General features: G+C 40.7%; 11 protein-coding genes and 3 pseudogenes across 16 annotated transcripts in view; 10 read left to right on the top strand and 4 right to left on the bottom strand.

The window, feature by feature from the left end:
* Positions 1-5,557: 5,557 nt before the first annotated feature.
* Positions 5,558-8,364, bottom strand: LOC139468857 (uncharacterized). Its single transcript, XM_071250991.1, has one exon. The coding sequence runs from the start codon at positions 8,208-8,210 to the stop codon at positions 6,135-6,137; it is 2,076 nt and encodes a 691-aa protein (XP_071107092.1). The 5' UTR covers positions 8,211-8,364; the 3' UTR covers positions 5,558-6,134.
* Positions 8,365-9,139: 775 nt separating this feature from the next.
* LOC139469823 (D-beta-hydroxybutyrate dehydrogenase, mitochondrial-like) lies at positions 9,140-34,792 on the bottom strand. 2 transcript variants are annotated; one of them, XM_071252125.1, is made up of 8 exons: positions 34,708-34,725; positions 29,975-30,038; positions 29,194-29,355; positions 19,753-19,953; positions 15,194-15,346; positions 14,603-14,790; positions 11,405-11,641; positions 9,140-10,809 (listed from the first exon to the last, which is right to left on the bottom strand). In XM_071252125.1, exons 3-8 carry the CDS (start codon positions 29,312-29,314, stop codon positions 10,741-10,743), a joined length of 969 nt encoding a protein of 322 aa, XP_071108226.1. In that variant the 5' UTR covers positions 29,315-29,355; positions 29,975-30,038; positions 34,708-34,725; the 3' UTR covers positions 9,140-10,740. The 2 variants fall into 2 exon arrangements, with proteins under 2 accessions (XP_071108226.1, XP_071108225.1); XM_071252124.1 differs by lacking the exon at positions 29,975-30,038 and having other exon boundaries at positions 34,708-34,792.
* LOC139469820 (thyrotropin-releasing hormone receptor-like) lies at positions 22,984-27,137 on the top strand. Its single transcript, XM_071252119.1, has 2 exons — positions 22,984-23,045; positions 25,202-27,137. The coding sequence occupies exon 2, from the start codon at positions 25,204-25,206 to the stop codon at positions 26,458-26,460; it is 1,257 nt and encodes a 418-aa protein (XP_071108220.1). The 5' UTR covers positions 22,984-23,045; positions 25,202-25,203; the 3' UTR covers positions 26,461-27,137.
* Positions 33,082-43,270, top strand: LOC139469825 (uncharacterized). Its single transcript, XM_071252128.1, has 4 exons — positions 33,082-33,199; positions 37,358-37,430; positions 41,948-42,085; positions 43,043-43,270. Exons 1-4 carry the CDS (start codon positions 33,185-33,187, stop codon positions 43,228-43,230), a joined length of 414 nt encoding a protein of 137 aa, XP_071108229.1. The 5' UTR covers positions 33,082-33,184; the 3' UTR covers positions 43,231-43,270.
* An 11,391-nt stretch (positions 43,271-54,661) lies between these two features.
* LOC139469824 (UPAR/Ly6 domain-containing protein bou-like) lies at positions 54,662-68,601 on the top strand. Of its 2 annotated transcripts, XM_071252126.1 has the most exons (4): positions 54,662-54,899; positions 67,055-67,192; positions 68,139-68,340; positions 68,411-68,601. In XM_071252126.1, the coding sequence occupies exons 1-4, from the start codon at positions 54,839-54,841 to the stop codon at positions 68,421-68,423; spliced, it is 414 nt and encodes a 137-aa protein (XP_071108227.1). In that variant the 5' UTR covers positions 54,662-54,838; the 3' UTR covers positions 68,424-68,601. The 2 variants fall into 2 exon arrangements, with proteins under 2 accessions (XP_071108227.1, XP_071108228.1); XM_071252127.1 differs by having other exon boundaries at positions 68,139-68,601.
* A 9,173-nt stretch (positions 68,602-77,774) lies between these two features.
* Positions 77,775-99,156, top strand: LOC139469821 (retinol dehydrogenase 16-like). 2 transcript variants are annotated; one of them, XM_071252120.1, is made up of 7 exons: positions 77,775-77,849; positions 95,996-96,215; positions 96,505-96,705; positions 97,534-97,686; positions 98,086-98,279; positions 98,573-98,803; positions 99,034-99,156. In XM_071252120.1, exons 2-7 carry the CDS (start codon positions 95,996-95,998, stop codon positions 99,154-99,156), a joined length of 1,122 nt encoding a protein of 373 aa, XP_071108221.1. In that variant the 5' UTR covers positions 77,775-77,849. The 2 variants fall into 2 exon arrangements, with proteins under 2 accessions (XP_071108221.1, XP_071108222.1); XM_071252121.1 differs by lacking the exon at positions 77,775-77,849 and adding an exon at positions 93,768-93,796.
* On the top strand, positions 79,009-80,140 carry LOC139467462 (uncharacterized; annotated as a pseudogene).
* Positions 86,354-88,368, top strand: LOC139467461 (uncharacterized; annotated as a pseudogene).
* A 1,468-nt stretch (positions 99,157-100,624) lies between the features above and the next one.
* On the top strand, positions 100,625-102,694 carry LOC139467460 (integrase/recombinase xerD homolog; annotated as a pseudogene).
* A 1,042-nt stretch (positions 102,695-103,736) lies between these two features.
* LOC139467459 (retinol dehydrogenase 16-like) lies at positions 103,737-110,543 on the top strand. Its single transcript, XM_071249008.1, has 6 exons — positions 103,737-103,944; positions 104,318-104,518; positions 106,343-106,495; positions 106,926-107,119; positions 109,678-109,914; positions 110,445-110,543. Exons 1-6 carry the CDS (start codon positions 103,737-103,739, stop codon positions 110,541-110,543), a joined length of 1,092 nt encoding a protein of 363 aa, XP_071105109.1.
* Positions 110,544-111,342: 799 nt separating this feature from the next.
* LOC139467458 (retinol dehydrogenase 16-like) lies at positions 111,343-118,323 on the top strand. Its single transcript, XM_071249007.1, has 6 exons — positions 111,343-111,559; positions 112,450-112,650; positions 113,640-113,792; positions 114,149-114,342; positions 117,396-117,632; positions 118,219-118,323. The coding sequence occupies exons 1-6, from the start codon at positions 111,343-111,345 to the stop codon at positions 118,321-118,323; spliced, it is 1,107 nt and encodes a 368-aa protein (XP_071105108.1).
* A 498-nt stretch (positions 118,324-118,821) lies between these two features.
* On the bottom strand, positions 118,822-127,081 carry LOC139469822 (D-beta-hydroxybutyrate dehydrogenase, mitochondrial-like). Its single transcript, XM_071252123.1, has 7 exons — positions 127,002-127,081; positions 124,620-124,834; positions 123,310-123,510; positions 122,207-122,359; positions 120,971-121,164; positions 120,218-120,454; positions 118,822-119,423 (listed from the first exon to the last, which is right to left on the bottom strand). The coding sequence occupies exons 2-7, from the start codon at positions 124,831-124,833 to the stop codon at positions 119,319-119,321; spliced, it is 1,104 nt and encodes a 367-aa protein (XP_071108224.1). The 5' UTR covers position 124,834; positions 127,002-127,081; the 3' UTR covers positions 118,822-119,318.
* A 222-nt stretch (positions 127,082-127,303) lies between these two features.
* Positions 127,304-136,518, top strand: LOC139468715 (D-beta-hydroxybutyrate dehydrogenase, mitochondrial-like). Its single transcript, XM_071250838.1, has 7 exons — positions 127,304-127,383; positions 129,969-130,182; positions 130,821-131,021; positions 132,859-133,011; positions 134,629-134,822; positions 135,064-135,300; positions 136,366-136,518. Exons 2-7 carry the CDS (start codon positions 129,969-129,971, stop codon positions 136,471-136,473), a joined length of 1,107 nt encoding a protein of 368 aa, XP_071106939.1. The 5' UTR covers positions 127,304-127,383; the 3' UTR covers positions 136,474-136,518.
* A 6,331-nt stretch (positions 136,519-142,849) lies between these two features.
* The window catches only part of LOC139469818 (arrestin domain-containing protein 3-like), an 8,981-nt gene continuing 7,651 nt past the window's right edge, over positions 142,850-144,179 (bottom strand). For all 3 annotated transcript variants that reach the window (XM_071252118.1, XM_071252117.1, XM_071252116.1), the window contains one exon: positions 142,850-144,179. This exon is cut by the window's right edge and continues 1,070 nt beyond it. The gene's annotated coding sequence lies outside the window, so the exon portion shown is untranslated.

The following is a 144,179-nucleotide window of genomic DNA, read 5'->3' as shown; positions in this document are numbered from 1 at the left end:
TGAATCGAAGAAGTTCTAAAGGCTCAAAGACAGAGCCTCAGTCCCTGACAGTAAATAGAATCAAGTTTTTTAAACTGCTTCCACAAGCTCCACCATAGACGATGAAGCCATAGTCCACTTAAGAGCTGATGGGCGCTCTGTATAGTTGGAGGAGTCTTTTCTGATCCCCTCCCAACATTGAATTTGAAACGACCTTCAATAGATCAAGTGCCTTCAGACATTTTTTAGTAATTCATGTGTGGTAAAAGGTCAATTGATGGTCAGAATAACACCAAGAACCTGGCTTCTTCTTGATAAAACTGAATCGGGGTCCTAATGAGGCTTATATTTCCTACAAAAACGAATATAGTTTGTTTTAGATTAGAAAGCTTAAATTCATTTCAAGCGACCATCTATGAAATTTATTTAAACATAATTGGAGTTTCCTTTCAAACATTTTTAACACGACAGGAGATATTAAAAGTGATCCATCAATTGAATCATTTAAAACTTTTGATAAAGTATTTATCTTCATGTTGAATAACGAGACAGAATAATTACTGCCTTGTGGGACATACTGATCCCGATTTAAATGATCAGACAGAGCAGAACCCACACGGATTTGAAAGTGTCTATCTGTTAAAAACTTGGATATTAACTGAAGCAACTGACTTCGCAATCCAAAGTTATGTAAATCTTTAAAAATACCGTGTTTCCATGTAGTGTCATATGCTGTTTCGAGTTCTAAAAAGATTGACACTTAAAGTTGTTTGTTTACTATGGCATTTTTCACCAATGATTCTAAACGTACTAAATGATCGATATTACTTCTGTTTTTACGAAAAAAGACATTGTATATTTGAAATGGGATTATTGGTCCCAAACAAGGCGATTATTTATCATGCGTTCCATACTTTTGCAAGCCCAGCTTGTTAATGAAAATGGTCGATAATTTATTGGATCGGTATGATCACGTCCAGGTTTAGGCATTAGAACAACAACGGCATCAGGCCAAGAAGGTGGGAACCTTCCTGACGTCCAAACTTCATTAAAATATTTGATTCATGATTCTGATAAGAGCATCAGGAGTTAATAATACATTTTATCAGCTCCTGTAGCAGTATCGTGATCTTGTTCAAGGGCAGGATGTTGTTCATGAGAGGTAACTATTTCATTGTAATCTTCCTCATTATCTGAATATAAAATAATAGCTTTCTTTTCCTGCTGTTTTGGTATTTTGGGGTATTGTAGTACATAGTTGGATGAGGAAGAATGTTTAGCAAATGTTTCACCCAGGTTATTAGCAATATCAAATTATCAATTGAAAATTCATTTCCATTTTTAAGATGGTGGATACCAGATTTCGACCCCTTTCCTTTGATTTTTTACACATGTTCCATACCTGGGGAATGGGCGTACATGAAACGTAAGCTTGCCATGTGTGCCGTGCCTTAGCATTTACAATTTTGAATTTATTTAAATTATGTTCCATAGGAAATAATGTTCCGCTTTCTTCCGTGCCTGCCTAGCTTGTTTGAAAGTATAATTAAACTATGGTTTACGGAATTAGGAACATCAACAAAACGATCAGGATTTAATTTGCTTGTATAGAGTAACTCGAACACCGGCTATTAAGCTTCGGTAAATTATTATCTCAGTTCTTGACGATGGAGAAACATCAGTTGGAGTTGTTTGAAGAATAGTCGGAAAATATTCACTTCTACAGAGGTCGTCGTGGACTGACCATTCGAATTCATTCAGCAAATCTGCGCTTGTAATAGATAAATCAAGAGAATAATATGTGCCTGTAGCAGGAAGTAAATATGTTTTAGAGTTATCATTAAAAATGAATAGATCGCTGTAAGAAATGACATGTTCTAATATCTCCCCTTTGCGGTTTGAATCAGCACTACCACTAAGTGGATTATGCCCTTTTAAATCGCCGATATTGATACAGGGCTTGGGGAGCTGATCAGAGAGCGTCTGAAGATCAGTTATGTATAACACCCCACTGCCTCACAAATACTCAAGATCCCCCAGTGGTTCTAGGTCCTGAAGGAGAGAGTTAGTTCTGTGAATCATATTGCCTTATCTGGATTTGCTCAGTATCTTTGAAATAGGTTTCCTGTAAACAAGAATCTTGTATCAATAACTAAAAATCATTAAAATTATTCTTTGTTCCACTGAATAATGTTGATGGAGCCTTTCATGGTGGCTCAACTGGAGATCGTGTACGAGAGGAAGGCCCCGCCCATTCCCATGGACTGGGATTGAGGGACCGACATCCATCTCCAAAGGGTCAAAAAGGTTAAGAACCTCTACTGGGGTATTTGTAAGAGAAGGCACCTCCAAATGTTGAAGTGCCCCAGCCCTTCTCATTTGCTTCTGTTTTTTTACAGAAAGGGCTTCACCCTGAACTTTTTTAATTTTATTTGTCATGTCTGGTTCTGTTGGTTTAGAAGGTGTTGTAGATTGGGTCAGATTCTCTGTTTGGGAAGCAGGTGTCATTAACAACGGGTCACCAAAGTGTATCTGGTCAGCATTCACCCAAGAAATGTCAGTTTGAGTTGCGACTGTTGACATTTTTTGAAACTGGATTTGTTGAAGACACTGCACCTAAATAGAGTTTGTTAGAAGGAGATAAGGATGGATGGAAAAAGTAACGTTTGGCTTATGTGTTAGAAATGCTGTTTGCAAATTTAAGGTTTAATATTTTAGTTTCAGGATTTGGATGAGGACAAGTGCTGTCCGTCGCAATTGGCACATTTGATCTCATTTGTGTACTCTGAAATGAGTTCCACTGCAACGGAAGCAACTTGTCTTGGCAGTGCACAATTTAGCCTCGGGACAGAATTTCTGACAACACTTGTAACACGGGAGTGGATTTGGAACATAACCCCCCACCACGATGTTAAAGTAAGCAGCTTTGACTGGTTTGGAGAAACGTTTAACTGTAGTGACATCTTGGTTTTTCAATTCAATTACGATGTCTTCCTCTGTCATGTCACAGAGAAAGGGAGCACGATCTCTCACAAAATCTTTGCTGGAATTCAGTGATTTGTGTTGAGAAACAACAACCTTTGTGACAGCAAACTGCTCGAGACTAATTAACAGAATGCCGCTTCCGATCACAAGGATTTCTACAAGGATTGTCGGGTGACGTTCTTAACTTCCTCACAAATACTTTGTATTCCCTTAGAGATTGCAAAAGAGTTCAGCTTTAGAGGATTGCCATCATCGGATGAGATGACCATGAACCTTGGCTTTAAATCAGTGACTTGTGAAGGGACATCTTCATCTGATGAAAAGGAATCTTTTGTCTGCGTTTGATTGCTTTGATGTAACCTAAATGTAGATTCAAAGACACCCCTGATTCCCAAATGCCATCGAATGTCAACAAGTACGGTGTCACATTGGAAGCCAGGTTGCAACACCAGGGCTACAGGGGTGTTATACACCAGAAATAAAGACATGAAAAGCTGTTGTTAATAAAAGAAAAAATGTCAGGCTGGTTCGGCCTATGGCATTTTCGTATATGAACACAGAATTCAGGGGTCCGTATCACCAGACTGGCCCATGAGCCAACACCTTTTGGTATAGGACTTAAGGCAAAATATAAATTTGCACCAATAACGTTATCATATTTCATGATAAACATCAATGCAAGTTTTCCATACACAGCGCATGGCGTGACGAGCCGATTGATAGAATCGGGCCCATTCTTCCGACCGTCTAGGTGAAGTGAGGGTCGCAGTGGTGTGTTGGGCAAAAGAAACACCTGTTCCTGACAAACCTAGAAACATAATCGGGGCGAACCGGGATTTGAACCCACAATTATAGGTATCTGGCGAGCCCAAGGGACGCAACTGTGCACAGCGAATCGTGGTGCTTAGACGACTGGGCCACCCGTGGCCCCGAATGGTTTCGAGCGAATGCTCCCATGAGTTCGCGATTCAGCAGAATCGTGGGGACGAGGTCGTAATTAGTATGAAACAATAAAACGTGAGTGAGGGAGTGACTTGGGATTAACGCCGCTTCTAACAGTATTCCACTTACATCACGGTGTGTCAGCTTAATGTAGGAGGAAGGTCAGAAGTAATCCAGGTCTCACTTTGGTGAAGCCTACGAGCACGGGAATGGTGCTGACAAACCTAGAAACATAATCGGGGCGAACTGGGATTCGAACCCCCAATCATAGGTTTCTGGCATCCCATTGGACGCAACTCTGCACAGCGAATTGTTGCGCATAAGATGACTGGTCGACCCGTGCCCCCACATTTGGATGACCTAACTTAGTCATTTCCCACTCGAAACAGTCAATGTGCGATTTTGCATCAAAATGTAAACATGAAATATAGATTATGCACAGTTTAATGAGACTGTCCAACACGGGTGGCCCAGTCGTCTAAGGCGCCGCGATTCGCTATGCAGGGCACGCAAGAAACCTATGAGTGTGGGTTCGAATCCCGGTTCGCCCCGATTATGTTTCTAGGTTTGTCAGCATCATAGTTTGTCTCTAATCTGCATCCCTAAGTACGTACAGGCCTGACCTTCCACGAGATGGTCAATAACTCCTTACTCAAGTAAACTGACCGATCCCCTTGCCACGTGAAGATTGTTGCATTTGTCGAGCCCAAAGGACATCCCAATATCATTAGAAAAGGGCTCGGAAAAGGAGAATCTGTTTTTTCAGTGTGGGCTCTCTACTGGCCATACGTTCAAGGTCATCCTGTATAGGAGGTAAGTAAGAGGTGTTGGGGATTTGTGCTGAGAGGGACGATAACCTTCTTCTTTGCTGAGCAAAAAGCTTCAAGGATTTAGTGTTAAACAGTATTTCAGTTATATCTCTTTGCAATTTGTCATCTTGATGTGGGCGGAAATCACGAAGTGATGCATGTCGTAGACGTGTACTGCTTTGGTGAAACACACACGCACAGGTATGGTGTTGACAGACCCATAAACAATTTAATATGAGATAACAAGGATTCAAACGCATTATTATAAGGTTAAAAGGGTCTTTTCGAGTGTGAGAACAAAAGATGAATGATTTATTAAAATGTATATCAACGTTGTGTTTGGGAAATACCTTGTTCATCACAACTTGAGGCGAGTTATAGTTGCTCAGTCGTGGCTAAGTCTTAGTTCGAACAAAGCTACTTGCAGTAAACTGTGTATTTGTCACCTTTATATTTCATCTTTTAAGGACAGAAAGGTAAATCATGTTGTAAGCATGAAATGAAGATTCTTTTCCAGACCTGGTGTATGTCTATAAGTATTCTTTACGAATATATATTCAGTGTCAGTGCCGTTAAACTTAACCGTTTCTGTGTTCTCGTATTTTGCACCTGAACGATTGACATGCCTTTGCATGTGTTTGTGCCACGTGCCACCGGTGGGGCGGACATTCTCACCTTTTCGATAAACACATGCTCGTGATATGGTCAGAATCGTACAGTGGATTCTTATGAATGTGGAAAAGGTTTTGTCGCTTTTATTTACATCATTAAATACAAAGAATGTCTATATTTTTCAGATTTATTTGCAGTACGAACATATATATATATATCCTTCGTAATTCTTTTAGTTCCATGTAATACCCTCCTTTATACTTCCCCTCTAAACAGCCGCAAATATCCCGTGACTTTCCGGGTAATAATTGGTCTTTAGAAACCCATTTCGCCGAAAGAGGTGACCGACAGGGTGTGGGTGGTCAGGCTCGATGACTTGATCGATGCTTGTTATCGTTTCCCAATCGCGTAGGTCGATGCTCGTGGTGACAGTCACTGGGTTGGCTGCTCCAGACTCGATTGTCTACAAACCGCCGTCATATAGCTGGAGTATTTCTGAGTGCGGCATAACAAACAGAGTCAGGGGTGTTTGAATATGTACACAGGTACCGACATCACTCTGTACATGACAAAAAGCAAACATGGCAAGATATATTAAAAAACCCATTGTACTTCACCCAGTTCGAAAAATGCCTAATGTTACATGCATTGCATGAATACTATAACACTTTGGTCTTCTGTGCTGTGTGTAGTTGTAAGGTTGTTTTGAATATTCAAGAATCATACAGGTGCATTAAGCAACGAATTTTCATATTTGAAATTCCACACCTCCACGAATGCAGGACATGTTATAGGTCAACAGTCTATCTACATATGGGTGCTGGGATACGGAAAAGGCTTATTTGTGTATCCCGGAATACAAGGTCGGTTTAGGGCGAACGCCTGACGAAGTAGGAGGCGAACATTTCTGGTACAGATGAAGGAGACCCCAATGAAGACCCCCTGTAGGGTGTTGGTGACGATGTAGAGGTACGTGGTAACTGGATGAGGGACAAAGGCTGATAGGAACCCTAGACTCCACGTTATCCCCATCGCAAGGAACAGCTTGACGTAGACAAGAAACTCGCTTCTTTGTTCAGATCCAAGGATCCGAGCAGATGACTTCTTCAATGAACAAATAATGGTTGATGTACAGATGAAGAAGATGGTATTCAGGACAACAATCATGCCAAGCGGTGCAGCAAAGAAGATCAAGAGTGACAACTTGCTTGTAATCCAACAAATTCCTTTTCCATATCCAGGAGAATACACAGAGGAGGAATCCACTAGGTCCAGTGTCAAGGCTGAGATGACTGGAACAAGAGGGGACATCCATGCATACATGCTGTACGTCAGAAATCGTTTCCATTTCTTTCCTGGTTCCCTGGCTCTCACGAGACATCTTGAAAATGTAAACCAGACATCGACAGCAATGATGTTCATCCAGAGAAATGCTGCCAGGAAAAAGTAGTGCATACCAATGGCGAACGCTTTGCAAACTATTGGTTGTGTTTCTGTGTACGGGGCTAACGTCATCAATACTTCTGCGGTAAACAGAGCAATTGACAGTGACAAAATGCAGAGTCCGGGGCGGTTCTGTAACTTTTTGAAAGTCAGATAAATCACAATAGTAATAAACAGTGAAACAGCTGATAGTATTGTACCTACACGACTGACGATTTCTTCAATGTGTGAAGTGTTTTGATACAAGATCTTACGTTTTGTTGGAGGGATGCACCTGTCGTCACGAGAAGTGATGCTCTCCGACAATTCTGTTTGCGAGTCACCTTTTCTTGAAGCAACTGAAATAATTGAACAATTGGTGATGGTGTCGTTAGGGGAAGTTTCGAAAATACCAACTGCCTGCTTCAGTTGAGATCCACATGTGAACGTTGCATTATTGGAATCACAGAGGACTAAACGGCACACGTTTGAAAACGGATCCCAATATTCTCCAAACGAACATTTATTGTGGCGTATGAAGCTGGTGGTTGTTGTTTCGAAAAAGGATCGTTTTTCCATCGTCCCGCTATTTATATTTATATCAAGCAAAATGGAAAATGAGTATGTTCCAAAGTCATGAAACGAGGGCACACATGAAGATGGCACATAGTGCATATCACATTTTGCAGACATTTTACTATTACATGCAGCACAATGTTTATTGAGGTATATTTTGCTTTGAACAAACACCAGCTCCCGGTTAGATGCGTTCGTACACCTGTCTCTTAATGACTGACTTCCCGACAGACACGAGGTAATGATATTTGTGTAACATGGTCGGAAGCTGCTTGTATTACTTGGCTGATGAAACTGTAGTTTACACTTTCTATTCGCTAGAACGTCATTGAATGGGGTCGTTTCATTAAAGTTCAGTGATGACCGGCTCAAACAATTGACCCGAGGCTTCCAAAACTCGGCATCTTCCGAATGACACTGGGCGCAGAAAATATTCTTGTACACAAGACCTGTCTTCTTGCCTGTTAACGGCGTTTGAAGAAAGAGATCGTTTGTGTGATCTTTCCTGCATTGCTCAGCTACAGCTGTGTTCTTGCCATCGGGGCACTCATGGACAACGTAGAGTGATACGCCTCCATCAATGTAACAATTGTCAACACACTTGATATTGTCCTGCAGTCTGGCATTTACTGGCTTTTGTATTGTGAGATCAGCGTCGCCACAACAATCATCAAAAACTGTGCACATGTCATCACAAAAACAACCCGGGGAGCTGTTGTACTGACCTGGCTGAACTTCCTGTTTTGGTCGATTCTTGCATGTCCACTGTTGTTCGCAGGTTATATTAATCTCATGAGAAGTGGTGATTATACCATTTACTAGCACCTGGCATGAAATACTAGTAATCACCATTAACAACAGGGTAGTCAGCAGACTTGCACTCATCGTTCTCAGCTTATACAAGAAGCGTTGTTGTGCAAGACTGTCCTTAAGGGAGAATTTGTAGCTTGGTGTTCTACTGAATGTCTTACATGTAATCTGGCGAATCCGGGTCCACAATGCTGGCTCCGCCTATCACAGTCACTTACGCAGCACTACCTTACACGCAGGCTCCCGATCGAGCCTTTCTGTGATTGTCATTCGTTCGCATTTGTAGCTATAAAATATTTGTGTTTGATCGCTAAAAATTACTTTTTCATCATTCTAATAAATTATCATACATCATTTACATGACACATGTCCAACCTTCCCCATATGTCGAGCAATTTCCAAGCAGTGCCAGCCTTTGGTGACTACATATCACAAAAATTGATCAGAAGATTTCAAAGTACGTTATACGACTCGTTCTTAAAAGTTGTTTGATCAGGGTTTACAGCATTCAACGTCTTACTAAATAAAGCTTTCAAAGGGTTTTATGGCAGACACATGGAGGACATTTCCACATTTGATGCAAGCGTGTCACCGGTGGGGCGTGATACGTGCAACTTTTAGAGAAAACCGGTATCATCACTATTTGATAGCGATTTGTAAACTCCTGCTTGAATACAGTGGGAATCGTACTATGGACTTAGATATCTTATGATTGTGGAAAGTGATTTGTCTCGTTTGTATGGCTTTGTATTACACGTGATTGCTTTCTCATGTTTGCTATGTAATTCATTTTGTTCCATACCACATTATCTACAGTCAGATTACTGATTATAAGAACGTATATGTAATTATAGTTTTATGCACAGCTGATTACTTTTTTGTGATACATGCAATGTGTAAGGAAGAGAATTTATGGATGTCAACTTCATCATTATTTATTTGTTATCTTATTACTTATCCCTACATATATATGCTCTCTGCCTCATAGCATTCATTCACCTGATGAAGAAGTAAACACATATACCGAAAATTTTTTTAACGTTGTGTTCCTCATAATAAAGAAGTTGACATCCATATATTCTCTTCCTCATGTGTATCACTTCTAAATGTCTTTCAAGGACCTGAAACATAACTTTAGTTACGAAAATAAAGTTTGTGTTTAAAGTTAACTTAAAATTTCTTTTAAAGATCCCTCGAGTATTAATTTCCGGAAAAAGGGATGACAACAGCTGCCAGAGCTGAGAAGATGGTGAGAATGGAATCGTGATGATTTGGAGAGGATCAGCCGGTTGTGATGGAAAGTACTATAGGCCGGCGACCTGTGTTGCTTTGAGGAGTGATATGACGAAAACAAGAACACAAGTAACAGATGCAATGTGTACACTACTAATCAAACCTAACGTTTCCTCGATCGTTGCGGTCTTGACCCGAACATAAACATCCTAATAAGAGCAGCGAATACAGATTTATGTTCATGTTAAATTATACCTAATGGTAGCTCTCCTAGAAATATCATCCTGTGCATAGGCTCCAGCACTATATGTGGTCAGGGCCTGTGACGAGGCTGGTGACATGCGATCGTGATGAATCTGTTGACCGTGTCAGTTTGTCTGTCACATCCATCATGCGAACGGAATAACATCTAAACATTATGTGATTCCGTTTTTTACCATTTCTTCTTCTCACTTAGGGGTATAAATGCACTCGCTGGACATCTGTGGACGACGCCGAAGACGGGGGCATAATGGTGGACACCATCGGCTTCATTTGATTGTAAATATGTTCACCATCACCACCACACGATAGATCGCTCAATATCCAGACCTGGAACTTATCTTCATTTTACTGTTACTTTACTTTAAGTTTGTGAGAACTGTATCACACTCAAATTATTAATGAACACGGATAAACGAAGTTAGCAGTCTCATTGATACTACATGGCGCCTTAGAAACCGAACTACGATCACTGATCTTAAACACAGAACCTACTCGTGTTCACAGTTCATTTGGGGGCATGGGTGGCCAAGTCGTCTAAGGCGTCGCGATTCGCTGTGCACAGTTGCGTCCCTTGGGCACGCCAGAAACTTATTGTGGGTTCTAATCCCGGTTCGCCCCGAATATGTTTCTAGGTTTGTCAGCACCATACCCGTTACCGTTACCCGAGACCTGCATCACTTATGGCTTTCCTCCCATATTAAGCTGACATGTCGTGATATAACTGGAAAACTGTTAAAAGCGGCATTAAACCCCACTGATATTTCATTATCACAGACAATCCTGACAGCATCTTCGAAGTAGCGGGATGTGGGCTGCTTCCTTCATAGTCCGACTCTTGGATCAATTTGATGTTGTAGAACGATTCTTCTGCAGGATCACTTTTGTTTTGACAGTTGTGTATGCCTATCTTTTAAAACCTCGTCCATTTCAGCCTTGAACAGTAACATGGAATCCACTAACTGATACCCAATTTCATTAGTATACACATAGTTACAATTGGAGTTTCATTGCCCGCTTTCTCGTTGGTGTTATGATTATCTTCATTTCTCAATGAAAACGTCAATGCCAAATAATTTTTTTTTTAAGTGTCTACTCTCCATCTACTCGTCTACAGATACTCCCGTACTAGGTAGTCGTGCACCGGGGTGGGAATAAACGCCTTAAGACGAGCAAGAACCTGAAAATAAATAGGAACAATGAAATAATTCAGTTGTGAGATATCGGCCTAAGGTTTTGGTGGATGTGGGACCGGGAGGTTGAAGTGAGGTGAGGTGAAATTGGGTTTAACGTCGCTCAACGTAAAGATTATTGCACTTATATAGCGACGTGCATGTACGTGTGTGTGTTTGTGTGGCTGCTTGTACTAGTCCGGACTGATGCCGATTTATAGTGCTAGCTCAATGAGATACCATGCCGCAGTTTAACATGAATACCCCACTCAGACACAGTATACTGACTCCGGGCGGACGCTCCACCACTAGAGCACGGAGGCGGTCCCGGGAGGTTGAAGGGTGGGATGGGTTGGGATGGACAGTACAAAATACAATGATCGCACTTGATGGCTACACTGTAATCTTTTTCAAACACATTAATACAAAAGTCATTTTGGTAAGCATATTTTTATTAAGTAAGAAAAGATAACCACAACAGAACAGATAACTCAGTAATATTATTCAGATGACTCATATGAATAAACTACTAATGATGGCTACAAGAAATCAGATTATCGACGTTATGACGTTCACAAACAACATTATCAAAACCAAACTCACGCAGTAGATATCACATGTCCTGTTTCCTCCGTGTATCAGATATCGATAACAAGGTGTTGCCGCTAGCACCGCATCCTCCATGCAATTAATGACTGGGGTCAGGTCTTTTCGTCCGATTTTGGCTGCAGAAACCAGTTTTGAATAGCAGTCCTGCAGGTATTGCCTGCCGTACACTTGTCTGACGTCATCACTTGCCTCAAGCCACATCCTGTCGTAGTTCTTTCGATGTATTTCCATCTGTTAAAGCATACAGTGGCTCTTTATCATAACCCGTTAAATGTGGGAAGGGGCGGGTTATGACTACTCAACTTTCGATAGAGATAGGAGTATTTATTTCTCAGAAAAACCACTCTCGGTGGTACATGATATATAATTATATACAATTTTCAATATGTACAAAATGGCAGGATTTAACAAGAGTAATGAAAATAGGATTCGTAGATACGAATACATTTTATCAATTGTATTATACACTTGATTAAGAAATTTTTGGAGGCCTTTTAGATCTCTAACATTGTTAGTGGTCATAAGTTTCCTAAGCTGGAAACCGCCTCCGTGGTCTGGTGGTAGAGCGTCCGCCCGGAGAGCGGGTTCGATACCCTGCCGCGTCATACCAAAAGACGTTAAAAGATGGTACTTGCTGTTACGCAGCATTAAGGGGCTTAAACAAGGACTGGTCGGCTCGGAGTATGTATACTGTGTCTGAGTGGGGTATTCATGTTAAACTGCGGAATGCACGTGCATGCACGTCGCTATATAAGTGCAATAATCTTGGACGTGACGTTCAACCCGATTTCACCTCACCTTAAAAGCGAACAGGTTCTAAAACTTATTCATTTAAGAGTTCATATTGTTGTAGGAGAAAAGCTTCACGTGACAATAAATAATGAAACTCATCTCCCACAGCGATTGAACCATACAGTGGACACTGGAATGTTCAGCCATCAACCATTTTCAACGATTAATCTATGATTAGTAGTCCTGAATATTAATACATAACAAGGAGAAATATTGATTTTGAGAGTAAAAGATATTTTTCAAATGAAGGTTGGTTCTTTGGGTACTTCTAATACGGCCCTCTAGAGCTTGATGCAACAGTGGATTTCAAGTTCGGAAGGAATTGAGATCTAAATAATTTCAACCTTTAAGGCCAGCCATGGCGTGGAAAATACCGATGGGTTTTCAAATACATACGGTAGGCCGCAGTTATCGAATACATTCTTATTAAATTCTAACCATGGGATATTTTCAACTTCTTTATGGAAAGGATACATGTATTTGTAAAGTGTTCGGGACGGTTTATAATACACTTCTGTAGAAGCAAGCGTATGCCAAAAGGAAAAGACCGCCTATGTGGTCTAGCGGAGAGAGGAAGGTCCGCACGCACGCACGCACGCACGCACACACACACACACACACACACACACGCACACACACACACACACCGGTCTGTATGTCGCTATGTCAGTGCAATAATCTTGGTCACGAAGATAACCCTATTTCACCTCACCTCACCCAAAAGGAAATACCAGTAACATGTTTCTATACGTTAACACGTAGTGGTTTCCGGCCCAATTCGCCATACAACATAGCATTTAGGGTTGTCTTTTGTTATCCAGGTGGCTCTAAATGCGACTGTTTGCCCGGATATGTTGTCATACGAATAGCATTCGCCATGCCATGCCGTAAGTTGTCACAGTAGCAAACATTTCAGTATCCTTATCGAGGGGAGGGGAGGTGCGTGTGTGTGTCGGGAGGGGGGGGGGGGGGGGGTGGAGGGGGGGTGGGGGGGGGGGGGGATGATTTTGTATCGAGCAGATATATTTCTTCAGCTACAGCTATAAAACCTGATTTCTAATTTAAGAAAAACACCTCGAAACAAATGTAATTTTTGTGGTAGGCAATTTCTTTTTTTTCAACAGTCTGTCGTTTATTTATTTTTTTTCATGTATTTTCGGGGTCAATTTATTTTTTTCATACAACTCCAGGCTCCCGTTAATTCGATTCCAGGATTCGCCGTGATCGTACTTCTTGGTTTCCAAGCTTAGTACAGACCCATGGGTTTTAGTTTAATTATAAGACGTGCATCACTTTTTGTGAAATCGAGATTAGACTCATACGAACGTAGTGATTTACTAATTATCCACACTGTAGTGAAGGAGAGGTATTTCTGTATTGAACATCGCGTCGGGAAAATACAGTCATATGAAGTCAACAATTATATGCTATGATGTAATCTAATGTACTGCCATTACACATCTCTGTGGCACTGAAGCCTGCACAATATATATGTAAACTTGTAATAAGCACATCAACTAAAAAATTAAACACGGTTAGCCATAGACTGTAAATGCATACAGGTAAAGAGATGTATGTTCACGTAGCATTCACATTAACAAAACATGAAACCCTGGTTAGCCATACACTGTAAATGTACATGTAAAGAGATGCAATATTTGTGTAACATTCATGTTAACTACACATGATGTTAGCCATACACTGTCAATGTCCATGTAAAGAGATGCAATATTCGTGTAACATTCATGTTAACTGCACATGAAATCCGATGGGCCATACACTGTCAATGTCCATGTAAAGAGATGCAATATTCGTGTAACATTCATGTTAACTGCACATGAAATCGGATTGGCCATACACTGTCAATGTCCATGTAAAGAGATGTAATATTTGTGTTACATTCACGTTAACTACACATGAAATCCCGGTTAGTCATACACTGTAAATGTACATGTAAAGAGATGCAATATTCGTGTAACATTCATGTTAACTACACATGATGTTAGCCATACACTGTAAATGTACATGTAAAGAGATGCAATATTTGTGTAACATTCATGTTAACTGCACATGAATCACTTGCTTGATAACGGTGTTAGAACCTACACCGAAATGTCGCTCTGAATTGTAATAAAGAAGTTGTTCATCCATAAATTCTTATCCTTACTTAGTACTCCAACTTCTAAATGCCTATCAAAGAAGTCAAAAGTACAGATGTTGATAGTGTCAAATTGTGTACTAAATTCAGACATATACTCTGTGATTCGCTCGTCACGCCGAAAGCCTTGGTTCGATTTTCCACATTGTGTGAAGCGCATTTCACATGTCCCGCCGTGATATTTCTGGAAGATTGCTAAAAGCGGCGTAAAACCTACTCACTCACACTATCGAACAGCTCACATTTCCCAACATCCCCGTTCCTCCACCATAGTCTCCAGGTTCTATTATGGACACTTTGATTCCGAAACGTGCCATTTCCAATCGGAGTGAATCTGAGAATGCCTCCCCTGCGAATTTAGTCATGTGATAGGCAGCACTGTGGGTGGTGCAGATTAAGCCCTTGACGCTTGTCACGTTAACAATTCGACCTGAAACGAACAAGCTCTCATTTATGCATATTTTCAATTGGAAATATGATGAAAAAAGATAACCCCATCTTTGATTTGGCAAAACCGCTCGAGTTCGAGAGTAGAGTTATCCCCCTTGCCATGTGTAAAACGCAAGCTCCTTCCCAGTGCGTGTCTCCTTTGTTACCTTCACGGTACCATCGCTGCTACAAGTGGGGAAACCCTCATTACCCTCATATTTGATGACATGACTTGACATGTTATGACGTTACGTGACGTGACGTGACGTGACGTGACGTGACGTGACTAATATAATAAATAAAATATAATAGTTACAGACGATAACAATACATTGGGATAAGATAATTATTGCAAAATATATCTATTCTTTTTATTATTCTCCTATTTCAGCAGCTGTATATACCTTGGCATTTTCTGATGAGAGGCAAAAAGAATTTCGTCACGCGCACCATGCCAAACATATTGACTTCCGCTGTCTGTTTGAAATCGTCCATAGTGTAGAACTCTACGTCGCCAAGCGGCATGATTCCTGCATTGTTGACAACAGCCCAAAGGCCTAGAAAAAGAAAGGTATATTCATGGATACATCGATGTCCGCACATTTACATAATGAATTTACGCAATGTTTCGTTGTTATGTTGCTAAACTAAAACGTCATGAACAAACATTAATAAACGCTTGCAATTTATGTATACTTGTATATGAGTCATTTTCAAAAGATGTCACTATTTGAGTTTCCAAAATTACAAAATCCAATGGTTGATATAATATCTTTTTTTGGTTTAAATGGAGTAACAAATATCTGAAGCTGTCAGTAACATCAAATGGAAGTCTTAATGATGCTTTTTTGAAAGAAGAATAACCAGTTACCATGGCAACTGAAACTTGGCTTGTCTTTCCCATAACAATGTTTGTGTGAATTATTTTGGTTTAAAATTCATGAAAATGCAAAAAGCACATACGAAACATATTTATTTCTTCATATTTTTGTATATTAAACTTGAAGTGAGGATGGAGGGCATTTATTTAGTCTCTTAATGACCAATATGTACTCAGTGTCAATTCTATGAAATACTGTTACCCCTTCAACATAAATATTATGATTTCTAAATTTTCAAGATTTCTTGGAGGTTTTTTATTTGATAAACAAAGATAAACTGTGATCAACTTATGTCTCATTGCGGAAACTAAAGACATATTAAGATATATATTTTTTTTAAATGAGTGCGTTATAGGAAAGACATGCATGTTACAGGATTGACTATATTTGTTACAGAAAAGACATTGCAAATTCATATCATCAATATGAAAAGAGTGGTAAAGATTATCTTAAATGTTTCTCATGTACATAATAATGCTTGCAAAAGTAATACCAGTCATTATCTTTTTCAGTTATATTGATAAATTTATTCCAACTTTTTAAAGGATAAATTCTAAAATATGTTACAGTAAGGACAAAGGTTTGTTACATGACAGAACAAATTACCATACAATGACATTTTAGATCACCAAGCAGTTTCCGCATTTTTACTGTAATAGCAAATGTGTTACTTTGAATAGCAATGCACATGTTTGTTATATTTATATTTTTAAATGATTAATATGAAGAATGTTACCTATGACCTACATTATAACTGTTACAGGAAAGACCTAAGACGTTACAGTACTGACAATGTGAAACAAAGTTTTGGTCAGCCTAGTTAGTTCACTATCATAAGTAAACAAAGGTTTACCAAACAGGGGTGCCACTAGATATAGTTATTGTTATATTTCCATCTCATTGTGAAATCTCCAGACTGATGTGATAGAAGACAGTTATGGTGAAGACAACATTTTGTTACATGAAAGACATTTAGAGAATAGTTTTCATGTCTTTTTATGGTTTCTATGATCAACAATCAAATCCAAAGTTTTTGAGGTTGAGTATTAATTTTACTAATATTGTGAAACACTGAAAGTATTTGGTAAAAGAATTGTGGTATACTTGAGACAATAAAGACTTGGTCAACTTGTAGAATGAACAATTCAGAAAATGTCAGAAAACACATGGCCTACAATTAGAACACAACTTTCAACTGCAAGTAAGAATCTAAACTACAACCTGGAATGCAACACTTGAAACATCAAGCCATCTAAGAAGAAAGTTGAAAGATTATAGCTGTCTTCCCAAGACATTATACCCCTTCAAGGTGGCTTTTAACTGTAGACCAAATGTTATTGTCAACCTCACAATGAGATGATTCTGGAGTCTTCTGTAACTTTGGGATGATTGTCTCCATCACTAGCCTCCTCATCTTCAGCCTTCACCTTCTCTCCATCACTAGCCCCCTCATCTTCAGCCTTCACCTTCTCTCCATCACTAGCCTCTCATCTTCAGCCTTCACCTTCTTTCGATCTCTAGCCTCCTCATCTCCAGCCTTCACCTTCTCTCTATCACTAGCCTCATCTTCAACCTACACTTTCTCTCCATCACTAGCCTCCTCATCTTCGGCCTTCACCTTCTTTCCATCTCTAGCCTCCTCATCTTCAGCCTTCACCTTCTCTCCATCACTAGCCTCATATTCAACCTACACTTTTTCTCCATCACTAGCCTCCTCATCTTCGGCCTTCACCTTCTTTCCATCTCTAGCCTCCTCATCTTCAGCCTTCACCCTTTCACTAGCCTCCTCATCTTCAGCCTTCACCTTCTTTCCATCACTATAGTTTCTTCATCTTCAGCCTTCGATCACCTTCTCTCCATCACTAGCCTCATCTTCAGCCTTCACCTTTTCTCCATCACGAGCCTCTTCATCTTCACTTTCTCTCTATCTCTAACAACATCTTCAGCCTTCACCTTCTCTCCTTCACTAACCACGTTTGGGGTAGATTGTGTGTAGTGGTCTGTTCAAAACATTGGCTAAAGTGTGAATTTGCCAGATTCCCATAAAAGACTTGTCCCTCTTCACTTTGAGGGTTTTGAGTCGAAATATGCTTTGGACTATGATGTCTGTGAGACAAGTTCCTAGAACATATATGTCAGAATACTGAGCATAATGACGTGGCAAGTTATGTCCCTTTACACTGACATCCTTCCTTTATGCCTTGAGACTGGAAATTTCCATCAAGATCTTTGGCTTCATTGGCAACAAGTTCAGAGACTATTTTCACTGTCATTTCTGCTGCTCTGTCAATTGTCCCAAAAGCAAGTACACTGCCACATGATGGTGAGCAGTTACCATTTGATAACATAGTACAAGTATACAGCTCGCCATTTGTCATTGCCATGGTTAATTTAGTTGTACAGTTCCACTTTCGAGTTGCTTTGTATTCCAGTCAAGCAAACATTGCTATTCAGTAAACCTTCATGAAATCAGCATTAGTGAATTTCAAATTATTTTGATGATGTAATGAAATCTATACATTGTCATACTTGAGTGTTTGTCTTTGCCAACAAAGACCTTTTCAGAAAATAAAGAAGCGTGGAGAGTTGAATTTTAGTGCAGTGAAGAAATGTTTTTCTCCAAAACTCGTATTCTAAAACATGTTTGACCTTTTAAAATAGAAAATACCCATAAGCTATTAGGTACTTCATGATCACTGCCATGATTCAATATTAAATGTAAAGTTTGTCTTTTCTATAACCATGGTACCATATTAACTCCGAAATCATAAACACTTATTTTAGCAAGCTTAGGAACAAGTAACTAAAATCTCATTGATCCCTTTAGTACAATATATCATCAAACATAACAGAGAGTAGTTACTTTGATTCTGATTGTCTTATGGAAATGTAGAATGTCATTACTGAAGCAAAACTGTCTTTGCCGTAACACATTTCTTATAACCATTAGGTGTTTCAATAATTTTGCATAAAATGATGAAGTGCAAGTTTATCCTACAAACTGCTTGATTGAAATAATTAATTAGAATATTGAAAAAGAACAGAGTAATTTACTTTGCTTCTTTATAACATTTCAATTGCAAAATGTCATTACAATAACAAAATATGTCTTTACTGTAACACAATTCTTATAAAAACCATATGTTCTGACAATGTTGCTCAAAATGATAAAATACAGCTTTGTCTTTCAAACTGCTGAATAAAAATATTCAGCTGGAATGTTGTAAAAGAACAGAAAGTAATAGTTTTCTTACTTTATAGCTTATTAAGTGGAGAAAGTCATTACCATAACAAAATCTGTCTTAGCTGTAACAGAATTTAGTGTTACAGGAAAGACTGTTACAGGAAAGACAAATCATTAGATAAAAAATTATATTGACTAATTAATGGTCCCTTCATGAAGCTGAATGTTCACACAATTTTCTGTTCATGAATCGGCACATAAACTTGGATCTTGAAATAACTATTTCGCATCTGTTCCATTGAATTATAGCGTTATGGGAAAGACATGAAATGAAAATACTCATCATTTCCTTACCTTTTTGGTTAACTTTCAGTGCTTATTTGTCTCCTGGTGCACATGGCACATCACACTCCTATTGTATAGGAAATGGTACTAGGCATGACAGAAAGTACTGATATCCTTGCATTGGGGATCATTGATTATTCCAAAGTTTTATTAAGTGTTACAGGAAAGACACAAAATCTAAGGACGGTGTTATATATGATTATTATTCAGGAATTATATCAGTTAGATTGAAATCATACACTGAAATTCCTAAATGAATCTCGTTTTTATAAGATAACCACAGTAATATTATATATATGCCAATATTTATAAAATGACAGTTTCTCAAATTTGAAGCTAAATGCACTGGGACAGCCAAAAATGCACTTTTTACCCATTTAAAACGCATCAAAAACACATAATATGACACAATGATTGAAAATAACCATTTTACTAGATGCATTACTTTGCAGGTGATAATCTATACAAATTGCAATGTCAATATATTTTTTTTAAATTTTGTAATGGGTTCGGACAGAAATAGTGACATCTTTTGAAAATGACTCATACACACCTGCTTCGCCAACAACTCCTCGCACATGCTCCACACATTGTCTGACGCTGTTATCGGAAGTGACGTCAAGGGCCAGCACGTGCATGCGTTCAGAAGAGACTCGTTTTAGTTCAGAAGCTCCGTCCCCTCGTTTTAGCAGACATGTCGCTATTACATTACAACCTCGTTCATCCAGACGTTGTGCCAACTGATGACCAAAACCTTAAGAACATAATTATAGAAAATGACCTAAAGTGATATGTCTAAAGAAAACCCAAACATGCATCGTATCATTATCCGGTTAAATTATAAACATATACTCTTCAGAAACACAATACGCATATTTTTGGCCATAAAAGCAAAACAAGCGGACCAAGAGGTGCAAAATAAAGAGGTTTAATGTGTTTTAGTGTCAGTGACAAACTTCCCGGATCAAAATGATCACAACAAGGACATGCAAACCATTAGTCGGGAAACACGTACGATTCGGGAAAACGCATCCAGTGCATTAACAAAAAGGCCATGGAGATCCACGTAATACACGTGCAGCAGCACTTTGAACGGCCGAATGCTGTTCAGCTGTAGCCAGGGTTTTCAATGTAGCGACCAGCACCACAACAAGGCTGTGGGATCGGTTTCAACTGCATGGGTCAACACGTGATCGGCCAGGGTCGGGAGGACCAAGAGTAACCACCCCCGCCAAGATCGCTAAATCCGGCTGCGCCACCTACGTGAAAGGACGACCACCACCACCTCAACCGCATCCAAAATGCCCGGACTGCGCCAGAATCTCCTACTAGACCGTACAAAACCGTTTAAGAGCAGCAGGTCTACGAGCAAGACGTCCTGTTCGACGCGTCATATTGAGTAGACAACATCGTCAACAACGACTAGATTGGTGTCGTCAACACAGGGTATGGCCTCAACTGCGATGGAGGGATGTCTGGTTCAGCGACGAATCAAGATTTCTCCTCCGTCGAGGGGATGGAAGAGCTTGGGTCTACAGACGTCGGGGAGAACGTTACGCCGGAAGTTACGTACAGGAAGTGGACAGATTTGGTGGTGGTAGCGTTATGATGTGGGCGGATATCTCTCATCATGGCAGGATAGGTTTGGTCCTTATCCAGGGCAATCTTACGGCTCAACGATACATCAACGATATTCTCCTACCACACGTCCTCCCATCGGCAACGGTGTATTCCAGCAGGACAACGCTCAGCCGCATACATAACGGATCACAAGAGTCTGTCTACACAACAACAACGTTGATGCTCTTCCCTGGCCCTCCAGATCCCCGCATTTGAACCCGATAGAGCATCTGTGGGATAAATTGAATAGACGGCTAAGCCGTAGTCAACCACAACCCTAAACTTTGCAGCAGTTGGTTTTTGCGTTGCAGGCCGGATGGGCTACCATTCACCAGGATGTGATTTGCATACTCCTCTCTTCTATTGGAAGGAGATGTCAGGCCGCTATCGATTCCAACTGGGGGCACACGCGTTATAAATGGTAGCTGACCTTCAACTTGGACTTTTCCTATTTACCGATAACTGAGATGACTACAATCACCAAGTGTTCTCTCCACAACACTTTGGCTTAATACCTTGTACGGATCCTCGTGTCAATGTATTTTCCTGCCTCACACAAATCTGGCTCTGCGTTTCTTTTTTTGGAGAGTATATAATACGGTATATACAGCTAAATGAAATCATGTTCGCAAACATAACAATATTATGTGCAATTCATATTCCAATGACTTCCTTGGTGCTTTTATATCATATGTATATCGTGGAAAATGAAAATACCACTTTGCGAACTTGTTGACAGAATTGTATTTCAGTCCTTTTGATAAGTTTTCCGCGTTTGATGTTGGCCTGGCATCTGAAACAATGTACGAGTGGTTATCTGTGTCGATGTAAACCCTCCTTAACGTCGACGGAAGTTTTAGCCATATGGGCTTAGATTCGGAAGGATCTCATTTAAATATCCAGATGGGGCTCTGTACACTTGCCCTATTAACGGAAAGGATCCATTGTTCTGTTCCTGGTGCACACAAACTACCGCATTCGTGACCGTGCGTTTCATTCCGGAACAAGCGAATGTCGACTCCATTCGTGACCAACTCGTGTTATTCCGGAACAAGCCGAATAGCGACTCGTGCCTCTCTCGTGGCCATTTTTGCGACTGGGTTCCGTCTAAGCGCAAACGGACATCGCTAAAAGAATTGTCAACTCGTTGCGTAATGATTCACGTACATTTCACTCATATATCATATATATTCTTGATGCTACTGAAAACACATTGGGACTTACATTATTATACTGTACAGTTGATCACATTTAAATGTATTTTTAAATGCAAGACATATGTAAAATCAAAACTTATTCCTTAGAGATTCTTTGGCCGAAGTAATTGAAGTCATACGCGCATTCTGTTTGGTTTGACGTATTTTCGCACATAGCTTTCGTCGATAGAGGGACTAGTCTTCTTGTAGGTTTCGGAAAGGGGCGAATGTGTTGACTCGTGTCTCTCGCGTGGCCAGTTTACTGACTGGGTTCCATCTCAGCGCAGTCTTCTTATATGTTACGGAAAGGGGAGAAGTGCTGATCTGGAAAGCCTACATATCAGTCCTACATATCGGTCCGACTCGAAGCACTTTCGACAAAAATACAGAAAATTAGAAAATATACTTATTTGATTTTATGTTAATATTTGTCAGGAAGCATCATCATCATGTTTATGTTCGACTGACCCAATACTTGCTATACAGTAAAATACAAATATCGAGAAAAAACAAGCACCATCATTCTCAAATTTCTTCGCTTAAAACAAATAGGGGGCAGCAAATTCGCTGAGCAGAGTTGCGTCCCTTCGGCACGCCATAAACCTATAATTGTGGACTCGAAACACGTTTCGCACCATACCCATGCTCGTGGGTTTCACCAAAGTGGTAAACGTAGACCTACATCACTTCGGACTTTCCTTCCACATCAAGCTGACCCTCCGTGATATAACTGGAATATTGTTCAAGGCGGCGTTAAACCAACGCACTCATTCAAATAGAAACATTGTCGTCCTTTAGGACAGGATTCCTCCAATTTCTGTGGGACGTTGAGCAGTATTTCAGTTAGATAACGACGTATGTAAATGGAGTGTCTATAGCACACGTGTTCTGATATAATACATTTGCCCCTTACATGACCCACTCATTCCCATCCTCATCAATGCACATCCCTCTGTAACATACATGACCATACTGTCACGTAGACAGACCGTCAACAGCAACATCGTCACTGTCTTCACTGTGTTGTCGGGTAAATATGCTCCCGTTTGTATTCTATGTTTTACATACCATTGAAGTGGTAATATTACTTCAAGTTATAATAAATCAAGCTTTTTCAAAGAACATTGTTCTTACACGATGTTTGTATTTGTTTGGTGATGGCATACACAATACGTTTTCGTTCATGCATAGACAATATTAGCGTACGGCTGTCTTCAGTGTAACGTGGACTTACAATGGACGAAATACTCCTTGAGATGTATTTGTCCATAGAATGCCATCAATCCCAAACCCGAAGCTGGACTTACGAAGGGCGAAACTGCTTTATGGTATTTTGTATAGAACATACAGTCTCACTTTGAATCTATACCATATAGGATAACATTTATTTAACAGTTTCTAAGTTTCACGTAATCCTAGATTGAACTGTCAGAATAGGAATAAGAACCTTGGTGATGTGCATCTTTTGTCATCTACAATTGCTAAACGAGTAGAAGGAATTATCGAAACGGGATGCATCTCATTTTAAATTATTTTATAGACTACGATTTGCTTCACATGGATTTGGTTGGGGATTGATTTTGTGCTATTTCATGTAGAAATATGTTTACTCAAACATGTGTTACTTTAGCTAAACAGGCAAACAAGGCTCTAGTACCTATTAAAAGAATGATGGTCAAATATCCAGACGTAAACGTTGATACATACTTCAAAACTTTGATTGTGAAATGTTACTCATTTTGCTATATGGTGCGGAAATATGGTGTACAGAAGTAAGAAAAAGCATTGCAATTATACATAATAACTTTTGTAAATATATTTTGAGAATAGGATACAAATCTTCAAATGCTACTGTATAAGGTGAACGTGGAAGAACGATAATGTATGGATATGGTATTGGATTAAGCTTTTAAGAATGCCTCTGTGTAAATATCCAAAGCATTGCTATTTCATGCTATGTAAATATGATGAATTAGGTTATAAAAATTGGGTTTCATTTGTAAGATATACATTGTTTAGTTATTGTTTGGTAATGTGTGGTTGATGCAAGATGTCGGAGACTGTGATGTTTTTATTCATACATTTAAGGAAAGAACAAGAGATTTGTTTATGCAAGAATAGTCAGATGTTATATCTTATTCACCAAGGCTAGATTTATATTGCACTTACACATCCTTACTAAAACCAGAAAAATATCTATCATCTATTAAGACTGTAAATTTAAGAAGATCTTTAACACAATTAAGATGTTGTTCAAATGATTTTTAAATAAATAAATATAGAATGTCTAGTGTCCATGACTTTGCTGTCAGTCTATGCAATTTCGGTAAAGAAGACTTAGATGATGAATACCATGCACTATTTATATGTCTAGCTTATACTAACTTATGTCTAACTTATACTAAGGTAAAGGTATTTGTCCTCGTATTATTATCAATATCCTACTATGCACAAGTTTGTAGTGTTACTCACAACAAATGACGACAGCATTTTATTTCAGCTAGCTGTTTATATTGAAAAAATGTTTAAACGTAGAAAATCAAAAGCTAATGTAAACTGAAGCGCTCAATATGTCAAATATTATCCAATCATCTGTACTATTGGACTCATGGCCAGATTATACGAAATAAATTCTGATTATGTGCAACATTGAGAAAAAATGCTTTCTTTTGGGACGAACGAATAAATATGTCCATGGTCAATAATTCAGTTTAGACAAGGAGGTAAATCGCAAGAAAAATACATACCGTTATGCAGAATGAAGATTGCAGTGGTTCGGCGATAGTTTTCAGGACAGACCGTTTTGATAAAAAAAAAAACAATGTTTCGTCAAATCCGATTTTCATGTGTATAGTTCTATTACCCGACAGTTTATAAAATCCCGCTTTAGAAAAATACTACTTCGTGCCATTGGTTTTCTTCATACTTAAACCATCTGCCCTTTCCCTTTTTAGAGCTCTCAACACCATTCTAGCGAAGAATAACGATTCGGAATCGATTTCTATATATATCTTTAACAACAACAACTAACTCATCAGTTGTACTTAACCGATAAAAAAGGCAGATATTTGTTGCTGTCTTCCGCACGCACCTTCTCTAAGAAGCCGAGTAGACGGACAATAACAAAATATTATTGAATTCCCCACAGAGAATATACATTTTACCAATGTCATATGTACGTTTCAGATATGTTTTATCCAATGGACAACAATTCGTCGTTTTTTAATATGACAACAGCCACCGAGTCATCATCTAAAATTAACGAAGCATCGCCAAGCAACGACCTTGATGCAACCAAATACATACTGGATTTGGAAGCAGAAAAGAGGGCCATATTGCAACCTGCGATCTTCTTTACTGGACTCGTCGGTCCGATTTCTTTCTTCGGCAACATTACGATTCTCATAGTGTATTCCAGACAGTTTAAGGAAAGTGCCACAAGAAGCTTCATTCTAACCGTAGCTCTGTTCGATTTGCTGAGCACATCAATAGCTCTACCCGCTGAGATCTTTTCCCTGTTGAACAATGCGTCTTTTCCAAGCCCTATCTTGTGTAAATGTTATGTGTTTGTGGAACAATTCTGCGCCACTGCATCGTCCGGAGCACTGGTTGTGTTCGCTGGCCATCGATTCAGAAAGATTTGTACTCCTTTAAAGAATCAGATGACTGTTACAACAGCTCGCAGTTTTAGACTCTGTGTGTGTACGCTTGCTCTTGGGTTAACTTGGCCTGCCTTTGTTTTATACGGGGATCAAACAACAACGACACCGTTCGATGATGTTCTTGTCCGTACTTGTGGTGTACAGGATTATTTCAAAGATAGCGTCTTCACAGTCATATACAGGTGTGTTTTCATGGCTATGTTCACGCTTGGAGCAGTTCCCATAGCTGTGTTATACATTCTTATTGCTCGAAAGTTGCTTTTGCTGCGCCGGTGTCAATGCAAAGCTGCACTTCCATATCAAAAGGTCATGCGTGAAATGATAGCGACTGTCAAGCTGCGTTCGATATCAGAATCCAGCAATACTTCTTGGAGAAGAGCCAAGATCTCAGCAAGCACTTTGAGATATTCGACAAAACAATCAAATATGTTTACTGTACCTAAACGCACAACACTCATGATTGCAACAACAACAGTCGTCATCTATTTGAGCTTTCTACCCAACTTAATCCTACGTCTCCTTGAACACTTCAACACTGATTTTTTGGTCAACCAAAGCTTCCCCGCGCTAAGTGTTTACCATTTATTTTTGAGATTTTATTATCTTCACTGTGCAGCGAATCCTATTATATACAGCACATTTAGCGTCAAATTTAGACAAGAATTCCAGAATTGTATGTGTGGAATCACACAGAGATGCACGGGAACCGGAAGTCCTACCAGAAGGCCTTCTAAAGGAAGGTTTGACGACCAGGAAATGCATAGACTTTCTGTTTTTCAGTGATTGTGCATGACTTCTTTTCTTTAGATAGGCCTCAGTAGAATGTGTTTGGTTTTGATAACGTACTTTCAATTTGTAAAACATTCAATTTCGATCATAGCGAACTCACGAACAGCCTGTTGTAACAAACCCGATTTTTATTTCCAAAGTCCCGTCTGCACAAACCGAATGTTATGCTACGAGTATCGTAACTCCCAGACATTGATAAATACTTACAAAAGCCCAGCGCCACCATGGCTTTGACAAAGAGGATTCAGGGGTAGTAACTATTCATACGAATAACCAAACTTAGGTGATTACGGGGTTTCCTTGGAGTGATTGAATGGATGCTGTTTAACGCCGCAGTTAGCAATATTTAAGCCTGGTCGCAGCGATATGCAAGTGATCGTGTCTGGGCCAGACAAACCGGTGATATGAGCAACATCTCACGCCATCAAGCAAGTCACCAAGCCTAACCACCTACTTGGGGAATCAAACCCAGGCCTTCAGACTGACAAGCGAACACTTCAACCACAAGGCTACCCCACTACCCGAATGACAGTCAGAGCTTATAATTATAATGCGAACTGTGAAAATCATGAGAAGGTGATTTTGTCGGATGGAGTTTTTACGTTCTTAATAATCAAATCTTTATTAATGTATGTAACACTTTGTCGCTTTAATGTATTTGTTTTTATTCTGTCCATGATTATACTAAAATGGTGTATATTTTATATCTGCTATAAAAATCATTATTCATCGTTGTTTGGTTTTGATGACACCAACTTTCATACTTCCATATGAAACACTGGAAGGGATTACAGTTAGAAATTTACAGTTACTGTTAACTCTGGTAGCATTAAAGTGTACTCTCTCTCTCTCTCTCTCTCTCTCCCTCTCTCTCCCCCCCCCCCTCTCTCTCTCTCTCTCTCTCTCTCTCTCTCTCTATGATAAAATCATTGCGTCACAACCAATCTTTACAACTTGTTATAAGCACTTCTAATATCACTCATGTGCTAAACACCCCGTAATGTACAGCTTACTGAATGCTACGTTTCCAAACGTATGAAAGCTTGTGGAGTTCAGTAAACCCAATAAACAGTTGTAACCGTTTCACGTGTTTTTTTACCGTGTCACGCAGCAACAACCATGTGAAACACGTTTTAAATTATACTCGTAACATTATGTCAAATACAAAACAAAGTATGTTGTATATGGTATTATCTGACACAATAAGTAAATGAGTAAGAGAGTGAGTTAGCTTGGTTTACATTACATTAAGGTTGTTCATTATTTATTTATTCTACTGCATGTTAGCTTAACGTTGGAGGAAAGTCAAAAGTGATGCATGTGTTAGGTGTTTTAAATACCACTTTGGTGAAATTCAAGACCACAGGTTTGGTGCTGAAAAAACAGAGAAATAGACCTGAAGGAAAAAAAACTCTGTCACAATTAAATCTACGCACACAATATTTTGCTACAACAAAAATAACTACCTATTCAAGCACATAATTCTTCTTGCAAAAAAATACATTCACCAGTCAAGCATTAAGAAAACTCCATTATGCTTTCCTTTTTTCATAACAATATTGTAAGATGTATGTAAAAGAGAAAAAAATCATCGCAATGAAAAATAGTAGAATCGACTAGAGATTCGACAGAAAATGGAAGGAATTATCAGCCTACTTATTATAATTTCTCAGTCAATCAATATATGTACTTACCCATATCGGATCATGTTTTTATGATTCTATGAATTGATACATGTATATACCTCATGTACCAATGTTGCATATATGTCTTCTGAATTGAAATAAAAAAAATTTTTTTTTAAATCTACGCAAACAACCTGATTAAATATTTGCATGAATACATCCCACTATCCCTTTGAGGCATCAAGTTGAACAGCGATGTTCAAGTGCAGGATGTATATATGTCCAGTGTGGAATCGGTAACTTGTGTTGAAACTAGTGTGAGTAAGTGGGTGACTGAGGGGGTAGGTAGTTGAGTGGATGGGTGGGTGGATGTATGAGTAAGCCAATGCTAATGTTATTACAAGATATCACTGGTTTGACGAAAACGTCAATAGGAAACTTTAAAATCAGATTAAAAGGGATTTGACAATTTGAAATTTCATTCAAAATTTAATAACTACATGGCCATTTCTTTTATGAACGTTTTTTCTCTGAATTTGACGTTTTAGGTGACGTTTTATCATTGCACATGTTTGGAATTCAGAATCGCATAAAATACTCGCTTCCGCATCGTGTGCTGGAGATGTAACTATCCGGGTTAGAATAGGTTTTCAGCAACTCATTCTTGCCGTAAAAGGCCACTATGTTTGTCGTAAGATGAGACTAACGGGATCGGGTGGTCACGTTCTCTGACTTTGTTGATGCATGTCGTTTCCAATTTGCGTGAATCGATGCTCATGATGTCAATCACAAGATTGTCTGGTCCAGACTCGATTATGTACAGATCGCCATCATATAGCTTGAAAACTGCGTCGTTAAACAACAAACAAAACAGGAGATGTCTTTTCGAAACAACGTAAGACAATTACTGAGTTCGTCTTGTCATTTTGACATATTTCCGTCGTCGACGGCGTCTCCCTATGTCTTTATTTTCTGAAAGGTGATCGCGCAGATCCAAATAGATGATGTAAATGAACGCGTTGTTCGAATAAGAACAATAACAATAAATGCCACTTAATTTTCACTCGGACTGTACGCATGAACAAGAAATCTAAGCCCTTACCCGTGTCACATCCTGTTATCAGAACATACTTCCCAAGTGGAGACACTTGCTGTGCCAGTTTTTTTCGTCTCATGGTGTAAAGGAGGAACACGGCGATCACAATACAAGCCACGCAGAACATGTCACGTGCCGACCTCACTCCCGGTCTCACTGCAGCTGAAACTGAGACAGCATCGGATAAAGTTCTCGTACAATGTAGATAGCGGCAAGGAACAATACACGACTAATAATGAATTATATTGTTTACCGTTAGGTCTCGTACTCTCGTCCATTAGAGCGCAAACCATGTAACATCTACCACCCCCCACCCCCCAACCCCATCACCCACCCCCCGACCCCACCCCCCTACCCACCAAGCCCCTCCGATCGTTTTGAATGTTGACATTGGGAGTTGAGTTGTCGCTATTTCGGATTAGGTTATACCACGCCCCATTCGCTATTCGGCTTGTCCCGAAATAACACGAGCTGCTCACGAATGACCACACCCAACACTCTTCATCCCCAGTTCCTTATTGCTAAGTGTAGGCGGTATATCTGTGTTCAATATCGTTGTTGTTGTATGGTACTTGTTGTTGTTGCCGCACTTATTCCAGCGATATGACGGCGGTCTGTAAATAATCGAGTCTGGACCAGACAATCCAGTGATTTACATCATGAGCATCGATCCAGGAAATTGGGATACGATGACATGCATCAACCAAGTCAGCGAGCGTGACCACTCGATCCCGTTAGTCGCCTCTTACGACAAGCATAGTCGCCTTTTACGGCAAACATATCCTACCTCGGATCTTCACGTGTCCTCTTAATATTCCTGCTATATGACAACGGCCTGTATATAATTGAACCTGAAACAGACAAACCAGTGATTGTTATTATGAGCAACGCCCAACGCTGTCAGGGTGCGATGACACGCAATCGACCAAGTCACCGAACCTTACCATCCGAATCATTTAGTCGCCTCGCACGACAATCAGATCAAATCACATATTTGACTCCGATGAAATACCCCCGAAGATCCGAGCATACATTCATAAAATGTCGCACCAGGACGACCATCTGATCAGCCAATCAGCGTCGAGGTTACTAATTTCTCAGCACTTGTAAGCCAAGCATTAAGACAAGGGTATCCGAATGCAAATTATTAATGCCGAGATATTACACTGTTGCGGCTATTTTATACGTCCTGTCGTCTCTAAGCGTCACGGATTCCACATCTAAAAGGGTGTTCTATCAAGATAATATATTTTGGAATGTGTGGATTTTCGTTAAGTTCGAAATGCCTAAATGAGGCGGTAACGAAAGGAAGGCGAAACCTGACATATCACAGGCTCAAGAACCCACCCATTCACCATATATTTTTAAGGCCAAAGAGGCAGAGGAGTGAGTGACTATGAATTTACGCCGCTTCAGCAAAATTCCTGTAATATCACGGCTGGGAACACCAGACATGGGCTTTACACATTGTTACCATATTGGGAATCGAACCGGGTCTTTGGCGTAAATGGCGAAAGCCTTAACCACTAGAGACGGTAGAGAGGTATCGAAGTAAAAGATCTGACTTTTATTATATTACGTTGTTTTGTACAGATTCCACGGGGGCACGGGTGGCGGAGTTGCGTCCCTTGGGCACGCCAGAAACCTATGATTGTGGGTTCGAATCCCGGTTCGCCCCGATTATGTTTCTAGGTTTGTCAGCACCATACCCGTGCTCGTAGGTTTCACCGAAGTGGTAAACGTTTGAGACCTGCATCACTTCGGGCTTTCCTCCTACATTAAGCTGACACGCCACGATATGACTGGAATACTGTTAAAAGCGGAGTTAAACCCAACTCACTCACTCACTCACACTCACACGGATTCAAACCCAGTACACCCACAGGGTCTGACTCATCGTCCTTAACACAAAACACATAAACATAACTGCAACATCCATTGTGGATGGATATAAGTAGCGATGATTACAAGGTACACATACACTGCAACCCTGTTAATCCGGACACCTCTACTTCCATCCCAGGTCGCGTCCTACCGACAGGCGTTAAGGGACTAAAACAAGGACTGAAGTCAGTATACTGTGTCTGAGTAGGGTTTGTTTAACTGCGGCATGATATCTCGGTGGGCTATCACTATAAAATCGGCATTAGTCCGGGCTTTTACAAGCAGCCACACACGTGGTATGTACACGTTCCTGTCTTGGACACGAAGTTAAACCTTATTTCACCTTTCACCTCACCCAAAAGGAAATACCAGTAACACGTCGCTATGTAAGTGCAATAATCTTGAACGTGACTTTAAACCCTATTACACCTCACCTATTTATAATTAAGAGTACGCTATTTTTCAGGGCATCGTCATTTGCAGAAGCTCGAGGTCTGTATTGTGAGTGAGTTGGGTTTAACGCCGCTTTTAACAGTATTCCAGTTATATCACAGCGTGTCAGCTTAATGTGGGAGGAAAGCCCGAAGTGATGCAGGTCTCAAACGTTTACCACTTCGGTGAAACCCACGAGCACGGGTTTAGTGCTGACAAACCTAGAAACATAATCGGGGCGAACCGGGATTCGAACCCACAATCATAGGTTTCTGGCGTGCCCAAGGGACGCAACTCTGCACAGCGAATTGCGGCGCCTTAGACGACTGGGCCACCAGTGCCCCCTCGAGTTCTATTAACGAAGGAGAGCACTTGAACAGTCCGGTGGCTTCTGCAAATGAAAATGCCCTGTAAAATAGTGTTACCGTTGTTGTAGGTAAAAAGAAGTTGAATGTGTCTTTAGCGAGATAATCTACCTAACATAACCCAACAAACTATGTCATCATCGTATGGTAAGCAGTTATTCATATGAATAACACAACAGAGGTCAGTGTGACACGGGTCAAGCAACATGTCATCAACAGTGGATTACATCACTATACGCGTCACGTTAACCTCTGTTCTTCGTGTGAGTAGCACCTACGTACAATGCATAATCGGGGCGAACCGGGATTCGAACCCACAATCATAGGTTTCTGGCGTGTCCAAGGGACGCAACTCTGCACAGCGAATCGCGGCGCCTTAGACGACGGGGCTACACGTGCCCCCTCACACATTGTACCCAGATGGGTGTTTGGCGTGACGAGCGAACGCTTTAACCACGAGGCTACCCCACCGCGCCACGAATTAATAATAACTAAAAAGTCAAATGACAAACACTGATTAAGTTATCAACCCACTTTTCATCATATATTTATTTGTATTGTCTATTTTCATGGAATGATGTGAAAGATGTGGCTAACGTCTAACGGTTTTACGCCGCTTTTAGCAATATTGCAATTATATCACGGCGGGGGACACTAGAAAAGGGCTTCACACGTTGTACCCATGTCGGGAATCGAACCCGGGTCCTCAGCGTGACGATCTAATGCTTTAACCACTAGGCCACCACTAAGTTCAATAAACATCAAACAATTAACAGGCCTTGCTGTGTATTATGCAGCCTGTTCTTGTGGGAATGATGTTTGTTGTTGTCGGAGTGAGTGAGTGAGTGAGTGAGGTGGTTTTACCGCCGCTTAGATCAGTATTTCAGCTATAGTGCAGCAGGTCAGCTTGATGTGGGAGGAAAGCTCAAAGTGGCCGCTTTGGTGTATCCAACGAGAAAAGCTATGGACTACCAAACGCAGAAACGAATTTGGGATTCGAAACCATGACTATAAGTTCCTGGCACGCCTAAGGGACGCAACTCTGCATAGATGTTTATTGTTGGAATAGACACGTGTTGTTGTAACATGAACACATACACATAGAAGGGGTCTAGAAGAGAGTGTTGCCGAGACGATTGGTCGTAAAACCGCTGATGCTGCAATTGCAAAATTAACTCCCCCACTCACCATGTAACAGAGGGAGGATCTCATCGCATCACGATGTGAGCGCAAACAAGGAATATTGACAAGAAGATTGCAATCTGCAGAGCAGAACTTTAATTCATTATCGCCATGTGGTACACAGCATTCAGCAAATGACGCCAGAAACAGTAAGATTGTATCAAATGAACAGCAATCAGCGTCAAACAGCTACTGTCGTCACATCCTCTCCTCCATCATGTCATTTCAAATCCGTAACAATTGTTTTATTTCACATTCTACATTTTGCTTTGGAACTAGCTGCAAGTCGGGCATGTAAGTACATGCATTTTAATTGTAGTTTTCAACATTTTATTTTATCTCAACAACATATTTGTTATCAGTTTTTGACCAATTGTATTTTGGTAAGTTTATGCAGTGACCTACAGTAGGTGTTGGAACATATACTCGTGTAAAAAACGTAGCCATGAATTTTCATTATTTTTCAAACTTCATATGAAACGATAGTTTACAAATTGTTTGGGTTAAGGGTGTACTTATATTTTATATGTCTCGGGAACTCGAAACACAGTCGGTTACTACTGAGCACTCAGTTGATAGAGTCTTTATTCTATTTCTGCACAACATATGTCAGCTGTCAGTCCCGTGCTTGTCGTAAGAGGCGACTAACGGGATCGGGTGGTCAGGCCCGCTGACTTGTTTGATGCATGTCATCGTATCCCCGTTGCGCAGATAAATGCTCATTATGTCAATTGCAATCACTGGATTGTCTGATCCAGATTCGATTATTTACAGACCGCCGTGCGACGTTAAACAACAAACAAACTAACAAATCATGTCTAGGATGTCTTGAGGCGCGTTGTGAATATGAATGGACCTTCCATGCATATTTACAAGGCGTCAACTAGTCTTAGTGCACCTACATATATAAGTCATGGTGCCATTTTGTCTGGGACAGTTCCTTGGCTGATCGCGCGGTCAACTGACAAACACTGATTAAGTTGTCAACCCACTTTTCATCATATATTTATTTTCATTGGCCCGACGTGGGTACAATGTGTGAAGCCCATATCTGGTGTCCCCCGCCGTGATATTGCTGGAATATTGCTAAAAGCGGCGTAAAACCGTTAGACGTTTCGTGCATATTCACATTAAAAATTCTATAAATATTTTTTACAGAGCCTTTAAGGAAATATGCATGACAGCTGACCTTAACTATTGACTTTTTGACCAGTGATTATTTTGTCTCCTTTTTGTTTAAAACAAATGTATGTTCTTATAAGATCTGGTAAAATTAAAACTTGACAGAAAAGCAGGCAATGTTACTGTAGAGCAATTTTAGTAAACGCTAATGTCGTCTCTCGTTGGGAGGAACTCTTTTTGTCCGCGGTACAGCTGGTTCAGAGTGTCTGGCAGTGTAAACACGAAATCCACAAACACACTATCGTATAGACCCTTTGAGGAAGGAAACAGGGATATAAGACTATGTAAGAATTGAGTTTCACTTTGTGTATGTTCATTGGAATTTGAACCTTTATACAGTGTGTGCCAAACATTACATGGACGTCGCTGCAAGCTACGACGTTTAAATTTATACCCTTTGCTCATAATTCGTTGAAGGTTGATACTTCAATGAACTCACACAAAGTGAATGTGAAATAAAAACACAGTGCATTACCTTAGAACGTGGCCTCCCAAGTTCGGTCAAGTGACGTGAAATGTATAATATTATCTATGGTACCAGGAGATGACTTGGGTAACAGCAAGCCTTTAGTGTCATGTGTCCAGAACATGTTTTATCAATACCAGCTTCATATCTGACAGGCAGAGTCAAGTTTCTTGGTTATAATGAATACCAAATACGCAGTGTGTTTGACAGAGTGGGACTCAACCCAACCCAACTGGGACTCACAAAAGTCTTTTTGATAAGAATCTGTACTCTACTAAAAACTTTTATCCAAAATATAACATTTGTTACATTTGACCACTTTCGAGTACGAAAACTACGTACACCTCAAGTTGGTGGAGAACATCTTCCCGAGGCAAGGGCGTTAACAGACAATAAAAGTCTAGTTTCCACCCTTGCCTGTTTCCACAGTTTCATTTTAGCTGGACTAACGAGTCCATGCATAGTCAAATCAAAATCGTGTGACGAACAAGACACCCGGTTCGCAAACAACATGGATTTCCAAGTTCAGATTTCGGTCGACTGCAGGATTTGCGAAGCATTTGTACCGCCGAATGGGTGTCGACAGATATTTTGCTAATTTTTTCATCTTTTAAATTAAGGTGCTCAAGTGATTTAATAGTAAGACCCGTGTTATTATGATATAGATCTTGATTATCGATCCCGTTAGTCGACAAGCATAAACGCCTCTTAAGACAAGCATGGGTTTGCTGAAAACCTATTCTAACCCGGATTTTCACGTGTCTTATCCGTTACTAATCTTTTTTGGAATTAGACGAAATCTTCAAGTAGCTCTAAATTTTATCTGGCAATGTCAGTTCTTTTAAGTTCCTTAAGAACAGAATTTATAAACGTAGGCACCCAACGAGAAGATATCTTATAATATTCATCTGTAAATGTTCATGAATAATACTTTCAATGGATCCCTGTTTTAGACCAGTGTCTTCCTCAGGTTCAACAATGTTATACGTCTACCTGACATTAGAAGTTTTTTTCTGTCTCCTTGATTGAATCTTCATTGATGTAAGTTGAGGGACGTCCAGACCGAGGATCATCATCAAAGCTTGTTCTCCCAGCCTTAAACATAGCTGCCCAAGGTTTAACAGTGTTTATAGTTTACACACACACACACACACACACACACACACACACACACACACACACACACACACACACACACACACACACACACACACACACACACACACACACCTCAAATAGTTGGCCATTACAAGGCAAGTGAAGTTGGAATATCCACTTGGCAGATTGAGATAATGCAATGAATACTGAATACATATACGAATAGCATTCTTGTTAAGCATACCTTGGCCGGGGCCCATTATAAGACCCAGAATTACGTAATACCGTTGTCAATCGTTTTATTTATTACTTGCCCGTGAAGAGATCACCCGTTTAATAAACATACAGCTGTATTACACATTGTGTAATACCAAAACGCGTGCTTATGTACTCTCGGAACACGTTTCACGCACAAATATTGAAAGCTCTCAACATCCTTTGGCTTATTCATCGACATTGCGTGTGGAGATGATAGATCACTGAGTGGAGCTTATGCACACACGATGACCCCAGCAACCTTGTTGCGAGGTTGACGTCACATGGCATTGTTTCGCCGTAGGATTTTGCAACAAAATTCCACAAATTACGTCATCGGGTATTGTGACGTGATTGTAAACTTTGAAGTGCAATGCCCCGTTCCACAAGGCGATCCTACGGTAGCGCAACGACAGTCGTTGGTCTAAAGTAAAGTATGTAAGTTGCGATAACCTTAACGCTACGATAATTTTGTGGAACGGACGCCTGAATTCTAAAGGTGGACCGTTGGATGGTATTAAATTCATACGTTTCAACTTTTGACGTATTTGAAGTATTACTGTGTTAACTCAGTTGGATTATGCCGTGGATCGTGTAGGTGTCAGCCTATTCACACTCAGTATAATTCTAAGAACGTTATAAATGGCCAGTAATAAATAAAATACTAAACTCGCTCCCGAGTAAAACCAATTTTATGAAACTCGCTTTCGCTCGTCAGATACCAGAACTATTCACTCGTTTTATAAAATTGGTATTACACGGGAGCTCGTTTAGTATTCTATATTTATTACTTTGTTCAAGGTCAAAGAAAATATGTTACTAAGAACACATAAATGTGTGCGGCATATAAAAGGAGTTTAGGAATATAAGATGAGCATAATTGTTATCGTGTCTTCCGTTTTATTCACATGCTCCCAGACAAGCAGCGCATGACAAAATGAATATATATTCAGTTTTACATTTTTACATTGAAAGTCGTGGCGTCATTATCAACATGTCCCAAGCGCGTTCCAAAAGACGCCCGGGCGATCTGAGAAAGCATTCAGCGACAAACAAATTTTGGGATATTCCAAATAAAAAACGTATTTTTTATCCCCAGACTGTACCTAACAGAGATTCTGTCTTATCGGGGATTTCATTTAAGCTAAAACATCCTGTAATTTTGTGTTTATTCATACAGGATGTGTCAATTAAGTTGGGACTATAAATTCGCGAGGGTAACTTGTAGCGACATTTGAAGTCAGGCTGCCCAACATATGCAAACCCACAACATATCCGGCTCTTCTCTGAAGTTTTTCTGTTGCAGTTTGATATTATTGCGACGATGGGACCTAGCTATATTTTTCTGGTTGTTCTGACGGTGGGATGTCTCGCTAAAGGTACGTCCTTATACATCGTCAAGAATGTATTGTTAATTTCGAATTTTCTTTTTTCGCCACGTGACTAACTCGTTCCAGTCTATTTCCAGTCTGAACCTAGACCTTGGATAAAAGTTAAGCTCCGCATACTTTTTCAATAAAATAACATTTTCTTACAAAGTGCATCCTGTATTAATTCTCTGACTAAATACATTGGTTCAAGTTTACAAACTTACATACTCACATTAAAGTACTGAAAACGAAATCGATTATCTAATGGCAGACCGCCTCCGTGGTCTTGTAGAACGTTCGCCCCGAGAGCGGAAGGTCCGGGTTTGATCCCCGGCCGCGTCATACCAAATGACGTTCAAAGATGGCACTTGTTGTTACCCTGTCTGGCGCTCGGCATTAAGGGGTTAAAGCAAGGACTGGTCGGCTCGGAGTCAGTATACTGTGTCTGAGTGGGATATTCATGTTAAACTGCGGCATGATATCTCAGTGGGCTAGCACTATAAATCGGCATCAGTCCGGTCTAGTACAAGCAGCCACACACACACGTGCATGCACGTCGCATGTGCAATAATCTTGGACACGACGTTAAAACCAATTTCACCTCACCTCACCTCTAACGGCAATGTCCTGATCCTCTGTCTAAGAAGATTTCAAAGAGCGCTGTATGACTCTGGCTCCAAATTTGTTTGATCAGGGTTAGAATATTCAAGGAATTTCAGCCATCAAAAAGTGTTTTACGGCTGAACAATTAACTTGCCCCTGTAGGTGTTTGTGACCTGTGCCACCGGTCGGCCAGTACACCTGGTATTATCACTATATGACAGTGATTGATAAAAACATGCTAATGATATAGTTGGAATGGTACAACGGACTCTGCCTGTAGCAGATATTTCATTATGGGAATGTTTATTTCGCTTTTATTTAAATGGTAGCTACCGTGGTATTTTAGAACATTGAAGCGGCACCGTTGAATGGCTCTAGCTGTACATGTATGCACGACTGGACAGTATGACGCTTGGTTAAAACGTACGCACTTATATCCATAGCAATCTTGCTGTTTGCAAAAAATCGGGGACAGCTGACGACAAGCATAGTCGCCTTTAAAGGCAAGAATGGGTTGCTATTCTAGACCTATTCTACCCCATCAGTCTACAGGTGAAGACAATCATTCGATTATCTATGTGTAACTTCTTTCTGTTCTGTTTAACGTCACAGTCAGTACTGCTCCAACTATATGACGGCGGCCTGTAACTGTTCCAGTGGGGGCCAGACAAACCAGTGATTAACATAATGAGCAACAACCAACGCCGGTGTACGATTGCCCCGCCCATGTACAGTCCGTTTGACTCCAATTGAGAACGATGAATTGCAAAATAGCTCGAAATCCAGAAAAGTGTATGAAACATCAATACGGTACTTGACCATGAATACCCTGTACCCAACCAAATCTGAATTTTGTTTATTTTAAGACCCATGACGGATGAAGTTCTTTAAGAAACTATCATGTAATTTTGTATAGAAATGTGTACATGACACGTAGGGGGGACAAACCGTGGAAGGCACAGCGCAAGCACGCATGCACTGCACGTTCTGTGGTAGGGGAAATGACAGAGCGTTAGACGGGCCGTCTCATGATCATTTCAGTCGCAATCTGACTCGCTGATTCCATAGATCTCGTCGTAGGAACTGCTGGTGCCAGAACCGACTGCCACTATTATAGGTTGGACTGTTGCTGGCCGTAGTCCATCTCGTGACCAATAACGTGGCTCTATCTCGTCAACGACTGTGGCCACACAACGCCTCCATGTTTCTACTGTTACCCGACCAAGGGATTCTTTTACGAGTTGTTCAACGATTCGTAATTTGAACGTTGTGTTCGATCGTCCAACGTCACCCTTGACGATGCCCCATACCAACTCGATTGGATTCAGGTCGCAGTGATAAGGCGGCAGTCGTAAGACAGCGTGACCCTGACCCTTGATGTAACTGTCAACTTTATACACGGGGTCAGGTTTCATAGTTTTGATATTTCATAGAGCTGTGGTTTCGTCGCTCGAGAAGGAAAGGTAATGTTCCTCCGTTGCAGCAAAGTAACCATGTCTCCTTTAGGGTTTTTAGAGGTTGGAGTGTTGCTTTCTGGATCCTGCACACTATGATACGGTGCATTGTCCATGACAATGAGAGACTTGGTAGGCAAAGCAGAGACTAATTTATCTTTCACCCACTCCGGAAATACATTGACGTTCATTTCTGTGTGGTAGTCCCTGTTGTCTTTTGCCTTGGCTCTAAAGACGAGATCACAGTCTGGGAGAAAACCCTGACTAGCAGAACCAGCATGGAGAACTATGAGTCTTTCACCCTTTCCCATTGGTAACTTTCTACCAGACTCCTTACAGTCACCACTGGGTACCCACTGACTGCTGGCTGTGTGTGACGCATTTTCCCATGCCTCATCTAAGAAGACGGGCTCATATCCTTCTTCACGTTTCTGCTTGATGGTACGAAGGTAATGATTTCGGAGACGAACAATGTCAGACCGTTCACACAACACAGCCCTATTTTTCTCCAGTTATCTTTTTGTATTTGTAACCAAATGTATGCAACAGCTGCCATAGTTTGTACTTTGTAACACGTAAGGTGTTTCTTCAAAATTCTTAGGGACAGGTACTTATTTTCTGAGTGCAGTTTAACAATTGCACGTCTGACTTGATCCCTCTGAAAACTGTCTAATTTATCAACCTTGCGTGGTTTTGACATGTTTCCTACCTCTTTGGCCTGACTATTTGTATCTCGTCGACTAACAACATTTTTAAGTTTCTGAGGGGACATACCGAGAGCTTTTGAAGCTCGTTTCAAGAATTTATTAATTGCATAAAAAGGCTTTGCTCTTTCTGCTTCACTTCTAAAGAAATCATACACATTCAACATCAACTGTTTAACATCTGCTGAGTAGCGCGTCTTGTCATTGAATGAACACGGTCACTGTGTAGCACGTGCAGACCGTGCTTGCGCTGTTCCTTCCACGGTTTGTCCCCCTGCGTGTCATGTACACATTTCTATACAGAATTACATGATAGTTTCTTAAAGAACTTCATCCGTCATGAGTCTTAAAATAAACAAAATTCTGATTTCGTTGGGTACAGGGTATTCATGGTCAAGTACCGTATTGATGTTTCATACACTTTTCTGGATTTCGAGCTATTTTGCAATTCATCGCTCTCATTTGGAGTCAAACGGACTGTAGTCGTCTCTTACGAAAAGGATATTATGTTTCTCGGGACAATTTCTACCCCTGAGCCCCCACGATGTTAACCAAAATGGACCAATATGCCATTGGACAGTGTCTGAACTAAATGACGCTTCGATCGATTTCTATTTTTCATTAACTTAATAGAAACCACTAGACCCGTGGAGATGCGGGGTAGAATAGGTCTTCAGCAACCCATGCTTGCCGTAAAAGGCGACAATGCTTGTCGTAAAAGGCGACTAACGGGATCGGGTGGTCTTCCCAATTGCATGGATCGATGCTCATGATCCCAATCACTAGTTTGTCTGGTCCAGACTCGATTATTTGCAGACCGCCGTCATATAGCTGGAATATTGCCGAGTACGGCGTAAAACACAAACCAACCAACCAACTATGCCAACACACTGTTTAGACCATATGATGAATTCTTTTATGTAAATTGACGATCATAAGAAAGTATTCTTTTGGGAAATAGATATAGTTTATACATAGATAGATTATAGTATAATTGGTGAGGTCAAGTGAAAAGGGGTTTAAGATAATTGCACTTATAGTGCGTGTGTGGCTGCTTGTACTAGTCCGGACTGATGCCGATTTATAGTGCTAGCTCACTGAGATACCATGCCGTAATGTAACATGAATACTCCACTCAGACACAGTATACTGACTCCGAGCCGACCAGTCCTTGTTTTAGCCCTTTAATACTGTACTGTCTCATACTTACTCATGTTATCCCACTCACGTATGCGCCCCGTGAAGATCCGGGGTAGAATAGGTCTTCAGGAACCCATGATTGCCGTAAAAGGTGACTATGCTTGTCGTAAAAGGCGACTAACGGGATCGGGTGGTCAGGCTCGCTGACTTGGTTGATGCATGTCATCGATCCCAATAGCGTGGATCGATGATCATGATATTCATCACTGGATTGTCTGGTCCAGACTCGATTATTTACAGACCGCCGTCATGTAGCTGGAATGTTGCTGAGTGCGGCGTAAAACAACATACCAAACCAAACCAAAACCAATCACGTATGCAATTGTTGTTACTGTTAATCCTCTACTGTTAATCCTTCACCTTCTATATATATTCTGTACAATGTTCCTCATTCAGTCTTGCTAGCTTGCGTGAGTGAGTGAGTGAGTGAGTTGGGTTTAACGCCGCTTTTAACAGTATTCCAGTCTTGCTTGCCACGGTATAGGGATCTATACCGAAACGTCGCCTTTACAGTATTAAACAGGTTGTGTCTTTATGAAACATATTCACGATCTTTTCTCGACAGTCGATGGCATAAGGTGTTTTCGGTGTGTATCTCTGACTAAACCCAACTGCACTGCTGGGACAGGCCTGTCCTTGTATAAGTGTGCGGCTCACATTGAACACTGCTCTGTCTACGTGTCTATCGCTGGCGACAACACAGGTAAGGTCATACTCATTCTATTTTCAGTTTGTTAGTCTCATTGATGATCAGTATCGGACACAAATAAATGTCTGTAGAAACCTAGCTTTGTTTGTTTGTTGTTGAACGCCGCACTCAGCAACATTCCAGCTATGTGACGGCGGTCTTTAAATAATCGAGTCTGGACCAGACAATCCGGTGATTGACATCATGAGCATCGATCTACGCAGTTGGGATACGATGACATGCATTTTTGTTTTAAGGTTAACGGAGCTTATCACCACAATCAGAAAGCGAAAGAAAATAGCTGAATTTTGTTTTACTTGCCCGGCCGCTCAATTGTCTTGAGGATTAGAAAACTAAGAAGAGCGCGCCTTCAAAAAATCATAAAATGAAGTCACTAAACTCTTTTACTTTAGAAATAGCATTTAATGAAATATTCTGTATGAATGGCCACTCCAGGGCTCTTATAAGAACAAAACGTTATCAGAAGTAAATACGTTTACATGTTACATTAAAGTAATTAATTGCAGTTTGTGAAGAATTAGCAGTTATTTCTTTCTCTCTAAACCAAAGGGCCCAACTATTTGAACGTTATCATATTTCTATTTCGAAGGACCAAAACTAATTGGTCAGTAAACTCTTACGTCATGAAATATAAAACGTGTGGCCTACTTCAAGGTGGCATGCTTAAATCAAAACAAACACTGTCATCAGCTTAATGTTACGTACCACTTTTTTCTCCCTACCAAACACAATATTCATGTTGAGGAAACTCATTTAACTGACACTATCGTTCGGATAATAATGATTAATGTTAAATTCTCCCGAACAAGCTTCGATTTTTACGTCGATACATAAAACGCATTGTTTGTATTTAATTGTTTCAAAATAACGTCCATGTCCATATCGATTCCTTGTTGTCTGTATTTGACAAATGCGAACAAATATTCCTTGTAAATGTAAATCTACTTTCAGATAATCTGGTAGTCCGTGACTGTGGAATAGCTGAGATAAGCAGGTGCATCACGAAGGTCGTGGATAATCGTGACACCATCACATGCTTCCGGTCATGTGATCAAGATGGTTGCAATGGTTACCCGATACAGGAGATGCAATCTTACAATCGGCCAAAATTCGGAAACCGGAGTTTAGACCTGTCATAATTACATTTGACATTACCAAAGCCAGGACACGCCATATATAGTAAACGCGCAAATAAATCCGTTGCATAAATCTTTGTGTCGTGATTCGTAATAATAATTTTAATGCTTAGTCCTACATTGGTTTGTTAGTCATACCTTATTAGGCACATCAGGTAATATCTTATTAGGCACATTACGTAATACCTTATTAGGCACATGACGTAAAACCGTGTTAGACACATCACGTCGAACCTTATTAGGCACATGACGTCATACCTTATTATGTACATCACGTCATACCTTTTTAGGCACTTCACGTCATACCTTCTTAGGTACACCATCTTATTCCTTATTTGGCACATCATGTCATACCTTATTAGGTACATTACGTTATTCCTTACTTGGCACATCACGTCATACCATACTAGTATTTGGGACCTCATGTCATTCCTTTTTGTATGCATGACGTCATACCTTATAAGGCAGATCACGCCAAACCTTATTAGGTACATCATGTTATTCCTTATTTGGCACATCACGTCATACCTTATTAGGTACATTATGTTATTCCTTATTTGGCACATCACGTCATACCTTATTAGGCAGATCACACCAAACCTTATTTGTTTTGTTTGTTTGTTTGTTGTTTAGAACATAACGACATTCCTTATTAGGCACATCGAGTCATACCTTATTAGGTACATCACGCCATACCGTATTAGGCACATCACGCCATACCTTATTAGGCACATCACGTCATTCTTTTTTAGGCATATCACGTTATAAGGCAAAAATAAATTGTCCCCGAAAATTGTTGAAATTAAAATTTATGCTTCAGTCTGTTGGAACAAAAGTAATTGCCTGCCACAAAATGTCATCGTTGCAAATTGTTTTTCTTTTAAAAAATCAGGCTTATAATATTTAATAAAACAAAATATATCTGGTTTTGGAGCTGTAGCTGAAAAAAATGTCCATTTATTGGGCGCCATACTCCTCGTCTACAATATGTTTATGGCGCATACAATGTCAGTTAAAAGACAAATTAAAAAGATAAGTCGTAAGTTGTGCTTTGAAAGAAGATTGAGGTTGGCACTGTCCTAAGATAGTCTAGTAGATTGTTCCACTCGTGGCAGTGCCATGCTGAAAGATCGAAGGCCTCCATCTGGGGACTTGGAGAAGATGCTTCTGCCTAGAACGCAAGACCCTGTTGGTTCAGCGTACAGTGAGCAGGTTAGATCATGGGGAGTATATCCTTGCCCACACTGATACGCCACGGACATAATCTGTATCCCCTCTGCTCTCTCACGGGTAACCAGGGAAACGACAGTGCTGGTGTGATACTGTCATACTTGATGGTCTTTGTAACACTACGAGCTGCAGTGGAGTCGAAAGATGGGGTCATGAGAGATATTGATAGCAAACTGTTGCAATAGTCAATGCAAGACAATATCAGATATCTGGCAAAGGCTTCTGTTGTCTCCAACGCAAGGAGGTGTCGAATAGAGCCAATATTGCGAAGATGTAAGTGTACTGGTTGTTTAACGCCGCATTCGAGTATATAATCGAGTCTGGAGCAGGCAAACCACTTGGGCAACTACGTATCCACGCCATCGGGATACGATGACACAATATCAGCCAAATCGTTTACTTTTTGTTGTTTAGCGCCGCACTCAGCAATGCTCCAGCTATGTAACGGCGGTCTGTTAATAATGGAGTTAGGACTAGACAATCAATGACATCTTGAGCATGTTGATAATGGAGTTAGGACTAGACAATCCATGACATCATGAGCATGTTGATAATGGAGTTAGGACAAGACAATTCATGACATCATGAGCATGTTGATAATGGAGTTAGGACTAGACAATCCATGACATCATGAGCATGTTGATAATGGAGTTAGGACTAGACAATTCATGACATCATGAGCATGTTGATAATGGAGTTAGGACTAGACAATCCATGACATCATGAGCATGTTGATAAGGGAGTTAGGACTAGACAATCCATGACATCATGAGCATGTTGATAATGGAGTTAGGACTAGACAATCCATGACATCATGAGCATGTTGATAATGGAGTTAGGACTAGACAATCCATGACATCATGAGCATGTTGATAAGGGAGTTAGGACTAGACAATCCATGACATCATGAGCATGTTGATAATGGAGTTAGGACTAGACAATCCATGACATCTTGAGCATGTTGATAATGGAGTTAGGACTAGACAATCCATGACATCAGGAGCATCGGTCCAATTTGGATGCGATGACATGCATCAGCCAAGTCAGTGAGTCTGACAAGCCGATCCCGTTAGCTGCCTGTATCGACGGGTTGGGTTGCTGAAGACCAATTCTGTGGAAGAAGCAGGGTTGCATATTTCTCCGACTTATTTCTCAATTGCATAAGCTGGATAGAAAATGGATCAACTGAGTTGCCAATTGATACGGAGTCACATTCGATAAACTTGACACAGGACCAACGATCATGGCTTCGGTTTCAGTCCTGAAATTGTCTTCCAACAGATATGAAAAGGTAGTATTAACATTACTGGATGTATTTATATGAGTCTATGTCAGATGCTAGTACCATTGTTTTAAGCATACAAGGAAAAATGTTGCTATTCTTGAAGAAGTCCCCAGTACTTCGTGCTTGCAGGAACTGGTTGTTATCTTACGTCATAAGGTTGCGCGTGGGTCACCGTGCCCCGAAGACACAGATCGATAGGCATGCAGCACTCAGCAATATTCCAGTTATATGACGGCGGTCTGAAAATAATCGAGTCTGGAGCAGACAATTCAGTGATTGACTTCATGAGCATCGATCCACGCAATTGGGATGCGATGACATGCATCAACCAAGTCAGCGAGCCTGGCCACCTGATCGCGTAACTCGCCTCTTACGACAAGCATAGTCGTCTTTTAAGGCAAGCAAGGCTTGATGACGACTAATTCTAACCTGGATGTTCACAGGTCTGACTTTTAATAGGCCTTGATGTTGCTGTAGGTTTTGATACAGCAGTAATATCGCTGAACCGGCGCAAACTAACATAATAATCATCGCCACAGACTCTAGTACAATGCAGGATATCGTGACTACAACGGGAAGAGAGAATATTCGCTAGTTCTAATAACACACACGATGTGGGTCGAGCTCATTTACATAAGAACGATCGATGCGTTACATGTGCAGATAAAACTTTTCTTAAAGGGGGTGTCTTCTTAACATTCAGCAGTGAACACATATGTATGCTTTTAAAAGGGTGTTGGTGGGATGGGGTGCGCACTCCTGCTACCCATCTCTGAATCTGATAGTGATACAATATTGCACGAAGTGATATAAAATCCCACTCCTTCATTCACATAGTAATTCGTTGTGTAATTGCAGACAAGCAGTATAGGGCCCGTAAGTCTCGCGAAGCGCTACTTCCGGTACTAGCATTTCCGGTGACATGCCAATATTCATGAACTAGTTCTGCTTTCGAAATGCGCGACCGCCAAAGCTAACTCTGTAGACGGGACCAAGTATACTACCATGCATGGTTGTCACCGCTGTTGACAGTCGTAAAAGTTTACTTATTTCGGTATAATATGATCGGTTATTTGTCATTCCTGCAAGGTTTATTGGTTCATGATTGACAACTGACAACCATAGGACCGTTCGTAAAGGTATGTGTTCTTTTCTTTACCTTTAAAATAATTTTAACAACCAGTGCGGTACTATCGTTCAGACGCGTATTTATAGTCTCAGTGGACAGTGTTTTATGATTACGAGGATGTGTTACATGTTTCTCTGATGTTAGATTATTTATGAAGATGTAACTACTAATAGGTAGGCCACATTACCCAACTTACCATTGTATTCTGGTATCTGACAGCATGAGCAGTGTCAAGGAAGCTGTGCCTTTGACAGTTTGAATAGGTATTAAATTATTAGGCAAGATTTGGGGGATGAAATTTGGAAAATTTATGGCATGAACATATTTTTAAACGTGAAATATATTTTAGGATATTCTATTAATTTATTTTTTTAGTATTTATAGTATTTAATAAACCAGTCATATGTTTGAAACTTAAATTTAAAAATGCATTATATTTGGTCATATATATATATTTGCTCTGTCACTCACCTTTAATAAAGTAAATAATTTTCCATTATGGCATTTTTTAGCTTTGATGAGAAACTTATTTTCAAAATATGTTTTTATGAAGGAGGGTTTATGCAATGTATAAAGCATATGCATAAATTGTTGTGTAATTATCAAAATTAGTTTGTATATTTAATGTGAATAGTTATAATAACATGCCGAGTTTGCACTTTGGTAGGCTTGGACTAAAGTTTTACTCTCATCTAAATGTGAAGGATGACAAAAATTAAGGAAGACACACACACACACACACTCAAAAATGGTTTATTGAAATAATTAAAAGTTTAATTACCTATTTTGGATGAATGAGTCACATTAATGCAGGCCAAAAAGATTTTCATAGCCCTGCCAATATATATATTAATCCCAAAAATAATTACGCTAATTAAATAAATGTCCTCTCAACATGCACCAAAAAAAGAATATATGTGAAACTTCTATTATAAACATAAACAAAATTATAGTGTCACAAATCACTCAATAGTTAATCAAATAACCATGAAACCAAATCAATACATTATATCGATGACTATAATTTAGTATTTGAAATAAATATATCAAACCCTAACCTGTAAAACACACATATCCCTTGATTTCGAATTCCATTTATATATACAATATTATGGGCATAATGAAATTGTGTCAGTCAAAATTATTTTTTTTATTTTACTTGCGAAATTCAGTTGAAGACCTCTTAGTCTTAGGTGGTTTCAGGTTTGTGCAACAAGTAACTGCTGTTAGTATTCCATATGAATATTCACAGTGATATACCTATTTTTCAAATTGTGTAAACATTATTTGTTAAGTCCGGTGATGAATAGAACTGGTGTTGGACAATGGTAATTTTACACTGTGTATGTACTTGATGTCTAGCTCTATGTTGTTGCAGAACATGAATGTTTTTTTTCTTGGTTATGCAGGAGTGAATTTCTGCTGTACAGCAACCAAAAGTCGAAGCAGCATCCAGCACACAGTAACTTCAAGTCAGAAGTGGCCAAAATGCAAGACAAATACACTGAATTGTGTAGGCGATCACCAATGACAATTCCTACATTAAGAAAGATTCTTACTATTATATGAAGTGTAATGTTATTCTGAGGGAAGAAATAAAAGTGTTACACCTTGTCAGCAATATAATTGTTATGACACTGCAGACTGTGATTGATAGCAGGATTAATTGTGATGAACGGTAGGGTTTTTTAAATTAATATTTCTGGTTGTGAGGCTCAATTGAACCAAGTAAAGAAAATTGCCACAAGTCCAAAACATTAATACATTCATCTTATCACTAAATCAACACTGATGAACACAAATTTAGTGCAACCATATTGACTTGATGCAGAGATAGAAACAATTGCACCTATTTTTCATATATTTGTGTATTTCAAATATTCTGCTCAAAATCCAAGTCAAACAAATGAGGTAACTGACATTTCACATTTTTCGCTATCCATTTGGACCAATCTGTTTTAAGATCTGGTCAAGAAATGTCAATGTTTATTGGCTATTGTTCTATGAATCAGTGTAATTTGCATGCTGGACCCTAAAACAGCGATGCAAAAACAAGACATGTTGATATTTCAACAAAGAATTCATTTCACAAAGCAACAATTGCCATGCCATTGGTTAAGTTAAATTTTCATTGGTAAGCATCTGTTGTATTTTTTTGGAAACTCTTGACCCATAAACATTCCATGTGCATTGTTATGATATTATATTCAATATCAATTCAGTATCATGGCTGATACCAGAAATATTAAAAAAAACTTTTTTTGTATGGCATTATCCCAGACAAAAAACAATAAATAAGCTTCAGATCTATTCAGTAATTTTATTCCAAGGTCACAAGTATTTAACATTCATGGCAAATATTCCCAAATGCCAAACCTGAACCTGGAGAGTCCCAAGATGTTCTGCAACACCATGTTGATGACAAGTAGGTCCTGTTCCAGCAAGTGTCCAGTGTATATGGTGTATTCTGATGGTCACAGACATCATTTACAGAACCAGTACTTCAGATAGAACTTTAATATGTTTACACATGTATACACAACAAGAGTTGTTCTTTCATAGGCAATGCAATGCTTGACCACAAAATATTCCAAAAAATATGTTATAGTCCGAGATGCTCTTGAGGTGCAGTTATGTTTGGCATCAAGGTAATTCTGGTGATCCATATGCATCTACTCGTGGGTCAGATGAGGAAATCTTTCTCCCCTCAAACATGGAAATATGGCCCAACTGCAAAAGATAAATAACACTAATGAGATCATATAATATATACTTCTAAAATACCAGTCATTTCTTACAATGCCCACATCAAGATATACTTAATAAATTAAGCATGTGCATTGTACCTTCAACTGAATATGATAAACAAATGCTAAATGGGGTTGTATGATCAAGTCTATTCACATCATACAGAATACATTTAAGTGAGGTTACTTTTCAGAGATCTTAAAAACAAACACTGCAAGGATTTAATCATCATTATTTACAAATTAGATTAATATTTTTTTTGTGTGAATAAAACCTGATTTTTCAGTGCACATAACACTATCATCGTGATATTGGCACATATCCTTATTTATTTACACAGGCACCCCCATAAGTCTCCTTGCACAACATTAAGTATTGACAAAATTTGCATTGCCAACATGCACATGATAGGCCTTCTTTAAATATGACTATAGTTTGTGTCATCTCCCCTGGACCTACAAATATAATTCTGTGACGTTCCTTATCAGAGCTGAACATTTATTATTGGAAAAGGTTAAGGATAGATGTAATGTAAATTTGCCATAACATTGTATGGTGCATAAACCGAGAGCATATTGAAATACCTTCAGAACGAATGTTTATGCTTATTTTACAACGCCATCACCATTGTACGTGTGATGATGAACCATGAACCGACAAGTATTGCCTTAACAACACTGACAAGTATACCAACTTATCAGAAGTGTGCAAAAAACTTACCTCAATATTTATGAATGGGTAGCGGCCAGTTTCACATCGACCATAGGACGTCTTGACAACACTGCAACTGCTTTGACAAGCCAACACTTGCTATTCATGTTCCCCATCTCGAGTGTTTTAATGCCTGTGACAGTGTCATGTTTTTCTAAGTTACACCTGCGTGTTCCAAATATGATTCGCCGGGCCCTGTCCGACGTGACACTGCTGTCGCCATTGCCGCGAGACGTTGTTTGTCACCGGAAGTACTAAATAACGCTATGTCTCGCGTAGTCCCGTGACCTACTTACACCCCCTATTGATTCAGAACATGGCTGGACTCACATATAGGTGTATCAGCAGTAATGACAGCAGCCTAACATGAAAAACAAAATCGGCGGACGGTCTGCGCGAGTGTAGTAACACATAGTTTGCCAACAGTTACCTCCCTTTCAATGTTTCAGCGGCAAGCTCCTACTCAGGGCGTGACACCTTTGCACACTCTCGATAACATCGTTGCCGCCGGTATGGAAGCGCCATTACTAGAATCTTAAAATTTACCCTCTAACCCCAAATGCAGTAAGTTTATACTTTTGTTTATGTCTTTGGGAATGTCATCTTTGTGAATTTTGAAAAGTTTTACGACTGACCAAGTTTCCCAGATGAATTTACTTTTTTGTTTGTTTGATGAGATGGATGAGATTCCAGACGAAACGAAATTCACCCAACTTCCCCCTCACATTTTTACTAAACCAATTACATGATAGAAGAAATTCAAATTGACGCATAAAGAAAATAATGAACCTGGGGTAAGCGTGTTCAGCATCACGACGGTCACTTGTTTGTAAACATAACGGTCAGTCAGTCGGCTGCGAGTTCAACTCTTAGCATGGTTGTTACTATCACAGTGGGGAGCTTTGACTGGTGTAAGCTATAGTATAGAGAACTCCGTGAACGGGCTGTCGCTGTAAGGAGCGTGGTTACAGAGGTAAACGTCACACGGGCAATCTCATAAAAATCAGATCTTAGTTCTCGCTGTCGCTAAACAAAGATCTGAAGACATCCCATTACGGGTCACGTCAGAACGACCTTACATCCGACCAATCAAAGTGACAGTCGAAATGTGTTTTCTAATCATGCAAACTCGAAAAACGTTAACACGGTGTACGGTCAAAATGACCGTCTATATCTCACTCCCGTGGGATAAACATTTGAACGGAGGAGGCGTTGCACGGTACGTGGGAAGCACTGCCACACAATCGCAACCATGTATTAGACATTCCGGAATGTTCGTTTGTTCAGTTTTCAAAATTGTAATCGAGAACTGTGTCAACATATTTTTCAAGCGTAGTCTGAAATGGAAGTCGCCAGGTTGAAACGAGTGCCGTAAAGCTCGAGAAAGCTGCTTTCTAATTGGCTGATGTCGACTTGTTGTTAGTCATTTCAGTGGTCAGTCAAAGTTCGCGAAAGGTCGTTGTGACGTGACCCGTAATGGGAAGTCCTGGGTGTAATGGGTGACAATCACAAGTACATTAAATGCCCTTAGCCTGGTTTATATATACTTAAGCGCTGGAGTGCGACATATTGCAGGTTTTATCCTTCGCACAATTCCTTCGTACAATGTATTCAGCACTCTGACATCACAGACTTTGAGGCAATACTATTTATCACAATGCATATTTCATTCATTATCCCAATTGCGTAGATCGATGTTCAAGATGTCAATCACTGGATTGTCTGGTCCAGATTCGATTATTTGAGCCGCTGTCATATAGCTGGAATATGGCTGATTGTGGCGTTAAAGAACAAAGGAAGAACGTCACTTACGACCAGCATAGTTTGCCGGACATCTACTCCAAAACAGAACGGTGGTCCACAAGTACATAATGGCCATTCCATATCTTTACCATAACCTCAATGATCAGCGTATCTTGAAGACAAAACCACGATGTGGATTCTATTGTGGAGACACTAAAGTCTTTCAACCGGGTCTCAGGCCGGGGTGATTAGGCAAACGAACAGACAAATATACATATGGTCGTACTCTGTAATACAACACATATGAATCATGCATCAACCAAGTCAGCGAGCCTGACCACCCGATCCCGTTAGTCGCCTTTTACGACAAGCATAGTCACCTTTTACGGCAAGCATGGGTTGCTGAAGACCTATTCTTCCCCGGAATCTTCACGGGTCCATATTATTTTTAAATAAAAAACACCATATGTTTAAAACAAGAGTCATCAGGAGATGATATATCCCCCCGGTCTGGTCGGGTCGGCAATGGAGTTTGGCGATTTATACCCCACTTTAGGTTCATTGTCATTGGATACCTTCCGTTCAGTGAAGAAAATGATAATGCTGTTGAGTATTTTGCAATATCCAAAATCATCAAAAGGCACCAGTTCATCACTAGACTGATCTGTATAGCAAGTTTCATCCAGAAATATTCAATGGTTTTGGAGACCCGTGAAGATCCGGGGTAGAATAGTTTTTCAGCAACCTATGTTTGTCGTAAGAGGCGACTATCGGGTGGTCAGGCTCGCTGACTTGGTTGATGCATGTCATCGTATCCCAATTGCGTGGATCGATTCTTAAGATGTCAATCACTGGATTGTCTGGTCCGATTATTTACAGACCGCCATCAAACAGCTAGGATATTGCTGAGTGCAGCGTTAAACAACAAATCAACAACAATAACAATGGTTTTGAAGTTCTGCACCAAGTCTTGAAATCATAATTATATATATTAATAAAAAAGAGTTAAAAGTCTCAAAAATGGTTGAACAAATATTTTGGTATCAGGTATAGACATGCCGGACGCGTTGTGGTTTCAACTGCACATTTAAAATATAACAGGGCAGATATAATTAAGCTAATTATACGTCATGTCTCAGTGGCGGAGGTACGCCTACGCAAAAGCCTACCCCAAAACACAAAATATCACAAGCACGATATGTAAACCGTTATTACCTCTACTTTCACAACCGGATCAATATGTTATCATGGAAGGATTTGTTTTTATGGGAAAAGGGGTCGGTCTTGGGGTGCCCCTTGACACACACACACACACACACCTCTGGATCCGTCACTGCTGTTTCCAGTTTAGAGTATTTAAGAGGAGTAGCAAACATAAAGCACACTTAGTCGGACCTCTACCACAGGACCGTTAGACCATCAGCAAGTTAGGAAGAATTAACTCCCCTGTTAAACCTATCTCGGCCGACTGAAAGCTTCCTCGTTATGTGGTTTGAATAATTTGGACAAATTGGTTACTTCCCTTTTGATAACCTTTCAGACTGAGGTAGTGTAGTGACGACGAGGGACTTTATTAAAGGCACACATCCTCCCAATATCTGCAGCATACATTATATTATAGCAAGAACTATTAACTATGCAGCCTCTTCTACCACAGCCAATTTGGGATATCACGAAATGGATGTTAACACGAAGAGGAACATGATAGTCAGGCAACTATTTGCAGGAATTTACACTGAACAACAACCTTGCTTCATTTGCTGTTTGGCTAGGTCATTGTGTTCATTGTTTGCGAACTGTTTAATGTGATGTCCTTACAAAAAATCAATATAGATTGACTGAGCCAAAGACACCCTCCCAGATTAAGCTGACACGCCGTGATATAACTGGAATAGTGTTAAAAGCGGCGTTAAACCCAACTCACTCACTCACTCACAAGAAACCCTATAGAATGACCGGCTTGTAACTCGGAATTGCGGGTTACTTATTTCTAATGATACATGCTATCTTAGTAAGAAACACACACAAACACACACAAACACACACACACACACACACACACACTGAAAAAGAAAACGTTCATGAAAATTTTGGGACAGTGTTAGGGTACTGTGTACTGAGTCGTCACTAAACAATCATGTACCCAAAAATATTCACGATTTTTTTTTAGTTCAGTATATGATTGTGTGTGTTTAAGTTTCAAACATTGATTAAATGCATCACGAGGAATAGGTAGTATGTAAACCCGATTTACAAGTAGGTAATGTATATATATATATATATATATATATATATATATATATGGCATCAGTGGGCGTGGCTAAAGTAGATCACGTGGTATATAAGACGGACGAACCTCACGTTTATATATTTAGATTTGTAATCTTAACCAAGTGATGAAAAAATAACAAAGCAACCTTGCAATGAAAGTCACGATACGGAAGTATATTGTTTCAGTTGGCCTTTTTCGATCACGTACTTTAGGAACTACATTATCATTGTGGGAAATACACCTTTAATTGACTTGCCGTTTTCACCGTCCCAATTCCACAACAGCGTGCATGCAACAGTCGCCCGACTTTCACGCTTCTCTCGGGACAGCAACCCGTCCGACCAGTCAACCTACCGCGCACTGGTAACTGGCATGTTGTCTGATCTCACACTTCAAAGCAGTGTTTACAGTTACGCACGTGCAACTGACATCGCGTGCTGATGCACGTGCTGCGGCGAGATCACGGGATCCACAGCCCTGACTTCAAGGCGTCATGTCTGCTCTACCACGTGTTGCAGTATTGATCTTAACTGTCTGTGTTCGCATCGCATCAGGTAAGTAGGCAAACATATTATCGCCTCGCTTAGAATGTAGTGAATTTGACAACATGCCAATTCTGTAATATGTAACGTCTCTCACCGAAGAACTGTTTGACATTCTTTCGTGTGCGTTATAAAGACTTAGTGTTTATCTTCTATGTATGCAACCAATTGCCGATATGAAACCATTGTGTCACATTCGTGAAAATGCATGTATTGTATCGGCATGTTGGAGCTTTCCGAATAGTGTAAGCCCAATGACGAGTGGTCTGATCGATTAAGAAACGATCGGACGTTAGTTGATTATTATTCTATGACACTTTTCACATACTTCTATAGCGATAGAGTTCACTTGAGTTCTTCACAGTATCTCCACATTATCTCTACACCAAGTGAGGTGAAACTTGATACAGACAGCGTTAGACAAGACATTGATTAACAGTAACAGATATTTACGCACAGCATTTTAAGAACCCGTCATATAGAGTACAACAGAAAACTGCACAAATCATAGTATATATTTGGCGCACAAGCTAAAACAATTAAAGGTAATTATTTTGCTAAAAAACTAATATCATGTCTGTGTTGCATTAAATCGTTTTAAAATTGTTTCTCATAATGAATTATGTAATTAAGCCACCTAATTATTATGGAATGATAGTACATTATCATCAATACATTAGGACAATCTCATCTACAATTTGCTTGCTTGACATCATACGGCATCCAACGCTGACATTCAATGTTAGAAAAATCGGGACTGTATCAATATTATCGCTATGGACCCAGTAAATGTTCAGTCGAGAGGCCAGAGCCTGTTATTGTGGGAAGTGTTTTTCTTTGGCCGTGGGTGATTTCCTGTAATTATAACTCGGCGCTCCAAATAGTGGAGTGACGTCACAGAGTGCATGACCTGGTGACAGACGATGTATGGGAAAATAAACATGAAATGTATGTGTATGATATGTGCGGACATTTCCAATAAACAGTGCAGCTTGCATGCATATTGGCACGTGATACATGTTTATGTAAAGGCGTCTGTCTAATGCAGTGATGTTGAAATTGTCGTCATGCAGCGCGACCTCTTAGAATTTAACTGTTTCCGGGTTTAAAATACGACATTGATTTGTGTTTTAAAGTTTTGAGATTTTACAGCATAAACCACGGAATTACAACACACACTAATCGTATCTATCATCATGACATATCATCCCGGCATTGCGCATGCTCCGTCATCCGCGACACACTCTATCAGCGTATTCAAGTCCACAAACCACATGTTGCAGGACCACAAATGGTTTTTTATCGATTCCTCTAGTGAGTATAACATTATCCGTAAACCTAATAGCTGAGATACATATTTGTCATCGATCTATCCATGTATTATTCCCAATGAAAATATCTTTCCAAGGAAGGTGAATGTGTTCCTGCGTTGATGGTTATTGTTTCTCTGTTTGGCCAATTAAAAAGTATTTTTGTTTCTCGTGACTTTTCTTCCAAACTTGGGGACGGTCGGGTAGCCTAGTGGTTAAAGCGACACGGGTACAATGTGTGAAGCCCATTTCTGGCGTCCACCGCCATGATATTGCTGGAATATTGCTAAAAGCTGCGTAAAACCATACTCACTCTTCCAAAGTTGACTTACTAGGGAGGAGGAATTACTCGAGGTGCAAAAGTCGAAATCCGGTGCAAAACGATTGTGGGGTGCGCAATTTATTGGAATTATTTTATACTCTTTGTTTTGACATCATTTCGGGATTTGTCATTAAACCGTAGGATGAACAATTAATATGCATACTAGTAGGGTTGAATTATGGGATAAGTCGATGAGTGAAACAGTAGCCGTTCCCAAACGACCATAATATTAGACGCTCCATAAAATAATTTTATACAGTCCTCAAACTCAACGTTTATTTCTCATGTTCTTAGGGAGAATGGTAGCGCGACCCTGAGTTACGCCCCTTGGCTGTGCCAGGAACCACCGTTCCCAAATTCGCTTAGTTCACGATCCTTGGTCTGTCAGCGCTAGAGCAATCGTGTTTACGTCTATTCTCCTGCCCATTATCAAGAAATCACTTTCTTCTCAAGCTAGACTGCTAGCAATGGCTTAACTTAAAAACCCGTTCGAAATGCGTCACTTCTCTCGCCTCGTCCTCGAGAATAAATAAAAAAATATATCCAATATATATAACTCGAGTCCAGAATGCTTTGGCAAGTCTAGATAGCCTCAGCTCTATGTTCTTTCATGTCTGTTTTTTTTTTGCTAGATTATATATATTTCTAAATAAGATAACTTAATTTTGGGACTAAATGTCAGTCTACCCGACCACCACACACTTCCATTTGTACACCGCTGCTCGGTAATGAGATGTGACCTACAAGTGCACGGTGTACTGCAGGCCGCGCCAGTCCATGAGTCACCCAGGCAGGACTGCCCCGTCTCGATCAGCGCTGTTATCACAGGTCCGACCTGTCCCTGTCATATCCATTTCCAAAATGAAATGACTAACTGACGTTCTCGACCTGAACGAGTTGACGCATAGGGGACCCGTTTTATATTCGTGAGGGCACCCGTGGTTCCTGCATGAAAGCTTGCAGTTACGAAACTAGTGTAATCGGTAATGGCAAAATATAGGACAATTATGAAAATTAATGTATTATTTTACTTTATGTTAATGAACACGTTCATCAGCCATCATCACTACGTAGCTCGTCATCTTGCGGTACGAACATCTTGCTTAAAGAGTTCTGTCGATGGTATCATTCGGGTCCACTCGGCCCATTCCGTTGCCGCCAATAACAGCAAGTTCTGGTCTCTCAATCAAACGTGGAAACACGTTATGTCAGCGCCCTCTGTTTGCAGTCGGAGGACCCCGGGCAGCACTGGACGAGTAATATTTAATTAATTAAATGTAAACCGAATACCGACTGAACCCCCCGCATGTAGTTTGTTGTTTGTTTGTTTGTTCGTTGTAGCCAATAATCATATTGCTGGCGAAGCATTAGGTTGGTTGGTTTGTTGTTTAACGCCGCATTCCGCAATATTCCAGCTATATGACGCCGGTCTGTAAATAAACGCGTCTGGACCAGACCATCCAGTGATTGGCATCATGAGCATGGACCCACGCAATATTTCACTTAAACCACGGCGTGTCAGCTTGATGAGAAAGAACGTGATGCAGGTCGTTTGTTTGTTTGCTTTGTAACGCCGAAGTCAGCAATATTCAAACTATATCACGGCGGTCTGTAAATAATCAAATCTGGACCAGATAATCCATGGATTGACATCATGAGCAGTGATCCACGCAATTTGGATCGATGACATGCATCAACCAAGTCAGTGAGCCTGACCACCCGATCCCGTTAGTCAGGCTCGCTGACTTGTTTGAAGCATGTCATCGACCCAAATTGCGTGGATCGATGCTTATGATGTCAGAACTAGTGAAACTAGCATTTCAGTTGCAATTTGGATTCCTCCCAATGCCGGCCGTGATCAGTTGGTTTTGATCGGTTTGGAGCCTGTGGTCGTTAAAGTCGCACTTCTAGTTGCTCAAAGAAGCGGCCCAAAAATACGTCGTGGGGCACCACTATTACACAATTAGATTTTCCCAAACGAGAGTGACACAAGCTAACGTTCTGACTGTGTGTAGGTATGTGCTGTGACACAAGCTAACGTTCTGACTGTGTAGGTATGTGCTGTGACACAAGCTAACGTTCTGACTGTGTAGGTATGTGCTGTGATACAAGCTAACGTTCTGACTGTGTGTAGGTATGTGCTGTGACACAAGCTAACGTTCTGACTCTTGTGTAAGTATGTGCTGTGATACAAGCTAACGTTCTGACTGTGTGTAGGTATGTGCTGTGATACAAGCTAACGTTCTGACTGTGTGTAGGTATGTGCTGGGACACAAGCTAACGTTCTGACTCTTGTGTAAGTATATGCTGTGATACAAGCTAACGTTCTGACTGTGTAGCTATGTGCTGTGACACAAGTTAACGTTCTGACTGTAGGTATGTGCTGTGACACAAGCTAACGTTCTGACTGTGTAGGTATGTGCTGTGACACAAGCTAACGTTCTGACTGTGTGTAGGTATGTGCTGTGATACAAGCTAACGTTCTGACTCTGTAGGTATGTGCTGTGACACAAGCTAACGTTCTGACTGTGTAGGTATGTGCTGTGACACAAGCTAACGTTCTGACTGTGTGTAGGTATGTGCTGTGATACAAGCTAACGTTCTGACTGTGTAGGTATGTGCTGTGACACAAGCTAACGTTCTGACTGTGTGTAAGTATGTGCTGTGACACAAGCTAACGTTCTGACTGTAGGTATGTGCTGTGACACAAGCTAAAGTTCTGGCTGTGTGTAGGTATGTGCTGTGATACAAGTTAACGTTCTGACTCTGTGTAGGTATGTGCTGTGACACAAGCTAACGTTCTGACTCTGTGTAGGTATGTGCAGTGACACAAGCTAACGTTCTGACTCTGTGTAGGTATGTGCTGTGACACAAGCTAACGTTCTGACTGTAGGTATGTGCTGTGACACAAGCTAACGTTCTGACTGTGTGTAGGTATGTGCTGTGATACAAGCTAACGTCCTGACTCTGTGTAGGTATGTGCTGTAACACAAGCTAACGTTCTGACTGTGTAGGTATGTGCTGTGATACAAGCTAACGTTCTGACTGTGTGTAGGTATGTGCTGTGATACAAGCTGACGTTCTGACTGTGTGTAGGTATGTGCTGTGACACAAGCTAACGTTCTGACTGTGACACAAGCTAACGTTCTTACTGTGTGTAGGAATGTGCTGTGACACAAGCTAACCTTTTAACTGTGTAGGTATGTGCTGTGATACAAGTTAACGTTCTGACTGTGTGTAGGTATGTGCTGTGACACAAGCTCACTTTCTGACTGTGTAGGTGTGTGCTGTGACACAAGCTAACGTTCTGACTGTGTAGGTATGTGCTGTGACACAAGCTAACCTTCTAACTGTGTAGGTATGTGCTGTGATACAAGTTAACGTTCTGACTGTGTGTAGGTATGTGACACAAGCTAAAGTTCTGGCTGTGTGTAGGTATGTGATGTGATACAAGTTAACGTTCTGACTCTGTGTAGGTATGTGCTGTGACACAAGCTAACGTTCTGACTGTAGGTATGTGCTGTGACCAAAGCTAACGTTCTGACTCTGTGTAGGTATGTGCTGTGACACAAGCTAACGTTCTGACTGTAGGTATGTGCTGTGACACAAGCTAACGTTCTGACTCTGTGTAGGTATGTGCTGTGACACAAGCTAACGTTCTGACTGTAGGTATGTGCTGTGACACATGCTAACGTTCTGACTGTGTGTAGATATGTGCTGTGATACAAGCTAACGTTCTGACTCTGTGTAGGTATGTGCTGTGACACAAGCTAACGTTCTGACTCTGTAGGTATGTGCTGGGACACAAGCTAACGTTCTGACTCTGTGTAGGTATGTGCTGTGACACAAGCTAACGTTCTGACTGTGTGTAGGTATGTGCTGTGATACAAGCTAACGTTCTGACTGTGTGTAGGTATGTGCTGTGACACAAGCTAACGTTCTGACTGTGTGTAGGTATGTGACACAAGCTAAAGTTCTGGCTGTGTGTAGGTATGTGATGTGATACAAGTTAACGTTCTGACTCTGTGTAGGTATGTGCTGTGACACAAGCTAACGTTCTGACTGTAGGTATGTGCTGTGACCAAAGCTAACGTTCTGACTCTGTGTAGGTATGTGCTGTGACACAAGCTAACGTTCTGACTGTAGGTATGTGCTGTGACACAAGCTAACGTTCTGACTCTGTGTAGGTATGTGCTGTGACACAAGCTAACGTTCTGACTGTAGGTATGTGCTGTGACACATGCTAACGTTCTGACTGTGTGTAGATATGTGCTGTGATACAAGCTAACGTTCTGACTCTGTGTAGGTATGTGCTGTGACACAAGCTAACGTTCTGACTCTGTAGGTATGTGCTGTGACACAAGCTAACGTTCTGACTCTGTGTAGGTATGTGCTGTGACACAAGCTAACGTTCTGACTGTGTGTAGGTATGTGCTGTGATACAAGCTAACGTTCTGACTGTGTGTAGGTATGTGCTGTGACACAAGCTAACGTTCTGACTCTGTGTAGGTATGTGCTACGACACAAGCTAACGTTCTAACTGTAGGTATGTGCTGTGACACAAGCTAACGTTCTGACTGTGTGTAGGTATGTGCTGTGATACAAGCTAACGTTCTGACTGTAGGTATGTGCTGTGACACAAGCTAACGTTCTGACTGTGTGTAGGTATGTGCTGTGACACAAGCTAACGTTCTGACTCTGTGTAGGTACGTGCTGTGACACAAGCTAACGTTCTGACTGTGTGTAGGTATGTGCTGTGACACAAGCTAACGTTCTGACTGTAGGTATGTGCTGTGACACAAGCTAACGTTCTGACTGTGTGTAGGTATGTGCTGTGATACAAGCTAACGTTCTGACTGTAGGTATGTGCTGTGACACAAGCTAACGTTCTGACTCTGTGTAGGTATGTGCTGTAACACAAGCTAACGTTCTGACTGTGTAGGTATGTGCTGTGATACAAGCCAACGTTCACAAGCTAAAGTTCTGGCTGTGTGTAGGTATGTGCTGTGATACAAGTTAACGTTCTGACTCTGTGTAGGTATGTGCTGTGACACAAGCTAACGTTCTGACTCTGTGTAGGTATGTGCAGTGACACAAGCTAACGTTCTGACTGTGTAGGTATGTGCTGTGACACAAGCTAAAGTTCTGGCTGCGTGTAGGTATGTGCTGTGACACAAGCTAACGTTCTGACTCTGTGTAGGTATGTGCTGTGACACAAGCTTACGTTCTGACTGAAGGTATGTGCTGTGACACAAGCTAACGTTCTGACTGTGTGTAGGTATGTGCTGTGATACAAGCTAACGTTCTGACTGTGTAGGTATGTGCTGTGATACAAGCTAACGTTCTGACTGTGTGTAGGTATGTGCTGTGATACAAGTTAACGTTTTGACTCTGTGTAGGTATGTGCTGTGACACAAGCTAACGTTCTGACTGTGTAGGTATGTGCTGTGATACAAGCTAACGTTGTGACTGTGTAGGTATGTGCTGTGACACAAGCTAACGTTCTGACTGTGTAGGTATGTGCTGTGATACAAGCTAACGTTCTGACTGTGTAGGTATGTGCTGTGACACAAGCTGACGTTCAAACTGTGTGTAGGTATGTGCTGTGACACAAGCTAACGTTCTGACTGTGACACAAGCTAACGTTCTTACTGTGTGTAGGTATGTGCTGTGATACAAGCTAACGTTCTGAATGTAGGTATGTGCTGTGACACAAGCTCACTTTCTGACTGTGTAGGTATGTGCTGTGACACAAGCTAACGTTCTGACTGTGTAGGTATGTGCTGTGACACAAGCTAACCTTCTAACTGTGTAGGTATGTGCTGTGATACAAGTTAACGTTCTGACTGTGTGTAGGTATGTGCTGTGACACAAGTTAACGTTCTGACTGTGTAGGTATGTGCTGTGACACAAGCTAACCTTCTGACTGTGTAGGTATGTGCTGTGACACAAGCTAACCTTCTAACTGTGTAGGTATGTGCTGTGATACAAGTTAACGTTCTGACTCTGTGTAGGTATGTGCTGTGATACAAGCTAACGTTCTGACTGTGTAGGTATGTGCTGTGATACAAGTTAACGTTCTGACTCTGTGTAGGTATGTGCTGTGACACAAGTTAACGTTCTGACTGTGTAGGTATATGCTGTGACACAAGCTAACGTTCTGACTGTGTAGGTATGTGCTGTGACACAAGCTAACGTTCTGACTGTGTGTAGGTATGTGCTGTGATACAAGCTAACGTTCTGACTGTAGGTATGTGTTGTGACACAAGCTAACGTTCTGACTGTGTAGGTATGTGCTGTGACACACGCTAACGTTCCGACTGTGTAAGTATGTGCTGTGACACAAGCTAACCTTCTAACTGTGTAGGTATGTGCTGTGATACAAGTTAACGTTCTGACTGTGTAGGTATGTGCTGTGACACAAGCTAAAGTTCTGGCTGTGTGGAGGTATGTGATGTGATACAAGTTAACGTTCTGACTCTGTGTAGGTATGTGCTGTGACACAAGCTAACGTTCTGACTGTAGGTATGTGCTGTGACCAAAGCTAACGTTCTGACTCTGTGTAGGTATGTGCTGTGACACAAGCTAACGTTCTGACTGTAGGTATGTGCTGTGACACAAGCTAACGTTCTGACTCTGTGTAGGTATGTGCTACGACACAAGCTAACGTTCTGACTGTAGGTATGTGCTGTGACACAAGCTAACGTTCTGACTGTGTGTAGGTATGTGCTGTGATACAAGCTAACGTTCTGACTGTAGGTATGTGCTGTGACACAAGCTAACGTTCTGACTCTGTGTAGGTATGTGCTGTGACACAAGCTAACGTTCTGACTGCGTGTAGGTATGTGATGTGATACAAGCTAACGTTCTGACTGTGTGTAGGTATGTGCTGTGATACAAGCTAACGTTCTGACTCTGTGTAGGTATGTGCTACGACACAAGCTAACGTTCTGACTGTAGGTATGTGTTGTGACACAAGCTAACGTTCTGACTGTGTGTAGGTATGTGCTGTGATACAAGCTAACGTTCTGACTGTAGGTATGTGCTGTGACACAAGCTAACGTTCTGACTCTGTGTAGGTATGTGCTGTGACACAAGCTAACGTTCTGACTCTGTGTAGGTATGTGCTGTGACACAAGCTAACGTTCTGACTCTGTGTAGGTATGTGATGTGACACAAGCTAACGTTCTGACTGTAGGTACGTGCTGTGACACAAGGTAACGTTCTGACTCTGTGTAGGTATGTGCTGTGACACATGCTAACGTTCTGACTGTAGGTATGTGCTGTGACACAAGCTAACGTTCTGACTGTGTGTAGGTATGTGCTGTGATACAAGCTAACGTTCTGACTGTAGGTATGTGCTGTGACACAAGCTAACGTTCTGACTCTGTGTAGGTATGTGCTGTAACACAAGCTAACGTTCTGACTGTGTAGGTATGTGCTGTGATACAAGCCAACGTTCACAAGCTAAAGTTCTGGCTGTGTGTAGGTATGTGCTGTGATACAAGTTAACGTTCTGACTCTGTGTAGGTATGTGCTGTGACACAAGCTAACGTTCTGACTGTGTGTAGGTATGTGCAGTGACACAAGCTAACGTTCTGACTGTGTAGGTATGTGCTGTGACACAAGCTAAAGTTCTGGCTGTGTGTAGGTATGTGCTGTGATACAAGTTAACGTTCTGACTCTGTGTAGGTATGTGCTGTGACACAAGCCAACGTTCTGACTCTGTGTAGGTATGTGCTGTGACACAAGCTAACGTTCTGACTGTAGGTATGTGCTGTGACACAAGCTAACGTTCTGACTGTGACACAAGCTAACGTTCTTACTGTGTGTAGGTATGTGCTGTGATACAAGCTAACGTTCTGACTGTGTAGGTATGTGCTGTGACACAAGCTAACGTTCAGACTGTGTAGGTATGTGCTGTGACACAAGCTAACGTTCTGACTGTGTAAGTATGTGCTGTGACACAAGCTAACCTTCTAACTGTGTAGGTATGTACTGTGATACAAGTTAACGTTCTGACTGTGTGTAGGTATGTGCTGTGACACAAGTTAACTTTCTGACTGTGTAGGTATGTGCTGTGACACAAGCTAACATTCTGACTGTGTAGGTATGTGCTGTGACACAAGCTAACCTTCTAACTGTGTAGGTATGTGCTGTGACACAAGCTAACCTTCTAACTGTGTAGGTATGTGCTGTGACACAAGCTAACGTTCTGACTCTGTGTAGGTATGTGCTGTGACACAAGCTAACGTTCTGACTGTGTAGGTATGTGCTGTGATACAAGCCAACGTTCTGACTGTGTGTAGGTATGTGCTGTGTTACAAGTTAACGTTCTGACTCTGTGTAGGTATGTGCTGTGACACAAGCTAACGTTCTGACTGTAGGTATGTGCTTTGACACAAGCTAACGTTCTGACTCTATGTAGGTATGTGCTGTGACACAAGCTAACGTTCTGACTGTAGGTATGTGCTGTGACACAAGCTAACGTTCTGACTGTGTGTAGGTATGTGCTGTGATACAAGCTAACGTTCTGACTCTGTGTAGGTATGTGCTGTGATACAATCTAACGTTCTGACTCTGTGAAGTTGCGTGTAGTGACACAAACTAAAAAAAACCATTTTCAACATTAAGGAAAACATGACTTTCTGGTAAGTAAATATGTAATATACTGACTGGAATGCTGAATGGATAGCATGAGTATGCAAGTGCACAGTTAGTGCTGCGACTGCCTCCGTGGTCTAGTGGTAGAGCGTCCGCCCGGAGAGCGAAAGGTCAGGGGTTCGATCCCCGGCCGCGTCATACCAAAAGAGGGGGCACGGGTGGCCCAGTCGTCTAAGGCGCCGCGATTCGCTGTGCAGAGTTGCGTCCCTTGGGCACGCCAGAAACCTATGATTGTGGGTTCGAATCCCGGTTCGCCCTGATTATGTTTCTAGGTTTGTCAGCACCATACCCGTGCTCGTGGGTTTCACCGAAGTAGTAAACGTCTGAGACCTGCATCACTTCGGGCTTTCCTCCCACATTAAGCTGACACACCGCGATATAACTGGAATACTGTTAAAAGCGGCGTTAAACCAAACTCACTCACTCACTCACTCATACCAAAAGACGTTGAAAGATGGTACTTGTTGTTACCCTGTCTGGTGCTCGGCAATAAGGGGCTAAAACAAGGACTGGTCGGCTCGGAGTCAGTATACTGTGTCTGAGTGGGGTATTCATGTTAAACTGCGGCATGGTATCTCAGTGTCCTAGCACTATAAATCGGCATCAGACCGGACTAGTACAAGCAGCCACACAATCACACACGTACATGCACGTCGCTATATAAGTGCAATAATCCTAGACGCGACGTTAAACCCCATTTCACCTCACCTTAATTTGGCTACATTGACACTTAATAAAAGTGACAGTTTGTTTGTTGTTTAACGCCGCACTCAGCAATAGTCAAGCTATATGACGGCGGTCTGTAAATAATCGAGTGTGGACCAGACAATCAAATGAATGACATCATGACATCAACCAAGTCAGCGAGCCTGACCACCCGATCCGGTCAGTCGCCTCTTACGACAAGCATAGTCGCCTTTTACGGCAAGCATGGGTTGCTGAAGAGCTATTCTACGGACCAAAAGTGACAGTAACAATCATGTCCTGTGTTCAAGCAGGTCTAGCTGCAAACCCAGAAAATGAATGTCCAAGGCTTAACTAGATTCTGTTTGGAGTGAGGAGGTATATTTTTACGCTGCCTGTCAACACTATCAGGACGTGGGGCACAAGGAGTATTAGGGATATAACTTAGTGTGAAACTAACAAGCAACCAACACGTGGTATATCATAAACAAGTATATTACAAAAATTCACTAAGTTTACAAATGATTACAAATTACTGCACAGCAGTTACAATATAGCAGTAAACCACAGAGTTGTAGTACAATATTCAATGGCAATATATGATGGCAATGATTAGTATCAAATACACAAATACAGTGGTGATAGCAAAAGTCAGGGATAATAATGTATATTCACCCAGCGGCGACGGTGGTCAAGCTTCCGAGATGAGCTGGGCAGGGCATCAGAGATGATGAGCGATCCTCACATGGAAGCTGGTTCAAACGTGATGAAATGCTCGATAGATATGTAAACGCGCTCTTGTCTCACTATATATACACCCTGACAAACAGCTGCAAATTTCTATATAGTACCCTCATCACTCTAACGGTAATGGAACATTAAAGAAGTTTCCATAACATACTATCACCGTCCGCGGTATACAGGGCCGGAAGTTTACACTAGACAATAACATCTAAATATAGTAACTTCCTGACGACTGATCACTGTCCACACACAATACAATTGAGCGTCTACCGGATCCCAACAGAAACAATGCAATACAGCTTCAACCACTGTTAAACAATACGCCATGTACAGAATACACTGCCATGTAGCAATGTAGTTGATACACTGACGGACTAACTGGTCATGGAGGACCATGGACGCCACATAAATATAATGTTTTAATTCTTCTTGTATGTTTTCAGTGCTGAGCCTGAAGTGTGCCCAGTGCACGTCAATCCACACCCGGCCCTGTGCGAGCGGGAGGGTGGAGCCGACAGATTGTATGGGCCTGTATCAAGGAGCACAGTTTTGTGTGACGTACTCCGGCACTATCAGAACAGGTACACGTTACAGGAACCCCCGCATCTCCATGTCGATAGTGTCAGGTGTTATCTCCGTGTCAAATGCTGTTGAGCAATGCGAGGTATATTCAGGGAGTTGTGTGAAACTGGTACATGTGTGAAACTGGTGTATGTGTAAAGTCGGGTGAGGGTTCTGAAGACATAGAACCGACTGGATAATAAATGTGTCGTTTTGCTTTGATACATTATCATTATTGTTCTCTTTACATCGGCCAGTGTACTTCCGTTTCATGACGCAAGTAATATATGCTGAAGCCCGCATCTGTAGCTGTGCAGAGTTGCCTCCCTTAGTAGTTAGGATCCGCTTGACGTGGTGTCGAGTCCTAGATTCGCCCCTATTATGACCATTCATTTGTCAACACCCTACTCATACTTTCGAGTTTTGTGGTAAACGACTGCATTCTGGGTCATCTATGCTTTCCTTCCTCATTAAGATGATGCAGTGCTATACCTGAAATACAGTTCAGCCATGATCAAGGGTCACAGGCAGTCAGTCCCCACCGCATGTCGCTGTGCAGAGAAGACGACCTGTTTCAGTCCCGTGAACCCATACAACCCATGCTTGCCGTAAAAGGTGACGATGCGTGTCGTAAGAGGCGACAAACGGGGTCGGATGGTCAGGCTTGCTGAATTTGGTTGATGCATGTCGTCGTATCCCAATTGCGTGGATCACTGCTCATGATGTCAATCCATGTATTATTGTCTGGTCCAAATTCGATTATTTACAGACTGCCGTCTGGAATATTGCTGAGTTCGGCGTTAAATAGCAAACAAACAAACGACCTGCATCATGTTCTTTCTCATCAAGCTGACACGCCATGGTTTAAGTGAAATATTGTTTCAAACGGCACAAACCGAACTCAATCGCTCAACCATGATCACTCTCTGCACATGTAATGCCATAGCAATTGTCTCCTCCAAACAGGTCGGGTTGTGTTCCGCGACTGCAGCTACGTGGACATGCACACCATCTGCCGGAGCCAGCTGATGGAGAACCAGAAGACGGAGGTCTGCTATGAAACGTGCGACACAGATGGGTGTAACTCCGTGCCCAGCTCAAGCCGCCCCTTCTATACACCAGGGGCAATCGTCATGCCATGTCTGATCCTGGCATTACTCATGCCCAGGTGACAGGTCTCATCCTGGCATTACCCATGCCCAGGTGACAGGTCTCATCCTGGCATTACCCATGCCCAGGTTACATGTCTAATCCTGGCATTACTCGCTGGCATCCATCATGTATAGATGACATGTCTCATCCGGGCTTTACTCATGCCAGGTGACAGGTTTCGTCCTGGCATTACTCATGCCCAGGTGACAGGTCCAGGTGACAGGTCTCATCTTGGCATCACTCATGCCCAAGTGACAAGTATCGTCCTGTCTTTACTCATACCAGGTGACAGGTCTCTACCTAACGTTACTCATACCAGGTGACAGGTCTCATCCTGGCATTACTCATGCCTAGGTGACAGGTCTCGTCCTGGCTTTACTCATACCAGGTGACAGGTCTCTACCTGACGTTACTCATACCAGGTGACAGGTCTCATCCTGGCATTACCCATGCCTAGGTGACAGGTCTCGTCCTGGCTTTACTCATACCAGGTGACAGGTCTCTACCTGACGTTACTCATGACCAGGTGACATGTCTAATACTAGCATTACTCATGACCAGGTGACAGGTCTCATCCTGGCATTACCCATGCCCAGGTGACAGGTCTCGTCCTGGCTTTACTCATACCAGGTGACAGGTCTCTACCTGACGTTACTCATACCAGGTGACAGGTCTCATCCTGGCATTACCCATGCCTAGGTGACAGGTCTCGTCCTGGCTTTACTCATACCAGGTGACAGGTCTCTACCTGACGTTACTCATACCAGGTGACAGGTCTCGTCCTGGCTTTACTCATGACCAGGTGACAGGTCTCGTCCTGGCATTACTCATGCCCAGGTGACATGTCTAATACTAGCATTACTCATGCCCAGGTGACATGTCTAATACTAGCATTACTCATGTCCAGGTGACAGGTCTCGTCCTGGCTTTACTCATGACCAGGTGACAGGTCTCATCCTGGCATTACTCATGACCAGGTGACATGTCTAATACTAGCATTACTCATGCCCAGGTGACAGGTCTCATCCTGGCATTACTCATGACCAGGTGACAGGTCTCATCCTGGCATTACTCATGACCAGGTGACATGTCTAATACTAGCATTACTCATGTCCAGGTGACAGGTCTCATCCTGGCATTACTCATGTCCAGGTGACAGGTCTCATCCTGGCATTACTCGCTGGCAGCACTCATGTATAAATGACAGGTCTCATTCCGACTTTACTCATGCCAGGTGGCAGGTCTTATGCTGGCAATACCCATGCTCAGGTGGCAGATCTGATCCTGACATTATTCATGCTCAGGTGACAGGTCTTATCCTGACATTTTTCATGTTCAGGTGACAGGCCTTATACTGGCATTATTCATGCTCAGGTGACAGATCTCATCCTGACGTTATTCGTGCTCAGATAACAGGTCTGATCCTTGCATTATCATGCGCAGGTGACAGGTCTAATCCTGACAATACAGATGCTCAGGTGACAGATCTCATCCTGGTAATACAGATGCTCAGGTGACAGATTTCATCCTGGCATTACTCATGCTCAGGTGACAGATCTCATCCTGGCATTATTCATGCGCAGGTGACAGATCTCATCCTGGCAATACAGATGCTCAGGTGACAGATCTCATCCTGGCATTATTCATGCGCAGGTGACAGATCTCATCCTGGCAATACTCATGCTCAGGTGACAGATCTCATCCTGGCAATACAGATGCTCAGGTGACAGATCTCATCCTGGCATTACTCATGCTCAGGTGACAGATCTCATCCTGGCGTTACTCATGCTCAGGTGACAGATCCCATCCTGGCATTATTCATGCGCAGGTGACCGATCTCATCCTGGCAATACAGATGCTCAGGTGACCTATCTCATCCTGGCAATACTGATGTTAAGGTGATAGGTGTCATCCTTGTATTTACCCACGTCCATGCGACGGCTGGGTTCATCGTTTCATTACTCATGTGCAGGTGTCATCGTGAGATTATCTCAAACACCATTTTAAATAATTCGCTGTTGATAAAATGTATGTGGGTTTCATGGATTGTGCGGGAGATAAAGTTTACCCATCCGATGACCTGGAACCCGATTTGGTTGAATATTGAACATGGCCACACGGATAAGAACTATTCCTGCAACTGACTTTGAACTCCTTTGAGGCGCCGTTAAAGCCATCAATCGTGAACGATGTAATCTAATTTTCTTAATGTACATTTTAGGCATCGTTAGTGCTTGAACTGTTCTCAGGTTGATTTGTGACTTGATTTGTTGATGTGTGAATGAGTGAATATTGTTAAACGCCGTCGTCCGCAGTATTCCAGATATATAACAGCGGTCTGTAGATAATCGAGTTAGTAACAACCCGATGGGATTGGTTCGTCTAGTACACAAAGAATAGAGTGTTGGAAGTATTCTATCCTGGGAACTGACGTGTCCTTCCAGAATTGACTGTCCACTCAAAGAGGACCCCTGATAAAGGCAGCACTTGTCCAAAGAGACGAAGACACCGTTACAGTATATGGAGTGTTGTTCATTATGTATGTTAGGAGATAGGTCTATTGTTTGAACTGTGTGTTTGTTATGGTTGATTAGCATGTAAATATCGAGTAACTGTGAGATTGTATTGTACATTAAAGTTCAGCAATTGTAGTTGATAAACTTTCTAATTTTACAGATGTTGTTTGATGTGAGATATTCACCTGTGTTGCCTACAGCCTTAAAGTATGAATGTTTTAATTACATATGTACCCAACAGGATCGAATTATGTTTGATAAACCTACGTATAAGCAATTATAAATCTGTGTCATGTTTTCCTTCTGTCATGCAGAGTTGCGTCCCTTGGACACGCCAGGAACTTCTGATCGTGGGTTCTCGTCCCGATTATGTTTTTTGGTTTGTCAGCCCAATACCCGTGCTCGTGGGTTTTCCCAGTAAAAGACTGACCCTCCCCGTTAAAACATTGTCGATTTCCCATATGGGTTTCCACACAATGCCTAAAGATGATCGAACATCTTGTGTTATTCAATGTTGACAGCCTGATACTCCGTTTCAAAAATATCAGCGACCTCTTCAACATGGGGTGGTTTCATGTTAGCTATGTACTGTTCCTCTTCCACTCTTAATTATTCCCGCCCCAACGAAGTTGGCGTGGGATATAGAAATGGGTTCCGTCCGTGTGTGTGTGTGCGTGCGTGTGTGTGCGTGTGCGTGTGCGTGTGTGCGTCCCGAAATACTCTCCGGAGCATAACTCAGAAACCGTTAAATATTTCTCTACGAAATTTTGCATGTTTACCAGACACATACTGTACTGGTGCCTTTTTCTTTTTTGGAGTTTTATAATTTTTTATGTTTTACGTTTCCATGGCAACAAGTTGGACTTAGGTTCTATAAGGGTGGTGTTCGTTTCCGGAGCATAACTCAAAAACTGTTAAATACTTTCTTACAAAACTCTGCATGTCTACTAGGCACATACTGAACTGGTGCCTTTTGCTATTTAGGAATTTTATAAATTTTTATTTTTTACGTTTCCATTGCAACAAGTTGGATTTAAGTTTTAATATAGGATTGGTTTACTTAAGGAGTATAACGAATAAAATATTTGCTTGCCAAACATTGCATGTCTATATATAAAGCGCATACTGAACTAGAGCCATTTGATATTAAGGAGTTTTAGAAATGTTTATTTTAGAATTTCCATTGCAGCTATTTTGACATGGGCTAAGAGAAATGTTGGGTCAGTTACCTGGTTTGGGACCATAACGTGTTAAAATGGGCGGGGGATATAGATGACTGTCAACTATAGGCTTGTTCCAGTGGTTAAAGCGTTCGCTCGTCACGTCGAAGACCTGGGTTCGATCCCCGACATTGGTACAAGGTGTGAAGCCCATTTCTGGTGTCCCCCGCCGTGATATTGCTAGAATATTGCTAACAGCGGCGTAGAGCCATACTCACTCACTCTTAATTCCACTGGTGAGTAGCTGCTTGCCAGGTACTGTTACTGTTACAGCCCGGTTGATGTTTCTGCATCCGTCTCCAATGTATAAGCGCCGTCAAAGTACACAGTGTAGCATATACCTTTTCTTCTCCCTTTCACCAGTCAATGTACCTTAATTACGGTGAAATGTCACACCAGCACTGTTTCAGCTATACAGCATGCGATTGTGTGGGGTAATGGCAATGTGTGTTCATATGGACGCTTCCAACTTTAGTATAAATGGACTTCCTGCTTATCTGCGTAGTCTGTATGTCTGTATGTCTCCATCTGGCAAATAAGATTGGTCTTCACCAACCCATTCTTGCCGTAAAAGGCAACTATCCTTGTCGAATGTTGCGACGAAGGGGATCGGGTGGTCAGGCTCGCTAACGTGGTTGATGCATGTCATCGTATTCAAATTGTGTGGATCGATGCTCATGATGTCAATCACTGGATTGTCTGGTTCAGACTCGATTATTTTCAGACCGCCGTCATGTAGCTGGAATATTGCTGGGTGCGGCGCTAAACAGACAACATAGCTACGGAATGGTGTAGTGTGATCTGTTCTTGTACAGTTGTAAGATGGCATGTATACTGATTCAACAAGCTAGGTATATAAGACATCGTGGCAAAAGCTATACTGCTACCAAGACTAGCTTCTACATAGTGACCAATGTCATACACGGGCTTTGGAAACAGCCTTACTGGATTAATTATATACAATATTAAAACAATATTGAACTGAAACAATAATGAATGACATACCACTTTATATCAAAGCAATAAATGAAATATAATTAATATTTAGACGAAAATATTTATTTATTCAATAAAAATCAAGAAAAGGCAGCACTATTTTGGGGGCAAGTTGGAAGGTGCGATCTCTTGTGTATTATTAACCTTTCGCACAAGTCAGTGGGTGAGTGTGGTTTTACGCCGCTTATAGCAATATTCCAGCAATTTCACGGCGGGGGACACCAGAAATGGGCTTCACTCATTGTACCCATGTCGGTAATCGAACCCGGGTCTTCGCCGTGACGAGCGAACGCTTTTACCACTTGGCTACCCGACCGCCCCTCGCACATGTCAAGTGTAATCTTTCACATATGGGGCGGTCGGGTAGCCTTGTGGTTAAAGCGTTCACTCGTCACGGCGTAAAACCATACTCACTCACTCACTCACTTTCACATGTGTCTAATCTAATACCTGCAAATTGGCACACGTAGATCTACTGTATAAGCCGTTTGTATATGTATTGCCACAACTGTGCGTGTACTGAGCTCAGATTAAGTGTTGTAACGTTATGCTCATTATACAGACCAGTTACAGTCGTTGAAGTCGTGATACCGAATGCAATTTGTTCGGTAGACTAAAATCTAGTCTCTGAAATGAACATATCGTACATAAAAACAGTTGTTCAGTTATCTTAATAAAAATATAATAAAAAGGAGCCCAGTGACTCTCTTCATTTTCATGATACTGCAGTGATCTAGACTTGCCAAACACTATAGACTTGCATGGGCTGTATTTGATATATATTTGTATCAGGGTCTGTAAGGCAGACTATTTGTTCGGCCTCACCTAACTTTTCTTGCACGTGACGTTTTACAAAGTAGGAGATCGTCCTGTGCATGACATACAAGTCACACATGCGCTGAATTAAAGCAACACTGGCGGTAAAGAGAGTTTAGGTGGCCACACTCAGCTTAAGTCCAACTATATGACCGCGGTCTGTAAATAATCGAGTCTGGACCAAACAATCCAGTGATTGCCATCATGAGCATCGATCCACGCAATTGGGATACGGTATGGTGGCCGAGAGGGGACATCCTTTCTCGCTCTATCGCTTTCTCGCTTTAACGCTTTCTCGCTCTATCGCTTTCTCGCGGTTAAGCAATATCCCCTCTTGACCACTATAGGGGCCGCATGTGATATCTGCTGCAATCGGGAGGTAGTGTTCTCACTATTTACTTAAAACATAATTTAACTGTAGAGACGTAGGTGATTTTGAAACAATCCACCGATTTTTGCGTAAAATGTAATTGATTTATTTATGGCCATATTCAGTTGTATGTGACCATCTTGTCGAAAGCGCGTGGCAGATCATGGCAATACGCTCTAAATAAATCAGGTTAAAATCTAAATATATACAATATATATAAGTTAAGAAGACTATGGTTAATTAGTCATAGCTGATTGTTTTGCAAAAATACAATCTTATAATTTTGGATGTTCTATAACTAGTCTTCGGTAGTATATGATGTTACAGTGTGTCATTAGGTTGTCCGTAAATGTTCTTTTTGACATTAGATGAATGTTTAACTTGAACTGTGTTTCTTGTCTTGTGCAAATCTACAAATATATGTACTTGCATGTAGTAATTTGATAAACACCGCTGTGAGTGAGTGAGTGAGAATGGTTTCACGTCGCTTTTAACAATAATCCAGTAATATCACGGGGAACACCAGAAATGGGCTTCACAAATTGTACCCATGTGGGGAATCGAACTGGGTCTTCGGCTTGACGATCGAACGCTTTAACCACTAGGCTACCCCACTGTCCCCATCGCTGTGGCGTTACCACAGTTGATATGTGTACTTGTGTTAACTACACATATGGAGAGACATAATTAGTGTGGCCACATAGTTAAGGTTGATAACAATATGAAATGCATTACTATGATTATCTATAACATATATTCAATCAGCTATCATTATAATATGTTATGTATATCGTAAGTATAGTTTTGTCAAAATTATGTACATAATTATGTAGAGAATTGCTACATAAATATGTATATTCCTGCCTGAGCCTATACTATAATTGGATATCTAGTCTTTCCTGGCGGGAAAGTAAAACTATATTTTACAAGCACTTTAGCATTGAATTTAATTCCCGAAGACAGTTTGATCGAAAGTCATTACAAGAAACGAGTTGTTTTTAATAAATATTTACGACGCATTTCATTTTTGATGTCCAAGGAATGGGGTTACGGGTTAATAACGCTCTCGAAAGTCGTATATGTGACTTAAGGTAGAGACATATATCTAATTCATCTGTATTTTGTAAGGGAAACATAACTGTGTACATGTACATCTTTTGTTTGCATAATGTGCATGCAACTTAATGCACATAATTATGATCCCGAAAGCGGACGAGCACATATTCGGCTTCAATTCCAAATCTAATGACCGAAAAAAATAGTTCTTTGTACGTTGTAAACGATTCAAACTGGCTAATAAAACTGACAATTATTTGTCAATATATGATCTCCTTTTTATCAGTTTTAAGATTGATGGAGGAATGAGGGGAGGATACTATGAACAAAATGAAAATATGAACAGTGACCATCTGTATTCTGAGAATCTTGCTTATTTATTACACTACAAGAAAATATACAAGCTAAACGAGAAAAAAATACGTGTGTATTTTGTAACATATTTATCTACTACAAGATGTTTAAAAAATCTTATCATAAGAGGCAAAATAGCGGTGAGAATTACAGGAATGGATCACTAAATGTCAGCAAAAACCGTTTTAATGTACGGCATTATGGGAAATATCGCTTTCTCGCTTTCTCGCTCTATCGCTTCCTCTAATGACTAACCATAGTCATATGTAGGAATCGGGTGTTCTTTAACTTCTTTTGAATAGTATGTACTGTTAATCTTGAAATTAACGTTAGAGTTAATTATAAATGCAAACAAATTAGCGTAGACTTCATTACCGGGTAGAGAATTACATTGCATTTATGTTTCAGAAATGACTGTTGATAAGACGGCCTCACTGAACACTTTGAATAGCGGAAATACCAACTTGAATATAAAACCAATCAACTATCTATTTCAACATTACGGTTATTGAGAACAATATGTCATCCAAAAACTAGAAATTACATAATGGACATCCGGTAGTATTACCATTGCTTGGGTGAGGACTTCCCCTTTGATGACATCTACTCCGCAAACAGAAAAAGCATTGATATAAGCGTTGTTTTTGGGAAAAAAACTATTGCTTTTTAGGAAGTATGTACTACTCAGCACTATTGAGCACTATTTGATAACATGGCCTGGGGGCGGGGACTTCAATAGCTAAATAGGGCCATAAATCAATCAAATTCTTTTGTACGCACACACACACACACACACCGTGGACAATTCATTAATGTTGTTTTACGTATAGAAAACACATAACGCATGCGACCCATATCGTAAGAGGGAATATTGCTATACAGCGAGAAAGCGATAGAGCGAGAAAGCGAGAAAGCGATGTCCCCTCTCGGCCACCATAGATACGATGACATGCAACCAACTCAGCAAACCTGACCGCCCTATCCCGTTAGTCGCCTCTTACGACAAGCACAGTCGCCTTTTACGGCAAGCATGGGTTGCTGAAGACCTAGTCTACCCCATAACCCATCTACTGTGACGGTCTCCGGGGTAGGCTTGGGGAAGTTAACCTCAATCCCCCCAACACTCACAGTTAATGAAATAAATTTCACCAATATACAACCAACAAGTGATTGAAGTGAATAAATAATTATATTTATTGAATTAATAGTAATTAGATGTATATAACAATGAACAATAATTATTACACTAGAATAAATTACAACTTGGCCAAACTTAAAGAAATAAACATACCCGAAATCGAAGCGTCGTACAATCTACGTCCACTCCCATGCAAAACAAATCTTCAACTGAAAACAACTGTCACTGTTGATGATTGACGTCATCAACGAACTCATTCGAAACAAGGTACAATAAATATAACAAAGCACAAAGCAATAAAAGCCTAATTGATTAACTGGATTAACGCTTGAAAAAGTAAGAATTTATGGCTAACCCTTGCCCAAAGCCAGCTAACCCCGATGATCGAAAAGGGGTTTTGGATCGTAAAGACGTGTAAGTTTCCCTAAGACCGAAAAACGGATGTTGGATCGTAAAGACGTGTAAGTTTCCCTAAGACCGAAAAACGGGTGTTGGATCGTAATTCGAAAAAACGTGTAAGTTTCCCTAAGACCTAGAACGGGTGTTTGATCGTAAAGATGTGTAAGTTTCCCTAAGACCGAGAACGGGTGTTAGATTGTAAAGATGTGTAAGTTTCCCTAAGATTGAAAACGGGTGTTGGATCGTGAAGCGAGAGTCACCAGAGCGTGAGGCACGATAACCGTATAACGCGACAGTGGTGGCACTATAGCGCGGTAATTGAGCGGATGGTAGACCTCGGGCTGCGCCCGGTAAACTGCATTGTTGCAAGCCTAATTGAACTAAGTATCTAAAACGAACAAGTAAAACAAATATTTAGATGATAAAAAAATGGGTTAAAGCTACCGTATAACCTACATTCGTCACCACTCGCCCCTTTCCGTAACCTGCTATTCGGCTTATAATAATAACACGAGTTGGTCACGAATTAATAACCTAAATACGAGGTACGAAACTATAGGTCAACTCAGGCTGTGGCGTAAAATGGCGGCTGGCTACAAACCGGGAAATAGAACACAGCAAAGAAGATACATTCTACAGAAAACTAAGCGGTAAATAAAGGTAAGAACTGAGCGATAAATGAGGTAAATACATATCAATCAACTGAAATGTCACGGAACTGTTACATCATAAAGACGAATTCATACACAGAACGAAATTGAAGAAGGTCATACCCAACGACAAATATTTAAAATGACATAAACACTAGTTATGAAATATATTTAAACCTGATGATATAATACAATTACATATTAAATATGAAAGCTATGTTCGTGTAATTGACAATAATATGAATTTACAATTATTTATGGATTTACATAGGCCACTTCACCTACTATAGAGGGCTCCGAGCATTTTCCGATTACCCACAATGCATCGCCGGCGGCCATGACGGTAGGCTGTTTTGTAAACACGCTCGGGTTGTCCTATTGTAAATGCTCAGTCATCCAACACGTGAAAATGACGACTACTTGCGCTATTGTCAATTGTCATAACCGATCTGGTAGATCGGATCCCAAAGGTAATTTGTCATCAAGGCGAGGACACACAGAGGAAAAGCGAGCGGCGCAGACGCCTTTGGCGGCTATCAACAGGTCCGATATGGAAACGTGAGATCAACTCCGTGTTTGTTCCGACCACTTCATTTCGGGTATGATTTTTTTATTTCACAGTTTAGTTTAAAATGGTGTAAGATTTTGTCAGAGGGAAGTAAACACCTCACGTGTGTATTACTGTTATCGTAGTCGTAATCACTGGCCGAAGTAAATAATGGCTTTAGTTGACCAGTGATACATCTAAGCAGGAGGGATTTATATCTATACATATACAGTCCATGCACATGCATTTCTCACTCATGCAGATGATAGGTTGGTAGATGGCATGTATTATATTGCAATGACCTGATGAAACTCCTCCAGTCATTCCACTAATTTATACATATTTCAGGAGAGTTGAATTTTTAACTTTTGATTTTTTAACTTTTGCATATATATATATATATATATATATATATATATATATATATATATATATATATATATATATATCTTCATCCTGCTTTTTTATTTCAGGCAAACCACATTTGTATGATGAAACAAATCCAGACTATGTACCGAGCATCAACCTGGGCTACGTTTCTGTGAAATTACCAGTGGTATCAGCGGTCAGGCATGAACGATTGCAGAAGACGAAAGAATCAATAAAAGCAACTGAAGCTGCAATGAGCCTTTTGGAATTAAATGCATCATTTGCTATTGATACAGGCGCAGATGTGTCAGGACCTCTGCCGGATACTGGCTGTGTCGATACAAATACAGAAATATCTGACACAGAGAAGTTAAAAATTGCAGATATAGAAATATGGGGATTGAAGGGTGAAAATGGGAAACTTCGGGAGAAAATGAGTGTTTGAAAAACATTGTGCATAAAATGAAGGCTAACATGCCTGAGGATTTTGAAAATGAAAATGACAAAGTGAAGTGTACTGTATTACACCGGTTTGCCTAGCTTTCTTACCCTCATGTCACTGTTTAACCTCATTTCCCCTGAAATGATTGAAAACAAGAATTCATCACTGAACAAATTTCAGAAACTGATTATTACACTTATGCGGCTTCGACTTAACCTACCGATTACAGATCTCAGTTACAGATTTGGTGTGTCAAGGGCAACAGTGTCAAAGACATTTTTGGAAACTTTGAATATGATGTACCGGTCACTCCAGTTTTAAGTGAGATGGCCAGAGAGAGATGAACTGCATGAAACAATGCCAATGGTTTTCAGAAAGTATTTTGGTCGAGGTATAACATGCATTATTGACTGTTTTTGAAATTTTCATTGACAGGCCTTCTAACATGACGGCAAGAGCTCAGACATGGTCAAACTACTAGCACCACAATACAGCTAAATACTTGATAGGGATCACACCTCAGGGGACAGTTAGCTTCATATCTGAAGGTTGGGGCGGAAGAGTGAGTGATAAACAATTAACAGCTAACTCTGAATTCCTTGATAACCTAATTAATGGTGATGTGATACTGGCTGACAGAGGATTTGAAATTCAGGATTTAGTGGCTCTTTTTGGAGCAGAAGTCAAATATCCTGCATTCATGAGAGGAAAGCAACAGCTTAGTGCGACTGAAGTGGAGTCCACGAGAAAAATAGCTAATGTTCGCATTCATGTGGAACGTGTTATAGGAACTGTTAGACAGAAATTTATGATTCTTGGTGCAACATGTCCAATCGACTATCTTTTAACAAAATCTACTGATGATTGTCCAATCTTAGACAAAATTGTGTTTGTGTGTTGTGCTCTCGAAAATTTATGCCCCTCGGTTGTACCATTTGACTAATGATTGTCAATGTAAACAGATTTCACAGAGGAATTAAATGGTTTGATGATATTTCTAGATTGTTTTATTTAGTGCATGATATGTACTTATAAAAAAAACATGTCTGCAGTTTATTGTCATAGCAACTGATTTACTGCACCCATTGCCCGAAGAACATTTAATTGCATGACATATATGCCTTGAAACACTTAATTGCTGTTATTTATAAGATGCTAATCCTATTTGTTAATCCCCATTTTTGTGTACATTGACCATCTGCCATCCTGAACGAGATGTGCAAGTATGTCAATGATGAATTACTGTTTTCATTTATATTTATAACTTACAAAATGTCAGATGACCTTGGCTATATAAGCCTTGGTCCAGAGAGATTGAGAAGAAGGAGAAGAAAGAAAGGTCTTACCCTTAGCCTAGATAGGGTTAGGCTGCGTGCTCCAGGGCACCTAGACCACTACCACTATGTGCTGACCTGGCACATAGTGTCTTTGGTATGTATATATCTACATGTATAAAGTAAAACTGTATATACCGTAAGCCATCGTCTCCAAGTTGTCACTTCCTACAGTGTAACACTATCCAGTATGGGCAGAGGCTGTGTAGAGGTGAGCTTATTGCGTTCATCAGAAGAAAGGGGTCAGTGACCAGGTGATGGTCATAAATCGCACAGGGTTGACAAAGAGTTTCCCGTGTACTGTACCACGAACTTGTGTCGACCCCCCCTTAAAAGGTTCAAGTGTCATTTCATGACCAGATGACGGTGATAAATCGGACAGTTGTTGACCGGTTTATCGTACCACGAACTTGTTTTGACCCCCCTGAAGATTTGAGGGTCACAGCCTTCCTATATAAACCGCACTGTCAGTGTAGTCGGGGAGAGAGGCAGAGAAGGGCGCTGAACACTGACCAGGACCAGACCGACCGAGCAGTCCAGACGAAAATGGCAGAAGAACACGAGCCAAGCTAACAGTCAAGTCACAGCTCAGAAGGCCAGCACACTGGGACGAGCTCTGGTCACACTGGGTCACGCCTGAAACAGTCCATAGCCTCTCTCACAGTCTCTGCCACGCCCTTGTCAAGTGTTTGTTGTACCAGCGTATAAAATTGGCCCTTGTTATTATTAAAACCTGCTGAAACCGAAGATTGTGTTTGTCTGTTGTGCTACATATAGAGCACGTTGGGGTTCTTCTTTGGTGCCGAGACCAGGATCCCTCTCAAAACAAAGGAACAGCCTGGGACAAGTGAAGACTGACGCTCAGACCAACTTGGGTAAGTAGCTCAGATTTCTTCTGTTTCATTGGTCGTTATGGCTGGCCAGGAATTGGGAGAATTTTTGACAGGGATAGCAGGACAAATAACAGGACAGTTAGCTAATCTTTCGACAACCTTAGGAGGGCAGGGAATTGCGCAGGTTATCAAAACATTTGATGGGGAACCTACAAAATTTAAGGAATGGTTAAAAAGCATAGAAAAATACGCAGTACTAACAAATGCAGATCAGGAAAGAATAAAACTGGTGGCCTATCAGTCAAGTTCAGGGGCAGTTAGCGATTTTATTCATAGGTATCTACAAGATCATGATCAAGCAACATGGCAGGAATTAAAGCATGAATTAACGAGGAGATTTGATGAAATAACGGACCCACAACATGCGTTCATGTTATTGAGGGCCGTAAAACAAAAACATGGTGAAAGTGTGCAGATGTTTGCAGAACGGCTGCTGAATCTTGCCGAAGAGGCATATACAGGTTTAGGCAGAGACGGGAATGCTGCCGCGATAGAGCGCCAGTTAGTAGGATTTTTTATAGCTGGTTTAGCCTATGATTACTTAAAAATGAAAGTGATGAGGAAAACCCACCAAACCTCGCCACGGCTGTGACATGCGTTACGCATGAACAGAACTTGCGTGCTAGATTTAACCTGAGACTAGGAAAGGGAAGCAGGTCAATGGATGACCAACGTAGGGAAGAGCCTGTGGAGGTCAATCATTATCGTCCTAAGTCCAAATGCTTTAAGTGTAATCGAACAGGTCACAGAGCAAGGGACTGTAGGTTCAACGAAAGGACTAGGTCAAGTAATAGGCCCAGCGTCAACGCAGTTACAAATGATGGGGAGGGACTCCCGGTAGACCGCTGGCCATGCTGTGTTGGGTGTGCAATCAACCAGGTCATTTCAAAAGAGATTGTCCAAACAGAGCCAGGAATTATGGGGTGAACTATGGAGCACACAAGGGGCAACAAAACAAAAGTTTAAACTGAAGACTCCTTCTCATAATGAAACCGCTGGGAAGGAGGAAGAGGGGACAACATATGCTATAAATTTAGCTGGTAACCCGAGTTCATGTACAGTTTAGATAGGAAAACAACGATACAGGTGTTTAATTGATTCTGGGGCTTAAGTTTCTATTATCCATAGAAGGGTTTTTCATAAGCTAAAAGGGCTCTATGAATTAGGTAAGAAAAAGGTTTCACTGCAATCTGTCAATGGGAATGACTTAGAAGTGGATGGTTTTGTAAACATTACGTTTAGGATGAGAGGTGTGACGTTAAGTCATCAATTTTATGTTGTAAGCAACATGAACAGGAACATCATTTTGGGGAGGGATTGGCTGAAACAAAATGGTGTCAGGCTCTACTACGACCTCGGTAGCTTATGGATAGGAAAGACCTATGTACCTTTGGAAGAAGACCTGCACATTGCCTCCATTATTCGCCTGGCCGGGGACACCATAGTAAAGCCTCAGAGTAGAAGTCTATGCAGGGCAAAAGTTAAGCAAGGGCCACATTTTTCTGACACTACTCTTTACCAAGTGGCAGCTATAGGTACTGGCTACTTGTCAAGTGAACCCGGACTGATGATCACTAACTCATTAGCACGGATGAATAAAGATAGGAACGTACCAATCATGATTGTGAACACTACAAACAAAACGTTTAGGTTAAGGAGAGGGTGTGCAGTAGGAAGGCTAGAGAATGTGCCTGAGACAAACCTAATGACACTAGCAGACCGATTAGGACACTCATCCAAATCACCTCTCAATGACACATCACAGGATGTTGACACCCCACAAGAGCATAAAGAGAAGATGCAAAGCTTAGTAGATAGACATAGGGATCTCTTTGCCGCAAGCGATTTGCACCTAGGCCATACTAATACGGTCCAGATGAAGATTGATACAGGTGACCACCCACCTATCAAGCTAAGGCCATATCGGACGCCACTCAACAAGAGAAAGGTGGTAGATAAGGCAATCAATGACATGCTTGATGCCAAGATCATTAACAGATCAAGGTCCCCATGGAGTTTCCCTATTGTTGTAGTTGACAAGAAAGATGGAAGCAAACGCTTCTGTGTAGACTTCAGATCGCTCAACAAAATCACAAGGCCAATCTCCACGCCTCTCCCGGTGATTGATGACATATTAACACAATTAGGGGATTCTAAATACTTCACCACTCTGGATTTCAAGTCGGGGTATTGGCAGAATTTAATGGATGAGAAGGATAAGGAGAAAACAGCATTCGCATGCCACCGAGGCCTGTTTGAATTCTCTTTCATGCCATTTGGTCTCTGTAATGCTCCATCAATCTTCATGGAACTCATGAATGAGGTTCTACAAGACCTAGAGGCATTTGCTATAGCATACCTAGATGATATCTTGATCTTCTCAAAAACTCTGACTGATCATATGTCTCACATCCAAAGCGTTTTTGAGCGAATAAGACAACACTCACTGAAACTTAAACTTTCCAAGTGTCGCTTTGCCCAATCTGAAACAAATTACTTAGGCTTCGTGATCAACCAGAATGGGATCAAGCCTGAGGAGCAGAAAGTGGAAGCCATACGGTCGATGGGACCCCCGACATCTGTCAAAGAGGTCAGAAGCTTCATTGGTATGTGCAACTATTATCGTCGCTTCATTCCCAACTTCTCAAAGATCGCTAAACCGATTGTGAGGTTAACAAAGAAATATGCCAGATTTTCCTGGACAGAGGAATGCCAACGAGGCTTTGCTTTCCTGAAACAGAGTCTTACAGTGATACCGTTGCTGACATATCCTGACCCAAACAAACCCTACATCCTATATACGGATGCAAGTGATAGCTGTATTGGTGCTTGTCTAGCCCAAATAAGTGATGACGGGACTGAGAAGCCTATTCATTTTCTGTCGCACAAGCCGAGTGACACACAGACATGCTGGGCGACCATAGAGAAAGAAGCATATGCGATACATTTTGGCCTACAGAAGCTTGACCATTACTTGCATAATGCAGAGTTTGTGATCAAAACTGATCATAAACCATTAAAGTACCTATTGGAGTCCCCAATGCAAAATAAGAAGGTACAATTCTGGGCCCTGGGAATAGCAGGATATAACTGCCAGGTGCAGTACATTGCAGGTACAGAAAATACCTGTGCAGATCTACTATCCAGAGTTCCATCTGATGGGAATACACCTCGACCAGACAACGAGGAAAGTGAGCATGTCGCGAATGACAATAGTCTGGAGATCAATGTGTTTGACTCATCGAAGTTTTATCCCAAGACTTGGCTCGTTGCCAAGGTCCAGAACCTGAAGATCCTGCTGAGACAATGCCGCAGGACCACAGTTTAGATATAAATGCAGAACAGGCAAAAGATGAAGAGATACAGAAGATAAAAACCTCACTGGAGAAGGGACAGGAAGGGCGCCATAGCCTCAAGAAATTCCTTGTAATGGACGGTCTCCTATACTACATCACGGATGTTGATGATGAACCAGTCACCAGATTGTATGTACCTGTATCACTGAAAGGCCAACTTATCAATCAATACCATGATGAGAATGGGCATATGGGGATTGACAAGACGTTTGATGCCCTGAAGACAAAATATTACTGGCCAAATATGTACAAGGACTTATACGAGTATATTTCCAGTTGTGTAACCTGTCAAGCTCGGTCTCTACACAAGCAAAGACCTCCACTCCAGGAAACAGATGTGCCACCCTACCCCTTTGCAAAGATAAGCATGGATCTATCAGGACCATACCCAACTACTCTATCAGGCAACAAGTATATTGTCGGTTTTGTAGATCTCTACAGTGGTTGGCCTGAGGCTTTTGCTGTATCAGACAAGACAGCCGAAACCATCGCCCACCTGCTAATAGAGGAGATCTTCCCTCGCTATGGCTCCCCACTAGAGATTGTCACTGACAATGGAACAGAGAATGTGAATCGTGTAGTAAGAGAAACCCTCGCATCTTTAGGCACTGACCATGTGACAACCTCCTTTTACCACCCACAGGCTAATGGTAGAGTGGAGCGTTTCCACAGGACATTACACGATATCCTGGCGAAGAAACTTGATGACAATCTCACTACATGGGATCTACATCTGAACCAGACATTAGCAGCCATTCGGTTCAATGTCTGTGAGTCATCCAAGTTCTCGCCTTTCTTCCTCTTGTACAACAGAGATGTAGTACTACCATTAGACACTCTTCTAAAACCAAGGAAGAAGTATCATGGGGAAGAGGAGCATAAGATTGCCTTACAACAACAACACAAGTCATTTGTGTTAGTACACAGGCATGTGAGGAGGGCAAAGAAAAGGCAAGCTAAGTATGCTGACAGGACCAGCAAGCCAAAAGAGATTAAGGTTGGTGATCCTGTTTACTATAAAAATCACCAGCGGAAGAGTAAATTACAATCCAAATGGAAGCCTTCTACAGAGTCATCGAGCAGACATCCCCCGTCACTTTCATCATTCGGAGCCAGCTAGACGGCACTGTGACAAAAGCACATGCCGAACATTTGCAAATAGCAAAACTAGATGACTGGGAAATTCCGAAGGACACAACGGACAGGCCCAGGAGGAAGGCCTATTATGAAGAAGAAGATTACATACCACTGGCGGAGTTACAAAAGAGACTAAGAGCCAGAGACCGATCCTCTGAGACGGGTCAGAATAATGATCCAGAGGCAGCCAAAACTTATGGAAAGGGTGACGAACAAGTTGAGTCCCAAAGCTCCGTTGCAGATAGCGACGAGGAAAACATGTGGATAGAATCCACTGAAATAAAACGCACTAGGGCCTCTACTGAAAACGCACATTCAAACAAAAGTGAAAAGGTGAAACAGTTGCTCCAGGCAATGGCTGGTTTATTATAGTTTCATATAGTTTGGGAGTAGAACCAGTGTATATGATTAATTACTCTTATGTTTCAGAGGGAGCATGTTTCCTCTGGGTTTACTCTTCCTCATGGGGCTAGCACAGGGTTCGATCATGTACGAAAACATTGTATTTAAAAAACTGAATGATATTACCATGACAAGGTCTAAATGGCTAGTAACCTTCGTTATTGATTTAGACCCATATAGTCAGTTTATTGAGAAGTGTAGGTATAATATTGATCAAGTCGCGATGATGGTTAGACAGTTCGTGAATCGCTACCACTCCGATAAATAAACAGGCATCTTAAGCATGTACATCAAATTAGACGAAGAAATAACAAGATTGAATACAACTTTAAATAGCCTAGCAGACAATTTTTTAGTATATGGTAGGTTGCGCACACGACCCAAGCGTTCGCTATTGGTTAGGTCTGACGCTGACCTAAGTTCTATTAAACAGAATGTACGTAGGCTTGCAGACAATCAAGCAGGTATGGCACATGTCATTCAAGAAGGGCTCTCTATTATTAATACGACAAGAATTCAAGTATCGGAGAATCGACATGCAATTAATGAAGTCATTAACGATCTGGATATAGTGGGACAAGAAATTGCTAATGTTTCCACTACATTCAGCAATCGAATAGCAAAGTTAGAATGGGCAACAAAGACCTATTTGCAAGTGGAATTAGTAATAGAAAATATTCGAAGCATGGTACAAACCTTTTTGTCATATTTAGAACACCTCCAGCTGCAAATGAATATGTTGGCTTTGGGTCATCTGTCACCCAGCACCATAACACCATGTCAGTTGTTGGCCCTATTAAAGGACATAAAAACTCACCTACCTATTAGATTCCAGTTAGCAAATAATCCGGTAGACAATTTATGGGAATTCTATAAGACTTTACTGTGTACCACCGTCCTATTTGATGATAAGATATTAGTAGTCACGACGATTCCACTTTTAGATGTTAATGGTGAATTTGGAATATACCAGGCTCATAATTTGCCTGTACCACTAGTCATGAATCATGTAAATATAGGGTCAAACAACATAAATATTATGGTAGCAAAATATCGGTTAGAAACAGAGGTAATCGCAGTCAATGCACAACGTACGAAATATGCATTACTGAAACCCTCAGAAGTTCAGATATATACAAAACCACTTACTGGCGATTGCCATATCCAGAGCCCGATCTACCCAATCAATCTTAGCCAACTATGTGTAATTGCTCTGTTTATGAAAGACGAGACCAAGGTCCGACAGACATGTCACACCGAAGTCCAACCAAATGCTACATTGCCTAGGGCAGAATACCTTACTGCAGGACGCTGGGTATTGACAACCAATAAAATGTTGGACCTTGTAGTGGTATGTGATACGGATAACAAGTTTTCATATACCATAGTGGTCTTACCTCCGTTATCAATAATTAAACTGAACGCATCATGTTCAGCATCTAATGATCATTTCACCTGACTCCCTTATTATCATAATGAAAGCCAGTACGAGTTGGAAGATAATTTTCTGAAGTTAGTTCATACCCCGAATGTTTCAAACATGTTGCTCTGGAAACCTTTCTTGAAAACTGCTGTAAAACTGAACTTGACTAGGTTACCTGATAAACTAAAGAGTATCGAGAATATCCCTATGAATCATCTTATTGATCAGCTTAATGATTTACAGGCTATGGTACCAGATGAGGAGATGTCAGATTGGAAATATTTCTTGGGAATAACCTTAACTGTAGTGGGAATTCTTGTGGGGATTTTCTTGTATGTAAGATTTATTAAACCCTGGCTAGCCAAGCGAGGAATGAGTAAGAGGAATGTCTTGCTGCAACCGAGTTTGAGGTGGCGCCAGTTGACACTGGGAGCGCAGGTCGCGCCTACAGTGGAAACCTACCCTCTGCGCCACTCTTGACACAAAGGGACTCCAATCCAGCAGAAGAAGTTCGAACAACTCCCGCCATACGGAGCATCTACCCGACGCTGGATGCGGGTACCCGAGGGCATCGTGAGTTGACTGACCCAAGTGGACAGGAGTACGGACAACAGAGAACTACATGAACTGTTGTCGTCGCATACGATCAGAACACCATACTACAGAACTTTACAAGTTGACTGTGAAAATATACACAACACATGAAAGACGATATAGCATTGTGCAGCTGTTTGCACTTTGGTTCTTGATGTGCGAGGATGAATTGTACCTTGTTCCAGAAGGTGTTTTATTTGTGAATTTATATATGTATGCATATTAACTATATCCTAATTGACAACGGATTGTTGTGGATTGTACATATATTTTGAGGTATTCATGTATCTACGGTTTAATTATTTTAAGAAATTTTATGCTGAAAATTTCTCAATAAGAAAAGGGCGAATGTAACACTATTCAGTATGGCCAGAGGCTGTGTAGAGGTGAGCTTATTGCGTTCATTAGAAGAAAGGGGTCAGCGACCAGGTGATGGTCATAAATCGGACAGTGTTGACAAAGAGTTTCCCGTGTACTGTACCACGAACTTGTGTCGACCCCCCCTTAAAAGGTTCAAGTGTCATTTCATGACCAGATGACGTTGATAAATCGGACAGTTGTTGACCGGTTTATCGTACCACGAACTTGTTTTGACCCCCCTGAAGATTTGAGGGTCACAGTCTTCCTATATAAACCGCACTGTCAGTGTAGTCGGGGAGAGAGGCAGAGAAGGGCGCTGAACACTGACCAGGACCAGACCGACCGAGCAGTCAAGTCACAGCTCAGAAGGCCAGCACACTGGGACGAGCTCTGGTCACACTGGTCATGCCTGAAACAGTCCATAGCCTCTCTCACAGTCTCTGCCACGCCCTTGTCAAGTGTTTGTTGTACCAGCGTATAAAATTGGTCCTTGTTATTATTAAAACCTGCTGAACAGGAACCATACAACAGGAACCATACGGCGGCCCCTTGCATGTACGAGTATGCGAATTAATCATTAATCAACGTCGTTGTTATTATACCAAACTAAAAATATTTTAGTATGGATAACCCAAGCTGTACTGACGAGCCCTGGGAGGGCGAAACATGTTTGATAGGAGAAAATGTCTAATAATATCATAAACATAAACTACAATGAATTTTGTTATGAAGTATTTGTGTTACTCTGCACATTCAATAAAAATGGTCAAGAATGTGATTCTATTTTATGAACACGTTTCGCCTTCCCAAGGCTCATCAGTGCAGCTTGGGTTTGCCATCAAATAACTTTGTTGAGAAAACTGCAGACGTGTTTGGGGGTTGGTTGTTTACAAATCTAGAGGAATTTTTTGTATATAAAAAAAAAAATCCCCGAGTTCTTTTTCACACACGAGTTCAAACACCAAGGATGAGGGAAGCAAATGTCTCAATGATTTTATTTCTTCAAAGTTTTCAGAAAATTTAGCTCCTGGCAGTCAGGACAAAACCACTCAGCCACTGGTGTCTTCTTCAGCTTCATACAAGTCAAATGGAACCACTCAAATGGTTGGTTGGGGCAGTCAGTAGAATCACAGGCTATCATCCGTCCATGTTTTGCTCCACCACATATGCAATACAGACTTAGGTTTTCGTCAGCAGTGTCCAGATATTCAACAGGGCCATGGTGACTTGAGGATCTAACAGTATCTGTATTTACTGATGTAGTAGAGCTGGATGCTTGGAGAACCTTTTCACCTTTTTTTCAGGGTTTTACCTTGTTTCCTTGAATTCCTAGTGGATTTCACCTTGAGTCTGTCAGTGTTTGAAGTGCTGGCTGTCGATTCCTTCATCACTGTCCTTGAACTGTAGTGTTTAGAAAAAAGTTCTGGCATGACCACAGTGGCAAAAAATCTAGCCGACTTATCAACAATGTCAATCCAAGTGTCGGGACATGGTTTAATCCTTTCCACGAACATATCTTCACGGGTCCACATAATAAAGTCACAATAGTCAGCATCTGAAAGATATAGCTGTGTTTGGATTTGGTAAAAATAATTATGTTTTCTTCTCAGCTGAAAACCACTGGCAGTGTTTTCCAAACGGGATCCTTTCCCAGCTCGAATATTCTCATCCCACATGCAAAAGGAACACTTTATGTCCAGACATCCTCTCCCACAGCAATCACATTCAACCAAACCATCAGGTGAAGCTCCCATATGCGGATACGCTGACTTGAGGAAAAGACCACAGGTTTCAGACTTCCAGTTTGTATGGTTTGGAGCAGTCTCTCGCTGATATTTGTTCCGCGCTGTTTCCTCATGTTTGCAACCCCATTCAGTTGCTGCACTGGAGAACTTGCATTCTGTCGGATAGCAAATCAATTTCAGTAAACTCATTGATGGATTCTCACATGATGTTGAACAGACCGCTTTAACTCTTGATACTGTTATTCTACCAGTTCTCATTCGATGCCAAAGCTTAGATTCTGCTTGATCTCTAGTTTTGCTTTCAACATTATAAGCTTCATCTTCTGTTACTGCAATTTTTGGTAACAAGGACTGACAGTGCACACTTGTCATCAAACAGTTCAGTCAATATCAATGGATATTTGGCTTGAAGGCTTTTTGAGATGTAAGCTGTGTTATATTCTCTGTTCACAAACAAACAGGAAGGCATGTCAGGTTTGATGGCGTTGAAGAAAAGGTCTATTCTTGATTTATTTATTTCTGTTGGTTTCTTTACAGATGTCCTTTCATGGCTGGCAATTTTCAGATCTAAGTTTTCCAGTGTTTTAACTTGGCTCTTTTCTTATCAAGTTGTTTTTTCAGAGTTTTAGATGATGTAAAGTCAATTCCAAGAAGTGGGGAATAGTTGACTGAAGTGCGTGACGTCGGCAACATCCAGTATGCAGGGGCTTGTGTCACTGTACTGGCTTCTCTTAGTCTAACTGTGGCTTTCAATGTAGAATAATTAAATTTTCGTTGTGTTCATGGAAATTCCTGCATTCTGATTAGCTGAATTGGTCACGTGTTATTGCATTCTTTTCCCAATGAATGTAAAAAATTAAGCCACGCCCACCGCTGCGCACTACTTTTATTACTGCGGAATGTCGGGGAATCACATTATTACAGTCGAGGGAATTCCCTTTCTGCTCACGTGTATCGTCATGCACAGGACATTTAGCGACTTTCATGCATATTCATTGTCCAATCTACCCTTTGAAACCGAAGGCCGAGAATGAATGAAACAGCAAACGTGCAGGCTCGCGCGCCAGTTTTTTTTCCCGCTCGCCTCGGTTCAACTTTCATGTCTTCGCGTTTCATTTCTAACTAGCATTTCTCCAACTGTTTTACCGTAATCAGAGAAGTAATGTTTGAATCACGCAGTAAATGACCATGTTATTTGAAACAGCCGCCTTCTCTCGGACATATTTCTTCCGGTTCGTTACAGTCTGACTGTTGCAAGTCTTTTCGCCTCTTGCCTTAATTGACAGGTCAAATGAACATTGTTTTAATCCCACTCTCCGTTGATTGGCTACTGACTGTGTAGGCGTGTCAAGTTATGTGCATAAATTAAACGATCACCTGATTCATGTCACGCCACTATATGTATTCCTACACCTGTAATGTTCATCAATGCCGTCATTTTTGTCTGTTTTGATATATGCAACTGTTTGGGGTTAAACTATTGTAGATAAAACATGTTTCACGTTGTCGAATTTAATTATAAGCATTGACTGTGTATCTTTTTCGGTTCATTGAGGTATGAATCGAAAAACCGATGTGCAAACTTTTGTAAGAATCCGCTATGCGGATTCATACAGTTTGCACATCGTTTTTTCGATTCATACCTCAATGAACCGAAAAAAATACACAGTCAATCCTTAAATAGCACAGAAGCAACATGAGAACAACTTTCTCCAAGTCCAGCTTTGCAATCACAATGCGAAGAAATTATTTTAGACTGGTCATCAATAATTATCCATGGATGGAGACTGGGATCTGATATCTTTTGCGAATGCATCACTCTTGCTTTTATCACCTTCCTCGAATTTTCACTTGCACTGTAGATACAAACACCAACATCCCTCACCCACCCACAGATAAAACGATCGTAAGCAACTAAACTCTTGTAATTTTGAAAGTTTTCCAGCAGTGAGAAGGGACTGGGGTGGAAAATCGAATAATTTACCAGGTCCGGGTAAGTCAGTTCGGGAAACAAGCTGTGATCTCTACTCCATTCTTTTTCATCAATCTGATAAGGGTCCTGTTTACCGATAAATGCAATCTTTTCCAAATACCTCGCATGTGCTTGTTTGTTTAAGGAATCCACATACTTCTCCATGACGTACGATATCTTGATAGTCATCAAAAAACACTTGCTCAAAGCATTCACAGTGCGCTTTCAACAATATTTGCTTGGATTAGATAATAGCCGCCGATAGCAGACAGTCATGCGAGCCTACCAACATGTCGCGCCGCACGGGCTTGTGGGTTATGTTTCTATATTGAGCACAAAGGATGGAGCCCTCTATATAACACTTGACTGATTGTTAGTTTTGAGAGGGGGGGGGGGGGGGGGGGGGGGATACAAAGAACATTCAGAAAATAGTACTCAGTACTAAAAAACATTCAGAAATAGTACTTCATACTAAGAACATTCTGAAATAGTACTCTATACTAAGAACATTCAGAAATAGTACTCTATACTAAGAACATTCAGAAATAGTACTCTATACTAATGTTAATTTTCACAGATGATGTTTCGTCTGAGAAACATACTACCAGTATACATGATGGATAGGATCCTGCTTTTGGTGCGACCATTACAAAGGGAAGTCTTCTACACCATGAATAGCAATGAAACATTACTGTTAACTGGAATGTTTTAATTAGAGGGTTTCTGATTGAGGTGTCATGTACAATAGCATATGACAAGAATAAACAATATGTCATTTGTAAAAAGGGATAGCACTGAAAACTAAGCATAATGATGAATAATGTGTATACGATATACAAAATTATATATTTCATATATATTGAAATTGCTTTTCGGTCGTGATAATAAATATAAGACTAAGCAGCATTCCAAACGCATATTAACGCAAGGTTCGCCATGCAGAGCTGTAACACATGGTAAAGGTATATTTAAAAAATATAATCAATATGCAAAACAACACTCATACATATCACTGTTGTATTTGTCTAAATGGGCAGGCGGATATGAGATGCTCTTCATTTCAAATATGTTAACATTTTTAATTACTTCTTTTTTGTCTCTTATCAAAATAACCTATATCATCCATGCATTCATCCTGAAGGTTGTTTCTGTCACCAATGGGATATCCATATAGATTGGGATTTAACGGTTTCACAAATTCACGTGACTATCATATCGCACGAAACACGTTGGTGACACATGTTACCATTACTGCTCTGATTCTAAATGTTCTAGTTGCGTACGGTCGAGGAACATGTGTAGAGCATAGAGCACAAATTGGGTTACGTGGTGGGTTTTATCTGACAGGTCAAAGGTTCCTGATTACAAGGGTTGACTGTCGAGGTGAGTCGTCTCTCATGTGTTTTGTAGATGTTCTACTTTATTGAAGTAAAAAGTCTAATCAACTTCAATTTTAAGATGCATACACGGGTTGCTACATTCAATCTTTCTCATTTCACTTCCACACATTGACCTATTAAGACACACGGAGCACATGTTGTATTATCCAGCATGTCATAGTGTTGTACGGAAATAGCACAGATAACGCAAACCTGCGATGAGACAAATGTTATTGAATATATTCCATATCCATAGTCAATGAACTAGTTTTTGGCTTTTCATTCTTACAGGTAAATAGCAGTAAGACAATTCATTCATAAGGCGTGTTTCATATATACTCAACAACAAAAGTTCCTGTGACACCAATATTTTAGAGTATTTTTCAAACAAGTAAAGTTTGTTTTCAATATTGTAGTACATGTATGGAATCAAGTAAAAATACGCAACTGCTACAGAAAAGCATCCATTCCATGCAAAAGTTGACTTTTATGCAAACCCCATGCATTTCACTACCCAAGAATGGGTATAAAAACATGTGCGTTAACGGGATTCCATATGCATTGTTTAGCATCGTGCTGACAACAACCACTCAGAAAAACAACAAAATTACGCAATTATTCAACATTACGAAATGCCACGCCTGTCCGAAAATGAGCGTCTGCTTGAAGCAGGATCGAGTCAATGTGATGTTGCAAGACTATTTAACATCCACAGAAACACCATTTAGTGTTTATGGCAACATTGGCAACATACGAATGCAGTAAGAGACCATCGTCGGAGTGGCAGGCCACGTGTAACCAATAATCGACAAGACAACTGTATTCTGACAACACACCTACGAAATCGATTCCAGCCAGCAACAGTGACTGCAAGAAACATCCCTGGCCTTCGACGAATATCTTCACAAACCGTACGTCGTCGCCTAAGATGTGCAGGGATTGTTGCCAGAAGACCCACCAGACGCCCCATTTTGACAGGAAACCACCGTCAAGCACATCTACAGTGGTGCAGACAGCGTCTACGCTGGACAGCCATGAACTGGGGACAAGTTCTATTCACTGACGAGTCTCGTTTTCATTTTAGCCACAGCGATGGACGGATTCGAGTGTACCGACGTTGAGGTGGACGTTACGTCAGTCATTGTGTCATGGAAGATGATCAGTTCGGGGGCGGCAGCGTTATGGTATGGGGTGGGGTTACAGCAAGACAGAGGACCCGTTTGATAGTGGTAGAGGGAACAACCGCGACAAGATCATCGGCCCTGTTGTTCTACCGTTTCTGCGTCGTCATGACCCAGGCATTACCTTTCAACATGACAACGCCCGGCCTCATATTGCTCGACTTGTTCAGGATTCTCTTCAACAAAACAACGTGAATATCACCCCATGACCGGCTCACTCCCCTGATCTCTCACCAATCGAGCACATGTGGGATGAGATGGATCGGCGCTCTCGACGTCAACCACGTGTGCCACACTCCAGGACACTCCAGGAACTTCGAAGCATGCTCCAGCAGATATGGACAGATATCCCACAGGACTTTATGCGACGCCTGGTCCATACCATGAGACGAAGGTGTGTTGCTTGCATCGCAACCAGAGGTGGGCACAGACGCTATTGATTTGTAAATTGACATTTTGGCATGTTCATGTTTTTTTATGAAATCACGCATTTTCTGAAGTCAGTATGGCAAATAAAACCATTTAAACACTTACATGAGTCTTTTATCTGTTGCAAACCGAAATTGTTTCAGATTTGGTAAAAAACATAACTTTGCATTAAATCTTATTCAATGTCACAGGAACTATTGTTGTTCAGTATACAATTGGGTATGACATAGACATGTTTGTTTGTTTGTTGTTTAACGCCGCACTCAGCAATATTCCAGCTATATGACGGCGGTCTGTAAATAATCGAGTCTGGACGAGACAATCCAGTGATTAATATCATGAGCATCGATCCACTCAATTGGGATCGATGACATGCATCAACCAAGTCATCGAGCCTGACCAGCCGATCCCGTTAGTCGCCTTTTACATAGACATGAAGACATTGACATGAACTCTGCTCAGGACACCAAATGTCCTTTTATTCCTTATTAGTAGAACATATAATTAAAACTTATTGTGGACGTAAACTAAAATATTCTGGAGGAGGGATGTCGGATGTAACTAAAGATAACATTTGCTACTTTCTATTTAAGATGACTCGCTATGCCGGAATGCTTGGTCTCCACTTCATCCAGCCGCTTTTCTGTGTGTCAGTCTTCTGTCTGCTTTACGTGTCAACATGTGGACTGATCCTTCCGAGTTTTCTTCTCACTGGAATAATTTCTACATGCTACTGGGTAATTCGAAATGCAAGCGCAAGGAGGAGGATTGATACACAAGGGAAATATATACTCATTACTGGTTGTGACACAGGTAGGGTTTAGTTTGAAGACCTCAAATAACACAAATACAGGCGTTACCAGCTTGGCTTTAGAAACTATTAACAAATACCTGAGAGTGATGACCAAGGCTTTTTAAGTGAGTAGTTAAATTGAGTACTGAGAGTCAAAAATATATCTTGTTATTAATCTTATCTGTGAGAGTGTGCATGTGGTTGTCACATGGCTTGTGTGCATTTTCAGCGAAGCTGAACACGTAAATAATAATCTATCAGCGTCACTGCAAATTATTCATTTTTTTTGTAAATGTTTTCTTGATTCAGGTTTTGGAAATAGTCTTGCACGACTCCTTGATAGCAAGGGTCTAAAGGTCTTTGCCACCTGCCTTTCTGAACAAAGTGAAGGTGCAAAACTATTAAGGAAAAATGGAAGCAAGCAAATGCGTGTATTACAGCTGGACGTTAGTTCCGATGCGAGTGTGGATGCCTGCTTTGACAAGATCAAGCCCATATGTCTTAAAGACGGTATGTAGGGACATTTCATGGAATGCATACTGAGACAGCTTTGTAGATAATCTAAAATGTTTTATTCACATATCTAGGCATATGATATATGCGCATGCAGAAACAATGGTTAACAACGTAACCTTCACCAAAACGTAAATTCTTCTCCCATGCCAACCTAGTTTGGGAAAGTTGTTATTAACAAGCGTTTATGCATAATTATTGAACGATGGAATTGAAGATATATACTGACCATCAAAAGAAACGCGAACCATAGCCACATACAGAAAAGTAGGTACGTAAAGAAGGGATGTTTCCAATGTGCACCACTTAATGACAAACCTAACAACCAGCCAAGTGTTACCACAGAGTGTCTTTGTTCTCATCAGGATATGCTGCATGTAATTTCCAAAGTTTCCACGCAGATCATGCACGAGACAAATGGTACATCTCGAGTCATGTATCTATGACGTCACATGTGATGCGTTCATGAGCGCCGTTTCAGACAACATAACAGTATGTTCGTTTGTGCATCAAGCAAATGTAATATCACTTGAGTATGAGTTAGTCTTCATATATTAACCAACATGTATTGTACTCGCGTTTCTTTTGTCGGTGAGTATATGTACAGAGAACAATGCAGTGCTATGGTCCCTACGGTCACCAGCATATTGGCCCTGACATACCACTTTGGTACTAAATAATATGGGTAAGAAATTATCAGACATTATGGAATTCAAATTCTAAATCCAAACCTTTGAAATGTAAATTTGGAAAAAAGCAATCATACTTAGTTTCTGCAATTACCTTTTTAGCAATGGTGCATTTATGGTGTATATATCATTTCAGGTCTATGGGCCTTGGTAAATAATGCTGGGATAATGGGCAAAGGCGATGTGGAGATACAGAGCATGGACACGTACAAGAAAATTGCAGAAGTCAACTTATTTGGGGTGGTTCGAATGTGTAAGGCTTTTCTGCCCCTTGTCAGACAATGTAAAGGTAAGCTTAGATTTGTTGATTTCAGTTATGGTTATGAGAATAACTCTACAAGATGTAGAACCATAATGATCCGGGGTAGAATAAGTCTTCAGCAACCCATGCTTGCCGTAAAAGGCGACTATGCTTGTCGTAAGAGGCGACTAATGGGATCGGGTGGTCAGGCTCGCTGACTTGGTTGATTCATGTCATCGTATCCCAATTGCGTGGATCGATGCTCATGTTGCAAATCACTGAATTGTCTGGTCCAGACTCGATTATTTACAGACCGCCGTCATATAGCTGGAATATTGCTGAGTGCGGCGTTAAACAACAAACACACTAAACAAAACAAGATGTAGATGTTTTAAAAGTCGAATCTTAGATTAATGAAGACAAGACATATGATGTTTTATGTTTTAGGTCGAGTTATTAACGTAACAAGCGTCAGAGGATTACAAGCGTACTGTGCGGATTCGGGTTATGTTATGAGTAAATTCGCTCTCGAGGGTTTTACAGACTGTCTGAGACTAGAGATGAGGAGGTTTGGAGTCAAGGTCATTCACGTGGAACCCGGAATGTTTGGGCTCAGCACTGGTCTATTCAATGATGAAAACGTAAGTTGCTTTTGTTCTTTGCTGTCTAGATATTGTATCTACATTCATTTGACTACATGTTGTATATTTTCATCGAACACTTTTTGTCATCACTGATGTTTAGTGATCCTTTTACAGCAAATGGAATCTGTTTCAGCAAATCATCAAGACGGGTTATTCGCTAGCGTCTATGTAATATTGCGGGATTTTACAATATCTGACATGAACACTTATTGATCATAAATCATTAATCATCATGTGGTTGTATAAAAAAACTACATGTACTCTGAATTATTATTAACCATAAACAACAGGTTGAGCGATATAAAGATTTGAACAAGAAGCTGATCGACAACGTCGGCGATGAAATTAGGGCAGCGTATGGACAAGAGTACCTAGACACATATATGCGACTGCCCAAGATGCGCCCAGGTTCTTCTGACAAGGATCTTAAAGCAGTTTTGGATGCCTTTGAAGATGCCATACTGAGCCATCGGCCAGACAGTCGTTACCTTGTTGATGGGAAGGTGTTTGACGGCGACTGTGTGAGTCTACATGTATTTGAAGTATAATGAAGACTATGATCACTATGGACTACTTTGATTACTAATCAATCATGTAATAAAATAAATCTTATGCATTTATTCATCATTTCGGAAACTAATAAACAGAACTGCCATTATGATTTTCGTAATATATATTTATTAAGTTGTTCTTGTCTTGTATGTTGCTATTTTTGGTTTAATAATGACCTAAACTTGTCTTAACCTTTCAGATGATGGCTCGCCTGAGAAATATTCTGCCTGTTTTTATTATGGACCCACTGTATTTCTACCTACGTCCATTGCCAAAAGAAGCTTTCTATTCATGTACCACTTCAGGGCAACGAAGAAACTAAAGTGTCTGATATGCATTTGTCAACAGAGATCGACATTGATAATGCTGAAAAGTGTTATTAAAGCTTTTTTGTATCTCCTCCACATCAATTGGAATCCATAGTTCCGGTGTGGGGTGTGGCTGGGGGTGATTGAGGGCAGATATTTCTTTTAGAAGCCTGACATTAATTTTGTCAATCACAGCTTCAAGATATTTATGTGAACCTTTGTTATGAAACAGTTATGAAACAGTTATGAAGGGATGATTGATAAGTTCCTGACCCTCACATAGAAGGAATTGAGTAAGAGTGAATTCTTTTGCTGTTGATTTTACATATCAGAGGGGTACATCCTAAAAAACTGTCAAATTAGCAAACTATTTGCAAGTCATTAATATTAGCAGTACACGTTGAACGTGCAGTGATCGAGTCAAAAGTCATTAACGAAAACCACAAGGGAAGGATGCCCCTTTCTATGTCAGCTTAAAGAGATAGTCATTAGAATGTAAGCATTACAGGGAGTGCCTTGAAACCGAACCCTGACCTGAAAGGCCTGTACCGCCAGCAACTCCAGAAATGAATGACCGACCAGCGAATGAATGAGCCTCATATTGCTAGTTCAGTATGCATTTCCCAGGAGAGGACACTTCATTATAACAGAAAATCTGGCAATGACGAAAGTATCAACTCGTCGGGTTCCAAAGCTTCTGACAAAACACACGCCATGCACAACATGTCTCGTGATAATCTAGCTATGTTTGAAACTGATACAAATAGTTCTTGCACTGATTTGTGACCAAGGGGGAAACCTGGGTTTAAACAACAATCACAACAAAGCGTTTGACATCACACCACCAAACAAGGCAAAGACTGTCCCATCAGCTGGGAAAATTAAGGCCCTCTGTGTTCTGGGATGCTGAGGGTGTCATTTTAAAAAAAGACAGATAATAAACGGAGCATATTATGCTGAGCTTTTGAGGCAAATAAAGGGGTGAAATTAAGACTTCGCGACTTGGTAGGCTGATAAAGGTGTCCTCTTCCATCAGGACAATGCACCAGTGCGGAAGTCAGGCTTTGCCATGGCTACTGTTCACAACTGTAGCTTTGAACTCCTTATTCTCCTGATCTGGCTCTGTCATACTTCTATCTGTTGCAAAACATGACGAAACTCCAACCCGAACCAAATTCGATCGAAAGACGACGTCATAGCATATGTGGAGACAGCCAAGAGAAGGACTGCTACGAAACTGGTATAAAATCATGATATTGTTGAAAAGGAAATGATAATGTCCTTTGTGAAGTAGTTCTTCGTGGAGCTCGGAACATACCCATCACCCCTTGTATTGTATTTCTCGTCTTGAGAAACATCACAACTCACCCATAGGTAGTTTTGCTGTCATTATATGCGTTGTGTCGACTTGTAGCTGTTCATAAAAAGGCTTATCAGTGTTATTAATATTACTGGCTACATTGCACACCTATGCATGCCGAAATGGCTGATTCACGAGCAACAATGACATTTACAGTTTGCTTTCAATGGCTGTAGCAGATTAAATTATGAGCATGTAATACATGCATTTTAGTGATCGTCATGGAAACAACATTGCAGTTTCACGTTCCTTTTGGTTTACGAAATTTCTTTCAAAATCGTGATATCGGAAGTCTGAGTGTACAAAGGACACTGAATGGTAGAAATATCATGCTTGCATCCAATTAATTTTGTAATACATATGTGACTATTGCAATTTTTCAATGGAGCTTCCTGGTCAATCATGTTTTTAGTGGATAGTCTGCGATCTGAGCTTGGTAGTAGTTCCAAGGGAGATATCGGACATATTGAAGTCATTACAGACAGACTGACGGAGGGGCGATAATATGTCTCTCGTTTAAAGGAGGAATAAGATAGAAATCATTTTCTCCTAGCGGCATGTCAATCACAGTGATTATGTGCCCCTAGGTGGCGTGATTAAGGGAGTATATAAGGGGTAGTACAATTTTTAATTGTTCTCTCTCTGTGCATGCACGGCCTCACACTTGTTTTCTTTAATATGGATACAGAAGCTAAACTGGACGCCATTTTGCAACAGCTCAATTCGAATAGAACAGAGTTAATGAGAAGATTGGTTCATTGGGGGAAGAGTTTATTCAGACGTCAAGAGATTTAAAGAAGTTGAAAGTAGAAAAAGATTTTACATGGTCAAGAGAAGGGAATAAAATTCAATTCAACTTTAATCAGGACAGTATAGATTGTCTCAAGAAAATTCTGGGAGATATCCAGTCTTCTCGTCTGGACGAAGCAGACGTTTCCGTAACGTCAGAGCTCGACAGGATCAACAGAAGTAAAAAGCTTATCAAAATAGCAGATACATCTGAAGGTGGGTTGGAAACAGTCAAGAACTATGTTTCTGATGAGCTGGCGGATGATTCCGATGACGACAAACGTATCAACAGAGCTGAAAGCAAAGCTATCCGCAAACTCAAGCAGAAACGTGCCAGGCAAGCGCCCTACTCTACAAATAGGTCAAGACGTTCGGCGACTGTCACCCATCCCGTGCAAGTTGCTGTTCAACATGGTTCTACTTTACATCTTATGCAGCCAATCACAAACCAGCTTTTTCGTGTTTATTAGCTTTCACCGGATTTTTAAGATCTGCAGAATTAATTCATATATCTCGATCTGATATTTTGTTTTATAAGTCACATATGATTGTTTTTATTGAAAAGTCAAAGACGGATTTATACAGGGATGGCGCATGGCTTGTTATTAGTAGGACAGATTCCAAGCTGTGTCCAGTAGCTTGTGTGGAGATATATTTACAAGCTGCATCTATTCATCCTGATTGTGATCAGTACATATTCAGGAATGTAAGCAAATGTCGTTCAGGCTATGTTCTTAAAAAGGACAATGCTCCACTGTCTTATACCAGGTTAGGGGAACTATTTATTGATGCTTTAACTCCCTTTTGTTGACAATATCAAGAAGTATGGTCTGCAAAGCTTACGCAGTGGTGGTGCTACTGCAGCTGCAAATAATGGCATACTAGATCGTATGTTCAAACGACATGGTCGTTGGAGAAGCGAAAACGCTAGAGATGGTTACATCAAAGATAGTATTGATAACAGAATGAAAGTATCACTTTCCTTAGGCCCATAACTTTCTTTGTACATCTCGGCCGTGTATCACACAGCGTATTCCTATGTTAATGGTGTTGTGTCTTGATTAAGTGTGTATAGGATAAGGAGAAATAATATTTCTCTCGGTTGAAGAATGAATAAGATAGAAATTATTTTTTCCTAGCGGTATGTCAATCACGGTGATTATGTGCCCCTAGGTAGCGTGATTAAGGGAGTATATAAGGGGTAGTACAATTTTGAATTGTTCTCTCTCGCTCACTGTGCATGCACGGCCTCACACGTGTTTCTTATATTTATTTGATGAACATGTATATAACATTTTTTTTAAAAACGTGTTCTTCATTTTATGATTTATTGATTTCATGTGTTGCAGATAATCGTAGAAATGGAAGGCACATTTGAGGGTAATTTGTACTGTTGTAAGTGATGCTATTGCTTGGCTGGCGAGTCTTTACAATACAGCGTTGCTTCATTGAGAAAGTCCATAGTTGGATGCAGGGATGTTGCTTGGCCGGTGGGCCTTTATAATACAGCGTTGTTTTATTGTGAAAGTGTACATTGTTGGATGCAATGATATTGCTTGGCCAGCGGGCCTTTATAATACAGCGTTGCTTTATTGTGAAAGTGTGCATTGTTAGATGCAATGAAATCGCTTAGCTGGCGAGCCCTTATGATACAGCGTTGTTTTATTGTGAAAGTGTGCATTGTTGGATGCAATGATATTGCTTGGCCGGCGGGCCTTTATAATACAGTCTTGCTTTATGCATGATGTGTAATTTGTACATCTGTTAAAACTATCATTCTGCTTCAGAGCCCTTATATCACATATCTTCAAAATAAGACCATATATACTAAGCTGAAGAGCCTTGATAATACTGCATATACTATGCGAGTTGCACTGTATATAATAAATTATAAAATTCATTTGTAACATGATGTTCATGAATTGTTTGTATTTCTGATTTGCATATACATGTCATGAGTATACTGTATACCCTCCAGTATTTGCTGCTGCATCCGTTGAGGGAACATGGTTCAAGATGTTTTCTTAAAAAAGTTTTTATATCTGGTTTTACGTGTCGGGCTTCAGCAAAATATAAATACTCATAGCATATTGCTGACCATGTATATACAAATGTGTGGAAATGAATATCTTTGTATTTTACTATACGCAAATAAATCTGCATTGTATCACACTGCGTATTCGCATGTTACTGGTGTTGTGTCTTGATTAAGTATGTATGTGATAAGGAGAAGACGACGTGACATGGCGTAAACCCATTTTAACCCATAGTTCAGGTGGATCACATGATTTACGCATTTAAACACGAATTAGGTCAAAGAGGCGTAACACAACTTTTGCGGTATGAACTGGTTTTATCACAGTGGGTATATCACTGGATTAATCAACTTGAATTGACCTACTGACCTATTATCCTTAGAGGGAATCCCTTTCTCTCTGGTAGATCATGTCTACTTCGTTTGGTCTCTGCGTCTTCGAGACTATTTTATGCGTGTCGTTTATATTGCTGGTATTCGTATCAGTATGTGGTCATACTGTCTACACTTGTCTACTCGGTGCTGTGCTATATGTCTGTTACTGGATCATACGCAAAGTAGGCAGAAACAGGGTTGACATACATGGAAAATACGTTCTTATTACGGGGTGCGATACAGGTAAGTCTCCACGTCATTTAGATATTTCAAGATAGGTTTAAACTATACATGTAAAAAAATAAGAAAGCCTGCTTAAATAGCAAAACATAATGGTTTGTTCAAACATGTCATCTTATTTGTTGTCCAGACACCAGGAGGTCAAGACTATTTTCGTAAGAAGTTGCTAATGTAAACAAAGAGAAGACTAACTAAATACATAAAAATGGAAAATATACACAATTACATCATTATGGAAAGATGCGGTGTATCTGTTCTTGTAAGTTGTAAGGGGGTGTAATGTTATGATTCCACAATTTCGGTATATCAGACATTGAAGTTATATTGTCCCTGATGTCAAGCTTAACTTCCACATAATGACCAATGTCATATACAGGCTTTGGAAACAGCCTTGCTAGATTAATGGACATCAAGGGACTGAACGTCATCGCTGCGTGTCTCTCGGTGGAAAGTGATGGTGCCAAGCAGTTGAAGACAACAGGAAGCAGGCGCATGTGTGTTTTACAGCTTGACGTAACTTCGGACGAAAGTGTTGCTTCTTGTCTTCAGAGGGTGAAGACTCTATGTCACAAAGAAGGTACATGTACATTGTGTAATCTTAAATACACTTTATATGTTACAATGTTGTTGACCGCCTTCGTCGTGTAGTTGATATAGCGTCTGCCAGAAGAACAAAAGGTCAGATGTTCGATCACCTGGCCTACCAAAAAGACGTTGAAAGATGGTGCTTGTTGTTATCCTGCTTGGAGTTCGCCATTTAAGGATAAGGATAAAATAAGGACCGGTCGGCTCAGTGTCAGTATGATGTGTTTGAGTGGGATATACATGTTTATCATATAATGGGTAGGTTTCTCGGCAGGATAAAGCCAACGGATAAAAACGATATCCGTTGGGGTCATATGCGGATAGAGATGCAAATATCAATGGTCAAGTAGGGACTACTTTCAGTGTTTACAAACCAAAATGGCGTCGCCCTTGTCATTTGGCGATCGAGTCAGAATTAACCATCGTGAATATGGATAAACTAAAGGGATAATTGCTATCATTATCAAAAGAACAGTCTAACATACTGAAAATCAGTGTCTAACTGTGATGTAGTTAAGGCATTTTATAACTTTTGGCAACTTTTGAGATATAAATTTCGAAACAATTTTGCAAGGGCACTAGGCCCAGCCAAGTGGGATCAGTAGCCATATCTGTGCTTGTCGACCTCTGCGACTTGAAACCTTTTCCACAAATTAAAATAGTTAGATTTGGCCGAAATATGTTTGAATGGTTACCTTGTTTCGTTTTGTCGCTCTGTGTGCATCTGACTGTACTTGACGTTATGACAGAACAGACCGACTGTCAACAACGTCTGACCGTGGCGGTGACGTCTCATAGACAAGGGTTAGAGTAGCTTCCCTTTGACAAAGGGCAGTTACTCTAGCGGACAGACCGATGGATTGCCGCGAAATGCAAGTAAAAACAATTGTTGTTTTGCATATATGTTGCTTCGCCACTGTATAAGAAACAGATTTTAGTTGGAGCTATATTGGCTACTGTCACTGTCCGACTGACACATCACTTACCCTGTGACGTAATAAATTTTAATGCGCGCATTCCAGGAAAACTCGCAATGTTTCGGTAATGTTTGTAAGAGAGGGAGAGCTATTTTCAAGCACAGAATTAAAGAATGACATTATATGATAAAGAGGTTATCACGCTTGTGTGTTTAGGGATGGTAAATATCCTGTATTAGGAATAAACACTATGTATTTAGCTCGCCAAGGCTCGCAAAATACAATGTTTATTCCTAATGCAGGATATTTACCATCCCCAAACACACTCGCGTGATAACCTCTATTTAACTGAAACAAAATACCGGTGAAAATCAGAACGGGAATCAGGCCCCCCAAAAACGCAGTCCAATTCCAAGGAAACATATGATTAAAGCTAGTGGGTCAACTTAACCACCAAATACCTCAAACCCGTGGCTTTGGACAACATCAATTTTTGAGGTATGACTGAAAACTATAAATGACCTGTAAGTAGTAGTAGTAGAATGTTGTTTAAAGGCTGCACTCAGCAATATTCCAGCTATGTGACGGCAGTCTGTGATTGACATCATGAGTATCGATCCACGCAATTAGGGTACGATGACATGCATCAACCAGGTCAGCGAGTCTGACCACCCGATCCCGTCAGTCGCCTCTTACGACAAGCATGAGTTGCTGAAGACAAATATTCTACCCCGGAATCTTCACAGGACGTAACCTGTAAATAATGACATTTTGTATTAAAATATCCTCTTTGGTTTCTGAAAACAAGTAACGGTTTAGCAATGGGCTTGGTTTAGCGCCGTTTTATGCAGTAATTTGTGTAAATCACATTACTTGAAAATTAAAATGTTACGTTTCAGGATTATGGGCCTTGATAAACAATGCTGGCATACTATACACAGGGGATGTGGAAGTACAGACAATGGCTGTCTACAGGAGAGTTGCAGAAGTCAATTTGTTTGGTATGGTGCGAATATGCAAGGCGTTTCTACCTCTAGTGAGGCAAAGAAAAGGTCAGGGACTCATTTTTTTTATATATAATATTCACATCGCTGACATAATTCGAATTTATGAATACGTATACACATAAATGCTACGTTCGATTTGCATGCGATTATATCTACAGAATATACTTAAGTAATAATAACAGGGGTTTTTTTTGCAAACATGAGACACCAGAGAAAAACCTTGGGAAAAGGCTAGGAACGTTTTATACTTAATGTATTCATACTGAGATAATTCGAATTTATTAAAAAGTATAAACATAAATCATACTGTCATTAGATGCTGCCATACCAACGAAATATATTAATATCAAAATGTGTATAGCTCTTGCCAATGCATGTAACAATGTCTCACTATGTTTTTGACAATCCGAAATGAAAGAAATGATCTAATTGTGGTAATCTCCATAAATGACCAATTCTGTGATCTTTTCTCCAGGACGCGTAATCAACGTAACCAGTGTCCGTGGTCTACTGGCAGGTCCCGCTCACTCAGCTTACGTCATGAGTAAGTTTGGTGCAGAAGGATTCACAGACTGTTTGAGGCTGGAGATGAGGAGGTTCGGGGTCAAGGTCATCCTTATACAACCCGGGAGTTTTGGGCTGAGCACTGGCTTATTTAGTGTGGAGAACGTGAGTAATACTTACAGTGTATACATTGTCAATTAACTAATTTTTATTTAAACATTAATTAAACAATCCCCTCCATATGTATATACTGAACCGCAAAAGAAACGTCATCCCAAGTAACATTGCGTGAAATTTTGTCATTTAAATATCAGGGTAATTTGTGTAAGTTTATAAAATTTAACATTACCTTTTCCGGAAAAATGAAATTTGATGATAAAAGACAAAGCAGATGTCAATAAATCCGAACGCCCAAACGCATCACGGCAACGGTAATTTACCCGATGCACGTGAGTTCTATGCAAATTGAAATGCACATGCGTTCCCCCATTTCTTGCCCTATAAAAATCCACCCAGCTGGGATAACATTCATTCGTTACTGAATTGCTACCACATGCCAAGATTGACAAGAAATCAGTGACACTAAGCCATTGGACGATTTCAACCTGGACAAACCGCCAGGCCAGTAGCCAATGCATTTGAAGTCCATGTAAGGACCATATACAGGCTCCAGCAACGGTACCAGACCACCAACATTACAGATGACCGACCACGTCGTAGAAGACCAAAGGTCACCATCCGACGTCAGAATTGTCAGATTGTGCGACAGCATCTTCAAGATCGCTTTGTTACTGCTGCGGAAACTGCTCGACAGACCATGGGGACACACCAGCGACACATTAGTGCGGACACCGTGCGTCGACGATTGACGAGCAGACACTTTCACTGTCACAGGCCACAGTGGTGGTCCGAGCATCATGGTGTGGGGTGGAATTGGTCTTGCACAGAGGGTCGGCTCTGTGGTCTTCCAGAACATCGGTCCAGGGAGAGGCAATGGTGTCACAGCAGCTCAGTACGTTGATCAAGTCTTGAGACCATACCCCATTTGGCACGTCGCTGCAAGAACGAGTCTGAGTATGATAACACTCGTGCCCACACTGCGAGAGCAACAAGAGATTTCCTCCAGCAGAATGGCATCAGAACCATGCAGTGGCCTGCCCTCAGTCCCGATTTAAATCCCACTCAGCACCCGTGGGACGAGATTCAAAGACGGCTGAATGACGTCCGACCAAGGCTGACAACTGGAGCTGAACTGCGTCAAGCGTTCCTCAGAGTGCCTAAGGCCTTCATCAACCGCCTCATCCATTCCATGCATCGACTTTGCACGGCAGTCATCAATTCACATGGCGGACACACGAGATGCTGACTTGTGATGCCATTTTCTCAGGGACTAGTGTTGTGTTTCACAATAAGAACATTTGACACTTTACTTTCAACCTTGATGATCAGATTAGCCAAGTTTCATCTTTTTCAATATGTCTCAAAGTATGTTTACAGTGTTTAAAGGTTTCTCATATATCCATTCTATTCATGGTGAGGTTTCTTTTGCGGTTCAGTATATATATATTTACTTATTTATTTATTTATTTATTTATATCATATCATATCATATCATATCATATCATATCATATCATATCATATCATATCATATCATATCATATCATATATTATATTATATTATATATATATAATTTCATATATATATCTGAAATACTGAGGGATGAGCAAAACACAATACATGTACTGGAATATATTTATATATGAATAAAGCGACAAAACCCTTTCCATATCCAATAGAAATCTCTGCATAAGGCAGAGTCTATTGACAATTCCGACTATATCATGAGCATGTGTTTATGAATCACTATCAAATAGTAATGATACCAGGTGTTTACGAAAAGGTGAGCGTATCCTGCCCCACCAGTGGCACCCGTCATAAACACATACACAGGCAAGTCAATTGTTCACCTGAAAGAACACTGAAACATGTGGTACAAGTCAAAATAAGGAATTTCATCGGACATCACTTTTGTCACTGATGCGTCAAATTTGGAAATGTCCTCCACATGTCTACCATAAAAAATTTTGAAAGCTTTACTGAGGCCTTGAATGTTGTAACCTTGATCAAACAAATTCTAACCAAGAGTTACATGACCCTCTTTGAAATCTTTGTAGAAAGAGCATGCTCGATTGTTTCTCAAAAGTTGCGAAATGTAATCACCAAAGGCTTCAGTATTGCTCGGTATGAAGGGTAAGTTGACTGTTCGAACGTTGAAGTCATCCCTATTGTCATACAGTCTTGTGGAGAGTGTTTCGTCACTCTGAATCTTTATACATAGATCTAAATATGAAACAGATAAGGCGGTCTATTTATAGTTATTTCTAGTTCGCGTGGGTTAATCAGTGGAAGGGAATTGGATATTTAATTGTTTATCAACGATATCAAATCATCGACATACCTGAAGCTTAAAATGGCCAAATCACTTTGTTTTGTCTTTGCCAATCCGAACAGAATTTCCGATTCATATGCAGAAAGAACAGATCCGCATGAGGGAGGGGGGACAATTGGTACCCATGGGGATGCCTACTTCTTGTCACACACGCGCTATAGAACTGCAATCATCTTGAACATTTCCGAGCTTTAATCACCTCGACGGTATTTTGCAAACCATTAGATTGAGGTACTCACTCTCGTTTGTTTAACATTTGTCCTTAATCACAGGTTCGGCGCCAAAAGGTGGCGTACCAGCAGTTAATAGACTCTGTAGATGATGAAACACGGGCGGCCTATGGGCAGGACTATTTGGATACATATCTGCGCGTACCCAAAATGAACTCAAAATCCTCTGACAAAGATCTCAAGAGAGTTTTGGATGCATTCGAGGATGCCATATTGAGCACTAACCCAGACAGCCGATACCTTGTGGATGGAATTCGCCACTGGATTGACGTATTATGTGTAGGTCAAACCTTTTTATATTCAATTTGTCATTAATGTCAACAACATACAATCATCCTTTTGAAGCTACTGCAAAAAATACTATTCTTATTTACTGTTACCAAGACTGCACTTTTAGCAGGAATGCAACTATTCCCTGGTCCAGTCCAAAGCATAACGCGGGTCATGGGTAGCCTCGTCATCTAAGTTACAACAATTCCAGAACAGTTGCTGCCCTTTGTCGTGTTAGGATCCGACGATCATTGGTTCAAAATCAGTGTGCCTTGGTTTTGTGAGCACATCTGCATACGACAGTCAATGATGTTAAGTGGTAACGTTTAAATCCTGTATGTACTGTTATATCTTGGCGTGTCAGCTAAAGGTGAGCATGATGATGGCTTTAGACGTTGACAGCTATAGAGAAAGTTACAGTTGAGATACCACACATTTATAATTGAAATACACTTTAGTTCTTACGCTGTTTCAGCTGAAACTAATCGACAACTAATGCTGTTATATATATGTTACTATAGCTTGAAGTATTTTGATAGATGATGGCACGACTACGCAACGTTCTCCCCGTGTCGTTGATGGATGCTCTTTACCTCTGGCTCCAGCCAATGCCAAAAGAAGCCTTCCATAAAACTTAATCGTGAAGTAAGGTATTATTATACCTAGCCAATGTAATGGATCATTTATGATTTGAATAATAAACTGAAGTTGCTTTGCTCGAGGTATTGCGTTGCTTGTCTTCAAACGTAACACAGTCTATGCACTAAAACAACATACTCTCTAGCTATTATTCCCTAAAGGCGTCTGTCACTGTAGGCATTAGTAGACCTAACCACTGCAACAACTACTGCGAGATGTCACCATAATAGTTAAAGTTCAGAGCATGTATGATATGCACCATAGTGATCGTCATGGTCACAACACTGCCGTTTCACTTCCTTAATGATTTCCGAAGGTCCTTGAAGTTCAACATTGCAGTAGCGACTACATGTGTACTAAGGCCATTGCATGTTACTACAATCACGCTTGCTCCAAATCCAAGTTAACAATAAGACAGGGGAATGGACAAATCACAGTTTTCAGTTTACTTTCCTGGCCAATCCTATGTTTCTAGGGGATCGGAAATATGTGGTCAGACAGGGTCTAAGCATGGTAGTAGTTCCTGATGAGATATTGAACGTATGCGTGTCATACGGACAGACGGGCGGAGGAGCGGACAACATGGTATGAGCTCATTTTAAACCTAGTTTCAGGTGAGGTAAAAGTAGACCATGCCATTTACACAGATAAATACGAATTAGGCCAAAGAGTCTTAACAGAACTGTTCCTTTTTGAACAGGTGCCGCCACAGTGGGCATATCCCATACCCTATTTGACAGGTGTCACACTGCGATTGCTTATGGTGTAGAAATGGAAACCTGTTCCCTCCACTAGATCATGTCGAGTTTGGTGGACATACTTGGTCTGTGGGCCTTAGAGGTCACTTTTTGCGTGTCATTTATATTGCTGGTATTTGTCTCAGTACTGGGACAGGCGCTCCACGCTTGTCTACTCTTTATTGTATGCTATGTCAGTTACTGGGTCATACGCAAAGCAGGCGGAAATGGGGTGGCCACACAAGGGAAATACGTTCTGATTACGGGGTGTGACACAGGTAAGTCTCCTCGTCTCCTAGATACTCTGAGGTTCAAAATTTACATGTAAATTAGTCAGAAGAACGGTTTTATCATTTAACCTTATCTTCAGTTCATTCGACATTAAAATATTGTATTTTATCTGTTATCCAATATTTCAAAGTTGAGGCTATTTTTTAAGGATTTGCCGAAACAAAGAAAAAGAAGATTAGTATTTGTCTTTTGAAAAACCAACTGATTAAATACAATAAACATAGAATGTGTGTAAAATTTTATTATTACAATCCACGTGAAGATCTAGGTTTTCAGCAACTCATGCCTGACTGTGCTTGTCGTAAGGGGCGGCTAACGGCTGGTCAAGCTCGCTGACTTGTTTGATGCATGTCATCGTATCCCAATTTCGTGGATCAATGCTCTTGATATCAATCACTGGATTGTCTGGTCCAGAGTCGATTATTTTTTACAGACCGCCGACATATTGCTGGAAAATTGCTGAGTGCGGCACTAAACAGACAACATAGCTACGGAATGGTGTAGCGTGATCTGTTCTTGTACAGTTGTAAGATGGATGGTATGTATACTGATTCAACAATCTCTGTATATGAGACATTGTGCAAAAGCTATACTGCTACTAAGACTAGCTTCCATATAGTGACCAATGTCATACACAGGCTTTGGAAACAGCCTTGCTAGATTCCTGGACTAATTGAATACATGAACATAGAACGTATATATAATTACATTAGTACGGAAAGGTGCAGTGTGATCTGTTCTTGTGAAGTCGTAAGGTAGTGCTGGTGGGGGGAGGGGGTGATGTCATGATCCCACAATTTTGGTATATCAGACATTGCAGATACATCGTCACTGCTGTCAAACCAAACTTCCACATAATGGTCAATGCCATACATAGGCTTTGGAAACAGCCTTGCTAGATTAATGGACATCAAGGGACTCAACGTCATCGCCGCGTGTCTCTCTGTTGAAAGTGACGGTGCCAAGCAGTTGAAGACAACAGGAAGCAGGCGTATGTGTGTTTTACAGCTTGACGTAACTTCGGACAAAAGTGTTGCTTCTTGTCTTCAGAGGGTGAAGACTCTATGTCACAAAGAAGGTACATTGTGTAGTCTTAAATGTACTTCATATGTTACAATGTCGTTGATCGCCTCCGCGGTGTTGTTGATAGAGCGTCTGCAAGAGGAACAGGTCAGTGGTTCGATCCTCTGGCCGCGTCCTACCACAAGACGTTGAAAGGTGATGCTTGATACCCTGTCTTGCGTTCGGAATTGCGTGGCTAAAGAAAGGACTGGTCGGTTCAGTTAGCGCTTTTGAGTGGGGCACACCATGTTTATCACTGGAGTGGTATCTCAGCGGACTATACTATAAAACTACAGCCCAAACTCATTAGTATTTGGCGAGTATCGTGTCGCGCTCGTACGACTGCTCTCTCTCTCTCTCTCTCTCTCTCTCTCTCTCTCTCTCTCTCTCTCTCTCTCTCTCTCTCTCACTCTCTCTCTCGTGACGTTAAACCCCATTTTCACATCACCACCTATATGTTTTACTCAGACAAATACACAGTCCAAGTCCAGGGATACGTTAGTATCAAAGCTATTGTGCCGACTTAACCACCACATACCTACAAAACAAAACTGTGGTTACAAATATCTTGTCATTATATTTGTCATGAGACCTTGACCTTAGCTTATTTCCAAAGGCATTGTATATGACCATATTCATGGCATTGTGTCATAATATCATGTTTGGTTTCTGTGAATGAGTAACTGTTTAGCAGTGGATGTTGTTAATAGCCTCTTTTAGCAACATCATAAGAGACACTAGTAATTGGCATCACTCATTGTACGTATAGGAAAAGGGAGACGGGCTTTAGGCTTTAACGATCCAATCACCGGGCTACCAATTCATGAAACTGAAAGGTCATTGACAGGATGCAATAACGGATCTAATTAACTGTCAACTTATTAATGAAAATATAGACAACAGTTTTAAAGTTCAACATGTATTAAACCTATATATAAAATTGTATATTCTCTCAAAATACGACGTGTAATATCATGACTTGAACATTAAAATGTTACGTTTCAGGATTATGGGCCTTGATAAACAATACCGGCATACAATACACAGGGGGTGTGGAAGTACAGACAATGGCTGTCTACAGGAGAGTTTCAGAAGTCAATTTGTTTGGTATGGTGCGAATATGCAAGGCGTTTCTGCCTTTTGTGAGGCAAAGAAAAGGTCAGAGACTTACGTGCTTTATATATTATATTCAAATCGCTGAGTTATTTCGAATTTATGAAAAAGTATACACATAAATGCTACGTTCATGGCATGCGATTATATCTACAGAGTATACTTAAGTAATATTAACAGTTTTGTGAGAACATGAGCCACCAGAAAAAAACTGTCTCGATTATCCGACGAAACAGATTCCATTCCTTAAAAGGCAAAATTGTTGTAGGCAATTATCTGAATGGATCGCTGAAAATCGGTGATGACACCAGAAGTTCGCAAAAAGGTAGTTTGACAATCAGAATGAAAAAAATATTCTGAAAGATGTAATCACCACAAGTATACTGTGATCCTTTGTTCAGGACGCGTAATCAACGTAACCAGTGTCCGTGGTCTGATAGCATGTCATGCTCACTCAGCTTACGTCATGAGTAAGTTTGGTGCAGAAGGATTCACAGACTGTTTGAGGCTGGAGATGAGGAGGTTCGGGGTCAAGGTGATCCTTATACAACCCGGAGGTTATGGGCTCAGCACTGGTTTATTTAGTGTTGAGAACGTACGTATTACTTAAAGTGTGTGTGCACGGTTCAGTATGGTTGTGACTATTAATTAACTTATTAATTAATTAATTAAAATAAGAAGGGTATAAAATCATGTTTTTATAACATTAATATCTTTAAATACATTACATACTAGTTAAACAAATAGTAAATGTAATTGTTACAACCTCTAGGATTTTTTTGGTAAAAACACATTTAACTATATTACCTTCGCGGGCAAAGATATCTTGTTTTCATAAAGATCGTATGTGCCTTAGCGTCATATCACGTCACAAGAAACAGTATATTGTTTCCGTGTTGTCCGACCTCCGTGATGAATGCCTCCCCACCATGACGCTTCCCGATCCACTTGCTGAACGCAATTTTCAGCGGAACGTTCGTTACGACGTCGGTACACACGGGCACGTCCATCAGCACGTCTCAGTGGGATTCGTCTGTGAACAGATCAAGGCACCATCTCCGTCTACATCTTGAGTCATGTAACTCTCTGGCGCGTCAGGATGTGACGCCGCACGGGTCTCCTGGCTAGAATACCAACCGCTCTCAGACGGTTTAGAACAGTGTGATCCGATATTCGACGCAGTCACGGTAATATGTGATGGAACGGTCCCACAGATGTCGTACCCGGATGTAGCGATCTTGGCCAAGGTCGTCCTGAACATGGCCTGTCACGAACATAGCCGGTGGTGTTGTAACGTCTCCTCAAGTTAGAGATGGTCAATCTTGTCACACCCATCACCTGCGCCACATGCTGCTGTGTTTCACCCGATGGCATTTTAACGGCTCATTTTCTGATTTTCCGGTGTGTTTGTCAGCAGCCATTGTCCTGGACTTTTAAACCTTGCTGACAGAGGAATTGTCACGACAGTTCAGAAAATTACATGCTGCACTTTTATAACAATCTGCATGTTTACTCGAAAATTTATTTAAATATAATGATTACTAAAAAAATAACGTTAAACGTCTAACATAAAAAAACGATCGGGTCCGATGTCATCAAATTTATGCATGTATAGTTTCTTTTTTTTGTAAGAGTATATTTTCTGTTGATGATTGTGTAATTATTTTATTTCGATTTGTTAGTTGTTCCTGAATTTGTTCACGCGCATATGACTTACACTTGTATGAGCTGTTATTTTACTATAAGACTTGACACTGACTCTCATTCAGGCTTTCTCTTTTGTTTGGAAATACTTATGAATTTGAATATCTCTCTTTGTAAATACTTCTTCACAGTTTAGTAAACATACATCTGTATTGCACATTGTGTAATCACATCACGTAGGGACGGGACTAACGAAGGCGTCTGTAGCAAATTGCAACAACACACAACGTTTACGCAGCCTCCAGACGGATAATCTATTCGCGACAGACACTACTAATTATCACGAAAATCCTGAATATAGTGAGACGCAATACGCATGAATCTGAAAACAAATATAGCTTCAGAGCATCGCTAACAAAACAAAACATTATGTCGAATCAACTTTCTTCGCTGCATCTTCAACTTCTTTCAACAATTGTGAGTAGCCCCCCTTGGACCACATGTCCAGTCGTTAGACAAATGTTCACAAAACACAACATCTGTCGCAATACTATGTTCTCCAAGAGAAATACACCCGGCGTCATTCACGTCGCTTATCTCGTCAATCAGTGGATGAAGACTTGCTTTCATAGCACCATTATCAGTTGACAATCGCTAAAGTGCTCAGAGTTAACGAGAATGTTGTCTCTTCACTATCCTCTAGAGTGTTACGACCGCCTCCGTGGTCCTGTGGTAGAGCGTCCGCCCGGAGAGCGGAAGGTCCAGGGTTCGATCCCGGGCCGCGTCATACAAAAAGACGTTAAAAGATTGTACTTGTTGTTACCCTGTCTGGCGCTCGGCACTAAAGGGCTAAAACAAGGACTGGTCGGCTCGGAGTCAGTATACTGTGTCTGAGTGGGGTATTCATGTTAAACTGCGGCATGGTATCTCAGTGAGCTAGCACTATAAATCGGCATCAGTCCGGACTAGTACAAGCAGCCACACACACACATACACACACATACACGTGCATGCACGTCGCTATATAAGTGCAATAATCTTGGACGCGACGTTAAACCCAATTTCACCTCACCTCACCTAGAGTGTTACTCTACAGCTTGTGTACCAACGCCTGTACACTGGCCCCTGACGCGCTTCAGAATAGGATCGCTTTTCAGCCTTTCTGCCACTTTCTTCTGCAGTTCATTCCTGAAGCTTAGCACGGCCCCTAGCACATTACCCGGAACCCGTTTAACTTCGGTTCAGATCAGCAGATTAGCTAGTGAGATTGAATCCAAAACCGTTTAACACTGTTAACTGTTGCATTTATATACCTTTGCTACCCGCAACATCAGATTTGTTTTGGCGGTTCAATATATTTCTCTCACTACACAAATGGACAGTATTTCTTGCGTCATACGGTCAGCGCACTTCAAGTCATTGTCTTAATGTTTCATCTCATTGCATTAAATATTGTTTTTCGATATTTGCAGATATTATAGGATATTTGGTGCTCCGAAATCGCATTTCTAACAAACGGCGTTAGCCCGAAATTACAAATGTAAAAACTTCCTTGCCTTGATATAAAATATGTTATTTAAAAAGTTCAGGTATATCTCCGAAGCACTATCTTTGTACGTGTACTCTTTGTACAGTTGTTATACCGGCATAGTGTCACTTTGGTATGCTATAAAGACATGAAACGATGACTAGAAACATGAATAGGTTCATCATTCAAAGCCAAATCGGAAATATGTAAATATTTTTTATCAAACGTAATTGTTACTGTGTGAAGCCAATTCCCTGTGTTAAAATCATCATTCAATCAATATCAAACTTATATGATATTTATCTCTCCATGTGTCGTTTACAAATTTGGAAATGAAAAGAAACAATTTTATTTATCAAGAAAAGTGACAAGTCGACACGACATTCGAGCCCAGAGCCCCCAACAATATATTTCAACTGATAAGATTGAAGCTGTCACACTTACTTATTCGTTTTACAATGTAATGTTAATCACAGGTTGAGCACCAAAAGATGGTGTACAAGGAGTTAATAGATTCTGTCAATGACGAAATACGGGCAGCCTATGGACAGGACTATTTGGACACATATATGTGCGTCCCCAAGATGAACCCAGGGTCCTCTGACAAAGATCTTAAAGGTGTTTTGGATGCATTCGAGGATGCCATATTGAGCACTAACCCAGACAGTCGATACCTGGTGGATGGTATTCACCCCTGGATTGACGTATTGTGTGTAAGTCAAACCATGTCATATATCACTGTATTCAACATTATTAACCGTCGGGTCAAAGACGTTATACACCCATGTTTGATGGTGGCTGAACATGAAACAAACAAGAAATGGTTATTCGGTGGTATTCGGGTATTATAAGCCACATTACATGACTCATATAAATCAGTATCTCACATGACGACTAAAAGGGTAGGGAGGTCGCAATTTCACAATTTACAGTATACGTAGTGAGCAGAGTAAAATGTGAATTTTGCAAATGTTTACTTTCTTTTGCCATGCAGTTTACAATCGTCTTTTTGAAGTTACTGCTTACTATCCCTGTTTACTATAAACACTTCACTTTTAGAAGGTAAGCAACCGTTCCTTACCCCAATCCCAAGCCAAATAGGGGCCACTTGGTGCCTAGTGGGTGCAGTTACGTCCCTTTGTCTTCAAGGATGCGACATTCATGGGTTAAAAAAACTATCAACTTAACAACTTAACTGGATGTTAACAACTTAAAAAGCGTCAGCTGTTTCACGTGAAAAATGACGCTAATGCTGTTACAGTAATATAAACGTTCCTATAGCAAGAAGTATTTTAATAGATGATGGCACGACTACGCAACGTTCTCCCCGTGTCGGTGATGGATGCTCTTTACCTCTGGCTCCAGCCAATGCCAAAAGAAGCCTTCCATGAAACTAAGTCGTGAAGTTAGGTACTTTAATACCTAGCCAATGTAATGGATCATCTATTATTTGAATAATAAACTGGAATTGCTTTGCTAGAGGTATTGCGTTGCTTGTCTTCTTCGGATTGATACATTTCTGGTGTAAGTATCCATGTCTAGGGAAGAGATACATTGATGACTCTAACACAATGATTATCAAGTCACTATGCTGGAACATGTAGGTATGACCTGCAGCTGTAGGTAATGGTACCTGGGCCATACCGATCAACGGATCCACTCGTTTGTAAGCACCGTACATACGGGTCTGTTCTCTGTTCTATGACCATACTCGATTATTCACAGACCTCCGTCATATAGCTGATATATTGCTGAGTGCGGCGTCAATGAACAAACAAGCAACCAAACAAACTTGTACAAATATATAATGGAAAGTAATAGTTTATACATTTCTATAACAAATAAGGTCCACAATATATAATGGCATTAAAAAACAAGGTAACTGCGATTTCTACACGCGACTTCTTTATATTCAAAATAGATTTCCTCCTTGACAGGCAGGCAATTGTATTCATTCATGAATAACTTACATCGCTGTGATACACAAAGTGCGATGAACATTTTCTAAAGGAATAAAATATGCGTTTGCGGAACATGACACTTGCTTTCCTTTCGTCAAAATACTGAAAATCCAGAAACTACTTTTTTTTACACTAAATCAAACTTAAAGAAAAGTATGAAATACATGGTTTTACATTAAACAGCAAACATTTTTCTAAAAAAACCTTAACAAACAATTATATGCATCTGTCTATCAGTGGTTAAAGAGTTGCTTCCCCTTTCCCTATCCGAGCACTGGTGTTTTGGGGCATCCGTCCAACACAAAGAATCACGTGGAGATATTTAAATCTGTCCTGGTGCATATTCCGGATACTATTACTCTCGTCCATTGTGCATGTCAAACTCGGTACACTCTGGGACATGCCCATGTTTCACAGTCCAAGCACCATCTCTGTGTTTCAATGGAACTCAGGCTGTGCAGCAACTGGAGGTGGACCTCGCACCTTCAACATGAGGTAGTCCAGGATTCCTACGGGGACGAAAGGACGAAGACGGGCCATAACCTGCCATAAATGTAGAATAGAACAAACGTATTACAGTATCTAGATTGTGTTTTATAAGAAAACAAATAAATGTACCGAGCACATATCGTCATACATTTTATGATTGTGTCAATAGGATTGTGTTTGCATTGTTGTGTTGTTTACATTAACGGCAAGACAGTGGCAATCGTCCTATAAACTTTTCATCTGAATAAGCCATCCTCGATTGGCCAGTACGGTATATCTTCATTGTATAATGAGCTTAATAAATATTCTGGACCCATTCTCCACTCAAGCCCGATACGGTGCTAAAACCAAAATGATCATGATCATGAGCGAATCAAAGTGTTTACTTTTTTTCGAGTTTGGAGCGATTTAGAAGGTAACGTCGCTTCCGAAACGAAGCTATGGTGACGGATGGTTCCAGAGTATATTCGAATCCAGATACTGAGTGAGTGAGTGAGTTTGGTTTTACGCCGATTTTAACAGTATTACAGTTATATCGCGGCGCGTCAGCGTAATGTGGGAGGAAAGCCCGAAGTGATGCAGGTCTCAGACGTTTACCACTTCGGTGAAACCCACGAGCACGGGTATGGTGCTGACAAACCTAGAAACATAATCGGGGCGAACCGGGATTCGAACCCACAATCATAGGTTTCTGGCGTGCCCAAGGGACGCAACTCTGCACAGCGAATCGCGGCGCCTTAGACGACTGGGCCACCCGTGCCCCCGAATCCAGATGTAGTGCATATGCCAGTGAAAGGTGGGTTGACTCAGAAAAATATGTGTTTCATTGGTTGACCACCAGTTCTTACACAGTCAACGTCGAACCATTGGTTGCTGCCATCAACGAGGTATCGGTTTTGAGGAGAAATGCTCCTGACAGAAGCAACGAGGGCCGCCATCACTGGTTCGAGGTTGGGAAATGAGGTGGAACATCCTTTCACAGCCCCTTCGAACATCGTGTCTAGGTACTGGGGTCCATACGCTGTGATGACGTCATGACTAGCTGCTGAAATCATTTCTGTATTAGCGTTCCGCATCCTCTGAACCTATATAACAAAACAAGTGTCATCTGCATAGCTGAGAAGATGAACCTAGTGAACAACATATCCATTTTGTAATTACCATATGTTTTCAACTTTCTTTGTTTCTTTCCAATCCTTACCATACCTTTATCAACATTCAAAGATAAAGTTTGTTTGACGTTATACGCCGCATTAAGCGATATTCCAGCTTTATCACTGAGTCCAGACAACCATGTGGTTAATATTATGAGCACAGCCCCACGACGTCGGTGTGCGAAAACACGCAATCAACCAAGCCCTCGATCCTGACAACCTGATCCATGTAGGTCGCCTTTTTCGGCAAGCAAGAGAGAGCTTGGGGTTCATTCTACATGTTCATCAAAACGTAAATAGATTTCTTGAAACAATAGTTGTACCTTCTTTGAAACAAAATGTATTTTTTCGAGTTATTCGGCATTTGTTTAAATAACTTTAAGTTTCTAATATGTTTATGTCTCAGGTCACTTCTGCATCCGAATACCCAATTCCTCATATACGTACATTGGCTTCATCCCACAGCGCTGTAGCCCCGCCAAAGTTCCCTGGTTCTACGATAACGACATTGACGCCAAACCGCTTCATCTCCATACGAAGACAATCAGAGAATCCCTCAGCCCCGAACTTGCTGACGACGTACGTGGAGTTGGCCGGAAAGGCAACAACGCCTCGCACACTTGTTATGTTGATGACACGACCTTTCCAGTAATCAAAATACATCACTTTATTTTATGCTTCATTTCAGTCATTATATTTGTATATATTTTATTATATTTACTCAATAGACTAAATCATTTGTCTGTTGCTTGACGGTGTGAGGTGTTTATTATTATTGCAGGCGGTGGTCTGTAAATAATCTAAACTGGACCAGACAAGCCAGTGATTGATATCGCAGGTCACGCCATCTTTGGACTTTTGTTTTGAGATGCAGCGGTATAATTAACCAGTGATGTAGTAACTATGAATAAATCACATGTGCACTTCGGTGTGTGTGTTTGGCCTAGGCCAAGGCGCCGTAATTCCCCGTGTCGCGTTCCATAGGCGTGTGGACTAATGCCGGTTTTATGGTGCTATAGGCGTGCCGACTAATTCCGGTTTTCCGCTGTTTAACATGCATATCCCACTCAGACAGAGTACACTGACACAGTACACAAGGAAACGACAAGTGCCATCGAGGCCCCGACCTTCCGCTCCGGGCGGAGGCGCCATGCATTTCACCATGGAGACGGTCGAAATGTTAAAGAGTTGTAGATGGCCTACAACATCATCTTGCTGAATGGGGAATGGAATGTCACAGCTAAAAGGTCCAACAAAACAACAGCGTAATTTATAATAAAAGATTCAAATAATTATTTATATAAAATGAACTCTTTTATATGCATTGTTTAATATCTATACATCACCTCACAAGTCAATACCCGTATAGGTGGTACAAGGACTAGCGATGCATTGATCCTCAATAACTACAGCAACCCGTGAAGATCAGGGGAAGAATAGGTCTTCAGCAACCCATGCTTGTCGTAAAAGGCGACAAACGGGATCGGGTGGTCAGGTTCGCGGACTTGCTTGATGCATGTCATCGTATCCCAATTGCGTAGGTCGATTCTCATGATGTCAATCACAGACCGCCGTCATACAGCTGGACTATTGCTGAGTGCGGGGTTAAACAACAAACAAACAAACAACCAAAAAACACAATAACTACAGCCCTAGCTAGCACTGGATATGTGAATGACTTACCTTTAGTTTTTCGGATCATTGGTAAGAAGGCCTTGGTAGTTCTAATCATTCCGAAGAGATTCACATCGGCGAGTCGTTTATACATGTCCATGGTGAGAAGCTCTACATCTCCCATACCTATAACACCTGCGTTGTTGACGATGGCCCAAAGACCTGAATAAAACCATGCGTTCGCTCTTTATTTCATTGTATCAGTTCTATATGCATTTGATTGTTGTTGTTTGTACATATATTGCAAGGGAACTAAATGAGGATATTTTGCCACTATTTATGTACATTCTTGTATGGACTGTATACTGAATTCACAAACATGGTGACCACGCTTGTGCTATGTCCATGTAAAGTGTTAACGCAAAGGGTTGAACACAACAGAAAGAATTTAAGGGCGCAGATGAGATGCCTCATTTCTTTTACTTGAAATCTGCAAATTCCTCAAATTATATTCTTGACATACATTGTTTATATTGAGCTCATTCGTGACACGCCGTATGTCATCGTGCTGTGTGTTAATGTCTGTTATTGGTATATATCACATAACAATAACAGCACATCGTGAACATAGGAAGTAAAGGCATCTTAAGCAGTGAGTGAGTGAGTTGGGTTGAATCCAGCTTTAAACATTATGCAAGTTATATCACGTCTCGCCAACTTTATGTTGTTGTGAAGGCCCGAAGTGATGCAGGTCGTACGTTTACTACTTCGGTGAAACCCACGAGTACGAGCACCAACAAACCTCGAAACATAATCGGGGCGAGCCGGCATTGGGAACTCATGACCATAGATTTCTGGCGTGCCCGAGGGACGCAACTCTGCCTGCACAACCAGACGACTGGGCCACCTCTACAGCAGGTAAACGTACACATGTTAACGTGCCCCACGCATACACTATGACATTCTGCTATCATGGAACTATATGTAAATTATCCAAATCCAAAAGTGATTTTGTCTCACTATATCTCGTGCTGTGCCCAGGTTTCGACACAGCATATGTTCTATTCATTTCATTGTCTAAGAATCCCGCAAAAGTATTCTTAACAGTTTAACGGGCAGTGCACCTCCATTTAACATCCCAGTCTACTGACATGCATGTGTGTTTTCAATACCTTTATCACCGAGTTTCTGTTGAACTGTTTTCACGCAGGCTTCGACACTATCATCGGAAGTGACGTCAAGAGGAAGCACGTGCAGTGTTTCACCTCCATTTTCCTTCAGTTCAGATGCACCGCTACTGTTAACATCTAAACAAGTGGCCAGTACGCTGAAGCCCTGAGCGACCAGTCGTTTGGCAAGAACTTTGCCAATACCTAGGTACCAGTAAAAGAAAACAACAAAGGTCTAAAAATATAAAAAAATAAAAATGTGTGCCTGTTGTAACAATTCATTAAAATGAAACAGTTTCACATTATGATATGTTCATTCGAAGTAATGCATTAATCTGTAATAAGTCCCTTACATTTATTTAGTAACTGGTAACCCAATTCATATTGTGAGTGAGTGGGTTGGGGTTAAGGTAGTCAAAACAACATTCAAGACATCGGGGTCACCAAGAATGGATATCACGCATTGAACTCATGATGGGAATGGATCCCGTGCCCCCGGCGTGACGAGCTAACGTTATAACTACTTTGTTACCCCAACGTATCATATCGTATAAACATATATAGTTTATGTGAGTATCTTTCAGTCTCATCTCAATATATACGTCAACGTCAACGCCAACGCCAAACAAATATTAAATTATATTTCTATCTCATGAAGATAACTTAAAGATGTATCACCTACGATGTTATAACATGTTTTACATGTACCCATACATAATAATATGAAAGAGGTGAGGTGAAATGGGGTTTAACGTCGCGTCCAAGATTATTGCACTTACGTGCGTGTCTGTGTGTGTGTGGCTCTTTGTACTAGTCAGGACCGATTTATAGTGCTAGCCCACTGAGATACCATGCCGCAGTTTAACATGAATACCCCACTCAGACACAGTATACTGACTCCGAGCCGACCAGTCCTTGTTTTAGACCCTTAATGCCGAGCGCCAGATAGGGTAACAGCAAGTACCATCTTTTAACGTCTTTTGGTATGACGCGGCCGGGGATCGAACCCAGAACTTTCCGCTCTCCGGGCGGACGCTCTACCACTAGGCCACGGAGGCGTCCTAATATGAAAGAAGAAATGGCAGGACCTATATACTATATCTGAACAATTGTAACGAAGGGACAATTAGTGCTGCATAACTATCGTCATAAAAGAAGGATTTCATTACAAGGGAACCGTTTTTGCTGTTTTATACTCCACTAACGTATATATCTTTACTTTCAATAACATGTATTCATTCTTCAGTTGGGTTTTCAGTGGTATTCACTTAACGGCCAAATCGATCGAATGGTACCCGTGAAATATATAGTACCTGTATCACACCCTGTGATGAGAACGTGTCGGCCATCTGGCGTTATCCGTTCCGTGCCTCGTTCCTGTATGACCCGGAAGGAGTAAAATATGATGAGGCCGACAAGACAACTGACAAGCACAGCTTTCTGGAGACAGGCATACACCAACAGGACCACACACCCACAGAATGTGACCTCGAAGAACTGCAGCCCTAGTGATTCGACCAGCCCCATACTGAAACAGACATTTTGTATTATCACAATTGCAAAGAATTCGAAATACTTGTATACATGAGTTCCCTATTTTTACTTGTACCATTGTTACCATGTTGAACAATTGACTTGCCTGTGCATGTGTTTGTTCTGCGTGCCCGGGGCGGGGCAGGATACGCTCACCTTTTCGCGAACATCTGGTGTCATTACCATTTGATAGTGGTTGGTTGGTTTGTTTGTTGTTTAACGCTTCACTCAGCATTATTCCAGCTATATGACGGCGGTCTGTAAATAATCGAGTCTGGACCAGACAATCCAGTGATTAATATCATGAGCATCGATCCACGCAATTGGAATCGATGACATGCATCATCCAAGTCAGCGAGCCTGACCATCCGATCCCGTAAGTCGCCTTTTATCAAGTCAAAGAACCTCACCATCTGATCCTGTTAGTCGCCTCTTATGACAAGCATAGTCGCCTGTTACGGCAAGCATGGGTTGCTGAAGACCTATTCCACCCCGGTATTTGATAGTGATTCGTAAGCACATGCTCATGATATAGTCGGAAGTGTACAATCGACTCTTCTCTATGCAGAAATCTCAATTGAATATGGAAATGGTTTTGTCGATTTATATATACATACAAACACAAATACTCACCAACAAAAGAAATGCGAACCATAGAAACATATAGAGAAGTGTGTATGTTAAGAAGAGACGTATCCAATGTGTCCCGCTTAATGACAAAACTGACAATCAGTCAAGTGTTACCACAGAATTTCTTTATTCTTATCACCATATGCAGCAGGTGATTTCCAAACTTTACACGCTAATCCTGCACGAGAAAAATAGTGCATCTCGAGTCATGGATCTATGACGTCCTATGTGACGCGTTCATTAGAGTCGGTACACACAATATTCCAATATACCAGTATGTTCGTTTGTGCATCGAACCAATCTAATATATCCACAACATATATTAACCAATATGTATGGTATTCGCGTTTCTTTTTTCGGTGAGTATATGATGCATACGCATCTGTATTTCTGCCACAAGAGTTCTTAAGTTGTGCATGTATTTTGTGAAGCCCATTTCTCCCTTAGTGTATTATTGCAGGAATATTACGTAAAGCGGCGTAAAACGAATTCATTCACTCATAGTTCAAACATGTTTGTATGGTTTGCGTGGCATTACATAGAAGTTGACGGATGACAAAGTTGACGTCAACAAAGAAACAAAGTAGACACTATTCATGGATAACATCTTCTTTAGCTACTGTAAAGGCGACGTTTCGGTATATATCTTAACACCGTGACAATCATCCATAAGTTGTGTCTACTGTTCGTGTGGTATTTGTGGAATTATATAACATTACCATTTTGAGATGGGACTTTAGCTTTAGGCACCCGTGTTATTCTTGATAACAGTACATGATCAGATCACAGGTGTATAACTCGAGACGTGTCTCTTACATTCGTAGGCATTGGCAATATACGTCATGTGCTATACACGTTTCTGTAGAGTGAAACGTTACTCGAAATCCTGGTAACTCGCAAAATCACATCGAGTAATCAGTATCTCTCGACAAACGATACAATAATATAACATCGTGTTAAACAATAGCATCATCATCATCAGTTGCTGGTGTTCGAGATAACGCGACGTATTCATATATAATCGATGTTCGTGTAACCAATAACTTATTTAACTGCACTTGGGGAATCGAATTATATCCGACTTCGTTGTATACATCGCAAGACATGTACACGATGAGTGAGTGAGTGAGTATGGTTTTAGGCCGCTTTTAGCAATATTCCAGCAATATCACGGCGGGGGACACCAGAAATGGGCTTCACACATTGTACCCATGTCGGAAATCGAACCCGGGTCTTCGGCGTGACGAGCGAACGCTTTAACCACAAGGCTACCCGACCGCCCCTACAACTACAAAGACGGTACTCGAGTTTGCATACATATTTAGTAAGATGATATGTTTTCTGAAGATCTCTATACAGTGAATGTATTCACATCAACCCTTATCTGTTGATAATACTGACACGTACACTTATACACATATACGGTGCTATTTGAATGTGACGTGTACACCGAAACTGAACTAACTTGAATGTATAACATTCGCTGAATTATTACATAAAAAATGACACACAACCAAATGATTTCTACTCACGTTGGTTTGATAGGGTATGTCTCTACAGCAGCATACCATCAGACACTGGGGTCGAAGTTCACTGTTAGCGCAGGATAAACACGTGCTGTGTGGCTGGACTGTCTCCTCGTCTCAAGGAAAGTCCATTTACATTATAACGACGTTTTAACATTACAAAACCGTTCGTGCAAACGTCACATGTAATGTACTGCTGTATCCGATTGTAATATGTCATTTAACATGTTAATCATTATTAAAAATCGTCAATATTCTTCAGCGTGAGCCCCAGATGTACAGCGCCACAAAGTGATAACAGCTGTGGCCTTGGCCCATGTAGGGAAGACACCCACAAGCAGCATACACACACTAGGGGAGCGTGGATTTGTTTATGTGACCCGACAAAGTAAGAATTTTGATTTGTATCACACACTTATATTATGTTTCATGAATGGCTTAAAATTTACCCTGGGAGTCAGCCTATGACGAGATATGACGAAACATAAGACCATCACGCACGTGACGTACTCACATGCATGTGGCATATATTTGGGAGGACAGTGTACATGTTTCTTCTGTCGGGTGAAATTATATCACATCTACATTCGTTCCTTCTTTCATGCAGATAAGTTTGCATGTTGACAACAGACAACGCCATTGAGGAGAGTCTTTATCATCTGTTCGTCAACAAAAACCGTAAGGTGTGAGGGTCTGAACGCATGGTCCAATCACCATAGAACGTTAACAGTTAAAAGTGTCCTTGCTGCTTATCTATAACTATAACCTGTATTTATGCAAGTTCTTTTCATTATGTGTAAGTTTTATGATGTTGTATCTTTATAGACGTTAAAATATTAGTAATGAACTAGTTCATGTTTATGATAACTGAAATCGTGGTACAGTATACTATATTTATAACGAACACGCTTATAACGAACTGACGGATATAACGAACTGTTTTTTGGCCCCGTCCATTTGATGTGTATATGCTGCGTATGTGCTTATAACGAACTACGGTTATTACGAACTAAAATTAGTGGTCCCTTTAAGTTCGTTATAAGCGTGTTCGTTATAAACATAGTATACTGTACCACGATTTCACTTATCATATAGTTTACTGTACTATAATATAGAAATTGCATGTGTATGTGTGAAGTACTGTTTTAAATCTCCACTCAATATAGTTTATAAAAAGCCTACATAATTATATATTTAATTCAATCCGAATATGTCCATCAATACACAGTATACGGAACTGTTATATATGTTTCACTTCTCTCATAAAGATTAGTGTCTGTTAGACACAAATATAGACTAATATAATGAGTATGACACTAGTAATTTCCTAGTATGAGGACATTTATAATGATAAACATGAATATTGCTTAAACTGAATTTCTTAGTTGTTGGGTAAAGTCGGCTGGCTTCGTCGCTAGATGAATGGGGATGCTTCTCAATTCGACTTATAGCACCACTCACTCACTCACTCACTCACTCAAGCAGTTAAATCACATATAACGCATATTTAAACAATCATATTATTCGCATGTGAGTTAATTTATACACATATTGCTACGTTTACGGTTGGACTAATGTACAAAACTACGTCCGACACAAGAATTAATATAATTACAAAGATACATCTTAAAGAGGATTAATGTGCAAAGACGTTTCTTAAACGAGGATTAAAGAAAACGATGTATTTAACACGAGGATGTACAACGATGCATCTAACATGAAGATTAACATACAAAGATGCATCTAACATGAAGATTAACATACGAAGAGGCATCTAACACGAGGATAAACATACAAAGAGGCATCTAACATGAAGTTTAACATACAAAGAGGCATCTAACATGAAGATTAACATACAAAGAGGCATCTAACATGAAGATTAACATACAAAGAGTCGTCTAACATGAAGATTAACATACAAAGAGGCGTCTAACATGAAGATTAACATACAAAGAGGCGTCTAACATGAAGATTAACATACAAAGAGGCGTCTAACATGAAGATTAACATACAAAGAGGCGTCTAACATGAAGATTAACATACAAAGAGGCGTCTAACATGAAGATTAACATACAAAGAGGCATCTAACATGAAGATTAACATACAAAGAGGCATCTAACATGAAGATTAACATACAAAGAGGCATCTAACATGAAGATTAACATACAAAGAGTCGTCTAACATGAAGATTAACATACAAAGAGGCGTCTAACATGAAGATTAACATACAAAGAGGCGTCTAACATGAAGATTAACATACAAAGAGGCGTCTAACATGAAGATTAACATACAAAGAGGCATCTAACACGAGGATAAACATACAAAGATGCATCTAACATGAAGATTAACATACAAAGAGGCGTCTAACATGAAGATTAACATACAAAGAGGCGTCTAACATGAAGATTAACATACAAAGATGCATCTAACATGAAGATTAACATACAAAGAGGCATCTAACACGAGGATAAACATACAAAGATGCATCTAACATGAAGTTTAACATACAAAGAGGCGTCTAACATGAAGATTAACATACAAAGATGCATCTAACATGAAGTTTAACATACAAAGAGGCATCTAACATGAAGATTAACATACAAAGAGGCATCTAACATGAAGTTTAACATACAAAGATGCATCTAACATGAAGATTAACATACAAAGAGGCATCTAAAACGAGGATGTATAAAGACGCATCTAACACGAAGCTACATCTTTGTACTTTCACCCTACCCCTGTAAACAAATCAGCATCCACTTACTAAGTATCCTGAAACGTGGTTTAAAGCAAGAAATAAGTTGCTATCCAATCCAATAAAACGTTTTATGTCTTGACATTCTCCCAACGTATAACTGTCTATCAAAGATTTATACCGTGACATATAATGACTATTCCTGTGAATATATCAAGTAGAGACCCGTTGTTTGTTTACACGGCGACACTCTCACAATTTACCGTTGTGTACTGTAGATGGACCTGCTCCAGACTTTGGGACCACAGCCTTTTGAGGTGACTTTCTTCCTCTCCTTCCTACTGCTGCTATACTCGGCCCTAAATCTCCACATGCTAATGTCCATGGTCTTATTTTCTCTGCTCTACTACACGTACCAAGTCATCAGAAAGAGAACTGTCAAATATACATCACCTACAGACAAGTATGTTCTCATTACCGGCTGCGATACAGGTGAGTGTGAAGATTGTTTGTTTAACGCCACACTCAGTAATATTACAGATACATGACGGAGGACCCTGAATAATCGAGTCTGGACCAGATTATGCTTGGACGTACAGAATGAGGATCGATCTACGCAATAGGGATACGATGACATGCATCAAACCTGTCTGACTATACAGTCCATTTTGTCGCCTCTCACCACAAGCGTAGATTTGCTGGGTACCTATTCTAGTATAGAATCCACACGGTCGAAAGTGCTGATTCAGTTACTTCTCAGATTTAGCTAAGGACTGCCCAAAGGACACAAAGACACATCACCCCCCCCCATCACCCCCCCCCCCCCCCCCCCCCCCCCCCCCACACACACACACACACACTCCAGTAATTAGGTATTTGTTCAATCGACGTTAAAAACGAGTAAGTTGAATGTTTAATTCCATGTATGAGACGTGATTATTAAATTTAAAACATTAAAAATACAATTACAAATGCTTGTTTTTAAATTTATTAACAACTAGCTTTTCCATTTCAAAATCTAGATGGAGGAGAACATGTCTAAATTATCTATGTTTTTGTATTAACGTAGTGCTTAGCTATGAACACACGAATGCTTACAATTGTGTAAGCTATTCCGCCCTACTTTCCAGGTATCGGACACAGCTTGGCTATCACCCTAGATGACATCGGGTTCAATGTGATAGCCACATGCCTGCACGCAGAAGGAGAGGGTGCAAAGCAACTGAGAAAGGCGGGGTCGAAGAGGATGCATGTATTGGAAGTGGACGTCTCAAGTGATGACAGTGTTGCAAAAGGTCTCAAATATGTCGAGAACGAATGCCAGACAATGGGTAAGCAGGCAGCTCAAAAGTTGTCTACCATTTTCATAATTATGAAAGCTACCATTGGCGATTCAGATTATGTAGTTGTATTGGCGTTTTGATATTTGACTTGGTATGGGCCAAAGTCAATCATATACGCGGGATATGTTGGTCAGAGGCAGCTGTTGTCATATTAGCCCCAAGTGGGCTATGTTAGCCCAATTCAACTGTTGTAATAATGGCCCAGTCGTCTAAGGCGCCGCGATTCGCTGTGCAGAGTTGAGTCCCTTGGGCACGCCAGAAACCTTCGAATCCGGTTCGCCCCAATTATGTTTCTAGGTTTGTCAGCACCATACCCGTGCTCGTGGCTTTCACCGAAGTGGTAAACGTCTGAGACCTAAATCACTTCGGGCTTTCCTCCCACATCAAGCTCACACGCTGTGATATAACTGGAATACTGTTAAAATCGGCGTTAAACCCAACTCACTCACTCACTCACTCACTCACTCGAAGTCAACATGAAAACATCCATATAACGGCACTTTTCTAATGCCCTAGTCTGCCAAATAACTCAAAATGCTCAAGATCCTGGATTCTAATGCAATTACTGTCTACTCTCTCGACACCGAGGTGACCTCACTTTCGTAAACTTTTAATATTTTTAGTCGCTTCACATTTTATACTTCATAATTTAGCCACTCCGAACATTTTAGAGATATGACACACTTTTATGTAAGTTGACAAATTAGATCTTGTCCGGGTTTAACCCGACTTGACCTTCTAGTTCCTCTATTTATGGTTCTGGATGACTTGGGCGAATTACTGTCACTTGATTAATAACATAAGTTACATCTACTGCACATCAAAGGACGGGCATCTGGCTTGGCATTATATCTCGGTCGCAATAATGCATGTGGAGTACTTCCGGTTAGTGTCAAGACGAGGCCAGATGGGAACAAATATAATTGTATTCTAGGTCTCCACCCACGTACAAATAATTGCAGATAGTCCATTCATTAACGAATCTTTTTAGCTCGGACCAACTGACTGTTGTTCTGATTGTTGCTTAACGCCGATCTCAACAATATTCCATCTACTTGACGGCGGTCTGTAAATAATCGACACTTAACACAATCCACGCAACTGGGATACTATGACACGCAATAAACTCAAGTCAGCGTACCCGTCCACCCTGCTGGGCCCTATATTTCACGGGTCTCGGACTATTTCAGTGTGTATAAGGGTCATAATGTACACAAAAAATGTTTTCATGTTATAATGCTAGTTTCCTGACGAAACAGCTTTATTCATCTGTTGGAAACCGAGTAGTTTGGGGTAATTATATAGTGCAGGGGCCATGAGTTAGTAGTGGGGTTTGATCTAGACAATCCTCAGGGCCAGTGCACTCTGCTATCATTGGGCCGCCTCTGGCTAGTCACGCCTATTACATCAAAGGAAATTTTGAAACGTCTAATTCTTTTCCAATTTCATCCCATGTAGGTAGAGATAAAGCACAGTCCTGTTTGTTATCTTCTACTGGTCGTCTCTGTACAAAGTTAATTTTACTCGCAGCGTGTAAAGATATATGTCAGGTTGGCACATGCGCTATATCAAATACTTATTGATCTCTGGATTTTTGTTGTTGGTATGGATATTTGCGATATATACTATATCAATAACAGCTGTCGCCTATATCAGCACGCCATTGAAACATAAAGTATGTTATAGATTTCTCGACAGACATCGAGACTGACACAGTAATACTATATTTTTGCATTACATTTCATGTTTTACGAGACCACGTATCGTATGCAATGCACAACATTGTATGGTAATATTATTAAATGCCTTGTGTTCACTGTTATAGGATTATGGGCTCTCGTCAACAACGCTGGGATAAACTTTTTGGGCGATATAGAGCTTGCAACAATGAAACAGTACATCTACATTAACAACGTCAATAATTTTGGTCCTCTAAGGATGACGAAAGCATTCCTTCCTCTCATACGAAAGGCAAGAGGTATGTCAATATTTTTATTTACAAACCAATAATACGTTGTACAGTAACTGAACGCAGATTACATGCATCACAGACATCCGGAGAGGGGTGGCTGAAAAATTCTGAGCCTCACTACGAAAAATGTACATTACATCCTCAACAATTACAGGTCTTATGTACACCACTTCCCATGCTTACAGACGACATCTAAACCAAATACACAACCTGGTAGCATATTTCCGCAGACATCAAAGTGACTAAGAATGCTGTTGATTAAAATGGACAAAATTGACATCAAGTATCTCAAACTGAAAGGGCTAACTCCTCATCCACGGATGCGGACATGGTGTCGAGGTTAGGGATGATTCTCCTTCCTTTGTCACGGTTACATGGTTAGCAGTGAAGTTCAAGAGGAGAAGAAAGAGCCTCAAATATGACCCAAGATGTAGAAGACCACCAACTGCCATCACTGAGGCAAATGTTGATAAAATCCAAGATATGAATGTGAATGAACGACCACTCATCACACGTCACATAGCCAATACAGTAGACGTCTCCCATGAGAGAGTTGAGAACATTCCGAATAATGAATTGGGCATGGCAAAGGTTTCACCACACTGGGTTCCAAGGCTTATTCCTCCTGATCAGAAACGTTCCAGGCTGACCATCATCTCTCATGATAATGTACGTCCTTATGAAGTAGATCCAGCTGATTTTTAACCAGGGATGAGTGTTGGTTTCGCCACTAACAGTCAGTGCTCTGAAGAAGGCAAAGTATATTCTTGGATTCCACAGAAATTCTTCTGGTGGCCCAAAAGTCACTTTGATAGCCATTTAGAGTGAGTGAGTGAGTATAGTTTTACGCCGCTTTTAGCAATATTCCAGCAATATCACGGCGGGGGACACCAGAAATGGGCTTCACACATTGTACCCATGTCGGGAATCGAACCCGGGTCTTCGGCGTGACGAACGAACGCTTTAACCACTAGGCTACCCGACCGCCCGATAGCCATTTAGAAGTTGGAGTACTAAATAAGGATTCGATTTATGGATGAACAACTTCTTTTTACAATAAAGAGCGACGTTTTGTTGTAGATTCTAACACTGTTGTCAAGCAAGTGATAACGGTGTTAGAACCTTATTTAATTAATGGCTAATATGATACTAATCTGCTTAGGACTGCAGTGCATGACTGTTTCTTTGAACTTATTGAACATTCTCCATATTCACCAGATTTGGTCCCCGACGGCTTTCCCCATCTTTCCAAACTTGAGGCAATACATCGATAACATTTTGCAATACACAATGACACCTTGTCTGATATGGAGGAGTTTTTACATCACCAGGAGGAAGCCTTCTACACCAGTGGGATCCATGTACTCCAGCATCGGGGATTATTTTGAATAAAAACTCCATCACTGCAGGCCATCGTTGTTAGGTTCCAACATTCCTCGAATAACACCAAGAACATGTTGACCATATCATAGTAATGAGAACCAAATCACAAGATATGATCTTGAAACTTGCTTACCGTTACCCTTAGTATCCAGCTATATGAACACGAATAACCTCTATCTCGTTTTTAACGCATAAGGTTTGTTCTTGGGTTTCAAATATTTTATTTTCAATTGGTTTCAGGTCGCGTCGTGAATGTAACCAGCGTAAAGGGTAGGTTTGCCTTGCCCTCAAACGCTGCGTACAGTATGACCAAATGGGCAGGAGAAAATTTCTCAGATACTCTTAGATTAGAGATGAAGAAATTTGGGGTCAAGGTCATTATCATGGAGCCAGGGCATTTTGGTGGTGCCACTGGGTGCCTGAACAAAGAAGGGGTATGTATCAAAAGTTTAAATCGTTAAATGCATTTCAATCACTTCTCGTACGCCTTATATTGCATGGACAAAAAATGGGTTTTGATATTACCTCTTTTCAACGATTAAAACCCATCCACTAGCCCCTTTTTGAAGGACTACTGTTTCCTTTGAAACTCAAGCAACATGTGTGTTATATATAAGCCACTAATCAGACTACATGTAGTTGGATGTCACTCATGCTGTCTCCCCTGGACTGCAGGTTGCCCGTATAAGAAAGGATCTTGACGAGCAGTGGGAGGAATCGTCTGAGGACGTGAGACATACCTATGGGAAGGAGTACCTTGACGAGCAGTTCCAGGCAGCCATCTCCTCCTCCTCCACCAGCTTCCCTACACTGCATCCCATTATGGCAGCTTTCAAGGATGCCCTTTTGAACGAGCAGCCACAGAATAGATATCTAACGGATGGCAGCAACGGCTTGTACGATCCATATTGTGTAAGTAAATCTGCCCGAGCTTTCCAGCGTGGTTGTTCTTGTAATAATACATATCTATGCCAGAATTCCTGTATACTTGCGGTCAACTACTTTTCCTTCACAAACACATTCTCTGAAAATAATCTTGATACGGGCTCAGAAATAACGTTCCACACTTCCCAGTGGTTCTACGATATTTGTTGTTGGATAGTTTGTCATATGTCTTAAGTGTACTGCCTAAATATACCATGATCTTATGCTCGCACTAATTATCATGTAACGCTCTACGGTATCTCTGCTGAAGCTAACCTAAATACGATAGAAAATTTGAATCGGGAGATGATATAGGTTTAATCATCTATGTCCCTTTCCCCTTTCAAAGTTGTGTGTGTTTGTGTTTGTTAATTATATTCTAAGACTATATTGAAGGGGGCAAAGTTTATAGGTCAAACTTCATGAATACTGGCACAAACGTCAGTTGTATGTGCCTCCTCTCCTGATAAACACTACATAGCAAAGTACACACGGAACATGCACAAATGGCCACACAACAGGGCGACGTGTGATTTTCAATATGGCTGCCATGACGCTTATCGAACCTTGAGTTTAGTTTCAGTTGCTCAGTGGTATCCTCGGATATATAAAACGTGAAAGGTTCAAATGAATGTACTCAACGAAGACGGACTGGTCGTTGTAATGAAAAGAACCGACGAATCTTATAATATTGCGGCTCATTAATTTTGAAGTGATTCTGTGTGAGATGATGGTAACCTGTTGAGACAAGGATACAACAATTAAAGACATATTAACACAATAAGGACTAAACGAACAACCCAATTATACAGTCAATATCTCAGAGAGAAGCTTGTTTAGTTGCAGACAGGTTTTAGAAGTGGTAGTTATGTTCAAAGAAGTTATATATTACGCAAACAGAGAGACACTGACACACTGACTTATGACTCTCCGCCAATATCTAACAATCTCGCTATTTCATACTGACTTTTTCTTCTTTCTTATCATTTAACAAACAAAAATTATCTTGTATATATTGTAAATTATCTCAACAATGTTTATTGTCTGTTTCAGTTGTGTGCCCGCTTGTATTGTGTTCTCCCTGAGACGTGGATGGATAAGATTGTAGACTATCATTTTGGAAGAGGGCCAGTCGTTAATGCCCTGAAAAAGGAAACATGAGTGTAATGACGCTGGTTATTTTCCCAAACAAAACTATCTACCGTGTTGTGTTCATTTTAGTTATATATTCATCCTAAGACATCAACAGGATTGATAGGAATCAACAAGGGCATTCACACCATTGGAACACACAGCCAAACGCACTCACACACACACACACACACACACACACACACTAGTTATATATTCATCCTCACACATCAACAGGGTTAATAGGAATCAACAAGGGGATGCGCACCATTGGAACACACACACACACACACACAAACACACACACAAACACACACACACACACACATACACACACACACACTAGTTATATATTCATCCTCACACATCAACAGGATTATTAGGAATCAAAAAGGGGATTCGCACCATTGGAACACACAGCCAAACGCACTCACACACACACACACACTAGTTATATATTCACCCTCACACATCAATAGGATTAATAGGGGATGCGCACCATTGGAACACACACACAGATACACACACACACACACACACACACACACACACACACACACCACTAGTTATATATTCATCCTCACACATCAAAAGGGCTAATAGGAATCAACAAGGGACACGCACGCACACACACACACACACACACACACACACACACCGCCTCAACACTCCCGCACATCTCCGGATTGCGTATGTTGTTTTCTGTTTAACGCCCCCTCAGTAATATTCCAGCTTATATGACGACAGTCTGTAAATAATCGACTCTGGACCAGACAATCCAGTGATTCACACCATGAGCATCGATCTACGCAATTTCGATACGATGACATACATCAACCAGTCAGCGAGATTGACCACCAGAACCCATTAGTTGCCCGTTACTTCAAGCATGGGTTTCTTCAAGCATGGGTTGCTGAAGATCAATTCTAACCCAGATCTTCACGCGTATGTAGTTGACGCTTAAGACAAAAATTTATATACCCGTAATTTGATATTTAATGCATATGGTTTGAGGAAAGCCCATTGTGTACTAAATACCATCCCCATTGGGTATTCCTTGAATGAAAAGACCCCCTGTCCAATACTTGTCGTGGTTAACGACTACAGGGGAGGTGGTGGTCAGATCGGCGACTTCGCTAATTGTTCAATCATGATCATGAACCGACAGTGTGCATCATTGCTCAAAGTTTCAGTGAATAGCTTTGTCGGTGTCATTGCAATGTCAGACCCTTCCTATTTCCATGGAAGCGGAGACATGTTTATTTGCAGATTGCATTACACGAACAACCAGCTGCTAGAGTTTGTTTGTTAACGCTGTAATATTCCAGCAATATGTTCCATGATGGCCCTTAGATAATCAAGACCAGACAAATCAGTGTCGGATATAAGGTTTTATCATACAATGGGTAGGTTTCTCGGCAGGATAAAGCCAACGGATAAAAACGATATCCGTTGGGGTCATATGCGGATAGAGATGCAAATATCAAAGGTCAAGTAGGGACTACTTTCACTGTTTATAAACAAACATCGCACGTCGCACTTGTCATTCGGCGATCGAGTCAGAATTAACCACCGGGAATCTGGATAAACTACAGGGATAATTGCTATCATTATCAAAAGAACAGTCTAATATACTGAAAATCAGTGTCTAACTGTGACGTAGCTAAGGCATTTTATAAGTTTGGCAACTTTGGAGATATAAATTTCGAAACAATTTGGCGAGGGCACGAGGCCTAGCCAAGTGGGATCAGTAGCCATATCTGTGCTTGTAGACCTCTTCGGCTTAAAACCTCCTCCACAAATTAAAATAGTTGGATTTGGCGGAAATATGTTTGAATTGTTACCTTGTTTCGTTTTGTCGCTGTGTGTACATTTGACTACAATTCTTATCGTTATGACAGGACAGACCGACTGTCAACAACGTCTGAACGTGGCCGTGACGTCTCATAGTATAGGGTTAGAGTAGCTTCCCTTTGACAAAGGGCAGTTACTCTAGCGGACAGACCGATGGATTGCCGCGAAAGGCAATTAAAAACAATTGTTGTTTTGCGTATATGTTGCTTCGCCTCTGTATAAGAAACCTATTTCAGTTGGAACTATATTGGCTACTGTAACTGTCTGACAGACACATCACTTACCCTGTGACGTAATAATTATTAATGCGCGCATTCCAGGAAAACTCGCAATGTTTCGGTTATGTTTGTGAGAGAGGGAAAGCGATTTTGAAGCACAGAATTAAAGAATGACATTATATGATAAAGAGGTTATCACGCTTGTGTGTTTGGGGATGGTAAATATCCTGTATTAGGAATAAACACTATGTATTTAGCTCGCCAAGGCTCGCTAAATACAATGTTTATTCCTAGTGCAGGATATTTACCATCCCCAAACACACTCGCGTGATAACCTCTATTGACGTAAGCAACGTCCCCGTAGAATAGTGTACACGTTCAATCTAAGTAGAACTTTACATTCATAAACATTAGTTTTGGACCTTTCTGAATGAAAGTCCGGGTCTCAAACAAAAGGACGTATACAAATAGAAAAATACCTGAACTAGAAAGGAAAAAATTGCGACTCTGAGGAAATTATTAGTAGACTTTTTCAAAATGTATATGAAACTGTCTTCGCTAACTTATACAAAAATAAATCTGAGTATGAGAAATTAAATGATGAAGAAAATCCACACAATTGGGATACGATGGCATGCATCAATCAAGTCAAAGAACCTCACCATCTGATCCTGTTAGTCGCCTCTTATGACAAACGTAGTCGCCTCTTACGGCAAGCATGGGTTGCTGAAGACCTATTTTAACCCGGATCTTCACGGGTCACTTTCTAGACAAGTCATTCAAAAAACGATCTCTTGTCTGTTTGCGTGTTTTAACGCTATGTTTGTATTTGAGGACAATCCATCGTTGCCATAAAATATATGCTGTTGTATCTCGCTGTTATAATTAAGTAAATTAATTACGATTTAACTACTTAAACTGTGACGTGAGTGCATGTAACTAACGTAAAAAAGGGATGGTCGATGTATACTACCCAAAAGAAGTTAAGGATCACCTGATTCTTTCATATTACAATAGTTAATCTCTCATGCCATGACAGATTAACTTTACCAATATGAAAGAATCGGGTGATCCTTAACTGCTTTAGAGTAGTATATTAAGAAATTGGGTGAAATTAGCACCTTTAACGATGTGCCAACACATACAGAGGTGGTGATATTATTACAGTTGTTAGGTGTCGATTCCCAAATTGAAACAATATGTTAATCGAGAAATCTTTCGTAACACAATCTGGTGTGAAACCAACAAATGGTATACAGATCGACCACCACTACTTGACCATAACAGAAGGGCTCGCCGAGATTGGTGTAGACGTCATATCCGGTGGAACCGTGGTCAGTGGGCAGACACAATGTTCACAGATGAGTCACGCTTCTCGATCTTAGATCAATGATGGCCGGGCTCGTGTTTACGTCGTCAAGGAGAGAGATTTGCTGATGTGAACGTTGCTTAACGTCTACCATTTGGAGGATGAAATGTGGTGGTGTGGGCGGGGGTATCCATGAAACACGGAACACCTCTGTACGTCGTCAACGAACATTTGACTGGTAAGTGTAATCTCAACGAGATTGTCCAACCTCTGGTAATGCACTTCTGCAGCGGATTGGACCAGGAGCTTGGTTCCAGGACGACAACGTAAGTCCTCAGCGTGCCAGGGTGGTGACCGATTCCCTGCAGCATCAGAACGTTCGGCACATGGATTGGCCTGCAGATTCTCCCGACTTATCACCCATTGACCAGGCGAGGCCAGTTCGATCGCAACTTCCCTGCCGTTAACCTCCAACAATTGGTTCAGCAAATAGTTGCAGAATGGCAAGCGATCCCTCAACGTTATTCCTAACGCCTCGATGGACAGCATGCGCCAACGTGTGAATACTAAGGAGGGCTACACCACTGAAGCTTCTGCGACCCGTGAAGATTCCGGGGTAGAATAGGTCTTCAGCAGTCCATGCTTGCCGTAAAAGGCGACTATGCTTGTCGTAAAAGGCGACTAACGGGATCGGGTGGTCAGGCTTGCTGACTTGGTAGATGCATGTCATCGATCCCAATTGCGTGGATCGATGCTCATGATATCAATCACTGGATCGTCTGGTCCAGACTCGATTATTTACAGACCGCCGTCATATAGCTGGAATATTGCTGAGTTTGGCGTTAAACAACAAAACAACCAACCAACCAACTGAAGCTTCTGCGACTTGTGTGAACATCGTTTTAAGGGGTACATGACTTTTTTCATCAGGGTTATAAATTAGTGTCTAAACAAAAGTGTTTTCTTATGTGTTTTCTTTTCTTGAGACAACAAAGAATTATTTTGTCATTATTCGTCACCATTTTAGCTTACATTTATATGCAAAGATGATTTTGGCCTTTGAATTCTTTTGAGCAGTATATTTCTATGGTGAAGCGTTACTTTAGTGAGAAGATTGTGACATTTGCGCAGAAACATTAAATAATTGTGTTTGAAATTAACACAGATCAACAGGAGTCATGAACAATCGTTAATTGAATTAAAATAAAACCAAATAAACATGTTCATTTGTGTTAATAAAACCAAAGTGTTCTCTGAATCAGAGATACTCTTATCATAAATTAGGCGATTCTCTATGAGGGATTTTCAATCATATGTTCAATAATTCGCTTCGAAATATGCAGCGAAATATGCAGCATTTTCTATCTTACTCAGAAATTCTCAATGTTCAGGGATTCTGAATCATTTTTTGATTTAGTAGTAGAGTATTAATTAGTTGTAGAGTATTAATACTCTGGGATTTTCTAGCATACACCCAGGAATTCACTTGCAAACACACGGAGATTTTTTTATACAATCAATGCTTCTCCTTCACTGCTCTATGATTCTCTAGCACACACACAGGGATTATCTACCAACTATTCTGGGTTTCTCTATCGAATTCTCAAGGGTCTCTGTCATATACTCTGTTATATGTCAGGAATTCTTCATAGTACACCAATAGAGGTTATCACGCGAGTAAATATTCTGCATTAGGAATAAACATTGTATTTAGCGAGCTTTGGCGAGCTAAATACATAGTGTTTATTCCTGATACAGGATATTTACCATCCCCTAAACACACAAGCATGATAACCTCTTTATCATATCATGTCATTCTTTAATTCTGCGTTTCAAAATCGCTTTCCCTCTCTCACAAACATTACCGAAACATTGCGAGTTTTCCTGGAATGCGCGCATTAATATTTATTACGTCACAGGGTAAGTGATGTGTCAGTCGGACAGTGACAGTAGCCAATATAGTTCCAACTGAAATCTGTTTCTTATACAGTTGCGAAGCAACATATATGCAAAACAACAGTTGTTTTTAATTGCCTTTCGCGGCGATCCACCGGTCTGTCTGCTAGAGAAACTGCCCTTTGTCAAAGGGAAGCTACTCTTAACCTAGTCTACGAGACCTCACGGCCACGGTCAGACGTTGTTGACAGTCGGTCTGTCCAGTCATAACGTTAAGAAGTGTAGTCAGATAAACACACAGCGGCAAAACGAAACAAGGTAATAATTCAAACATATTTCGGCTAAATCCAACTGTTTTAATTTGTGGAGAAGGTTTCAAGCCGCAGAGGTCTACAAGCACAGATATGGCTACTGATCCCACTTGGCTAGACCTCGTGCCCTCGCAAAATTGTTTCTCCAAAGTTGCCAAAACTTATGAAATGCCTTCGCTACGTCACAGTTAGACACTGATTTTCAGTATATTAGACTCTTCTTTTGATAATAATAGCAATTATCTCTAGTTTATCCAGATTCCCGATGATTAGGGGGCACGGGTTGCCCAGTCGTCTGAGGGGCCGCGATTCGCTGTGCAGAGTTGCGTCCCTTGGGCACGCCAGAAACCTATGATTGTGGGTTCGAATCCCGGTTCGCCCCGATTATGTTATTAGGTTTGTCAGCACCATACCGGTGCACGTGGGTTTCACCGAAGTGGAAAACGTCTGAGACCTGCATCACTTCGGGCTTTCCTCCCACATTAAGCTGACACGCCGTGATATAACTGGAATACTGTTAAAAGCGGCGTTAAACCCAACTCACTCACTCACTCACTCACTCACTCACTCCCGATGGTTAATTCTAACTCGATCGCGATTGACAAGGGCGACGCCATGTTTGTTTATAAACAGTGAAAGTAGTTCCTACTTGACCTTTGATATTTGTATCTCTATCCGCCTATGACCCCAACGGATATTGTTTTTATCCGTCGGCTTTATCCTGCCGAGAAACCTACCCATTATATGATAAAGGGATATATCCAGCGAGACTCATCAGATGCATGCTTGTACATATAAACGTGATAAACGAAACGAGACTTTAAACTGATATATTTCGAAAAAATCTGATCATATATAGACAGTCATGTATATACAGCTGAATGACAACTCTATGATTACACATGTTGGCAGCGATTCCCAAGTTATAAAAATAAATCATGAAATAAGCCTATGTACAAATTTTAAACATATGTATATATGTGACATAAACAGAAATCACTGTGGAGTCTCCAAGATGTCTATTGATGACAATGTTTGAGATTGTCAAAGAATATATATTTTGCATCATCGGTTAAAAACTACTTTCCATTTACAGGTTACATATAAGATGATAATTCAGCAACAAGAACATTTTGATACACATATCAGTAAAGCATGACACGTACAATGTACTTAGTTGTCCGATTACCATTAACATACTTTATGTATGCCGCCTTGATATTTTTCTGGAATATTACTAAAAGCGTCGTAAAACCATATTCACTCACTTACATATTACTGGTTGCCTGGAGAGGGTATGTAAGACCACGTCTTTCAAAGTAGATTTATTCTTACCATATCTTTTAACCGTAGAATATATGTTGTTTTAATATGGCTAAATGTGTTAATAATCGCCAACACCTGAAGGGATGATGTAAATCCAGCTGGGACCCATGCAGGTAGCAAAAGTACTGTAGGTCCCCATGGTCCCCAGTATGGTGATCTACCTTCAGTTGTTGGAGATCATAGCCTGTTTTTATAATGTATTGTTATGTATCGTAATATCAATTTTATGATTCAATACTAGTTTTAAATATTTCTCTGTGATAAGTCTAGTTATTTTACTGCCCATCGTTGGCAGGTTTTTTATACGTTTTCAAAGTATTTAAAATATTTAACCTTTGATAGTCACGATATGGCTGAAATATTGCCGATGTGACTTAAAACTTAACTCACCCACTCACTTACTCACTCACTACACACTACTGCACAGACACGTCATAACCATGCTAATTTTGTAAAGCCTCACAATGATGTGACGTAAGTCACCATACGCCTCACAGAATTATACATGTATAAGACTATGCGATGCTATAGACAGCTGATATCCTCTTTCCTGGAATAGTATACAGTGTCAAGTATCACAAGAGCGCTTTGGTATCAAAATGATTTGGTCACTGCCAATAGGAGCATATACTGTTGTATACAGTCAGATCACATGGTTCCAGTCTAATCGGGAGATGCTGCATTTCGACTCCTAGATTTTGTTTGTTGCTTAAATCCTCAGGAATATTCCAACTGTATCACGGTGTCCTGTAAATTAGGGAGTTTGGTTGATATTGTGATCAACGTCCCACGACGTTGTGGTACCACCATGACACGTAATCA

Source organism: Haliotis cracherodii, unplaced genomic scaffold, assembly GCF_022045235.1.
Source record: "Haliotis cracherodii isolate W230 unplaced genomic scaffold, xgHalCrac1.p SCAF_2, whole genome shotgun sequence".
NCBI classification, from domain to species: Eukaryota; Metazoa; Mollusca; class Gastropoda; order Lepetellida; family Haliotidae; genus Haliotis; species Haliotis cracherodii.
This window is presented reverse-complemented; position numbering and strand designations above follow the sequence as displayed.

Excerpts from the sequence above, each read along its gene's own strand:
- LOC139468857 (XM_071250991.1), bottom strand. The coding sequence starts at position 8,210 with ATGAGTGCAAGTCTGCTGACTACCCTGTTGTTAATGGTGATTACTAGT.
- LOC139469820 (XM_071252119.1), top strand. The coding sequence starts at position 25,204 with ATGTTTTATCCAATGGACAACAATTCGTCGTTTTTTAATATGACAACA.
- LOC139469823 (XM_071252124.1), bottom strand. The coding sequence starts at position 29,314 with ATGTTCTGCGTGGCTTGTATTGTGATCGCCGTGTTCCTCCTTTACACC. Across the intron at positions 19,954-29,193 it reads GATAACAGGATGTGACACGG|GTTTTGGTCATCAGTTGGCA; the intron begins GTAAGGGCTTAG and ends TATGTTCTTAAG. Across the intron at positions 11,642-14,602 it reads GAACGGGGATGTTGGGAAAT|ATGGAAATACATCGAAAGAA; the intron begins GTGAGCTGTTCG and ends ATGCTTTAACAG.
- LOC139469825 (XM_071252128.1), top strand. Across the intron at positions 37,431-41,947 it reads GGTGGGATGTCTCGCTAAAG|TCGATGGCATAAGGTGTTTT; the intron begins GTACGTCCTTAT and ends TTTTCTCGACAG. Across the intron at positions 42,086-43,042 it reads TATCGCTGGCGACAACACAG|ATAATCTGGTAGTCCGTGAC; the intron begins GTAAGGTCATAC and ends ATCTACTTTCAG.
- LOC139469824 (XM_071252126.1), top strand. The coding sequence starts at position 54,839 with ATGTCTGCTCTACCACGTGTTGCAGTATTGATCTTAACTGTCTGTGTT. Across the intron at positions 54,900-67,054 it reads CTGTGTTCGCATCGCATCAG|TGCTGAGCCTGAAGTGTGCC; the intron begins GTAAGTAGGCAA and ends GTATGTTTTCAG. Across the intron at positions 67,193-68,138 it reads CTCCGGCACTATCAGAACAG|GTCGGGTTGTGTTCCGCGAC; the intron begins GTACACGTTACA and ends TCCTCCAAACAG.
- LOC139469821 (XM_071252120.1), top strand. The coding sequence starts at position 95,996 with ATGACTCGCTATGCCGGAATGCTTGGTCTCCACTTCATCCAGCCGCTT. Across the intron at positions 96,216-96,504 it reads CATTACTGGTTGTGACACAG|GTTTTGGAAATAGTCTTGCA; the intron begins GTAGGGTTTAGT and ends TTCTTGATTCAG. Across the intron at positions 97,687-98,085 it reads CCTTGTCAGACAATGTAAAG|GTCGAGTTATTAACGTAACA; the intron begins GTAAGCTTAGAT and ends TTTATGTTTTAG.
- LOC139467459 (XM_071249008.1), top strand. The coding sequence starts at position 103,737 with ATGTCTACTTCGTTTGGTCTCTGCGTCTTCGAGACTATTTTATGCGTG. Across the intron at positions 106,496-106,925 it reads TCTAGTGAGGCAAAGAAAAG|GACGCGTAATCAACGTAACC; the intron begins GTCAGGGACTCA and ends TCTTTTCTCCAG. Across the intron at positions 109,915-110,444 it reads ACTGGATTGACGTATTATGT|ATGATGGCACGACTACGCAA; the intron begins GTAGGTCAAACC and ends GTATTTTGATAG.
- LOC139467458 (XM_071249007.1), top strand. The coding sequence starts at position 111,343 with ATGTCGAGTTTGGTGGACATACTTGGTCTGTGGGCCTTAGAGGTCACT. Across the intron at positions 112,651-113,639 it reads GACTCTATGTCACAAAGAAG|GATTATGGGCCTTGATAAAC; the intron begins GTACATTGTGTA and ends GTTACGTTTCAG. Across the intron at positions 117,633-118,218 it reads CCTGGATTGACGTATTGTGT|ATGATGGCACGACTACGCAA; the intron begins GTAAGTCAAACC and ends GTATTTTAATAG.
- LOC139469822 (XM_071252123.1), bottom strand. The coding sequence starts at position 124,833 with ATGGGGCTGGTCGAATCACTAGGGCTGCAGTTCTTCGAGGTCACATTC. Across the intron at positions 122,360-123,309 it reads ACAGAAACTCGGTGATAAAG|GTCTTTGGGCCATCGTCAAC; the intron begins GTATTGAAAACA and ends GGTTTTATTCAG. Across the intron at positions 120,455-120,970 it reads CGCTGTGGGATGAAGCCAAT|GTTCAGAGGATGCGGAACGC; the intron begins GTACGTATATGA and ends TTTGTTATATAG.
- LOC139468715 (XM_071250838.1), top strand. The coding sequence starts at position 129,969 with ATGGACCTGCTCCAGACTTTGGGACCACAGCCTTTTGAGGTGACTTTC. Across the intron at positions 130,183-130,820 it reads CATTACCGGCTGCGATACAG|GTATCGGACACAGCTTGGCT; the intron begins GTGAGTGTGAAG and ends CCTACTTTCCAG. Across the intron at positions 134,823-135,063 it reads GGTGCCTGAACAAAGAAGGG|GTTGCCCGTATAAGAAAGGA; the intron begins GTATGTATCAAA and ends CCTGGACTGCAG.